At 41.4% G+C, this 121,896-nt stretch overlaps 2 protein-coding genes across 2 annotated transcripts; one reads left to right on the top strand and one right to left on the bottom strand.

The window, feature by feature from the left end:
- The first annotated feature begins 2,354 nt into the window (after positions 1-2,354).
- THEMIS (thymocyte selection associated) lies at positions 2,355-79,539 on the top strand. The gene is made up of 6 exons (XM_072855826.1): positions 2,355-2,445; positions 18,177-18,335; positions 26,335-26,793; positions 29,844-30,889; positions 69,511-69,664; positions 79,367-79,539. Exons 1-6 carry the CDS (start codon positions 2,355-2,357, stop codon positions 79,537-79,539), a joined length of 2,082 nt encoding a protein of 693 aa, XP_072711927.1.
- Positions 79,540-93,056: 13,517 nt separating this feature from the next.
- C3H6orf58 (chromosome 3 C6orf58 homolog) lies at positions 93,057-108,587 on the bottom strand. Its single transcript, XM_072857903.1, is given in 7 exon segments — positions 93,057-93,359; positions 93,362-93,483; positions 96,032-96,270; positions 96,715-96,848; positions 98,041-98,225; positions 103,100-103,186; positions 108,228-108,587. Coding segments are annotated over 7 exon segments (1,149 nt in total). The 5' UTR covers positions 108,550-108,587; the 3' UTR covers positions 93,057-93,299.
- Between the last annotated feature and the right edge of the window lie 13,309 nt (positions 108,588-121,896).

The raw sequence follows: 121,896 nt of genomic DNA, 5'->3' as shown, positions 1-121,896 counted from the left end.
GCCTGCACTAGCCACTGGCATGGGGCTCTGCACCTCGAGGGCTGCTCGCGTGCCCATATGCCAGCAGGATCAGAGGTCAGTTACTGGGTGGACTGTGCCTAAGCCCAGCTACCAGAGGGATCCACACTGCATATATATAGATTTTTTTTTTTTTTTTTTTCTCACTAACAGACCTTTATCTGGATCAGCCAGAGAGAGGAACAGGATGAGGCCATTGGTGCTTGTGTGAGTGCTGTGGTTTCTGTCTAGGTTGATCTGTGTGGCTGGCAGCGTATTTATGTGTATAGGGGCTGTACATGTGTGTGTGTGTGGGTGCCTGTTGGGAGCACATGCTGCTGGTCGGCCCTGGGAGCACAGAGCTGCAGCCTCCTCCTCCTCCATGCTGTTGGGCTGCTAGATTCAGCAACATAAAACAGGTTTTGTTCTGTTTTTTCCTGTATGAAATCTGTGCCTGTTTGTACATTTGCTTTGTTGGATTCAAGTGATTTTGAAACCCGTTACTAATTTTTATGTGCATTTGCAGTCCATGTTAAATGTTTTTTGTGGTGTTGTTCCTGGCAATCTTACCAAAGTGAAGAGCCAAATACAAGTGAATTGAGGAACAGTAGAAATGGCCTTAGGGGCTCTTTATCCATAGACCAAAAACAATGTGGACAGGTAAAGCCCAGCTGCCAGCACTGACACAATACCTGACAACCTTGGGAGCCGGTACATTGAGAAAATTGGCTTTGAGTTGCTAGAGTTGCACACATAATTTTTAAACATATAAAGATGTCCCACTGAAATAGCTGAAACCACTCACACATTTCAGTGCTCTGTACCCTGTAAGAACCAGCTTTTTACAGTATGGGTCTTTTGATTACCACCAAATGTGTGTGATTTCCCCATCTCTCTCCCAAATCAATTATATTTGCTTAATTTCAAGTGTGTGTTGTTGGGAGGGGAAAATGAGGGATCTTTTGTGTTAAAATAGTTGATGAGTGGTTGGCTGTGCATGTTCTCTAGTTTGGCTTTTACTAATACCTGTCACTTCTAGACCTAAAGTCCTGTTATTCGTCTTGCCCACAGCACCTGCAGCGTTAGCAACTGGCAATAGTGAGCTCTGCACCTGCAGGCTCCCTGCTTATAAAACCTATTTCACGCTCTCTGGAGCAATATTTCTTAAGATCAAGTTAACAAATTCTTCAAACCCCGTAGTTAGCCTGGCACCTCAAAGGCCTGAGCACCCACTATAAGCACTTTGGATTTTAATATGTGAGGTTTTTTAATATGTGAGTAATATTATCTCCTGTAAATTATTACATATAGATGAAATGCAGCTACCGAGCTTTTTTAAAAGAAAGATTTGGTTATCTCGCTCACCGTTTTGTCACAACGCCATGCTTCCTGCTTCCCCTGACACCTCAGGGAGACAGGAGAGTGGTGTAAGGGAACATGAAATCACAGTCACTTCAGTTTTCCTGGTGATCTGAGTCTACGTGGTCTCGCTCTTCAGAGGAGTGCTGCTGCAGTAACAATACTTGATCAGGCTCAAAACAGCAGAGTTGGGACTAATGTGGTGGGTTTGCCCTCAATGCAGTCTAATTTTCACATGGTACTGGGCAGTAGCCTCTTCAAATTCATTCCCAGTTGCAGCATCTCAAATTCAAAGCCCCACAAGTCACTGGTGACATTAAAAAATCTTGGCCATTTTGCATAACAACATTGTGTTTTAATGTCCATTTACATGACAAAGTCATTTGTATTCTATTTGTATGTCTCAAATCCAGATACAATATTTAAGGCAGCAAAATGCATCAGGACAAAATGGTTTCATTTCTTTTCCTCAAAGGCCATTTGTGGTTTCAAAGAGAACAAACACCAAACTATTTTGCCGTGCTCCAAGAAAAAAAAAACCAAAACCAAATCAAAACCAGAAACCACCCAGACATGATGTTTTTTTCCCCACTTTAGGCAGAGCGGATATTCAGTCTCTTCACAGGGTCAATAACCATCACCGACGAGATGGAGTTTTGTGGCAGATCCCCCTGCCCCCTCCGAAGCCCAGTACCCACAGCACCCCCTGCACCTCTCCCAGCCTGGCGCAGACCCTCGCCGGGCACGGGTTCTCCAGCCTGGTGGCAGGGCCACCGGCTCAGCATCCCCGCGCCTCACCCCACTCCAGCTGCAGCTGTGGGAGGAAGCGGCCACGGAGGGGAGGAAGCAGAAGTACCTCCCCGTGCCGCTCCTCCCCTCCACCGCAGAGCCCCACCGCTGTCCCGGGCGCAGCATGCACCAGGCTGCAAGCGTTGCTGCCTCGAAAGCTTTTCACTGGTCTTTACCTGCTAAACCCACATGCTGCCTTGCTGCGGACCATGGCATCTACCCTGGAGAAGTTCATTCATTCTCTGGATCCCAGAACCCTTCCCAGGGTCCTCCAAATCCAGTCAGGCATCTATTTCCAAGGTGAGCATAAAGTGCTTTCTGGCAGGGCTTTGCAAGTCTGTCTTTGACATTGGGTCCCCTTTGGGACCGGGATGTAGGGGAGGCAGAGGGAGGATGCTGACAGAGTTGTCTCCCAGCAGTTTCCCACCAGCTGCAATTTTCCCTTTGAAGAACCAGCATAATGATCAATGGCTTTGGAGATGTCTCTGGTATGGTGTGCATCTGGTCTTCTCACAGGCAGTGAGGAAGGAGCTGTAGTGTCTCCTCATCGTATCCTGGAAAGAGTACTGGAATGAGTCATGAACTTGCTTTGCACTCACACGGAGCCATCAGTCCAGCAATTGCAAATCACCTCACAGAGGTTAACTGATTAAACTTAGCTCTGCTCTTCTGGGGTTGGCACGGAGAGGTGCTCTCTGTCTCAGAAATAAAGAACCAGAGCATCTGGAAAGTGACCGTGAGGGACCATAAGGTTTTCCTGAAGTTCTGCTCTGCATTTGGGGGTAGTTCAGGTGTGCAACAATACGAAGGGATGGGTAGGAGCCAGACAGGAACATCATGGGCAATATTTTGCTGGGTTTTCCTGCAGCAGATCTTTTTATGGTGTTTTTATTGCTGGGCTCTTCTTGTGCACAAAACACATTGGAAGGATAGTAAAGACACTTGCACTGGAGGGAAAAGTTCTGCGCTTGATCAGGGCATGGACTTTAATGACAGTGAAAACACCATGCCAGGCCCATGTATTAGTCTAGGAAAAGAAAGTTACCTCCCTGCCAGCACAAGAGAAAACGGGGTCACACTAGATAAAGAGGGGGCTTTATGAAATGAGCTGAAGCCTGCTTCTGCTTCAGCTGAATATGTGCTTCAGGATCCACAATATCTATCTTTACATTAATCTAAAAATCCCCAAACTGCTCCATAGTAGGAGGAGAGAGGAGGTGGCTGCCATTAGCTGTGGCCACGGAAAGTTTGAGCTGCGATCTCAGCGCTGTGGCCAGAGTGGGTGATTCCTCCCTCCGCAAGAACAGCCTCTTGGGGTGGAAAGAAAATGGGAAAGGGCATACTTAAGCTGTGATGGTGGCGTACTGTCCACGTTCTCCTGATTGCCCATTCTAGCTGCTCGGGAAACTGCCTAGGACACATGAATAGTACTGATACACAAAAAGGCATTCTGGGAAACAAACTTGGCCAGAATTACCAGAAACTTTTGAAAATATGCTTTTTCTGACCTGTGACATGTGGCCTGTTCAAGTTTTACATTTTAAAATGGCCCAAGAACTTGAACTGATTTAAGTTCTTGATAAGGGGGCTACTATCTCAGTGATGAAGAGTGGAATTTAAACTAAAAATGGGAAGATCACCTCCTTAAGTTGGAGTAGCCACCATATTTGTCTCTTTCCACACACCTAGGAAGCAGAGGTAATAGAAATACAAGTTGTATGTATATTTACATTTATGTACATGTATATATATGTATGTATATGTGTACACAAAATACTGTGAGAGATATATGTATATACAAAATACTATGATAAAATTATGGTAGCCCAGCTGTCAGCAGGTTTCAGAGTTCCTACAGTCTGCATCCTGCTGCTAGTGGATGGTAAAACTCATACCAGTACCTCTTTGGAGCCAGGGTATTTCAGCTTGTGCTTCCATTTACTGTGTAAACCCTTCCACACAAGGAGAAAAAAAACAGTTGAGGCTTAACCCACAGACCATTCTGCAGCAATGTCCTCGCACATGAGAGGAAAAAGCTATTAGCTGATGCCTGTCTATAATAAAAGAGCCTGCACAGCCTTGGGAGGGGGTGGTATGTGCTGTAGAGACCCAGGAATGTTTGCACTAAAAGCGAGAGCCCTTGTGCTGCTCTGATGCTTCTTCAGTCTTCAGCAGCACCACCTCTTCCTGTCCTCTGCTCCCGGTGGCTTCCTCTCAACTGCACTCATACATGTTTCCACCAGCAGGCTAGATGCAGCACTAACATACGTGCAGGTGTTTCTTGCTTGTACAATGAGCAAGGCTGATACAGACGTACTACTTTGGCTCCTTCCCCTCACGGTCGGCTCACCCCCAGACTACTTGCAGGTACCTAGAAACACCGATGTCCACTCGCAGGCTTGTGTTGGTTCCTCTCGCTTCTTCTTCCTTGCTTCAGAGGAAGCTAGAGATGCTCAAGAGACTGTGCCTGAGAGGTTTGCAGGATCTAAGGCTACAAAAGATCTTCTTGGGCTAGACTCTCCCTTCCTCTCCCTCCCTCCCTCCCTGAGCTCTCTGGCTGTGTCAGGTCTGTCCTGAACATTTTGCTCCCCTCCGTACCTGGCAGCAGGGGTGAACACAGTGTTCTGTGATTGCATTATGATTTATGTTGCATTTTCTGAAGCGAGAGTAGTGCTTCAGAGAGAGTCTGAAGTAACTCCTGTTATATTGCTAAACAGGAAAGTGGACCATTTTGTGCACTTTGAATTTCCATTAGGACAGCCATTCTTTAGTCCTTCCTCAGACAGATCCCCCCGCCCCCCAACAACCCTTTTGATTTCTCTTACCACATGCAGTACACCAGCAATCACGTTGTGGATAATGGCAGGTCTATTGACAGGGAACATGCGTTTATTGCTATGGTTGCAGGGACCAAACCAGAGCATTCACGCACTGATTGTAGTAGCTCCCAACCAGCTACAAAGTCAGCCTGGTCAGCTGAGTCCTACTTGGATTAGCAGTTTTATGGAGTTGGGTTTCATAGGAATCTTTAACCATTCTCAGCACAACATGCAGATAGTAAGGGAGAAGATTTATTTTTGAAGCATTACGTGGAATTGTTTGAAACTGGTCAATCACAAGGGACAATTAGTTTTTTGGTGTAAGAATTTAAAATAGCGAGAGTTCGTACTTATGTACATTCTGTGTATATTCCCCTCTCCACAACCCCAGAAAAAAGTGCAAGGTTTCGTAATGTCAGCTTACCCAGGTACGTAGAATGGCTACTGGAGTAAATAACGATCTACTAAATCCATGAGAGCTGTCACATCAAAGCTGCAGCAGCCAACCGATGAAGGCTGTAGCTATCTAGGTGGTAAGGAGATGATGGAGCTTAATTCATTCACTGGTCTTCTGTGGTGCACTGTGTGCTGTTGGGATGAAACTCTTCGTTGAGTAAATCGGGAAGCGACATTTGGCACACACTGCACTTAGGTCTAGATGATTTTACAAGTAAATATGTGACTTGCAAATTAGCCTCACTGCTTTTGACAGAGTTTTGGTACCTCTGGAAGCATAAGGAAAGCATAATGCTGTAAGTCTTTGTAAAGATGGATGTATTTTTTTCCATGTGGTAAGGTATTTTTATTAGAAGCTGCAAAGTCAAGCTCCAGAGAAAGAGTGGGAATTTGCTTGCCCTTGGGCAAGGTAAAAGCTCTAACAGGTCCCATTCTTCCTTCATTCCCATGTAGCACCAAATGCAATGTAGGTCTCTGTTTTCAGACCCAAGCCTGCCTACTGCAGTTCCTGGTGGCGAGTAAGTTGGAAACATATGCTGTGTGCAGCATATATTCCACCATGAGTATCTCTACTGGCCTATAAAAAATTATGTTCCTGCTGCTATTAATGGAATTGTGATGTATTTAACTGTAGCTCCCCAAACTGCAAATGGACAGGGCTTTATAGACCCTGTTTCCATTCATAATGCTTTCAGCTAGAGAAGCTACGGGCAGTTGAACTTTTGCTGTTGGTAGTGAATGCTATAACCTAGACACCTTTCTGAGGAAGTTATGCTCCTGTTCACCTCTCTCTTCCTGGCTTGAAGCAGAGGGCAAGGTTTTCCTGGGATGATATCAGTGTTTTGCATGCTACACGTGGACTTTGGGGTTGGTTGAAGCCTTATGTGGTTTGCCTCAGGCAGGACAGCCAAGGTTTGAGGAGCTTGTTCATACTCCCGTGTTCCCAGTCCCCTTTCCCTCCAGCAGTGTGTGGCTGCACAGACAGAGCCCCAACCTGCAGTCACTGTCTATGACTGTCCGACACTATGCAGAGTCAGGAACAGGGGGTTTTATTAACAGCCCCGAGTTCTTCTAAAGTGCTTTTCACTCATCACACTCAAAGGACCATACAGAAGTAGAGAAATTATCGTTATCCCTGGTTTGAAAAGAGAAACACAAGTGAAAGGAGAGGGTGGTTCTGCAAACCCCAGGGATGCCTCTCAGGTCAGTTGTTTCGGACTCTGCAGCCATAATATCATTGCTACAGAAACTGGACTGTTGAATCTCTGAAGGGAATGGGAAGGCTGATTATAAAATGAGAGCAAGTTTGCGAGATACAAATATCTTGGTAATCAGCACTGATTAGAAAGGAACTACAGTGCAGACTGAAGTACATGACAATTTAATAGCTCATTAAAATATGTTATTAAAAAATTAAACTACTGAAACTCCATAGGAAACTGATTTGATTGATTAAATATTTTCCTTTGAACATTTTAGTAAATATTGATGCTTAGTGAGCTAAGTACTGTATGACTGCTGATTTTTACAGATAGCATGCAAGTACGGGCTTTCATCTTTATGTTGCAAAAATTATGTCTGTTTTAATACTGATATAATTATTTTATGCGTAATTGAATTTAATATTCTGCAGGCTTAATTTAACCAGTGGCAGGACAGTAAAAAGTGTCAAACTTTAATTGCGAAAAATGTAGAACTGCTCAAGGCACCTATTCTGTTGGTGTTTCTTGCCACTAGCCATGTTCCCTACCTGCAGCCTTCCCATTTTTGCTCTGCCTAAATAGAAATCCCACATTGCCTTTTTTTTATTCCCCTAAAGCTAAATGCACACATCAGCAGTGGGATTAGGACCCCAAGGATTGAGACTTGCCAGATTACAGGGAGAGCTGGTAGCTCCTCTCTGCAGTTCACTTGCTTGAAAGCAGCACGTGTGTTGTGTGAATAGCGCCAGGACATCTCCTCTTTATGATGGACCTGTGAAACTCATTGGGAAAGTTTATGCTGTGTGCTCGTTCTCTGGGGAGAAGGGATCTGTAAGCCAGCATCCTCCACCTCGGCAGGTTGGGAGTGCAGTGAAGCAGCATGCTGTCAGTGCGGTGCTCCACTCTCTGCTCCCGCTCCTGGGGCTCTGGAAAGTTCCAGGTCTGTCCACACAAGGAGAAAATGGTGGGAAGAGGCAACAGCGGCGTCACACATACGTCCCTGGTTAATGCCCTTCCAGACCTAAGGGAGTTAAAGATGCTCAGTATTGCCAAGTGGGGATGCCCTCTCGGGGTGGCTGTTTGGTGCTCTCTGACAGATGCCTGAGGAGCGATGCCAAAGCAAGCCCTTAGGGACTCGCTCCGTCTTTGGTGAATGTGTCCAGAGAAGGGCAACGGAGCTGGTGAAGGGTCTGGAGCACAAGTCTGATGAGGAGCGGCTGAGGGAACTGGGGTTGTTTAGCCTGGAGAAAAGGAGGCTGAGGGGAGACCTTATCGCTCTCTACAACTACCTGAAAGGAGGTTGTGGTGAGGTGGGGGTCGGTCTCTTCTCCCAGGTAATAAGCGATAGGACGAGAGGAAATGGCCTCAAGTTGCGCCAGGGGAGGTTTAGAGTGGATATTAGGAAATTTTACTTCACTGAAAGGGTTATCAAGCATTGGAACAGGCTGCCCAGGGAAGCGGTTGAGTCACCATCCCTGGAGGTATTTAAAAGACGTTTGGATGAGGTGCTTAGGGACATGGTGTAGTGGTGGTCTTGGTAGTGTTAGGTTTACGGTTGGACTCAATGATCTTAAAGGTCTTTCCCAACCTATATGATTCTGTGATTCTGTGATTCTGTGAACGTGCATAGCTCCATTGCAAAACTCTCTTTGGTGAACCATAAAGAACATGAACATGCTTAGGCTTACGGTTCCTTTTGGCTCTCCTGTGCTGGCTGCGTACCCACGCCTGCTCGCTGTCTCTGCAGTTTCAATTTCACCCTTTCTGATTCTGTTACTGGGAAACAGCATCTTTCCAGTGTGCGCTTCTGTGAGCCTTTCAAGGGAGCAATGGGTTCAGCAGGCCAGCAGCAGAGCCCTGGAACCACTTACGAAAAGTCCTGTTAACCCCGTACTGCAGCTAGGCAGCTAGGCAAACTGAATAGAAGAGGAATCCTTGTATATCAAGTCTCAGCTGCCCCAAGTCCTAATTTAGACAAGAAATCGCTCTCAACACTAATAGCCAGAAAACGATCATGTAGGGTGGAATGATTTTTTACTGTTTTTAAGCCAACCTAGAGGGAACAAATCCTGCTCCCTTATCAGTGTGAAAAGCCAATGAGTTGATGAAAGCTCGGATATGTGGTCTGTAATACGTATGAATAAAGCAAGCAATCTGCCTCTTCAGGATTAATAAAGGCACTTTTTCTTATAAAAAGCAACAAGGCAATTTAAACAGAGGCTAAAGCATGGACAGCTTTGAACAGCTTTGATGAAGACAATTAGGGTTGTATTTCTTAGAGGTGGAAGATCAATAAAAATGACCTGTGCATTTACTGGCTGGAGTCTCAGCTGAGTGCATGCCAAAGGGAGAATTGCACATGAAATTGGTGAAATTTGTAGTACAGTGTTTGCACTTGCTAATTTGTCTCATTTTTTACAGAGATAGAAGCCAAATCTGTCTGTAAAAATGGAAGAGTTTTTCCTCTTGAACATAGTTGTTTCCTTTCCTCTTGATCAAGCAGTTAGGAGCAAGAGCCCTAGGTACAGCAGGAGTAACGGATAGTCTGGATTCTCTTTTGTGGTCAGTAATCAGAGCATGTTAGTAAATTTTCTCTATTAATATGTACCACTGAAACTCTCTTGTACTTATTCAGGCTGCTTCAAAAACATGTTTTATTCTGAACAAGAAGGAAAGTGCCCTTCAGTGAATGCAATATGAGAACAAAACCTGACTTTTATGGGTCAAATATTGCTCATTTTATTCATGCCGCTGCCCTCAATGGGATGACTCATCCAGACACTGTGAGAAAAATCTGACCGTGGGTAGCTGGCACTGAGGGCGAAGCTGTTTTGAGGATCTCCTTGTGGGGATTTTCTTTCCATGACATTCAGCTCCAAGCCTCTGTGTGGATGGCACAGGAGGTGGGCAGAATACCCAAATTGCCTGGCTTGTCTTGACGCAGGGGTCAACCGCCTGCCTTGGCTTGCTGAAGCTGCCCTTGACGTGCCGGTTTCCTGCAGTGGAGAGGGCTCCCCGGCTGTTGTTGCACTTGGGCCTCTGAGGATGTGAGGAGGAGGTCTGCAGCAGGAGGAGCCCTATTTCCCTACACACGAACCTGCCATCCTATAAAAATACCAAGACAATTTTCACAAACTCAGGCTCCAGGGAGATAAGAGGGGAACTATAGCAAATGAGAGGGGAGGGAAGATCCTGGGATAAACTTCTCATGATACACAAGCCTATGACCATGCTCCGTTGCCGAGTTACAGGGCTTTTGTGGAGTTTTTTTTTCTTCCAGTAACTGGTGATCTATGCGTGAAGAAACATGGCATTTGTCCAAGGTCAGTTTCTGGTTAGCTCCATTGGACACACAGTAATGGCACAAAGGGCAGCGTGCTGTGATCTCAGCAGGGGAAGATGCTTAAACATGTTTCCAGTTCTGGGCTTTACCTGTGAAGTGCTCAACACTCTGACCTCATCCCGCAACTTAATTTAAGCAGCCTTCTTAAACCCAGGCCAACAAAGCACAGATTTACTGTTAAACATACACTTCAATAAACATACCTTAAGTCAAAGTAATTAACACTGCAAAGAAAATGAATAAAACTAAATAAATCATGAACAGCTAAACCAGTGACTAATGCTGTTCAAAAGCAGCTTTTGGCATTCTCTTCATTGCTCCAGTAATTCCGACTCGTGTGGGTAAGCCCAAACAAAAGGTCAAAGATGTTGCATTTGGAACTGTGGTTTCACTTGCTCTTTCCATTATAGTAGGTGCTGCACACACAAAACTCTGCTGGCACACGTGGAGCGTGAGCCCTCCGGATAGATGAGAATCAGAAGAAAGTGTAAAAAAAAAAAAAAAAGGCCATAAACCTATCAGGAAAGGAATAAATCAGAAACTGCAGAAGTAATTTTTTAAAAAATTCCATTATGATTGAAATGACTTAAAGCACTTGACATTTAAAGTTTGACTTTATATGGCAAAAGATAAATCTTACAGCTTTTGTTTTTTGATGGTTTTGTGCTGGCAAAAATCAGACCCTCTGCAGCCTAATCAGGTGTGATCAAGATAAGATGCCCTCTTTGCACAGGGCCTTTTGATGGGAGTTTACCTCCGCGGCAATTCAGCAGCTGAACTCCTTGGAGGATTTGTGTCCCAGACTGACCAAACCTGCAGATTTTTGTTGCTTAGGACATGTTAAAGAGAGAATAGCTGTTACAAAGCCCAGTAAGTCGCTCTGTCACTTGATAGAGGATCTTCTACACAAACTCACGTCGCCTTTGTGACCACTGCTACCCCTGGGCCTCTGGAGCGCCATGTGGGCGCTCTCGATGGGTGCACCTTCTAGGGGTAGGAAGGAAGGGGTGGAAAAAAGCCATACAGGTGCTTTATACTGTTTGCAGCCACTCTCACAGTCTGGGGTTGGATAGAGAAGCTGGGGCATGCTTCCTTCTTTGCCTGCCATTGTGCATATGGTTTTCAGCCTTTTTGTATCTTCCCCACAACATGTTAGTTTATTTGAGTTCAGTGGCGAAATCCAACATGCTGATTAGCGTCTTTGGTGCTCAGGAGGTATTTGACGGAAGAAAAAAAAAGACACCTAACTTCTGACCATAAGAAATTGGTTGCTTTTCCCTACTGCTTAATCAGAGTGTAATATGATTAAAGTTATTAAGCAAAATTCTCCTCCTCACAACTTTAAAATAGATCTCTCTTCTTGCCAAAAAGCATAAACTCTGAACAATTGGCTAACCCCCTAATAATGCCCATAAAGAATGATATCTTTTTTATTGACACTAATTATAGATACATTATGCCCTTCACATTACTTTGGGAGCCTGCAGCAGCCTTAATAAACCTGTGATTTCAGCTGAGCTATGTCGTAGGGCAAAGCAGGCTATTGTAATTCTGGCTGAATGGCTGCACCAGAGGGTTGTGCCTTTATGTGAAAGCAGAATCGTTTCACCAGCCCCTGAAACAGTCACCTCTGATCTGGGAAGACAGCACCCATATGGGCAACCGATGACAACAGAATAGTGGAGAAAGGAGCACTGGGAAAAGGACGCTGGGACAAAGTTCTTCTCTTTCAGGACATGTTGGGAGATCTTTCATCTCCCTGCAAGGCAGCCAGGTTCCCAGTTCTTTGGATCTTCTTTCAAAGACCGCTCAGCCTGCCAGCTGCAGTGAATTCAGCGGGTGCTACAGAGAGATGAAAGGGAGAATTTTTTCCTTCAAGGATTCAGACTCATGGGGCTAGGGACTCAATGCCTAGTGTTTGGCTTGCAAAGTCATTTGTTTTTGTTAGGAGAAAAGCTTGGTCTTTGTTAAAAAAAAAAAAAAGAATGGGGGATATTTGGAAGTGCTTAGCAGCACCCTGTAGCAGACAGATGGTTAGACTGGGAGTCAGCCAGCATGGGCTTGAGCTCCAGCCCTGCTGAATGGTCCTCTGTGCCACCTTAGTCAAGTCTTTTGTCTTGTTTGCATTGCTTTCCCTAGCCCTCCTTGCTGAACTGCCCAGAGGCGTGAGACAAAAGGGAGTTACATACGAGTGAGTCATGTATTATTGCTGTTTAGTCAAGGACCTGATTTTGAGCCGTACTTCCCATCAGTATCAGTGAAGCGTTCACTCCAAGAGCAGTCACCAAATGGGGCTCTAAGCTGTTGGGAATAAAAAGGGAAATATTACTGAGATATTTGCTGTTCTACCTTGTATTATAAAATATTTGTCTCAGTGGTACTGTCACATGGCCTGACATGAAGAATGACATTCTCCATCTCAGGCATTCACTTTATTTATATTTTATATTGTTGTTTTTAATACAAAAAGACTCTTCTGTAATGAGAAATAAATCAAATAAAGGGCTCATGCTCGGGAGGATGGTGGTGTGGCTGCTTAGCATTTTAGGAAAGATGGAGGAAAAAGATATTGAACCAATTGTTATGGTTGCTTTGATGTGATCACAGCAGTTGCTAATACGGATTGTCAAACTAGAGATGAGCTTATGAAAGGACATAAATGTGTTTTTTATTGAACAAAGTAACAATCCAGAAAAGGTGGATTCAAAGGCAGCAAGCTCTTTAATTACAGCCTTCAGGGGCATTGTTTGATCACTGTAAATAAGCTGCTTTATTCTGGGTTCTGCTAAAATGTTTTTTGCATTATATTGCATACATCTTTCTCAAATCAAAAAGATTCAGTCCTTAAGGTTACTTGATTTACATTTTCAACATCTTACACTTTCTTTGTGGCTTGAGTGGGAAAAACACAGTAACTATTGTGCAACAACAAATAACTGTACTAAAAGGTTGATTTTAGTTTTAATTTTATTTTTCAATATATTTTGTGTGTGGGTCCGCATCACACAGCTGAAGTAAATCTTTCAGGGTCACATTGTCACACAGCAGGTATTTTCACAATGTTTTAAGACTAATTATTGTGGCTTTTAAAGGAAAAAGAATTTTTATTGTCCCTTTTGAAAACCATGCAGTTTCCCTCCCTCCCTTTTATCAGCACAAATATTTGCTGCTAATGCCTAGATGACAAATCACACAGGTAACATTTTTCTTGTCTGAATGTAATCTTCATTGTACTATTCCAGGCAAACCGCCAAGCAAGGGCTAAAATCAGGGCTAAGGCAATCCAGTTACAGACAAATATGTAATTACAATCAGTACTATATGTGCAATTGCACCCCCAAAAATGAATCTGTTCTTGTATGGCTGGCAGAGTTTCATTTTCTAATGATTTTTTTATGCTGGTATCATTAGAAATGAGGCTTCTGCAATCATGGTCTTGGTCTAGCCAAGATGTTAGCCATTCTCCTCCCAGCCTCTCACTCTCATAGTCTTTCAACCTCTTGGTCTCTTTCAAATGAATCTGATAAAGGAGGAGGTAATTAAAGTCCTACAAGTTGCCCATGAAAATGGTCATTTAGGTAGATATCTATCTACATTCATATATATACACCTATCTATCTGTCTACCCACTCATATATATAGGTTTTACTACTGATCAGCTGTTGAAGGTTCATCTTTGACTTCCTTAATTGGATGGGAAAATGTGGTGGCATACCTCCGTTACTCAGTGGTTATACAAGCAATTTATCCAACTTCTCTTCTGGGATGAAAGGTATCGTCCTATGGCCACGAGTCCCGGCATACTTGGGCACTCTCCACTTCTATGCTGCTAAGAGCTTTCCTCTCTTCTAGAAGACTTAAAGCATCCTTCCTAGCTGCTTAATATCCTTTCCCTCCTTGATGATGCCAAAAAATACATCTTTTCTTTCTTCCTCTTCTTTTTAATTCAAGAAGGGGTTCACTTTCCTTGCTATTATTACAAAGCATTATCTTTGTGAGAGAATTATGTACCCATGTAATAGTTTGTTTCTTTGATGGTAGGACAGCCAGCTTCCCTGATTTTCTTTTTATTTTTTAAATTTAATTAAAACCATTACTTTTTTTTTTTTAAGTTTTAATTTTCATCTCACTTTTTGATAGAACTGATGCTTTTAGATGACTGATCCATTTGTTTTCCACAATAATGTTTTGCTCTTATGAGAGTTAAGGTGCTGTGACAGCCCTGTGTGTCTATTCTGTGCACACTCTTTTGTGGCTTGTAGTCTGGCATTTATAATCCATCTTTTTCCTGAATGCATTATCTTGGCCCTTGATGTTTCAAACAGAGCCTGCAGCTCCATGTAATGCTTTTTGTAGACTCCAGCTTGAACTCCATATGTTTGTCTGCCTCAGGTACTTTCTCTCTTTTATGAGTGTGGATTTTCTTTTCTTGCGTATTTTACCCTTTTCTTCTAGTGTTTTAGATTCTCTGCCATCTCTACAGTGCCAGGCCACTGTTTACCCTGTGTAGGTTGTTACTGGCATTTCTTGTGTTTTGCAAATTTTGATTGCTTTGTCAAAGGCTAATTTTTGTGTCATCCAATCATCTATTTTTGAGTGTTTGGCAGAGCTAGTCTCTTCTCATGGATATTGCCAGATTGGATCTTCAGCCTTGGACCCGTCACTAACTGATCAGTGTTTTCACTTTTTTGCAAGCTCTGTTTATACTTTTTATTTTGTGATGGAGGGCAGGACTTCTCAAAGTCTCTGCCGTACAATTTGTAGTTAAGCTATTGTGCCTGTGGGAAAGCAAACCTGATAAAACTAGTAAGTCAGTCCTTCAGAACCAGCCATGATCAGAAACAGGGCCCTCTTCTGACTCCCCTCTTTATTTCTTGGTGGCACCACTCTGCTGCGGATATAGACTGAAGTAGTGGTTAAATCTTCTTCAGTCACACCATTTTTTTCGAGAGGTTCAACCTCTTAACTGCTCCATTCTTCCCCTCAGGGCCGTTGCTTGGTTTGCTCTACTCCAACCACCATGTTATTTGGAAATTGGCCACAGCCAGCGAGGCCACCCAACTCGCATGGCTCAGTGCCTCTGCTCTAATGGGGCAGCACTGCCCGCATGTGGGTGCCCGGCGAGGCCCGGCTGCATCAAGGGGCACGCTTGCAAAGCTGTCTAGCAGAGAGGAAAGCAAATGTGCCCGAAGCCCATAATTAGTCAGTGTAGTTACTTTCATATGTTAAATGGTTTCTAGGGGTCTATTTTCAAGTGAGGTAATCTGGAGAAGCTGGATCTAAATCTGCACTGAAGAAAAAAAGCCTCTAGAAGCCATGAGCTCCCATTTTGAGTAGGTTTTCGCAAATATTTGTTCGAGGGTGAAAATATTGGAATTCTTTGCTCATCTTTCCATGTTTCTATAATGCAGAGCTCATCACGCTGGGTCCTCTGGGATTCCCTGTATCTAATAATATCATGGTTGCTTGTGATCTCTACAGTGTCTGATGTGAGGAGTGAGGTGGTTCAGCACAAAAGGAATATTACCCTCTTCACGGCTGCTCAATCTTTCTCTCCCTCTCACTCTAATATGAAATAAGTATTGCACATACACTTTTCTGACTGTCATAAAATATCCTATGGAGCTCAGCTAAAGCAATGAGAGCTATGATAATTCCTCACGTGTTTATTAGAGCAGCAGCCAGCCTACTGATGGGAGCTGTAGCAATATCCAGTGGAGACATCTGAGTTAGTCAATGTTGAATTGCTCAGGGACTAAAGGGAGGGCACAATAAGAAAACCAAACTGTTCTTTGTTAGTTAAAGGGCAGCAGCTCTCTTGGTCTTCTGCTTAGTACCAGATTGGTTGAAAGGATGCATAAACAGCATGTTCTTTCACCTGACTGTGGGTGATATTTATGTGGCACTATAATCCAGAATATCTCTGTGCTAATCATCATCCTGGTGTGCAACAGAAAGGCAGTAGCCTGCTGGAAGAGTTCAGAGCCTCAGTACAACAGTCCCCTTGATCCTATGTAGGATTCTCAGCAAGGGAAACCAGGCAATGTTCTGACATCCAGCCTACCGAGAGCATCTGCCACATGATTTTTCAATTATTTTTTTAACCTAGATTCTTCTATATGGGGTTAAAAATGTATATCAGTACCTGTCTTCTTCAGGGCAGCAGCTGGGGATTTCCTGGTGTCCCTCTCAATTGTGAGAGCATTGCACAAGCGACAGACAGGTTTGCCTGGACATGTCTTCACACCAGGGTAAACTTAACCGGTTGCTCAGTGTTACTCTCTTTCATTCTCCTGTCCTGACACAAGCCCGTTGTTCTGTGGCACTCTACTGAGGCTTTGGGTTTAAGCTAAAACCAGAGCAACTTTTGCTCAGGTTGGTCTCCCAGTGACTTCCAGTGAGGCCAAGGTGGTAACCAAATGCTTATCACCTGTAAGTGCTGCAGCAGAGTTGATAAATATGTCCCAGACTCAGTTAAGAGATGCTTATTAGCCCAGGCTATGGTCGTGACTGGAATTCATCTTGAGTGAGCATTAGGAAAATCACTCAGCTAACAGTTGCATTTCTGATATGACACCTGGCAAAAAAAAAAAAGCTTTTTTTTCTCCCCACCAGCTACAAGGAGAGCTGTGGAGTAAAGAATGTTACTTTCTGTGGGAAGTGAATTCTGCAGGCAATAGCAACATTTCGGTACAGGCCATCTCAATTATTGATTGCTACTATATAGCTAGAGGTCAGGTTTTAAATATCTCTCATTGCCTGACACCATTCTGGTTGCCTAGGTTAAAAAGGAAAAAAAAAGAAGACTTTAAACTGAACAAGATGCAAGAAAGGGCTATTAGAGGGATTGTGGGGAGGAAAATTCTCCTTCTCAGAGGAGAAAAAGAGAATTTGTTTCTTCTACATTTTTGTCAAAAATGTGACCAGAGAATGGCAACATTAACCTTGCAAACCCTTTGGGGAAGGGAGAAATGGAAATGAGAAAAAAAGTATTTTAAATAGCAGAGCAATGTTAGTAGCAGAGGAAATGAATACACTCACCAATGCATTGGGAGTGGAAATGAGAATAAGGTTTCTCACCACAAGGGAAATGAAATTCTGAGATGGGATTCCAGAAAGGGTACTTCCACATGACTTCAGGACAGAGATTGGTAAGTCCTTGGAAGGAACTGCACAGCATCAGAAGAATGGAAGCTAGCATTAAAGTCAACATTTCTGATGTTCTGTGCTCAAGGTAATTCTGTCTACAAATGGAACTGAAAGAAGACTTAATCAGCATGTGTTTGCTGCATTGCCTTTATATATAATTAATTAATGCCATGCCTCAAAGCTTCTACTAATCTCCTGCAGGGACCAGGAAGAATTTTCCTTCTTCTGCATAACTTGGCTTTTGTTTTGGCTTTGCTTTAATCTTCCCCACTGCCCCCACTTATGAAACAGCAGAGATTGACCACAGCAAGAATGGAGAAGGGAGGGTGTTTTTGGCAGGGCAAGCTGCAATTCCAGGTTTTGCTAAGGAAGCTCTGAAACACGTGGTTGGATTGCCTTGTTCCTGCATGCAAACGTCTGAACATCACAGAAAAAAAGGAATTTTTTCCTGCCAGGTCAGAATCAGTAGACTTGTTTCAGCATGGGGCAGGGATTACCACTGTTAATTTGCCAGTTTTCCAATTTCTTATACTTTCTTCAGGTTTTCTGTTACTACAGAAAGCTCAAATGCTGGTTGCACCTTGATGTCTCCTGGCCTCTCCCTGGGCACCTTCTAAGGTCTATAGTTTTTTGCCTTCTGCTGTAGTCTGTTGTTTCCTGTGGGATATGCTATGCCCTGTGCCGTGCAGAGGCAACTTCCCTGCCCAAGCTCCACTGCCTGCTGATTTCAGGAGGCAGCTCCTGGTGACCCAGGCGATCCTATGCTCTGCCTCGATCCGTTTTGGTCTCATAACTTAGAAATGCAGTTTCTTCAGACCTTGTTCTCCTTACACGTGTCTAAGAACAGTGTACACATAGAGCTGATCTAGAGATCACTGAAGTCACAAGACGGATTTTCTCGTGACACTAAGGAAGAAAATGAAAATTAGGTTAGTTATCGCAGGATAAGTATTATTTCATATAGCTTTAAGTATTTTTGCTTTCATTCAAAGAGGTAAAAACACTCAACAAAGTGAGAAAAAGCTGAATAATGCTTTTCTTTCCTTTTCTATTTCTTTTCAGGCTCCATCTATGAAATGTTTGGAAATGAATGCTGCCTGTCAACAGGAGAAGTCATTAAAATTATTGGCTTCAAGATTAATAAGCTCATAGCAAGTATCTGTGAGAATAATGAAGTCAGCCGGTTTTCACCCAAAGTGGAATTACCACTAAATTTTCCTGGTATAGTATTTAATGAATATGTTTTTGAGGAATTATAACCCTAAGTAATCACCTTTGTTAATTTTATTGATTTGCTGTCTTGATTGATATTTGTTTGAGGTTACAACTCAACTGTCAAGGATACAGTTTTATTAGATGGCACAAGACACAATCAAGTCGTTTTTAAATTTCAACTCCTACAGTTCTTTTTCAAGCTTGGATAGAAATTATTAATGTAATTGGTAGTAATGCTTTCTATACTTGAGGTCACTCAGTGTAAGAATTATTACCAAAAAATCTTCTTTTCAGTTACTTATGACTTTGCCAAACTTTCTCTGAGCTGAAATCTTCCTTGCTGTGTGCTCAGACTATAATTTATTTACTACTACTATATTTTTATTTTATTATTTTGGATATAAAATATTTTGAATACTTTGTTATGTTTTGTTTTTATTTTAATGATTTATTAATTATTCCAGTGGCCAAAGTGGCTGCTCCATGCCTGGAAACAGGATTAGAGGAAAATGGATGTGTTTTTCTGCTTAAAAAACACTTAAACTGTTCTATAGAGAAGTCCTAAAATATCCATATTTTGGAGGATGGACTTGAAATTTGGCATGTGGTACTGATTTGTTATTCGAAACATATCTTCCTCTGTTCATGTAACCTTATTAGGGAGAGCTGGCCAAGTACTGTACCCAGGGTACATAGTTCATCACGTCATATTTATTCATTTTTTAAATTCTGCTCTTGTCTCAATTCCTCTACTGTTAGGGCCCAGCTGTGTTAAATAGGGAAATGATATGGAGAGCAGAGGGAGAAGTGCTGGACTGTGAGTATTCATGTGTGGGAAGTGGAGGAGGCAAACTAGGTCAGGAAACTGATAGAAAAAGGTTGGACCTCAGAGCAGGGCAGAAGGATGAAGACTTGATATGCAAAGATCAGGGACTGGAGACAGCAGTGGTTACCAGCACCAGAGGAGGACTGCACCCACACAGAAATATATATGTGGGGCATTTCCCATGCTGGGAGTCTTGCAGGCAGCAGAGGTAATGGGAGCCCCTCGGGGCGAGGAGATGAGCGGGCTGGAAAACAGCACGAGGAGGCCAGTGGGATGTGGGAGGGAGCCTGTGTAGGTCTGGGAGAGAACTTACGGGACACCTGTAGGTAGGAAACACTGGGACAGAGCACACACAAGGACACAGCAGCCCTCGAGAGCCTGAGATCACGTCCAGGACTCACTTTGGCCAGCAGTCTAGTTAATGCACTGAATGAGGCCACAGTTTTGTAGAAAAAAATAGAATTTAAACATTTAATTAACACTGTGTTGTACTGCAAACACATGGGAGGTTAAATTGATGCTGCATGGGGAAACATAATATGGGTGTTTTCTAGTGTTTGAGTGCTTGACTTAGTAACCTCACTGATGTTCTTCTAATGTATTGCTGAGCATGTGAGAATGTGTGCACATGCATATATATGGTTTAGGTTATGCCAGTGCCCAAACTGGTATGTGCTTTTTCCGCAGAGGGAGACAAGACACACTTCTTGAAGCAAATAAAATGTAAAAGCACATGGGAATGCAATGTTTCATCTGAATTCCACAGGAAAAAATCTTCTGCCATGCCTTCATTTTCCAGCTCCAAAATACAGATTTCTGTCTGAAATAGTCCTATATATAACTTTCTTTTCCCCAGTAGAACATCAATTTACTTTCATGTTTTTCTTACTTGGTGAGTCAGAACCATTTGTATGACCACTTATTAAAATACTTTTTTGGAATGCCGTTTTCAAGCACTGGTAGGGCCCAAACGTAGTGATCAAAGACATTTTCATTATCTGTGGCTATCTAGAGATATTGAAGTACTGCTGTACTATGAACTCTCAAGATACTTGGTATTTTTCTTGAAATCCAAGCTTCTTTGCTATTATTAACATGTCTTCTATCTCTAAAATATATATACATATAGGAAGTCATATTCTAAGTCTTGATTGGCAGATGGATTTGAACATACGAATCCTAAAATATCCAACACAACTGAGTGATAAATGTAATCCTACATTGATTAATGTTGAATCTCCTGACTTTTTAGAACAGAATGACTTGTGATTTCAAATGCTTGAACCTGGTGAATCTGGATTTGTTTGCATTCAAGTGATCAATTTTATAACTTGGCATTTGAATGTTGTTGCCCTATCGAGCACAACAAATTTTCAAATTCGGTCTAATCACTACAACTTACATGCATACTTATGAATAAATTCAGAGTTCATTTTTCTGAAATTTATCATTATTATCCTCCACATGACAGGTATTACTGAACAGCAGCACTGAAGAGGGGCATAATGACACTTCTTATTAGCCCAACAGGGAGCACTGCTCTCTTGTTTCTCTCTGTATATGTACTCATGCATTCAAGAGCTTTTTGGTGAGATGTAAATTTGTCATTTGTCTAATTTAGTTCTTAGCTGAAGAATGATTCAGCTTTACAAAGTCAAGATGTCCCAGTCTCTGTTTTTTCTTGACCTTTTTCCTTTTCACTTTATTACATACACATGCTATGCTCCAAATAAAACATCGTATTAGAGTGTTGCTGGCTTTCCCTTGTCTCCAGAACAAAGCACAGAACCGATTTGCAGATGATCTTTTTCACACTGCCATTGACTTACTTCAGTAAAAATATCTGCAGGTCTCTAGGAGTCTGGCACTGTATTTACATTGTACATACAGTGCTCTTTTTCCAGGCTTGATGCAAAGAAATCTTTTGCTTTGATGTTATTTTCCATTTCCTCTGTCGTGAGTTATCATTTGCATGCGATGGGCTCATGTATCCTTTCACCGTGTGCATGCTGGCATAAATAAGCAACACTTCCATTTAGGTTACGCTGGGGATAGCGTCTCTGTAAGTGAAGAACTGGGCTCATTGGCTTTAAATGAGCCTTTCTCTTTGTCTTTCTGAACATATTTGCAGTCTACAGAATTCCTTTTTTCTGCTCTGGCAAATCAGATCCTTGATAAAGGCCTAATCTGCCCTTTTTATTAGAGAAACCGCTGCAACCGCAAGTTCACTATCTGTGTTATTTCGTTTTATCCTCATTCTAATTTGTTCTTTTTCATGCCTCAGAGGGCCAGGCTATTCTTTCTATGCTCATACACTGGGTAAAAAAAAAAAGTCTGCTGTTACTCTAGACACTTCAATGTCTACATCTAATAGCATTTTGAACTACAATTTTCCCTACTAACAAGTTAGCAGAGACAGGTAATTTGCCGGCACAAATTATTTCATTTTGTTCTGTTATATTCCTTCTTCTGCAAAAATATTGCTGGGCTGTCCCTGTTCTCAGGAGGTCCCTGAGAGCTGCTGCTGCTCATTCCTACGTGGTCTGACAGACACGTAGCTGAGCACAACTGTCCCTTTGAGCTCTCAGCCTCTGCAAGCCACAAGACAGGAGACTTGTCTGTGGCCACGCAGCACACGCATGGAAGAACAGGGGTTAGGCGCTAGAAAGTTCATCTCGATGGGAGATGATGGAGAGATAGGAGAGATGGCCTTTGGGACAGGATGGGGAGAGGAGGATGCTGGAGCAGACGGAGCAGAGGAGGTAGCAGAGTGGGTGGTGGAGATGAGGGAAAAGACGAACAGCAATCAAGTCAGTCAGCTCCAGAGAAGTTGGGAACTGAGCTCTTCCCAGTCTTCTGTGTTACCTTGGGGAACAGAAACTGCTAATCTGGGACAGAAGGTCTTTCTGCTATTTTTTTCCTTGAAGGCTACTTGCTGCTTTACTAAGTGATCATAACTACTGGTTTTCTCAGTTTTCTATGGGGAGAAGAAGAAAAAGAGAGAATAAAAAGGATAATCCTTTCCTTCAGGACTCTAATTAAGACTGAAAATGGGAAGTCTATAAAGCTACAGGGAGGTACACTTTATCACCCTATAACCAGTAAAAGAGAGCTGCATATACTGTTCTGTAAAAAGGTAGGAAAAACATCCTTCTATCAAAACATGCTTTCCACAGGACTAAATGGGTGATCCTTGGGCTATGTTTTCTCTCCCATACCAGCGAAAATAATTTTTTCAGATTCCCAAACCTTCTCTCTCTACCATTGTGTACATCAATGCCTAAAACTTCTCTTGAAAATGATGGGCTGATTAGGTTTGGGGCTTACTAATTATCATGTTATGGCTAGGCAGGCACTTCACTAGGTGCAGAGGATTCATGGAGTGTGGCAATGGTTATACATTCCCGTAGTTATTATGGATGCATAGTTATTCTTGTCTCTATCTGTAATTTTCCCCAAAATTATTGGGCATCAGTGCACTTTGGTTGTAGACCGGATTACATTTAGAAAGTAGATCTATAGGAGCAGTAATGCCAGCTCTCGATAAACCAGCTGGACTTTTTTCCAGGTTTGCTATTTCCATCTGTCTTTCCCCCCAGTAGTCCACCAAGCTCTCTTAGGAAAGTCTAAATGAATTTGATTCAGTCATTTTATGATTTATGAAAAAGTACAAAAATATTTATGTTTGACCTCAAAATGTCCAAACTTTAGCATCTCAAACTTACCATATGTCTCCTACTGGAGATTTCCTTGCTATCTTAGGTTTGGAAAACATTTGGTTTTGTAATTTGATTCATAATTATTTTAATAAGGTTCTAAATGGTTCCAGATAATGTTGTTTGTTTTTTCTGTAGGTTTTTTTTTGTTTTTTAAATATACATAGTAGCAAGGAGAGCATTTATGAGAAGATACCATAGCAGATTATGACAGTTAGATAGGAAGCACAGTGGCTTTCACTCATCATAACAAAATAACTTTTTACATATTCACCTCTTTTCTATAGAGAGAGAAACATATGGAACTTTACATACTCATAAGCATAAACAGGTGGCTATTAGGTGCCTCTAATTCATGGGTCTCATCAATACAGAAGCTAAGTGTGCAAGGCCACATGGCTCTTTAGTTGCCTATGCAAGCATTCTGTTACCTAAATTAAGAAAACCAGCAGAACGGAAGGTGGAGTTTTTTCTGCTCCTAACCCTGACAAAGTCAGTCTGCCTGGGCCCGAGGGGATAATCAGTTGTCTAGTTTTGTATGAGATCTGGTGATTATGCTTCCATATGAAACCTGCTTTCCAACTCAGGATGCTCATCAGTTTGTTGCTGAAATAGCTGGCTTCCAAATAGCTCTGTAGTCCCAGCAAAATTAGCATAGCCTGAGTCTACTATCAAACTCATAGAGGACAAGAATGTTTCTCATACCTGTACATTGCCAAATATTTTCAACTGGGAATGTTTTTTTAACATAGTTTATGGAGGCTTTTTAATGTAATTCTGGAGGTTTTCTAGGGGCAATGCACATGCTCCTGTATCACAGATGGGTAAACATAGTTATTGCCTTTGGGATACATCATATACACTTTGAATACATTTTTAAATGAAGAATATTCCTATTTGCTTTCTCCCAGCACTGCCAGGAGATGATGCCCATCTTGTGCTTGCAAAGCATGACACTGGAACACTGTTTGGGGGATGTTGTCTTTTCCACAATTTCAGTTTGTCATTGGGGCCTTGTCATGGCGATATTTTCTAAATGCTGCTGAACCAGTTTGTCTTGATCTGCACTGACAGCTCCAGTGGTGATTAGGGCTGGGGTAGCTAACTTGCTTGTTAATAATTGTGTTAAAAACAGCTGTGAGAAACATTAAAAATAGCAGTGAGAAAGAGAAGTGTGAGTGTGTTGAAGTTGTACTTCGTACTTGTGCAGCTACATTCATGGATGTGGCTTCCTTGCAGCCCGGAAAAAGGCCTGAAGGCTTTCCATAGAGCTGCAGTGAGAACACATATGTAGAGGATGTGTTTGCACAAGGGTACTAATTTCACACTGGAAAAGCTGACTGTCATACAGACAACTGTGAAGGCACAGAACTGCAGAAAGCAGTTACATAGGCACAACTAGCGACTATCTCTGCAGTACATCTAGGCTATTACTATAGCATCTTATAGCATATAATAGCATCTGCAATAGGCTATTACTGTTTAGGCTGCTGACAAGCCCTCAGAGCTGTTAGTTGCCACAGATCCTAGTGCTCTCATAGGATACCTAGAACCAAACATGCCCAATCTGGTGATAAATTCAGTTAGGTAATAAAGTTCAGGTAATAAAGTTAAAAGCTACTGAACAGACAGAATCTTAATGACATCTCCTTTAACAAGAAGGGTGCTAAAGCTATGAAGTGAAAGCAGCGGGTTTTGTTACAGTGAAACAAAAGTCACAGCAATTCTGTGGCAAAAAAACCCAGGCTGTTGTGGTGGAGGGAATGGTTTGATATATCCTTTTTAAAGAGTACAATCTTGAGCCCCTGCTTCCATGCAGGCCCCTCAGTTGTGTTGATTGTGGTCAGTGGGTGACACTTGGTGAGGGAAAAGGTGTGGGAGAAAATAAGCAATTTGGAGCTTATTTTTAACTGAAGCAATCCCCCAGTCTAATTTGTTAAACAATCCCACTATCAGAGGAAGTCTAGAGAAGGGAGTGAGTGTCTTCCCAACATCCAACAGGAACTGTGTTCTGGCAGCATCCCACGTTGCGGAGACCCAGGTATCTGCTGGGGCATCCTGCCCTTTTCTCACACTCTGGTTCCCACGAGAAGGGAGTCATAGCCAGTGTGGACCCTGTTCCCACACTAGACAACTGGGGGCAGGTGGATGGGACACTTAAACCTTTGTAGGCATGGCAGAAACCGCTCATGAGGTGTGGAGCTGCCATGAAAGAGTCTCTAGTGCTGCCAAGCAGCCTTGAGTCCCCATCCCATGCTTCATAACTGCCAAGGTGGGAGTATTCCTTTACCACAAAGATACGGTGCCCTTTGTGCAGTCCAGAGGAGGCAAAAGCGTGGAGCAGCGGGGGCCATAGGGTTTCTGCTAGTTGGCTTTGGGGGAAGGAAGGAGAAGAGGCACTGCATCTCCCAGGGAGCTTGGCTGCTTTGTCACTGTAGCTGTAGCTGCCAGTTAGTTTGTGTGGGTCCCCTGGCTTGCAAATTTGGCCTAGGAATAACCTCTACATTCACTTATATTCACTTGGAAGAGAGCCTCAGTCGATGCCTATCCCAGGAAGCTGCAATGTAATTCCATGAGGCAGCATTCACACTGCCATGCCTGGGGAGGAAGACAGCTGAATCACACAGTTCAGCTAAACCCTACTGTTTAGTCCTCTAAACCGTCCATTTCATCTTCCTCTAGAAAAACACTCACGCAAATATAGAAATGTACATATTTTTCTTGCAATGTGGACTCTTAATGAGACAGCTCCAAGGGGCATGATTAACATGAAATAATAATGTCCCTAGGGGATAGGGAAGCTCAGATAGAGCTTCCGTCTTGCAGTGCTTCAGCACTTTAATTGCCTGGTGATGGCCACAGTGCTACAACACCCAAACTTTGAATTACTCCATCTGGTGGTCTGGGCTATCATCAGATATGCTAAAATCAATCATCTCCTTTGCTCATTCTTATCTGTAGACACTACTTTTTCATTTGTGATGTGTCTTTAAACATACTTGGTCTAGGAATCTCCAGTCTGTGTGTGGAAGAATACATAATACAATGTTTAGCCAGAAACTTTATCCTGCATTTCACCGATCACATTAGTGTTGCTCTTCCTCATACCGTGTCTGCAATTTTTTTCTTAAAGGTTGGTTTCCTGAGAAGACAGATAAGAATTTAAGATAATTTTTCTGTTTTCTGTAGCAAAGAAAAGAACTTTTTTCTCTTCTTACCATGAATGTAAAAATGTTGGATGTCAGAAATTACTGCAGAATAGAAAGGGATAATTCCAGCCACCTATGATTTGTATCATGTAGTTGATATTAACTTTATAGAGTCACATTTCTAGCAACCAAACTATCAGCTATGAATTGTTTGATATGCTTTGCTCCCCATTTTTGTTACATTCACAGTCTAAAATTTGGCATGGCTTCCTTTACATATTTCCCTTTTTATAATGCAAGTTTTCTGTTCCTAGGTCTTTATAAGGTCGTGGCAGATAAAACTCCATATACCAGCATTGAAGAAATTACAAGAAAAGTCTCTATTGGGCCAACAAGATTTGGCCATCCGTGTTTCTACAGCCCTGAAGATATAAAATTGGCAAACCTCACCATCAAACATGGTGAGCAGATCACCTTCAGCTCAGTGGAAGAGGTCAATGGAACGATGGCTGTGAACTGTGGCGTGGTCAGAAATAACCAGTCTCATTCTTTTACTTTGCCCCTTTCACAAGAAGGAAAATTCTACGAGTGTGAAGATGACCAGATATACACCCTGAAAGAGATTGCAGAATGGAAAATCCCTAAGTGCAGAAACCGGATTGTCAAACTTTCCAATACTTTGCATATGTGGGACTCCTCTAATCCACTTCCTGAGAATTTTAATGGCTGCTTGATTCTCACACCTGTCTATGAAGTGCAGGCAGTAATGAAATGTAAGTAGGAATCAAAGTCAATGTTCTGTTTGCCTCAGTATAGCAAAGTACCCTTAAATATACAAAATTTGCTTAAAATAGGCAGGAAGGATTCAATTTGGTCAAGAATTCCTGACCCATATTTGCCACTGATGTTAGTTTCAAGATGAAGAAAGGTAAAAATAATATTGCCTTTTTTATTCCTTTATCAGCTGTTAATTCAGACAGTTACCTTGCATTTCTTTCTGTTGCCATTTTATTGATCAGTACAATTAAATCACCATTGCAAAGAAAATATATTGCATAGTGAAAAGTGGAGCTTAGGAATTTTGTTCAGTTCTCAGATTCTCTTCCTTTGTTCTCAGACTTTGGCCATGGAGAAGCCACTTGATCATTTACGGTTATGGCTAGGAGGTAGAAAAAGAATATAGACATACATGTTGTAACACACTCAGCTACCATTTATTTTTCAGAATGAGGATGCTGCAGAAAGCAAAACCATATTATTTTACTCTACTGCAGAAACAAATATCAATAGAATATAAACAGAAAAGACACATGGACAATTTCTGAAACCTCTAGGTTTGAGGAAACAGGAAGATATTAGAAAACCAATATCTTTAAAAGCTGTAATTTGTATTATGAGGTTTTATTTAAAAAAAAAAAAAGTTGTCCATGGCATATTATCGCTGTTCTAGTTTTTCCACCAAAACACTGAAACTGCTGGGTTCTGTTCTTACCAATGTCTATATCTATGCCTTACTTTAAACCTGTCAGTGAAGTTAGTCACGGGAATAAAATTAGAAGGTGTGCAAGGGTATAAACACACAGTGAAGTTCTCCTGAGTTATGGTGGCTTGAATAGCCGAGCTGCAGTAACGACCCATGTGTGCGTGCATAGCGTACCCTCTCTGAACTGAGATACCTACCTAAGAAAAAAACCAGCTTAAACTAAAATGTTTGACCTTGCTAGAGGACAGCCCAGGCAGTAGATGGAAACTCGCTGCAATTCTACTTGTTGATGCACCCATCCTGTTAAAGTTTGCAGGATAGGAGCTTAGCTTTTGGGAAAGTTTTGCTGCCTGTTGCCTTTACTAGAAGCAGACCAGTGAGCTCCATAGCAATGAAATCCTAACAGAAATATGTCATTCATGAGGATATTAAACAGGAAATCTTTTCACAATTGAGATTTCTCTGATCAATGGCGTAAGTAAATGGATAAAAGAGAAAGAAATAAAAGTGGGCAGAGGCTGTTAGCACAACATACTATAGTTGTTAAATGCTTATCATGAGATATTCAACTGTGCTTGCTATGTAATTTAATGTGTGAGTTTGGAAAGTATATCTTCATGACATAAAATACTTATTTTTCTACAATTCTAGCTAGATTCAGGAATCTAGCCCATCTCCTGAAGCTGGATTCACTTAGGTGTATTCCTATACCCACTTAGATATATGTGCAGAATCAATAAGAATTTAATGTTTCTAAAAATCTTTCAGAAGATTCAGAAATGTTTGGTATTCACTTGTCTTCCAGTCAGATATTCCAGTGAGAGTTGTATTTGTTGATTTCATTTAATTTCCATTTATGTTTCATAGTGTGCTCAACATTTAAGAAGCATTAAATATGGCCTAAATAACTATTTAATACAAACCTGAAAAGTAGGCTTCATGGTACATGATTAACTACTTTCTTGTGGACCATGCAAAATGGATTTTCACCATTTTTAGAAGAACTATAAATAGACACAAGATAAAGTATGATAAATACTATCCACAATTCAATAAAAAAGATTCCTGATAAGAGGGATAGCAGATTACATTTTCACAGGCTGTGGGCAGGAATCCTCTATACTTCTCATTCTTAATAATGAACAAATTATGTGTGTGGAACTCTTCCAAATGCTCACAGAAAACTTTCAGTTTCACTAGTCATTCCTCCTTCATTGACTTTCCCTTGTGGTGCTTAGGATGTTTGTCACCTGAAGCCATCAATGTGACAAAAGGAGAGTTGGAATAAACAGGTCCCGAATCACTGTCATAAAACTCTATCATATAAAATAACTCTGATACCGATTTTTAAGTATAAAATATTGGTATGCCCTGCTACAAGGAAGTGTGAATGCAGGATACACCATCCTTGTGTGCAGGTTTATGCAGAATAAGTCTTATTGAAGAGAGTCATTCAATATTAGTTGCTTGTTAAATTTTACTGCCCTGGTCAGTGATCTGTAGTGTCACTGATCTGGAGCCAAATTCTTAAACAAGCCTTAATTGCATAGTCAGCTTTGTGCTTGGAAGTTTTGCATCCAAAATTTTGCAAGTTCAGTTGTAATAAAGGAGTAGTTGTTCCCTGTCAGACTGTTAAACACAATGGCTCAGTTCTAACAGTGATTAAAACCAGATGCTGCAGAAAAAGATGCAAGAGTTCCACAGACGACCACTTTAGTAGATATTTCGTAATTCATTAACAATAAACTTAGACTTTGTTATACAAAAGTTTTGCCTTTTTAAAAAAGTTATATTATTTTCTAATAATTATAGATGCTTTCATTATTCTTATAAATATCAAAATATCTTATTTCTCCCAGACTGGTCACAGCAACAACATGTGTTAATGGGTTCACATGCTATTTATTCATTAAAAATGTTCCTCCACCCATTTCTTCAGAGAAACCATAAGTTTCTATGAAATAAAAGAACAGAAATACATCTTGTACTCAAGAAAAAGAGTTTGATAAGATAAATAGCTGATTAAACTTGGAGGTGCTGTGAGAAATATAGTGAACTCGATTTTTTTTCCCTTTCCTTTTTCTTAAACTTCTGTTTACTTGGACACCTTATTCTCATCTCTTCTTGTTTCTCTCTTCCTTTGTGAGGTCTCCTGCAAATCTGATAGCCACAGCTTAAATTAAAACAGTTAGACTTTGACTGGCCCTATTAATTGTGCATGTTAACATATGGAGATGCACACCTCAGGGAAGGTACTTTTAGTGTCTGGCCAACAGGACGTATATTTTATTCCAATGTCAGTTTGAAAACAAAAATTAATGTATTTCTTTTTCTTTTCAGTTCGAAAGGACATAGTTCATATCCTCTCAGATCTAGATGTCGAGGTCAAGGATATAACAGACTCTTATGATATTAGCTCTTTCCTTCAGCCACTGTCTTTGGAAGATGTATTTGAGAGAACAAGCAAGGAATTTCCTATGGTTGCTGAGATCATGGAAGGGCCTTCAGGAAGCCAAAAACCATATAACTTACTGCATACAGGGAAAGAGATCATCATCCACAAAAAGTACCAGGCAACAAGAGTCCTAGCCTCTGAGATCAGAAGTGATTCCCCCAAAAGACATTTTTTAATCCCTATGAGCTACAAGGGAAAGTTCAAGAGAAGACCTCGGGAGTTTCCAACTGCCTATGACTTAGAGATAGCAAGAAGTGAAAAGGAACAGCTTCACGTTGTAGCAACTAAAGCCTTTGATTCCCCTCATAAAGAGCTTTTTTCTGTTTCAGTTGGAGACCAGTTTCTAGTTCAGCAATGCCAGACTAGTGAAATTCTGTATGAGGGAAGAAAGAAAGTCATAGACGTTTTAGCTTGTGAACAAATACTAAGTGATACATATAAGAAAGTACTCCTCCCTATGTACATGGAAGGTGGTTTTGTGGAAGTGATTCATGACAAGAAACAATACCAGCTTTTTGAGATTTGCAAAGAATTTCGTTTGCCTTTTAATGTCAAAGTGTCCGTGAGGGACCTTTCCATTGAGGAAGATGTCTTGGCTGCCGTGCCTGGTCTGCAGTTTGAAGAAGAAATCACAGACTGTTATTTGATGATCAGTAGCACCAGCAGTCCAGTGGAGAGCTGGGAGATTCCTGTATATCGTGTAAACATGTCAGTCCATTTGCTCAGCAGAGATGTCCAGACAGTTGTACCACCTGTGACTAAGACAACAGTGGAAGAGATCAGCGAAGAGCAATACTATATGGTGCGAAGATATGAAAATCAAACCCTTCATCCACCACCCAGGCCTCCCAAAAAGCCAACAGCACTTGCACCAAAACCTGGTTTTGCAGTACTTAAGCAAGGTGTACCTGATGTACTACAGGCTCCAAAGGTAAGGTATCACACCTTGTGTTTGAATCTTTTACAATCATAGGTCATGTTCTGTCGGTTTACAGTCCCTATTTCACTGGTGTATCCTTATGGCATGTACACAGATGGCTCAGTTCCCTGTAATAGGCAAATTAGCCATTATAGACAACAATGGCTAAAATCTCCAGTGTGTGTTAATTGATCCATGAAAAACAACGGAACCATGCCGCCTCACAGCAGAAAGCTTGGCCGTATAATTTTGCATGGGTAATTCTTTACTGCGCCAATGTAAAGCTGAAGGGAGAGACTTGAAGTGGCTGTATTTAAATCTTTATTAAGGGGAAGCATATGTTTTCATGATGTAAAGATAATTTTGCTCAGCTGGAAACAGCAGAATTAAATTCACAGAAAGTCACGTTGTATAGATATTTTTGACTGCATGGTTTTGCACTTACCCAAGTGGCAAATAGATTTGGAATAAAAAGGGCAGCCGTTTTAGAATAGGTCTTGACGTTAAGAAAGAAGTGCCCCTTCTAGGACAATTTTCTTCATTGTTAACCTAAGGCAATGCATTTGTTCATTAATTTTTGTGTTGGGTCTGGCTGAGTTGGAGTTAATTTTCTTCACAGCAGTCTGTAAGATATTGCGTTTTGGATTTGTGACTAAAACAGTGTTGATAACACACCAGTGTTTTGGCTGCTGCAGAGCAGTGTACCCACAGTGTCAAAGCCTTCTCTTTTTCCCAGACTGACCCCCAGCGAGTAGGCTGGGGCTGGGCAAGAAGCTGGGAGGGGACACAGCCAGGAGAGCTGACCCCAACTGACCAAAGGGATATTCCATGACATATAATGCCATGCTCAGCAATAAAAACGGAGGGGGTGGTTGGTTTGGGAAGGTAGCCGTAGCTCAGAGACTGGCTGGACATCAGTCTGCTTGCGGGAGGTGGTGAGTGACTGCCTTTGCACCACTGGAGGTTTTTTTTCCTTTTTCCTTCACTTATTAAACTGTCTTTATCTCAACCCATGAATTTTCTTGCTTTTGCTCTTACTTTTCTCTCTCCTGATGAGATCATCATCCTGATGTCAGGGGGGAGTGAGCAAGCAGCTGGGTGGGTGCTTAGCTGCTGGCTGGGGTCAACCCACCACAATTTTCTTGCATATGTTGAAAGAATCAAAGAAAGACACCTTGATGGACTTTAACGAGACAGACTGTCCAGGAGGTATTTAACTTCGGTTGCAGTTGCTCTCATGTGCAAATACAAATTCCGCACAGGAGAAGAAGGAAAAAACATTGCAAATACCTTCAGGCACCTGCATTGTGATTGTGCTGCACTTTAAATGCAATGTAACTCATGGAATTATATTTGGGGGGGGTTCAGGGAAAGTTACTCTTTGTGTTGCTGTCAAATTAAGGTCCAGTTGTAGCCACCCTGGAAGGGGAGCCATTGTGAGTACCTCTCCTTGCCTGCTGGAGGTGTTCCTCCTCTCAGTGACAATTCCGAGACCACACGCAGGTCCACAGCTCCACATAGGCCCTGGGAGATGGTTACAAGAGACCATGGAAGTGAATGGGTAAGGTGGGTCCCTCAGATAAGGGTAACAGAGCAAAAAGCTGTGTCATTTTCTTCTGTCTTTACTTGCACTGTGGAAACTTTTCTGCTAGTTAGTACAGGACCCTTGCAGCAGCTTAAATAAGGCATCCTGTTAGGCTAGGGAGGATACATGAGAAACTGGTCCCCGGAGCTAACAGGCAAGCCATCAGCCTGGTACTGTCCTGGGGTACAGAACTGGGGAAGAATTCCCTGAAGTTGTGTTCCTGGTAGACCCTTACCCTTGTCAGGAGGACTCAGACCTCCTGCAGTTACTGATGGCTGTCTGTGGAGAGCAACAGGAAGGTGCTGACTCTAGACTAGACTCATGCAGAAGATACTATTTTCCTGCAGTGAGGAGAGAGCAATAACCACAGGACAGGGATGAGCTGAGGTTCCTTTGCACATTCATGAGTGAGAACAACCTTAGACTGCAGCTGTCCAGACAAAGAAATGCATTTAAGCAGACTGTTCCAGAGGACATTTTTCATCACATGCTTGTCATAAATAAATAATAAATGGCAGTCAGAATGCTTAGAGTTATGCAGGTTCGTAAATCTCCTTCCCTGGAAAGGTGAAACAAGCAGAGATCCCTTATTCATAAGATTAAACATCCTGAGCTGTAACATAATAGGTTTAAAGTCGCGCAGAATGCATTATCTCTTCTATCCTGAGCACTGCGAATCCTCTGAGAGGACACGTATTGTAGCGGATAGGCTCTGCCTCGGCCTCTCTGCCAGTGATGGCGATAGGGGAGACTGCATTTTCTTCTACATGTGTCAGGGATGTCTGAGGGTTCAGAAAGCTGGAGATTGTGCCAAACTGATAAATGGCCCTCTTTGCATATTTTGTGACTATGCATAGACTTATTTGCATAAGTAACAGACGAATGTCCTAATGAGCCGAACTTAAGCCTGACAAGGTGGCAGCCTGCAATAAGCTTTATTGCTGCATGAGTTGCCATGCTCCTCCTGAGGCAGCTGCCTGCCTGGTGCTTAGGGAGCCCTGGCTGCTTGCTGGAGGGTGGTGAATGGCTTCCTTGCCCACCAGCTGGGAAGCTCTGCTTGGCGTGGTGCTTCAGGATTAAATGCTGCTGCTGCTGCATGAGTCCACAGAGGACTAAGATCTGGCTGGTTTATGCCAGTACCTGAGGGTGCTCTGCAAGGGTGGGTCACCTCTAGCTACAGCTTGTGCTTTGATCACCTCTTAGCTCCCAGCAACGCTGTGAGGGCAGAGAGGCTCCAGCTGTCTGCCTGCTGTTCCCTGACCTTGGTACGGGAACACTAGGGCCAGGAGCAGGACTATACAGTGTATGTTTCACTGTACTTTTGGTCATGTTAGTCACTGAATTGTATGAGATTAGCAGTCAGTATGGACTGGAACCTCAGATGAGTGCAAGAACTGCATCTGCTTGTGTGCAAGGTGCAATGCTGCAGCGACATGGATGTTTGCACAGTTCAGCGAAGTCCAGAGACAACAGATGAATTCTCAAACATAATATAGCTGCATTAACCAAGCACTCTGCCCAGTCTCTTCACAGGGCTAATTAAGTTGGCTTGGCTCCTGCTGACACAGCTTTCACTTCCAGAGCCTGGGGATCTCTCCTCTCCCCTCCACAGTACAGTGCAGACTTTCCCTTTCCCTCTCATGTGATCATTTTGTTTGGGTAAGAAACATCCAGACCACATATGTTTGCAATTTTGTATTATTTGCTAATTGAATAAACAAAGACAAACCCCAAGAAAATACATGCAAACTAAACAAATGAAACAAAATTGCATGTATTGAATGATGAAATTGATATTTCAGATACCAGATATCTATCTAATATCAATATCAAATAGCAGATATCTATCTAATAACCACTATCACCTCTACCCACAAGCACCCCGAACTGAGGACAGTGATGACAAAACAATGATTGTACCCTTTGTCTAATGGTAAAATGTAGGACACAAGCAGTCATTCACATGAAATCCACATTTTTCCTCACTGGAATCATTGGAAGAAAGTTCTCAGGGGGCTCTAACTGCCATGTTGAATTAAATAGTTTAAACCATTCAGTTTCTGATTTGTGAGCTTAGCTAGAAAATGAGAATGACCTAATAAAACCCTAGAAGTTAATGCTACTGATTTGAGAATGGAGCACCTCACTCTCTTGCCAACTTGTTCCTGGAGAGAAGTTCCCATGGGACGAACTGGTCAGGACTTCACCTTCTTGAAATTAAAATTCATTTAAAAAGAACAAGCCAGATATGCCTGTTCTTTCCACAGTTAGAACCACCACGGTGAATATAACAAACCAAGTTTTCACTTAGTAACTCCAGAGTAAGGTTTCAGGTGGGACCTTGAACCCAGGGGTTGAGGCTTGAAAATTGTTTCCTAAAATTTCCTTAGGCTTTTTACCTACTACCTACTGTTTCCTCCCCTTCAAGGGGATTCAAGCAGCAAAAGTTTTCTAGCTTTCTTTTTGCCTATCAGTTCAAGCAGTAAATATCCTACAGATTTAAGAAGGTGTTAATATATGGCCCTCAATGGCTTTGTTTTAAATTCAAACAATCAAAGAAGAGCCCATGCCAAATAAATATTGCTAAGTGCATGTTAATACTGGGGGAACTGTAATCAAGGCATGGGAGGACACAGTTTAGTCCCAATACTCCTAATACCCCAAGGGCGCTAAGTGCACTGCTCAAGGAATTAAAAAAGGCAGTATTTGGCTCCTGATAAACAGTAAGAGAGGTTAGCTCCATCCAATGCTATTTTCAGTGGTCTGCTCAGGCATGTATCTAGCCTGAGCAACAGTAGAATCAGTAAAATACTCACCGGCTTCAAGTTAGGATTGCTGCTAAATACCTCTATGAATGTGGAACTGGAAAAGTCAGTCACAGGCAGTAATCTGCTCACCTCTGGCAAGAAAGCTGAGAGAATTCCAGCTGGGGAAACTGGAATTTAATAAAATACTAAGTATCAGGGCATGATAGTTAACCGCCATTCCGTGCTAAGGTCCATTATCCTTCAAAAAGTCATTACAGTGTTATGATATCAGGAACTTTCTTGCTTTCTTGCTTTTTATTTCAAAATTAAAATGAAAGAAAAATTATCACTTCCATCTGGCTTTGCAGTTCTACAAACTGAACTATCGAAATCTGCCATTAACATATTTATCGCATCTGTCTTCACAGCAAAATGAAGACTTATCTGGAATTAAATTGATAAGACATAAGCTGCATTTTTCAGCAAATTAGTTTTCCTGCAGCGCCTCCTTTCCTTCCTCCTAACTATTTCTTTTCTGCTTCTAGAGCATTTTTCATGTTTTTAGGGCCTTTATAGTGTAGATTTAACACAAATATTTCTGCTGTGTAGCAAGAAACTAACCTTCCTAAATAAATACGTATTAGAAACTGCATGCAGGACAGCCAGCAAGCAATAGGTAAGAACAGACTTCAGGAATTAATAATCTTTTGGCACTGGAAATGAGAGAGGAAAGTGTGGTTCAGTAGCAGACACAAAATTGTGCATATGCAAATGTAAGAAAGAGGGTTTCTCTCCGACAGATGCAGCATTGTGGCTGCTGAGGCTGCAACCGTGCTTCCTCGTCTTCTCTTTTTCTCTGTCCCCACTGAAGAGGAGGTTTCTCTCTCCCTGGAATCTCAGCTTCCACCCTCTCTCTCCCCCTTCTTCTCCACATCCCACGTACTGTTTCTCCCTGTCACTTTCCAATAGCTTTGTAAGTCCCCAGTAAATAGCATGGGAAGGCTGGAAGCACAGCCCTTACAGATTAATGACCACCCCACATCATCATTGTGGCCAAGTTCTTGAAGTCTCTCAAAATCCCACCCCCACCACAGATTCGCCCAGTGACTCAGGCCCCAAATCCCTCCAACTTCTTGCGCTGCAGCTTCTCGCTTCTCCAAGCACCATGTCCACACTGTGCCACAGGGTGCGTTTCCTCCTAACACCCATCCTGTGCCGCATGTGCCTCGTTTCGCCCAGACCCATGGGCCTCAGGTCCCCCAGCACCGCACTTGTTATGTGCCCTTCAGCCCCTTGCAACTTACATGACCTTGGTTCCCCAGTCCTCTCTATTGCTTTCAGCCAGGCTTGTCTCTTCCTCTTGCTTGTTTCTTCCCAACACATCTCCCCCGCTTGCTCTTCTCTCATGCAGTGAGCTGAAACCAAGGCCACAGGCATTATCGGGTAGGAGCTGCAGGGACACCCCAAGTTACACATGGGTTTTTGTCTCCTTCCCTAGCAGCACCTGTTCCATACCTCAGCAGAACATCAGTCTTCAGCTGGGTTTTTAGGAGCAAAAGGGCAGCAGGCTGTAGGTGCTGAGAAGTGTCAAGCCATTTCATTCTGTTGTACGTTGGACAGTCCGAGCTGAAGGACTTTGTATAGGTGCTCTGTTGCAGAGATCCTTATAGCTATATCTGTACCTGGGGGCCTGTGACCATTTTCTGGGAACCCTATATGCATCCTGATACCATGCTGGGCTGAAGCCTGCATGTGTGACATCCCACCTCGTGTCCTGGGTTTTTCTTCAAAAGAAACCAAGCAATGCTGGCTGGAGAAGCAGTCTAATCTGGATGACGGGGAACCAGGACTGCCAGGTACCCTATGGACTCTGTATGAACCAACAGGAAGGAGTTAGAGGAGCAGGAAACCCTAAAGCCCCAACTAATAAATGACTGGAGTTTTCTCGGTATTCTCAGTATGGAGAGCTGGCATTAAGGCCTCTTTATCTTTTAAACAATGCTAAAAGCTTAAAATTTCCACAGAGAAGCATCAAGTCTGTAGTAGGCCCTTACTCTGGATTGATGTTACGCTCAAAACAAAAATACAATGTGGAAGATAGCAATGTGCCTGCCAGAAGGACAGGCAGTAGATAATTGCCTGAAAAACTAGCAGGGCAATCTGAGGTGTAAGTCTCATTGCAGAAAGCCATTGCTGCTACAGGAAATGCTGATGTAGTACATGAAATTAAGGAAGGTACAGATGAACATTTGGATATGCTGACTGATGAAAATGCCAACTGGTTAAAAGCAAATTGCTTAATTTAGAGTTAAAAATTAATTACTTGGAGAACAAAGAGAAAAGAAATATCAAAATAAAAAGGATGCCCAGAAGAAATAAAAAATTGGACCACATGAAAATATGGAACCCTTGATAAGAAGAAGAAAAATCCTGCACAGAGTGTTTGAGCCAACAGCCATTGATGTCAGTAAGGGGAGAATTGGCTGGCACATTTTTTTCTCTCTTGCAGAAAGTACATAACATAACAAAACACATGACATCATAACAAAATCACATAATTATGTATAATTATGAAGCAGGGCAAAAAAGTTTTAAAAAAATTCCAAAATCCTAGGAAGTACTGCAGCAGAATAACTCTCAAAAAATATAATTTGAGGGGGTATCGGAAATGTTTTTTTTTCAGCTGGGGTTCCAAGCAGCCTGACTTCCACAGTGCTCTTCTCCAGGCTGCACTCTATCGTTTGCCCTTCGCCTCATGGCAAGAAGGTTGGAAAATTAAGTTAGTGGATAGCTGGTTATTGAAGTGTTACCTATTATGGCCTGTATTTTGGTCTGTTTGGAAGTCACCAAAGAGTTTTCCAGTTTCAACTGGCCAGAGATAATCTACACCAGAATGAATTTCCACAGTTCCTGTACTCCTGCGATGCCCTCCTGCAGGACCAGCAGCGACCTTCCCGGAGCTCCTGAGGCTCCCGCAGAGCCAGCTGCAGGAACTCCAGGCAGCTGCCAGGCTCTCTACTCCATCCCTGCTTAAACACCTTCAGGGACTTTTCTGGTCTCTGAAGGCCAACTGGCATGAGATGGCTGATGTCTCTGCTAGTAACTCTTTCAGTCTTCAAATTTGCGGGGCTGCTTGCAAACTGTGTACTGGGAGTGGGCCTTGGGGGGCTCTGACCCCCAGATCACACCCAGGAACTGTTTGGGAAAGTGCTGGTTGGCACAGGTTGAAACTGAGCCAGGGGTGTTTACAGGCACTGTTTAATCAACTAGTGTTGATGTAGCCTCTGCTAAAAAAAAAAAAAAAGAAAAGAAGGATGCTCATCAGAGTCACTAAAGTGTTGTATGTGGTCAATGTAAAAGAAAGCACTGACATTTCCCATCTATATTATGCCTTCCTTCATGAAATTCAAGCTTTTGCAGTACTGTCAGAGCTGGGCATCCCAGAACTGAAAGCATCCCAGAAGGTTGGGATTATGCTTTGAAATATATTGCCCCATGAAATGAAATGAGAAAGTTGCTGTCAGTGTGACAGCAGGGTCAAATCCCAAAGGATCTGTAGGCACAACTCACATTTTCCAGAGGGTCTTTGCAGTGAGGAATTGAGTGATTATCAGGAAACAGAGAGTGCTGTGGAGAGACTCATCAAATCCATTAAAATTCGTAAAGACAGTCCGAGTCCTGGGCTTTCCCTCTCTGCTTTTTGAATGTATTAGTCCATAGACATGACATTAAAAGCATGGTGATAATAAAATGAATAGTGAGGTTTATCAATTATTATATGAGGGAGCTTTTAAAGGCTGAAAAACAATGTATTTAATGTCTGTACTGAGAAAATTAATTTCCCTTCTTTATGGATAGAGGTGTGTAATTTACACTGAACTTTGTCAAGGTATTTAACAGCATTATGTTGTCGTTCTATCTCAGGACATGAAATAATTTTCCTGGTAAATATTTTAAATGGCAATATGTTGTGATGCTGTGGTTCAGATTTTCCTCCCATGGGTTTCTTTTTCTGTTTTCTTTTTTAAATAGAAAGTAACAAGGGGTTTGAGGAGGCACAGGGTATTCTATTCTGTTGTGATTTCCGTGGTGCCACTGAATAATCAGAGCAAGCACCTCAGCTTGCAATGACTGTAGGCATTGGCTTGTATCAAAGGTCCACCAGAACGAGTGTGATGGAGTCTTAGTAGAGTATCACTTGATAGAAGTCACTGGAGGAAAAAAGGAAAAGAAAGAAGCCTCTTTGCTAGTTTGTGGCATGTCAGGCACCACCCTGATGGACAACATCGTGGCTAAAGACTGCTTAGACTCTGCAGTAAACTGGACTCTAGGTTAGCTAGAGTTGAAATCTGATTAATAAAACAGGATAAATCTATTCCCAATGCATCACTTTTTTTTAAACTTTAAATTTAGGAGTCTTTGAAAAAGTAAATAATATTTTATGTGTGAAATGAAGAAACTGTATCTGGAAACTACTTTTATCAATCCATCTGTTTTACATAAGTGGAATATGCATGTTCTGCAGTACTAATGAGGAAAAGAGTGGCTGATTTTGCTTGTGAATTGCTCTCATTTGAAGGGAGATGTGCCAAGCAATTGAACAACAGCTCTACAAGAAAATTCTGGCCATGCGAGGAGTGGGGCTTGCAGGAGCTCAGTAGGTCTGGTTTACGTTCCCACTTCTGTCACATGCTGCTTCAGTGACACCAGACAAATCACGTAAATATCATTGCCTCAAGATACATGAAGCAACTGCCGTGTGTGACGAGAGACTGTGGATTTACAGCTCATTAGTTACTTTATATGGAGGCTTAAATCTCAGGTAAATGCAAGATACATTGCCTTGCTTTCAGTAAGGGTCAGAGCTACCTCACATTTACTCTGGAGCAATAACCACACAGACAGTTGCCATGGAGTAGTTAATGAGCTGTAAATCCACGCTCATTTACTTGGTGGCAACTTGTTCGTGTAGCTGTCTCTTCTGTCTATGAAATGGGACACAATGCTTCCTTTTCCCATCTTGGGTATTTATAGAGACAAGCATCATTTTTGCACGTATGCAGCATTTGGTGCATTGGCTACCACAATAGGAACAACAGTAACAACATAAAAATAATAACAATGAAATTCCTGGGCACTACTACATTTTAACCTTGCTTATAAATTTTCAACTGAATGTTAATTTACAGAAGAGGTGCAAAAAGCAGGTGACTCTTGTCTATGACAGCTGGTTTCTGAAGTGTGGATATTTGAAAGAGGAAGAAACAAGACAGAAGAGAGGTGTGAACTTGTCCCATTTAACATTGCAAGGTGTTAACCTTGAGGCTCAGTAACACCTTTGTAAGCTTGGTCTTTTGTTAACCACTTAGTTTATTCTTATAGCAGACGTCAGCCTTTGTGCTTGCCTTCTGCATCTGCTGTGGTATATCCAGTGTCTTAAGCCTTGTCTTCACCTGGCTACCAGAAGGTAGCAGTTAGTTTCAAGACATGAAGGGCTATGGATGGAAACTCAGACGCTTTGCAGAATGCCTTCATAAATTTCCCCAGTTTGTGGGATTTTGACAGATGATAACATTAAACTAAAAGTTGCATGTTGAAGGTTAGTTTGTGCAAGCATGCAAAGTGTCGGCAAAGGGAAAAAATGAGAAAAGAAACCGCTACAGTATGGGTTATGTATATTTTTTTATTGAGAGCTCATATTTGGATAAAAAGTAGTGGGATGTAACTGATGATGTATAAATGAATGCTGGACTGAAAGGCCATTTTTCGAAGTCAACCCTAGCACACAGCTTTTACAGCCAAATCATTTATACTACTTGCAGTGATGGAGCAGCACCACCATTTGGATGGAAGAGCGGATTAAGGAGGTAGGCTGGGAAAGTGAAATTGAGAACTAGTGAAACAGAAAAATGGGATATCCAGTTATCTTCTATCAAACTGTGAAATGGGATGGGAAAGCAGAATTTATATAGGATGGAGGGAATTGCATTTTTGTTATAAAAAGGCTTTTTTGACGGGAGGATTTTTCTTTCTAAGTATGTTCCTTTCCTCTTGTGAATATCCTAATTCATAACTATCCTGCTCTCATTGTCTCTCACATAAAAATGAATAGTAGTGTACTGTAAAAAAAATCTGCTCTGCTTGAACCACATACAATGATTTTAAAATGCGTACAGACGCTATGGTTAACATAAATGTATGCTGTTTATATGCTGCTTTGCACCTCGCTGAACAGAGATGAACCGTATAGGTCTTAGTTTGCCTCCTACTTACACTCCATACCGTCAACATCTGACACTGTGGACACCCAGGCTACAAACCTTCTACACTACTGATATTCCCTCTCTGTTCTCATGGTTCAAGCAATAAGAAAATGGATGCAAAAATATGGAAGCTAGGAGGAAAACAGAAGCTAAGTACTTAAACAGCAGGCTTAGATTTTGCATAAGGCTTTTTGTTAGTTTGCATCTTCAGAAAACACAGAGATAAAATCCTCTCATGAAATATTGAAACCACTTCTGCCCCATATGAACATCTGAATGCGAGAGACCTCCCTCCACCCTCCAAAACGGAAAGTAAACCTTCTTATGAATGTTATGAGTTATTGAATAATAATATGCCAGTGGTCTGATGCTGCTATTGTTGAACCTAAATGAAAAACCTTATTAATCATGGATTTGACAGCTCATTCAGTTATAATAATGTTTCCTGTCAATCCAAGCTCTCATTATAATTGGATCTTACTTAGAAAGGAAGATGCTCCATTGACTGCTCAGATGGAGGAAAATACAGGTTTGAAAATGAAAATATCAGTCTGAATTCTGTTTCCAGGGAGCCTGCTTATGCATGTACAAGTTGGATAACACTTTAATCCTTGCTGTGTGTCACATTTGGACGTTGCTATAATAAGATTCTCTCACTGAGTAGACCCTGGCTCTAGAGTCATGACAGTGAAAGTGAAAGCAAAAGAGTAAATGAAACTTCTTCTTGGGGATGCTGGTATATCATCACTACGACCTAGTTGCAAAGAATTAACTGAAATAGATGGCTTGTCTACACAAAGAAGTGTGCTAGGCTGTGAATTTACAGTTAATTTGGTTTTCTGCATGGCCTCTTTTGTGGTCACTCAGCATTTAGAAAGTATTAGATATTTCACGTGGCATTGAGAGAGGATTAAGTTGATTCAAACCAAGGCAATTTAGTGTGCTGTAGGAGTGTTTACAAAGAGAGTTAGTGGCAAGGAACTGTAAATTCATACCCTAACTTACTGCACACTATCTTTATAAACAAGGCCAGAGACAGGACAAGCAGCTGAGAAGGTTATAAAGGCAGATGAATATTCAGGCTGAGACTGAAAGCACTTGGAAAAACATCTCAAATAAATGTAATTTAGAAGAGACTGTGTGGGAAAAATCTATAAATTGCATATTGGAGGCCCCGATTCCAAGGGTGTAACAGAGGGAGGTGGTGCATTTCCATGCAGGCCACAGTTCATTAAGGACACAGAAGCCACAGGGTAAGTGTAACTTAGACTCAACTTCAAAAATAAAGGTTGTACAGATAGCACTTTTCTAGGGCAGCTGAAATGATAATTCCCAGAAAGCATTCTTGTTCACTGACAAACCAATGTGGTTACAATAAATGGGAACTTGAAGTAGCTTTCTAATGCGTAGTATAATGCCAGCAAACATAGAGACACCGAATTGTTTTCACTGCCTTGCAGGACAAGTAGTAAATAATCTGGTAACATCAGGCCTATGTACAGATCAGAAAATGGTTATGAACTAGGAAAGAAACTTGTTGTTTATAGATATGAATAGTAAGCACTCCCTACAAGAAATCATAGGGGGACCTGAAGAGGTAATTTTTGATGCAACTTGTTTTGAGGAAAACAGAAGTTGGAAAAAACCACCAATCTGCTCTGGCAGAAAATAAAGAGAGGCAATGTAGCCGATGGGAAGGTGTTGCAGATGGTGTAAAGAGTATGGCAAGTCCTTCTGCAGCTCACATTTTGGGCATGCATGTGCCTGATGATTGATTAACTGATGGGCAAGCAAATTTATGTCAGCTTCAAACAGTCCCCAGCCCTCCTTCAAAACACACAGTTTAGGGTCACCAGCATGCTGGGATATCAGAGCCATTTGAGTATTTGTAGTAATGGCAGTGAACGCTTTCTTATTATGTCCCAAGAGCTTTTTATTCATGACACGACCTACAAGTGTACTGGGGGTAGAAGGCAAGTAGTCCTAACTGCAACAAAGACAGTCTTCCTCAATATATTTGTTGAGAAAAGTCTTCCTAAGAAACCAAATGATAAGAAGAAGTAGTATTCTGATGAAAAATTAGAATGATTTTGTGATAAACTAAACATTCAATAATGCTGTTAACATCTAGTAGGCTTTGCGTGTGAAAAAGAAATCATAAAATTAATTATTTAATTCTCACTTTTCACCCAAAACCTATCCAAAATTTAGGAATATCTAGTATTTTGTGAATTAATATGCCATTCTTGGAGCTTCATGTGCAGCAATAGAGGAGATACCCATTTTTCAGAGTACACATGAACTGTACCTTGTAAGGCTTGTGTAAGTTTAATTTAATGGAATTCTTTGCATGAGTGTAAGGGCTTACTGTTTGTGTGCTTGATCCTACAGCAGATATACACACTGGGAAGAAGAGAGTAAGCAATCTTTTCTCCCTCAGTGGCTCAACCAGATGAGGCACAGAAGGGAGAACAGGCTGCAACCCATACCAGAATTTAGTAGCCGTACTGAGACAATATGCTTTCTTCTATTATTTGTCTTCAATCATTGCAGCTCAGCACTACCTTTTACTTTGGCTTTCTGCCAAACAGAGACAACTTAGTCTTCACTGAGATTGCAGTGCCTGAGAGATATAAGGACAAGGCTAAGACTGAAAGTGCTGCAAACGTGAACAGGAATAAAATTCCAAGAGAAAGTGGAAAGTGCTTGTTTTGTTTTTGTTGTTGTGCATTAATTTTTAAAGTTTTATGCATGAGTAGCTGCCTGATTTCTCATCTCTGAATGAATAAATAAAAGTCAAGATTTGTTTCAGGTGAAGAGTTGATATCAAAGGGGATTTCTTGAGTTGTTGAAGTGCAAAGGTCATCCAGTCATAGGCCAGAAGTCATCATATGCCTCTACAACCACTCACGTAGTGTAAATTTGTGAGGTTATGCAATGGTTTGTAAAGTGCCTATTAGCATAAAAACCCCATAAAATTTGCCATGGAACGATGTCATTCGTATGGTGGTATCATATTTCAAACAATACTTTTCACAATATAGAACCTGATCAGCAGCTGCTGAATGCATAGAATTAATATTTATATTCATGGGATATCTGTGAAAGGTCAAGTAGGAGACATTTTAATCCATATTTTCAATTTGTGGCTATATGTTTCCAGTAATAAATCATAGCAGCTTTCAAAAATAACAACAGCAACAATAATATACGACTCTAAAATTTCTGTGGAGTGTAGATTAAACTAATTTGTTTTTCCTGAGCACCTAAATACATTTTCTTTATTTGTTGGTTGTGATCTCTTATGTAATTACAAAAAGAGATTTGATACCTAATGGCATAAAACATTATGCTAACAATTTCAAATTGATGGGAACTTCCAGGTTATTTCAAAAGACATATTGCCAAGCACTGCTATTGTATTTTTCATAACTTTTTCAAATGTAAATACATTTTCAAATGTACAAATGTAATTTGTATTTACAATTTTCAAAGGTAAATGCAACTTTTCACCCTGATTGCAGGTACAGCACAGTTGTAATAACACGGCAGTTTGCAACACTAATTTGTTGATTTAAAAAAACCTTTACAAATGTTTTACATGCTTATACATTGTATACACCCCTAACCAAAATGTCATGCTTGGGTTTCTCTCAACATGTAGTGTCGTTCAGCTGTAACCAGAAAGAAACCTCTGCTCCGATATGAAAGTGCCTGTCAAAGCATTTGGTTTTTCTACCTAAAGCCATTCATTACGCAGTGCCAAATGGTTTCCTTTCCGAAACCCGTACTACGAGTGCTCTTTTGACTGCTCTACTGTTTGTCTAGCTGCTCAGCTGTGACGACATTTTGATGCCTGTGTTCTGTCTTAGGCTGTCTGTGCTCGGACAGATGGACCTCACGAGACACGTGCAGACTTGGTTTAAGGAAATACAGCTCCATTCGCTTTAATGGAATTGAAACTTCTTCCAAGAAGTGTGAATTTGGAAGATTTGTTTTGGGAGAGGAAGATGGCACACGTGTTTCTTCAGAGCTGGGCCAGCATGCTGAAGTGACTGATGGGCTGGGACAACCCAGCTCCAGAGAAAGGCACCTTTGCTTAGGTGGCCACGTGCGTGCTACGTCTCTAAGCTCCCATGAGGGCCTGTACTGTCAGCAGCGCCTAGAGACCCAAGTAGACACTTTGCGGTTAGCTGACCCACTTTTTAACTGTATTGATGAGGTTTCCTGACTGTAGTCAGAGCAAGGATATGCGGAGCATGTAGATACATACATGTAGTTATGTAGATTTTTGTGCCTTGATCTGAACTCCACCCGTGGCGTAGTAATTAACCCAAACTGAATGATAGGCCTCTCTTTTTCACGATAGAGCTGTGATTAGTGCATTTGCATAGGGAAAGAGTCACCACATTATGGCTGCTGGTACGCACAAGGCCTGTCAGCAGCTCAAGCAAAGCCCTGATGCCATGGCTGTGTTGACTTGGACACTGCAGGGTCGTGCGGGTACAAGGTCTGAGGGAGGAGGTGCAACCCTGGTTCAGAAGGAAATGCTTTGACAGGGAAGGATGAGGCTTAGGTGTCCCTGTGTCATCCAGGAACCTACAACACACCCATCTGTAGAGGAAAAATCACATTCTCAGAGGACTGTTTTCATCCCCAGCCTAAGAGCTGCTCTAGTATCTTGCCTTTTTGGCTCTCCCAGGTATGTGGCATGTGTCTTAGTCTCTCAGCCTTGTTCAGGAGTCTCATGGGGTCTGGAAGTTTGGCTATATGCATATTGAGGATGAAGTTCATTCCTGCACAGAAAGAGGCATAAATATAATTTAGTTTACAAGTAGATCCTCAAAATAAAGGTTTGAGGATCCATGCTTTCCTGCTGTGCACACTTCATTCCTACTGAAGTGAGAAGGTGTTCAGAGAAAATGTGTAAGTAAGCATTTAACGGAATTACTTAGTAGGGCTGCAAAAATTTTGTGTTGCTCAGATTTGCTTTCCTTAAATAAAACTAAATATTGTCATGCCAATCCTCTCCGGACAAAGAGATAAAGTAAGAATTCAAATGTAAGCTAGTCCTCTTGTTTCCACAGCTCTTGCAATGCCAGTAATTGAAGGACACACGGGACTGTAGGATGTCTAACAGATCCTTGTTTTCATCCACCACTTTGCTTTTGTAGCATCTTTTATAACAGGAACTAGGGGCATAGATAAGAAGATCCATGCATGTTTCAAAGGCATAAGAAACACTGACCAATCAGAAGTGACAGCTGGAGCTTTTTTCTTCAAACTCTTATTTAAAACAGGTTGTGTTTGCTTACTGGTGGAATCTTTCTTTGAAGTCGAAATTCTTGAAGTGTCCTTTGCCCTCTGCAAACATGTGCACACACACTAAGTCAGAAAGGATGAAAAGTGCTTATTTTGACAGTCTGAGCCTATAGCATGCCCCATGCTTTTCTTACAACAAGATGAATAATGGGGATTTCTGAAGACTTCGTCTTCACTGCTGGTGAACATGTAAAGTACCAACTTGAACTAAAAAAAACAATTCCAGTAAGTATCTAATACCTTTGTTGTGACAAAGAAAACTTTAATTACATTAATTTCATCCATGAATGGATGAAAAATCCATTTACATTGGAAGAAATGTGTATGGTTGGTACTCCTGCCATAAATATATTGAAACATTGCACATGTCAATGTGTCTGTTCAGCTTCCATTTCAGGTATAAGAGAGTATCCATGTGTCGTGGTTTTCCATTCCTCATTGGTACATAAACTGTAACAATTTGCTAAAATTCTGCCCCATGCATATAGGGTTGTATAATTGAATAGGTCCTCTCCCTCTCCCTCTCCCTCTCCCTCTCCCTCTCCCTCTCCCTCTCCCTCTCCCTCTCCCTCTCCCTCTCCCTCTCCCTCTCCTTCTCCCTCTCCCTCACCCTCACCCTCTCCCTCTCCCTCTCTCTTTCCCTCTCCTTCTCTTTCCTCACTGGATGTTGCCAAATGTAGCATGACAGAAGTACAAAAATTTTGAGCTTTCCTTTTCTTTTTGAATATTATCAATCCATTTCTTTCATGCTTATTACACAAGCATCTCACTGTATTGAACTTCTGTGCTAGAAAATTTTCAATGGCAGATAAAAGAAATCATCCACAGAATAATTTTGTACTGAAATTCTTTTTTTCTTCAGTATTTAATAAATGTGTCCCCAGCTACTAATTGCACAGGGTCCATATTTTCATTAATAGGTGCAATAAAGTAAATTTATTTCTCTTTCATGTTACTTTCTGATCTTTATTTCACTAACATTTATTTTTCATCTGGAAGATGTATGTGAATAGATCTAATTAATACAGAATTATGATTTACAAAACACACACACATTGGGAACCCTCACCTAAAGTCTAGTAATTTAGGTTTTTCTATTAATTTACCTGACATGGTCATAGCTTACAGACTGAGATAACCTTGGACAAGACTTTTTTTCAAATCTGAGAGGATTATCTACGGATATACAACCACTAAGAGCATTTTGTGCACCTACCATTGCATTACATTTAAAAGCTTTTTCAGTTAAGGAAAGATGCCATCTCTACTGTTTCAAACAACACTTTTGTGGAGAAAGAAATCAAACCCAGAAAAAGCACACTTTTTCACGTTAGAATTTGATTCACTTCTGCCTAGTCTAATAATAAATGCAATATTCATCTGTAAAAGTTTTTAGCCACTTAGCCTGTGTTCGACACTTTACGATAAATGGGGTGATATAAAATCCCCATTTAATAAATTGATCAGTCTGGGAAAACATCACTGTCATTCAACTTGCAGAACATGACTGATGAGTAAAATGTTCCTAGTAAAGTGTATTCGGGAGAAGGTCAGAGGACGAAGCACTTGCTAATGCCTCTGTTCAGAGCACTACCTAGTCTCCTACTGCAAATCTTTTTCTCTTTAAATAATTAAATGTATATTTTTAACATCACATACTTCTTGCTTTTTTGATTTGCTTTTTGTGGGCTCATTTGGATATATTCTTTGAGAAGGGAGAATGCCTCAGCAGTATTTTGAAATATATGGAATTAGCGGTGAGAAAATAGGAGCATAGTTGTTGGCTTCCCAACATTCCCAAGGAACATTTCACAAGTGAACTCTCTTGATGCATGTCAGCAGGTAAAAGTACCATTACCTAATGTCTCCTGAGGGGAAAAAAAAAAAAAAGCAATATTGTATCACCTTTGAAGCACCATCAATGTACCACTGAAATATGAATAGCCTAGTTGTAGTCCCTCTGTTTGAAGGGATCATAACTGGTTGCAATAAAGTACAAATGCTTTGGTTCCAAGGCAATGCTGAATGCAGCCATGTCATTGAGTCCAGTGATCTTGATGGATAGCGTCTCGGATTCTCTTCTCTAGGAGTTCAGAGGCACGATTCCTTCTGGCTGCAATTTGTACCACTTTAATTTTTTTTTGGACAAGGCTTTAAATTCCATTACAGCAAAAATTAATTTTTTACCACTCTTTTGTGACTGATACACATTCAGGCAGATTATATCCCATGTGTGGATACTAACAGCACATACCTGTGCATGAGGAGCGTGCTCATGCCTACTCTACTGAATGCTACTTCTCTTTGGAAAGATTTAAGTTCTCCACCAAGGGACCTGAAAGCTCAGAGAATACACTGGCTCTGACAATAATTAATAGTCAAGGAATTTTTTTGCTTTAAATGTGAGCATATCTAATTTTTATGACCATCTTCCCTGCTGGTGTTTGTGGCCTTTAAAGCCAAAATTGCAGGAGTTTTAAGTAAGCAGCCTAGAAGCCTTGGTTATAGAATTCCCTTGTTCTACATGGCTCATCCCTGTGTTTCCTCTTCTTGAGAGCTAAAAGGTCTGTTCCTATTGTGTTATGAATCTATATATGGATTCTCCAGATCTACAAATGTTGTAAAATCATTGAGTCACTGGAGATGCCCAGAGGATTAATAATTTAAATAAAAACAATCAATCAGGACTGAGTTGCTGTTTTACAATCAAAAAATGTATTTTCATCATCCTATTTCCCCTTCTGGTGCATAAATAATTCCTCTAGCATTAGTGGAGCTATGCTAATTTATACCCACAGAGGACTTGGTCTCAAAAGTCTAATTTAGATGACAACACTGAAGTGCAAGGACTTGCCATTTTTATTTGTATGTAAAGTACCAGGCACTCAAGTAGTGGTGTGTCATTAAATTATTTCTAGAAAATAAATTTCCATTTGGAAGGCTTGCTCTTGGGTGAAATTATATCTTTTTGTATGACTTAAGACAGATGCAATGAGTTAATTTGAACAGCTCCTCTTAACTTCCCTCATTTTGTTCTCTCTCCTATCTCCCGTCTCTCCTCTGCTGAGCATGCCTTCTTCACTACATCTGACTGAAACAAAACCATCCTTGGATGGTAGCTCATGTACTTCACTGCAATGTTGCCTCTATCCTGAAAGGGCTTGGTAAAAAATGAGGTAGTAGGGCATAAAAGTGGTCGATGTCAGCTATAGCTACTGGGGCAGCAAAAAGTTCGATGATAAGAAGACCGTTTTAAGCCATCAAACTTCCCTCTTTCTCAGCTGCAAGTTTTTTGTTGCACAGCACAGAATTTCACCCTAGGGTTTTTGACTGAATAGTGATGGATTTGACAACAGTCTCACCTGCACACTGGACATGTAACCATTAATGGGGCACTTCATTTCAGAGGAACCATGCAATTAAGACAGCTGATGTGCTTCTACTTTGCAAGTCTCATATTAGTAATTTCATAAAGACTGTGTTCTGTTTTCGACAGTCAGTTTTCTCCTCAGCATTAATTGCTGGAGTATTTGCCTTAGTGGTTCCTGAGGCATGCTTTTGTGTAGCCCTGGTCCAACTCTGATGCTGCTATTATTGCACATTAGCCTTTCCTTCTGCCAAAATTCATTTGGAGTCAGCAGGACAGCCATGTACATATGTAAATGCTGCTAAACATGAGAGAGGGCTGTCTTGTTTGCAAACAATGAAGAAGAGATGATCCTTGCTGAAAGAGCTTGCCATCTGAAAAAAAAAATCTGCAGAAAAAAACTGTATCAAGGTTAAGGCTGGTGTTATAGTTGATGTAACTGAAATGGAAAGCTTATATGGCCTGTAAAGACATTATGGGCAGTGGGGGAAGCTATGAACTGATCCTACTGCTTACTAGTATTTGATTCTGTGCCTGTCATTTAATCTCAATATTCATCAATGCTTACCTGCCTTACAGCCCAGTGGAATACCGTGTACTGCATTCTGCTTTCTATTTCATGTAAGTCAGGTCCCTGCGGTGTCTCAGATAACACTGTGAGCTGGCTGGTAATTATTGTCATGGTGACCAGAATATACAGTGAACCCTCACAAAAGGCAACTCTTTGTCTTGAGGAATCAGTTTTACGTTTTCTCAGAGGTTTTAATATATTAGGGTTCAGATAAACACAATTCTGCAAGGACACCGTTTTTTGATGATAGACAAGCTGGTTGCTGGAGACAGGATTCTTTCAATAGTATGTACAGAGATGAAAACAGTTTTCTTTATTGGCAGACTACATTTAAATCAACTCATCTTTGCACCCTTAACCATAACTTAGTGGAAGTTTTCTGACCTCAGACCTCTGCTTCATTTAGAAGGTTTCCAGCACTCCATATTCAAAATATGTATATTTTTTAAATATATACATATTTGTGTGTCCGTTTTGTCAAGACAAATGAACTAGGGCAAGCCTGATTTTTTTTTTCACATTTTTCATGTTAGTATTGGCTATACAAGAGGCCTGTATAAGGGTAATATGAAAAGAGACGAGAACAAAAAGCTACTGCTAGCTATAAGGATCCTGAGGAGGTATTTGATACTATTGCAGCTTCAGTTCCTAGGAAGCTGGAGGGCTTCTCACACCTGGGGACTTACCTTAGCCAATCACTGGAAAATAAGAGTGGGATATTTGGATGAAATTAAAGTCCACTAGGAAATGGTGTGATGGTAAAGATCCCTTGCACGGATATTTACAGTCATTGTATCACCTACAGGCCCATGTGGAGGGAGGGTCTTGGCGTCTCTGAGCCCTGCAGAAACACGCAGTGAGTGGCAATCCCAGCAGACATCCTTATGCTCTAAATAGATGGAGAATGCATGGCAGAGGGAACAGACAGCAGATGACTTGCCTGCAGTCACTCAGCAGGTTAGTGGCTAGGTTTCTTGGCTAGCAGACCTGTTTTGTCCTGAACTAAATCTCTGGACGGGAATTTTTCTCTGCAGTTTTTGGGGAGAAAAATAGACTGAGATCCCAGATACAAAGTTTGTCAAACCATCGGCCTACAAACTGCATTCACAACAACCACGGTATTTTTTAAGTCAACAGTTTGTTGTTCAGGTTGAATTAATGCTGTCCTTGGAAGGATGCACTTGTCACGAGGGTGTAATGTGCCCTATACATCTACATTAAAGCCTAGAGAGAAGTTGTGTGTTAGAACAGCCTTGTGAAATACTATTAGGTATTATTTTTGCAAAATAATTCTGAAGTAGTCGGTGATCATCACCAGACAGCTCTTTCTTGAATGACGCCCACTTTTGTACTCATAGCAGGAATAGATTTGCCACCTTACTCTCCTGGAAGCCCCTTCTCTTCCTCTCTTTATGGTGGAAAGATGAAATATAGGCAGGTAAGAAGAAATCCTGGAGGAAGTGACTACTGTACTCAGTTCTCCTCTGGAGTAAAGTCCTCGAGAGACCCTTTGGTGACAATGTGTGTTACAACTGTTTCCTTGTCCCAGAACATTAAATTCCACCAGGGCTGTGAGAGAGCTGAAGTCAGAGAACTACCTGAAATGAAGGATTTTGGTCAGGAATGAAATAAATGTTTTTAAAAGGGTAATTTTAAAAGGAAATACTTGAGATGGGCAAAAAAGGTTATTTTAACAAAGGGTAAAGTCTACTGTCCTGTACTACTGCTTTAAATCTTTAAATGACTTTGCAGCCATTGAGAATGAGCAGCAGTGACAAAGCGTGTGGCTCCACTCCTGCCTCTGTGCGTTATCTGTTAAAATCTGATCAGTTGTTGAGGAACAGTATTGGGGCTTGACCAGCCTCTTGATTTTATGCCTCTGTAACGCTACTATGTTCAGTAAAGTAACACCTGCCTACACTGGAAATCCACCACAGACCTTTGATTTTGCTTTGTCTTCCACTTAAGGCTGTGACCTAATAATTACCAAGTGAAAGCAGAAAGATACTGGTTGATTTTATTAAATGCTCATGTGATACATTTCTAACAAATAATAAATAACTAAATAAACCTTTTCATCTATAAGAAGAAATAGATCTATAAGATCTATAAGATCCTGATGTATTTACTTGAACCTGGGTTGATTTCCCTACTTTTATCGCTAGCAAGACAAAAGTAGCCATCAGGAGCAAGAGATGTGCAAGACTCTGGAAGAAAACAGAGTATATTAATGAAATATGCTCAGCAGAGAGCCTATTACGGTATCTGTACTCTCTCCTGTGCCACTGCAGAGCTAAAAGTGATTGATAATAACCTTGTAGTTACTGTACAATTTGCCTACAATTTTATAGTTGCAGTCATGGCATTGATCTACAGTTAAATGAGATAATTCCTGTGTGCTATCTTGCCAGTCTGCCAGGAGCAATGTACCAATTGTACCTGTAAAGTCACAAAAAATGAATACCTGCTTGAATCCAGGGCTTAATATAGAAGTTTTAGATAGCTACATTATGAACTTGCTATAAAGAATATTCCTAAGTTTGTAAAAGAAATGTGATGAGGACTATTTAAACCTAGAAATTTCTATCAGTAATACAGCTTTTATCAGCAGAGTATTTTATAGCCTCTGCTTTCTTCCTCTCACTATATGAATGTTGCAAACCATTTTTTCAGAAAAAAAAAAGAAAAAAAAAGGAACCTTTGTAACTGCAGTCTTACTAATATTAAGTTCTAGGACATTAGAAAACGTTTATGCAACATTTATTAAATTAATCTGCAAATCTGGTAGACTGCTAAAAGTATTGAAATAACTGGTTTAAAATACAAGATCTTTTATTTCTGCTTTTTTTAAAATCTCAAACATATGTACAATGGATCAAAATCCAAGCTCTTAGAAATTTTACTAGAAAATACCAGTGAAATCCTACTTTGGACTAGAAACCAGGCAGTTCAGTGAAGACTTCCTGAAGCTTTCAAAGATATGTATAAATCTTTCACCCAATTTCTTCTCAAATGTCTTCTTTCACCCAACCCCCCAGACTTAAAATGAAACTTTTGGGTCACAAAACCACATAGACCACCTCCTGCAAAAGTCTGCTAAAACCAGAGCATGGTGAAAACTCACTGGCTTCAAAGAACTCCACACTGTGAGTGTGGCTTCTTACTCCTCCCTGGGTCTAGCTCTCATTTGCATTGCAGGCTCTTTTAGCTATGCCAATGCAAAATGGGGCCAAAAAAGGAAGCCAGTTACTGTCACAGAGGGGTATGTTTCCCTGTTGCTAACGTGCTGGTTATAGAGGTGGCCAAATGGGCTAGGAGGAGTCAGAAGTTGCTGACCCAATAAATTCTGGCTCGGGAGGAGGCATCAGTGGTATCCTCAGGTTGCCTATGGCACAGCTTTTTAATTCACAGCATTTTATTTCCATTATTTCAGTCAAAAATGCAGAATTTGGGACTGTATGTCTTAAGAAATGAGTAGTGCTGAAGGGAAGGCTTCTGCTGGCAAGCAGGGTTGTGTCATCCACAAACTGTTGCTACCTCACAGATGCTCTCTAATGATCCATATGAAATTAATGAGAGATTTTAGTCCAACTCCAGGTAGATTAGAGACTTTTCTCCCAAGAGCCATTGTCACATGCAGTGTCGCCTGCTGTTGATCTTATTTGTTATCCAAGAAGCTGAAATAAGTGTTGGAGGGTTAGGCTAACCTGAGATCCGCATTATTTATATAAGCTTTCAAATGTCACCAGACACCCAGAAAACATAGATGGATTTGTTAGTTTTGAAGTTTTCTACACCTAAGTAAATAAAATACTATTAAACCACAAAATTAATGATAATGAGCTGTACCTTCTTCTTTTATTCTTGTTAACCTTCTCATAAATCCACAAAGAAGCAAATGATGCCAAGTTATTTTCCCTATTTATTATTTGAATTTTGGTAGCACCCACAATATGTTAAACCCTGACCTCATCTGTGGAAAAATACAGTTCCTTCCCTGAATACTTTTTGGTTTAAGATATACAGGGTTTGTGTATCTGATAGATTATTTGGCTACATTCTACCATTTCCTTAGTGCCAAAAATATGCTTTGCTGTAGAAAACATCGAGTCCAAGGTCCTGATCTTGCCAACTGTTAGGCTTATGCAATACCATGGTGAGATTTACCATTTGCCAAATGGGATTGCTCACCGTAGTAAACTCAAGTATGTATGAACATGTTGGCAGGGTCAAAGCCTCTAAGGCTCTGCTCCTGTAAACACTTACGCATGTGCAGAGCTGTACTCGCATGAGGATGCACACTGATTTTAATAGACTAATTTACTCCAGCTGATTAGATTTTTTTTTGCATTAATCTGTTTCTCACTGGGTCAAGAAGACAACAATAGCCAAAACCAGCCAAATGCTTTTGAGAATTTGTGTTACTTTCATTAAACTCTCAGCAAGCCATTTTTCAACCAGCTTGAAACAAGCACCAGCCACCTCATCTTTCTGCGACACGGCCGGGGTCATTTCAGGTTTGCCATTTTGTTTCAGCTCAGACAACTTCACTTCTGCCACATGCCTCTTTGTTTGCATGATCTACAGCAGTCCTGATCTGCTCATGGTAGCTGGCCAAAGGCACGACTGGGAGACAGCCCAGTCTCTCCGGCACTGGAACATTTTTGCATCTGCTCAATGCCGTGCCCCTCTTCAGCACCGTACTTCCACAATCTGTGTTTTTGGTGAAAGACACAGAAGAGAACAGCTCTGGAGAAAGAAATGTCTTCTCACAGCTGGCTGTGGTGAGTCTTTCTTCCCAAGCCACGTGTTTCTGGCTGGCTGTGCCGGGCAGTTTCCTGAGGCAGCAACGACTAACTCCTGCCATGTCAGCCAAGAGCCCAGCGTCCTCCTCTCCTGCCTCCCACCATTTTCCAAACCAGATGAAGGAAATGAGGGGAGGTTGGAGATCAGCAGTCATTTCAGCTGAGAAAAAAAGTCCTGCTGCTGCCAAAGCTGCCAGTTTGATCAGACACGCTCTCCTTTTTCCTCCTGGAGCCTAAGCATGAGAGCTGCGTTGGTAGATCTGGGAGACCAGCCTGCGACGCTGCTTACAAGCTCCTCTGCGATGTGGGGCATGAAAGCTCTACTAATAAGCTGACGTGTGACACATACCATTGAGGGGAGGTCTAGTCTGCATGTTTAAACTACTTGCTGTTGGTAAGAGTGAGAAAGTTGTCTTTCTTGTGCAGGTAATAGGACTACAAATATTGCCTCTCAAGACTGGCACAAGATTGATGTCATAATAATATCTTTTAAAACCTTCTGTGAGTTTGGTTGGGGTCATCTCAATTTCCATCTCCTGAGAAGAAAGCATTCACACCAGAAAAAAAGACCTGGCTGACCATCTGCATGTTGAGCACAAAGCCTCAGGAGAAGACAGCATTATATTTTTAAAGGTTGGCTGCTGAACTGAAAAGCAAATGAAGCTTGGCTCAAAGACTGAATGAGATCAAATTTTAGGCTGTAGAAATAAAACCTTTTCTAAATTCCCAAGGTAATTCAGTGGACTGACGAAACCAAAGCAGTCCTATGTGATCAAGCTCATGAGAGTTACACAGCTCTTTGTCCTCAGAGCAAACTGAAAAGTGCTTTCTTGTCAATAGTTTGAAGCATTGTCCACTAAGCAATTATTTATTTGCCCAAAGAATCTTCTATCTGGTGTATATCTGTGGCCATTGTGGCAAAGCCCTCTAAAGACGTATGTGGTTGCCCTGACATCTCAGAATTTAACAGCTGTGTCGGTGCCTTGACACGGAACACAACAGGACTATCCATGCCAACAGCTGTTTAATGCATTGGTCAGCTGCAACGGTGCTTAAAAACCCACCAATGTGGATGTATTCTGGGGCTTTGTAAATGTAGTATGGGAATTATTTACTTCATTATTTTGGTTAGAAAATGCAGATACTTATCATTTAGAATATCATCTGCACATAGGGTCTTCCAGAAAAATATTAAACAAGTGGTTTAAAAGGCCTGGTTTAGTACATTGAAACTATATGCAAAGTTCAGACAATATTTCATGAAGCTGGACATATTATGAACACAAATGAATGTGAACTGGGGAGAAGGAACATCCACTTTCAGGGCTGCGTAATCATTAGTGTCATCTGCAGAATGGCGGAACTAACAACCGAGGTTTTATCGGGGTATCATTAGTTTTTAAGACATATGCATACTTAACATGGCTGAAATGTCATGCTCTCCTTTTGAGCTACTACACTCAATGAACAGATGTGAGAAAAAACCTTCAGTGAGATTAATGAAATTCCAATTCTCCTATTTTTAACCCAAGCATGCCAACCATTATTATAGCTGAAGTGTCATTCTGTAATGAAGAAATTGTCCCATACCAGAAAGAGACAAGCAGTGAAAGGAGACCTATTTGTCAAGCATGCTGTCTGACTGAGAATAAAATCTGCCTTAAAGGTCTAAAAATTACCAAAATATTTAAATACCTTAAAAGATTTTATCACAGACATTTCTGTGTCCAACAAAAATAAACCACCGGTGTTGGCTCCTGTAAAAGCATGATTCTGTTAATTATACTTGCAAAGCATCAATATTTACGTAATGGACTGTTAACATCCAATCTACCATAGCTGTGGTAAGAACGTTGTCACTGGTAGGTGGACTACAAAGAAACTGTCTGCTCAAGACAGGTGACTGGGAACATGACTGCGCATGTAAAACAGGCAGTGGCAACCAGTTTGCTGAAATCTGTTTGATTTGAACACAGTTTTGTCAGCTTCATCATCAGTGCCAGGGGAGCTCACCAGGAGACAAGGTGGGTCCTGATAATGCAATGCACTGAGAACATAAGCAAGAGATTGCCCCAGGGACTGAGAAAGAAAGAGATCTTTCGGTCCTTCCTGTAAGCTTGAAGACTGATATTCCCCAAAGACTGTGTGAGAACATTAATAAGATCATCAAATACAGACCTTATATTCACCATGTGATTCACCCAGGCCTTTTGTCTCAACTGGAAGTACTTGCCTGCCCTGTATGATACATCCAAAAGATCAGAGCAATAAAGACAAATTGCTTATACCTTCAGGTTTGTCTTAACTTCCTTGGTGGTCTGTAGGAGCTGACCTGTTTCAACTGACCAGTCAGGGGTACCCTCTCATGTCTCACCACTGGGCATGCTATCCTGAGCCAGGCCGTCTTGAAAAATCAAGTGATCCAGGCTGAAGACTGGCTACAGCTCAAAACTGCTCAGAGGATTTGTTACCTGCTTGCAACGGATTGTGCTGTTACTGATCCCCTCCAAACTCCTGCAGAGGGAGTTTGAACTGAGGTTTAGCAGTAGCCATGAAGGCCCAAGGAGGCATTACCCAACATTCATGATGGGATGCTTCCATACCACGGTTCTGATAGCTTCCCTAAGAGCTTAAACCATAGGTCCCTGATCCTCTTCCAGAACAATAATGCAATGGCTTGGAGTAACAGGCTAAAAAGTGACAACACACCAGCGACTGGCTTTAGCCAGTCCACCTAAGTTGCTGGCGTGTGTCCTCACAGACCTGCTGAAGAGACCTTGTTGGCTCTGAAAACCCGTGTTGGCAGTCCCTCACAGCGAACACAGCCTTCACTTTTCACCACAAGCTGGAGGAGGGAGTGTGGCATATCTGACAAGACTCCATGTTGTTTCCTTGTTAGGCGTGCTGTTTACTGATCATACGATACAAATATGTAGCATTTGCAAGGGATGGAGGGAGGAGGAGGTGGTGAACAGTCTAGAGGTCCATTTTCCACTCCCTTTCTGAACTGCTCAATTCCAAACATGGAATAGTATGTGTGTTTGGTTTACACAAGAGCATTCACGTTCACAAAAATAATATGTGATTTATTTCCCAGTTGAAATAACTTTGAGGAATTGTGTAAAAGAAAAAACTTCTCTTTCCTAACTGACTTCCTCTTTCTTCTCTCCCATATACAGTTTTTCCATTGTTTTATGTGTTTTGTAGTTGTGAAATAATTTTAGATTTAGATTGTGCTTAATCCTTTCTCATCTGATTTAGCTCCAGTTTCAGTGTGAAAGCCAGTATAATTTTAAGATGCAATACTGGGAGAATTTACCTGTATTTTACTTTAGCTATAACTTAAGCTATAGTTCTGCAGTATAGATGGTGGGTACGTTTTTATGCTCATCTTTTTAACAGTATCCTAAATAAACAGAATACATTGAAAATTAGTAACTACCGTCTCCAGAATAGTTACTTTAGGAGCAACAGAAATGACTGTAAGGATACCATCACAGTCACCGCAAGGGAAGAAAACACATAATTGCCACGTAACTACCGGGAAGAAGATATTAGGAGGCAAAGCACAGTGGTGCTGTGTTGGAAGAAGCCTGTGGTATGGCACATCCATCTGTGTCCTATGAACTAACCCATTATGCATTAATATGAACATGTGCGTTACAGGCCTTGACTTCCACAATACAATGTAAAATGACCTTCTTCTGCTATTCAACATTTCTTAGTGTACCAGCGAAGTACCACCATCACTGTTTTCCACGCTGCTTACTAGGATGACTTTCCAGTTGTTTGTCTGCAAGCCAATTTTTAACACTAATCCAAGAAACAACAGGTTGGGATTTGTGCAGATCCTCTCTTCTCACCTGTCTCTTTTTGAATGGGCTTAAAAGGCCTTATAAATGCCACAGAGGCATAGCTCCGAAGACCACTGGAGTGCCAAGTCTGTCCTACAAACCCAGCTCTCTGGAGATAACCTAGAAATGGAGTGGATATAACAAAAGCACTGGAAAACAGTTATGAGCAGAAGAGGACATTTAATTCTCATCCTCACACCTTGGTATTGAAGCAGCTCAGGATCTGAATCTACAGCCTGGCTCTGAAGTGGGCTGGTGACCAGAACCTGCCATTTGCCATGGAGATAACCTGGGGAGAGCTCTCAGACCTCCCGTAGCTCCAGCCAGCTCCAGTGCCCAGGAGGGAAGGTGGTTCAGGGAGGGGGGCGGGAGGCAAAAGTGGGCACATTTATTACACAGTTTCATTTTGATACCGGGGAGCAAATGCTCTTGCAAGCCTTCCCTCCCCTTACTTTTTGTTCCCCGCACTGAATTGAGGAAATTCAAAATCTAAAATGCCAACAGACAGAAACAGACCAAAAAGTTCCCTTTTAATAGTTTTTATAAGTACTTGTAATTAGAAGTGAATCTTTTCTGGGGGGTAGGCACTTCACAATTTGCCAGAAGTTCCAGGATGTGAATGTCCTTTCTGATGGGGAAGAATCCAGCTCCTCCCCAGGACATTTTTCAGTATTGACAACAAACCAAAACTCCCTGTGACTTGGCCAGGTTTGCTAACCACCGGTGTGCAGTTTAACACAGCTGCGAGTTAATTCAGTGTCAGAGCTTTGAAATTATGTGAGAGAATAAAGACCAAAGAGGGAAGTGAAAAATGGGGCAGAACAGTTTATTTCTGCCAAAACAGACTAGCTTCTAGTGGGCAAGCTGAAATATTTATATATTCATACCTCTGTGAACATTTATATGTGTATACGTGTGTAAGAAGGCAAAATTCTTGAAGGGATTCAAATGTTGCAGAAATACCTGTTAGAACAGGAATGTATTTTACTAATAAAATAACCCATTTTTCCTTTCACTCCTGCTGTTACACTCCCCACTGCGGCCTGCAAACCAGATGATTTTGAAAAACCAGAAGCCTGATGCTGAATTCAGCCATGACTGAGTAAATCCCAAATAATGCTTCTGAACTGCAGGGAGTGACTCCAGATTTACACCCAGTTTCTGAGATCTGAATCCGGTCCGGAAGTATTTAATTCCTACCAACGCGGTGTCCTGCTGCTTTCCTGAGGCTGCTGTCTGCCACGCACAGCCTTTTCTGTCATGCAGTAAGAGGAAGCACAGTGTGAGCTCTGCAGCTGGACTTGCAGACTCATGCTAGGAAGGGCAGCACAGCAGTAAGAACTTGAAAACAATTTATTTTAAAAATCTTGCCCCCCCCACCCCTCCCCACTCTCTGCAGGGCCACAATTAGAGGAAATGAGGCAGGATACATTCAGACCAAGGGGAGCCAGAACAAGGCTGGAAGTGGATCAGGAGTTCAAGGAGGGACTGGACAAATATTTGGAAGAGACACCCTTTGAGAGTTACTGATAGACAAACCACGTCAAACTCAGGAAATTCCCTGAGCTGAAAATAGTAAGAGGCTGAGAGCATATCTGAAGGTAGCAGATCACCGTGCTCTGTCCTTACTCTTCCTTGGTGTCTGCTTAGGGCAACAGCAAAGAAACTCAGTGAGACGTATTTTGCCCTGAACCAGTGTGGCTGTTATTTCATTTTTTAGCAGCAGAGAAGATCTGAGGACAGAGGGAGAGACAGCTGGGGGAACGGTGCAGCAAGGGGTGCCTCATTTGAGATTCTGTGTCAGGAGTTACAGGAAATTTCGTTCTTCTTTTCATTTGGTTTCAGTTCAAATTTTCCCCACACTAAACTGCACTTATGTTCGCTTCAGCTTCAGCATTCAGATTTCATTCTGCTGAGTAGATTCCATCTGCAGTTTGGCAAACCTGCAGATAATTAGCTCTCCCTTGTAATTAAATTTCCAGTTAATGTCCCATTAAGATAAATGAGAAGAATTCACATCTTCTGCTTAAGTGGTAATTTCACAAAATACAACATTTCATAGTCTTTGAACAAACAAGCACTTCCATTTGCCGAGGTGAGATGTATTTGTAATACAGAAGCAGACCTTAATAATTTACATCTTTAGAACACTTTTTTTTCTCCCAAGAACTTCAGTGCTTAGTAGGGGAGTAGCCCAGGAGAAGAGCAAAGCCTGCCTTGGGGTTAAGGCATCGAACAATGGGGTCCTCTTGTCGGTTCAGTTCACGGTTGCCTTATCATGCCATGAGTGCCATGGAAACCAGGATTTTCACAGGTGGCTACTAACTGCGTTTCATTGCCCAACCTGAGACAGCCCAGGCCTAATTTCTGTAGCTGAGCGCTCACAAGCGTGGCTGCAATCGCTGGGCAGGGTGGGCAGGCAGTGCCGCGGGCAGCGAAGGCAGGGTGAAGAGTCAGGGTGTATGGAAAGGTGACAGCTGAGGGGACCTCACCGGTTCCTACCCACTTTTTGAAGCTATGTGGCACATAGCTTCACAGCACATTTCAATTTGCCAGCATGTAAAATGCAGAAAACAATAATTACCTTTCACTGCCCAGTGTGCTGAATAAAGAAAGTGCTATTTAAGACTAAGTACTCAGAAAAAAAACCAGCCTTAAGATAAAGACATATCTGCAAAAATAAATGGAATGCTAACATCATATACATTACCGTAAAGATGAAAAAACTGTTCTCTGCTCTGAGGCTCTGGGGAACAAGCATTCCCCCCTTTTTGTATTTAGCAGGGAGAGGAGAGGGAGGAGATGGAGCCGTGAGGGCATTATGCACTTCTGTATTTTGCATTTGAACTATTGCTAAAAAAGATTTTAAAATACCCTTTTTGATTTGTAACACTAATAGCTGAAGGTGTCAGCCTGGTGATTTTGTGCTGGCTAATACAGCATTGTTTTGTCCCAGACCACTCAAGGGTGCCCAACATCATTTTCTGTTCTCTTTTGCTTGTGTACAGACAGAGCAGGAGAAAAATGTCTGGGAAAAGAGGCTGACAGCTCTAGTTACACATTGACATAAAAGACCCTTTGGTAGCAAAGCTTCATTTTAAGTCTCTTGAGACGTACTCTGTACTATTCTGGGACACATTTTGGAAAATAAAAAGATCTCATTCAACAATAAATGATTAAATGAGTACTGTGAGCAGTGAATGAGTACATGAAAGTCATTGGATGAGAAACAAAAAGCTTGGGGGTCTGAATTTCTGGAGCAAGCAAAGACTTTTAGCAGAATGTAACAGCAGTACACTCTTGCATGGTTTTTCTTGATAACATAATGCAACTTGTTTTGTCTCAATCAGCTGTAGAATATTTACCTGAACTGTGGGAACTGTCAGTGAAGAGTGGCAGTATTTAATTACCTCCTCAAAGCCCTCATGAAATTTCCTTGCAAAGCGTGTGCCGTGCACATACAACAGCCCTTCTTTAAAGGTCATCCTGTTGGCAGGATCCCTCCCCCCCCCCCCCGCTTGCTACTCCCCCCAAATTATTAAACCTCAGCCTGGTTAATTATCAGATTTTAACATTTCACCGCATACCGTTGCCCCAAGAAATCACCAAACCTGATCAAGAATATTTGCCCTCTGCCTAGTCCCAGACGCAACTGCGAAATTCGCTGTGCTCGTGGTTTCACACGGGGTGAAGGGGGTGGACGAGAAGGAGAAACCCGTGTCCGCGGAGGGCCGGCAGGCCGCTCCGCCCTGCCGCGCTGCCCCTGCAGCCCGAGCCCCCACACCCGCCTTTCCCGCGGGAAGGCTCGGCGGAGCGGCGGGATACGGCGGGAAATAGCGCCACCTAGCGGTGCCCGGCGCCCCGCCCGCCGCCGGCGCCCGCCCCGCCGGGCGCAACCCGCCCACCCCGCAGCCCCCGGAAGAGAACGGCCTGCGCTGCGCCGGCGGAGCTGTCCCTCCCTGCGCCGTCGGTTCTTTTTCGGGCAGTACGTCGTCGGAATAGACAGGTGGCTTTCCGGTCAGTCGGTCGTCGAGCCCACAGATAAACTGCCTGCCGGGCGAAGCTCCGAATGGTGCACGTGCCGTTGATTTCTCCAAGACCACTCGGTTTGAGAGGTTACTTGCTTTTGTCTTTGTAGGAAGGGATGTAGCTAGAGCTCGACTTTCTGCTCCATTTTGGTTTTTAAATCCAGATGTTCTTATTCAAGCTCTGAGCAAGGATTAACTAATTCTGACCCTGCTGTTAGGCAAATACCGCTTTTTAAATACCTTGTTTGAACCTTAAGAATGAGCCGACAGTGGCGTCTGCCTGCAGTCGGTCATGACTTTATGACGTAGCCTCCCCCTTTTTAATCCTTGGGAAAACCCAGGCTACTGACAGTGAAGGTCAAATTAATTGTGATACTGTAGGCATGTACAGAAAGTACGTTGTGAGGGAGAAACCTGTTAAGAGCTTGAACCCTGATCAAAAAAAGTTAATTTGATCAGATGTTTCATGTCCCTTTTAGGCAGAGAAGAACTCACAAACTAATGTAATTTTGTTCCTGTCTTTGAAATGATATAACCTTGACCCCTTCTTTGGCAAAAATAGTTCATCTGTAGTTTATAGTACCTTATGAGTTCTGCAGGCAAATAATAATTCTCCAAAGTGCTCCCATCCTGTATGTTAATGAGGCTAAATGAGGAGCCTCTTTATTGCCCATGGCCTTTCTGAAGCATCTTCTAACTAGCTCTTCTCCTTTTCCACACTCCAATGGACTGTGGAAAATGAAGGCTTGATATCATGTACTGGAATCAGTGCAATGGGGAAGACTGTTAAAATTCTTCACTACAAAATCATAGACCCTTGTCAGTACCCTTAGCTGTGGGTACACTGTGCCCTTGCAAAAATTACCTTGATGCGCAAGATAAGTGGGCTTGCCAGTAGATCATGCAAGAAGGCTACCTTGGGATACAAATGAGTAATAATCTAAAGGTAATTATTTCCTTTCAAGTGGAATAAATCAGTCCTAACTGTCTGCCATAATAATGCAAATTTCCTGAGAGGTGTCAGCAGTTTCCATGTGTGTACTCCCATTATTTGAATTTGTGTTTCCCATCCATTAGGTGGAAGTACCCATTCCTACTTCTAGTCATACAGTGGGTGAAATTTTATTTTGACTAACATTGGTGTAAATCTGACTGATGTGGTTACTCCAGAATGTAGTTACTCCAGCTTACACTCTTGCAAACCAGAAAATAATTCAGATCTGCGTTTCAAGATGGTCTAAGGCTCTGGTTGTGATAGCACTTACCCTGGTTCTGTATTGATACAATATGGTAGTCAAAGCCTGTGATTCTTCTCTGATTCACTGCAGTTCCAAACTGTCCTTGCAGAAAGTCATGCAGATATAATGAAGGTTGGAGCAAAATGATATAGGTGTTGTCATTCTGTAGGTTGCTCTGAAACTCATGAAGTCTTCTCTATAAATCAGCAACTATGAATACCCCGGCTCACTTAGACTGATAGGTCTCTCTCTACCACCCTCCCATAATTTCCTGAAAATATTATCCAAAATACTAAAAGCTAAAGCTTCGTTCAGCCTGGTTTGGCCTTCCCCATGAATACAGTGCTGTGTGACTCTCTTACAGAATCTTCATTTGTAGGTTGTGGGGATAAATTGTCTTTTTTGTCTGGAAACAGTGAAATGTGTGTCAACTGCAAAATCATTCATCACACTTTCATTCTACATATACAACTTTTTTTCTGGTGGAAAGGTGCATGCAGCAGTTAAGCATTTTACAGATAAATATACCCATGCAGTATATGCCAAAGCACAGATATATATCTAGAGCTTTGGCTTGAGTTTCTGAAGGCAGCAGAGAGTGCCACTCCAAGCTGTCTTTAAAGACTGCAGTAAAAGGTTTATGATCTGTATCTACTAGCATGGGTGACTCATAATAAATGTACTCCAAAGGTCCAGCACTGATTGCTCCAACAAATGAGTACTCCTCTTCACTGGAGTAATTTGTAATCATATAACAGCTTGACTTTCTGTCTGGAAAAGCATAGTTTTGTCAGATTGCTTTATGCCACTACATCTCTCACAGCGTTTTCAGAGACTATGACAGCTGTTGGTTTCATATTTACTCCCACATTTTTCTGTACTTTAAACAAATGTTGTTTCTCCTTCTTTACTCTGAATGTTCTAGATGCTGTTGAGGCTTTCTTTCCTTCAAAAAAAAAAAAAAGAAGAAAAGCAATCAAAACAGTAATGTGTATTATGAACACATGTATTATTTTCTTTTTTTGTAAACAGATTTAACAGCCTTTTTTTTTTTCTTACTTGCTTTAAGCACTTCTCTTTCTGCTATTCTATCTCAAAGGTTACACTAGTTTTGCTGGGCCCCTCCAAAGTTGTAGTTTTTTTTTTTTAAATTGTAAGAACTCCTGTGCTATTTTCTTGGCTTACTGAGTAGTTGTGACCAAATACTGCTGTCTGAAGTATGTGTGGTATATGGACTGCCTTTAGTAGTTTTGGATTGTATCTTGCAAAGAAGCAGGAATTTCAGGAGCTGGTGCATCATGGATTACAATTTGGCTCCTGTAAAAGGAAAGATTAAATAGACTAGAAACTCTTCAGCCTGAAGAAGAGGTGACTCAGGAAAAAGAGTAAAAACCTGAATGCAGGGAGAAAATAAATAGAGAGGGATTACAGCAGCAGCATGAAATTATGAGACAGGACAGTAAAAAAAAAACAACCCAAAGGAAATTTTACACAGTGCAGAAGTAAACCCTGGAACTCATTGCCACGTGGTGTTGATATCAGCAATGTAAATGAGTTCAAAAAGCAATGAAAGAAATATTCACAGGGAGACAACTGTTAATAGCCCAAATTTTTTAAGTCAGAGGAGAATGCACCTTGGGGCTGTGAGAAGGGAATGCTAGCATATGCTTAAATTGCAGGGAAAATTGGCATTTCTGGAACAGGTTTTGTGTGACTGGGGCTGTAGATAGGCAAAAGTGTTACTATTTGTGGAGTGCCGTTTGTAAGAATAAGAACTGCTGTCAGTTTTCACTGCTTCTGGCACAGGCAAGCAGAGGGAAGCCTTGCTTGTCGAAGTGAGCTCATGCACAGGTGCACACCAATGCAGTGCTTTAAGCCCTTCAGGTAATCAAGGGAAATTAATTCAAACCGTTCGCTCTGAAACTCAGTTTGGTGCTGCAGTGTTTTCAGTTCATGCATCTTAGATAAACTCTGCACTCACAACTTCTGCAGGATGCTGAAACTTCTGTTCTTACTAAAGTCATGTGTCTCCAGCCCTTTAGTTCTCACCTTAGCTCTCACCCTTGTTTGTATCCTATTTGATATAACACCTCCTATTTCCTGAGAGGGGCTGCACAGTCTTACGCTACCTTACCTTTATGGCTTTGTGCTTTGTCTTCCGAGTTATTTCTGGACAATGAGCAAACCTAGAGATGTAATGGGCAATGCTTAGCCATTAGGGTAAAATTTTTAGTTCACACACCTGTAGCTGTTGGTTGGATTTTTCCAAATGCTGAGATTCGGGATTTCCTCACGAGTAGGCTGTTATAACAAATGACTGTGATTCAGATCATGAGTTTTTAACTGAATTATGTTTCTTCTGGCAGTAACAGTACGGAAAACCATGGCTGACTTCTTTAAATTAGTGGAACAACGACTCCACATAGATGGAAACTCTGTGCTGTTAAGCCTGCCTAGTATTTGAAAGACAACTGTAAGACTTCACTCTTGTATAGTTTAAAAAAGCATCTTATCTCTGTTGGTCTCTAGTATAATTGTTATCTATAGTGCTAGGAAGAATGTTAAAGTGATATCAGATTTCAGCATATAGTGAAGTGACAATCCAGTTTGTGTAATCCTGTTTGCTTTTAAATGTTTGAGCTCTGCATATTTTAATTTGTTTGCAGGGTGCCCTGGGTAACCATTGTATCACAGTATGTGGTTTTGCTGGTGACTGATAAGATTAGCACAGACTTCAGTTACATTCTTCTTAATGAGGGGATCTTTCTGTTTTGATACCAAGGCTCATTTTTAGTTAGTTAAGTCAATGCAAAATAAATAATCTGAACATACTCATTCATGATATTGATTGCTAGGATTAACATGTTAAATAAGGAGCTGACTAGAAAATAAGAGAATTCATTATTTAAAAAAAATTTTTTTTTAATGTCTACTATTTAAATTAAGATTCCCTAGTTACCTGAAAGCTGATTTTTAAGTGATAGCTTTCTGTGTGCTAAGTATGCCAAATAACTTGAACACAGGAAGAATTTGCCTATGAATGGTAATGTTTCCCTGCCCTTCTCAAGACCTTTCATTTGTAATAAACAGATATGACTGATACTGAGGATAGGACAAGTTTAGTGACAGCTTTGAAAAATCGTTATTTAAGCGAGCAGAAGATGGACATTTCTCAATAACTACCTGCAAAGTGTGTGTTCATATTGCCGGGCCACACTGGCAACAAACAGGCGGTGCATATAGGCATGTTTAGGTGCAGATGATCAGAAAAGAACTGGAGATCAAAGAAAGGCCACGCTCTGTTGGTGAAAGAAAGACAAAGGTCCTGTAACCTCAGTGAAGCTATTCCACAGTACACCAGCCAAGCATCGTCCTAGTTTGAACGGTGTCTTTTCCATTGGGTTATTTTAATTCTCTGCTGTGAAGAACTTCTTCTGACATTTCTGTCCTCTTTGCAAAATATTTCTCAGCTGTATTTTTTTTGTACAAATCCCTGAGGTTTTTGTGAACTACTTCGCTGCTTAAAGCTTTGCTTGACCTCAGAAGCTCTTTTGCAATCAAGGAGAGCACTAGCCAGCATTGTACAGACTGTACTGCACAAACTTGCATTGAATACTGCAACTCAGTCAACCCCTGCAGATCGAGCTTGCAGTGTTATTTTAGAAAATGGAGAAAACTACCGTAGATTCCTCTAACTGAAAAATGAGGGTCTTCCACTTCTGTCTCATCGTGGCCCACCCACTGAGGAAAATTGTCCATATGTTTTACAGATTTCATCCTCATCTGTTCTTCTTAATATACTCTCTCAAATTTTCTATTTCAGTTACCAGTGACTTTCTCGTCAGTAGCTGATGTCTTTTTTCAAAAGGGGCAGATTGTCATAAAATGTAGGCTTGTGTTGTGCTTTCGCAAATTGTGGGTTGATTCTGAAAAGATCAGACACTATTACTGTGTACCTACTGTCAGTTTTACCAACATGACCTCTCTCTGAATAGGATGGGCTTTTTCATTGCTGAGGAAAATCTACATTTGATTTTGAATGGAAAATCCATACTGATTATTTTTTAAAATATATACTCTCTGGTACAATGATTGCAATTGGACTGTACCTACACTGCAGCTACTGTATAGCTTCACTGAAGATATACTTTTTGACGCTTTTAATTGACTCTTATTTACACAGATGAAAAATATGTATTTGACTGAAAGTATTTATGACATAAATACCTCAGAATTAAAAAAAAACAAAACAGAATTATGAAAATGTATGTATCAAGCCTGAACTTCAAGGGGTGCAAGTACTGCAGCCATATAACTTACTTTCTGCAATGTAATAACACTATAATTAATTACTCCATAATTGCCTGTTCCTATCTTCTAACTATACCCACTATGCTATGAATGCTACTGGATAAATGTAATTGAAATGTCAGACTTTATATGAATTTGTGATGTAATATGTAACAGAACTCATTAAATGAACGATCGATACAATAAAAGTAGTTAATCAGAAAGAAATCTGTATCAACCAAAAGGGATACATAAATCTCCCTCCCTGTGTTTGCATGACTCCATACACCCAAAAAAGAACAGAAAGACTGGAGATATGTTTTAAAGGTAATTTCTTCACCTAGAGTGCTTTCTGGTCATGTTATTTTGTGATGTACGTGCCTCAAAGACCAGCATTATGGTAAATGTGATTGATGATTTACTTTGACAAACAGGAGATTTGTGGTTAAAATTCACAGAAGTAACCCAAAGAATGTTACTCTTACGTGTCACATCTCTGCAAGCATCCAGTTTGGAGTAACAATTTACATGTAAAGTCAATGTGCTCTTCTATGTAATTTCAGAACTTCTGTGTAGACACCACCAAGAAATTGTGCTCAAAACAAGCTGCCGATGTTTCGGAATTACCAGTTAGTTGCCAAAATGATTTGGTGCATCGTGAAAATGAGAAGGACATGACTGGGAAAGCTACATTAGTGGAAACCAGTGTCATTAAAGGTCAGTTAAGCTTTATGATTTGCATTATTAATATAACAAAGCTTAACCCCTGCCCTGATAAATAATTTACATACAGGATTATCTTGCGTGATTTCACTTGGAATCTGTGGCTTAGTCAAAAGAGATGAAAAGTGAACATTTCTGTTCTTCCTCCATAAATGCCATAAGGCAAATTCATCTGAGCTCTCAACAGCAGCATGGTATTAAACTCTGTTTGACATTGCAGCATGAATATTCAGTAGCTTTTAGGAACAGACACATGGAAAAGTTTCACTTTCCTTTTGCTTTAGGATGGTGCTTACACATCATCTGTTATAAAAAACGCTGATTCCAACAGGTATTAAAGACAAGCAAGCAATTTGCATTAAAGATATGAAGATGTCTTCAACTCACATTTTTGTATTTAGAAGAAAAAAATAATATTGAGCAAATTACTTGACTGATAATTGTTTTTAAAGTTACCATTTCCTTGGATTTCCCAAGCATTTTTGGTAGCTGGTTAGTTTTTCTACTTATCTTTCAAGTTTTTTCCTTTTTCAGAAAGGAAACATATTGAAGTTGAGAAGCTAGATGATAAGAGGACAAATCCAAAAGACTTTGCAGTGAATATAAAAAATTCAATTGATTTCATTAATCTGTCAGTCACAGGTTATATCTGAAATATTAACACATCACATTAATTACAACACTGGAACATTTGGAAGACTAAAGCACAAATACTCGTTCTCACAGCATTTGTTAACTGATAATTGATATCAATATAAGAACTTCCCATTAAGTTTCTCTTTATTGTCTTGTCATTCAGTATGTGAGACTCCTAAAAAGGACTACCTATTTGAAACTACGCATATTGAAACTTCCAAATGCAACATAAACAACTTTTATAGTGAAGAATTACTGTGGTGTGTTGAATATTCACTAATCCTTATTGCTGTGGAAGTTGATTATTTGGGGATTGGTTTTTGAAAGGCATTTTGGTATCTGGCTGCTTTGAAGGATAATCCCAAATTTGTTATTTTGTGGCTTTGAAAAATCTCCCTGCAGGCTCCATTTTGTCACTGCTTAATGATTTGATTAGATTTTATAGGGGTAAATGGTGAAGCTTCCATATTGGCAGCTACAAAGGACGGTATCCTCTGTTTAAACCCCAGAAAAAAATGAATACCAAGATGGGTTAATGTTGTACTCCTTTGTGCCAAGGGAACTACCTGCAAATCACTGGTGCTTGACTTTGAAAACCACTGTCCGTGCTACAGGGATCAGTTGGATCACTTGCATGGGTTAGTCCCTGTGGGGTGAGGCAGGCGTGGGAAGCAGGGGGGATGCACCTGAAGAAAACATGACCAAAGCATCTTTACTGAAGTAAGCCAGGCTTAAAGTTTATGCTGAGGACTGGCTTATTCACAAGCACGGGAGTCAATGCTCATGTGGGTGCTTTACTTGATGGGTTTAGACTCCTCACAGACAGGCAAAGCCACACAGGCTGAAGTCACATAATGGCTTTACAGTCAAGATTTTTCAAAGATTTTTCTCAATGCAGCCACTCAGTTTGTGCAGTGAGAAGCAGTGTTGTATAGTCACTTCCTGTGCCTCTTACAGGAACTCTGCAGTAGTTTCTAAACTGAGATCCCTTGGCTGAGAAAAGAAGTTTGGAGCTACCGTCACTAAGGCTTAGGCTGAATAACAGGATTGGGAGGTGGCCAGGTCTTTCCATTTTTATATTGGAACCATCTTCCTACTGTGACAGTATTTGTTACCGCTTGTGTTTCTTTTGTCACTGGGCACCACTGAGAAGAGTCTGGGTCCATCTTCTTCACATCTTCCCATCAGACGTTTGTACCCAGTGATAAGATCCTCTCTGAGCCTTCTCTTTACCAGGCTGAACAGTCCCAGCCCTCTCAGCCTCCCCTTCTATTTCAGATGCTTTAGTCCCTTAATCATCTTCATGGCCCTTTGCTGGACTCATCCCGAATGTCCATGTCCCATGTCCCTCTTGTACTGGGGAGCCCAGACCTGGACACAGAACTCCAGGTGTGCTCTCACCAGTGCTGAGCAGAGGGGTAAGGATCTCTGCTGGCACCACCTTGCCTAATGTAGCCCAGGAGGTTGTTGGACTGCTTTGCCACAAGGACACATTGCTGGCTCATGGTCAGCTTGTCTACCAGGACCCCCATGTTTTTCTCTGCAAACCTGCTTTCCATCCAGTCAGCCCCAGCCTGTACTGGCGCATGGGGTTATTCTTCCCCAGGTGCAGGACCTTGCATTTTCCTTCACTGAACTTCATGAGATTCCTCTCTGTCCAGTTTTCCATCCTGACCAGGTCCCTCTGAATAGCAGCACAACCATCTCAGCCACTCCTCCCAGTTTTGTACCATCTGCAGACTTACTGAGGGTACACTCTGTCCCATCATCCATGTCATTAATGAATCACAGTGTCTGTAGCAGACACCCACAACAACATTGCCCATGTTGGTTTTGTCTGCTAATCCTGACCCAGAAGCTCTCAGCAGGCTCTTCACCTGTCCCTAGGCAGAGGGCTGCCTCTGTTAGCCATGCTACCAGCAAAGTTTCTGCCTTCTCCTTCATGCTGCTCACTCTTCTTGTTAGCTCATGCAGTTTGCAGTTTTGGACACTAGAAAACAGACTTGGGCTTTTTGCAAATGTTCTTGATTTGGACCTTCTACTGAACAAGTTTTAGCACCGTAGTGAAACAAGGCAGTGTTGCTGACTGTCTCATCTGCCCCAGTTGGAGTCTGCCTGCCTTCTCTCTATTCATTCTGGGCCAGTAGCATTAGTCTTTTGTCCATCCCATTGACCTTTATTTATATATCCTTGATAAACCTTTTTCAGAATCTCCAAGAGCACTTGATTTTTTATTTACTGTTTTTCACATTGTAGCACAAGTCTATTTTTCTTAGCCAATTCTTCATTTGTTTTTAATTCTGAAACACTCAAATTGAGAAGAAGGCTTTTCCTAGGGACTTTTTCAAGTTTTAAATTATCTTCTCTTAGTTGTTCTTGCTCTATTTCCTTTGGCCTTCATTCCATTAAAATCCCAACCTTTGTTGTGGTATCCCTTCTGTGAAAGCAGAGTTTTCTTATCTGCTGGCTGTGACCCACGCATCGATCATAACGGTAGATTACTGACTTATTTCTTCCTGCTTCCAGTACATGCATTTCTTTTAAACTTTAGGTATCAGTCAGGTTCATTTTTTTCCTACCTATTTCCCTGAGTTTATGGCTGGAGACCTGTGCTTTACAAGTAACCCTAGGTGCATGGCCAAGGGTATTAGATAAAAAATGGTGTTAGGGCTGCTGAAGGCTTGCTTGCCTCTGGTCCTGCAAAGATTCACAGCACTAACTCTGCCCAGCTGGCCCAGTTCTTAGCAGTGTTTCTGATTTCAAAGCTCATCGATCGTATGTCTCCTGCCTCATTCTTCATGAAGGCTGCAGTTAGTTAATTTTAAGTTCATCCTATATACTGTATTAGCTTAGACTACTCTCAGAAGATCAGATAAAGAATAGCCTTTGTTACTGAGGGTTTGCAAACAAACTCTTAGTATCTCTGTTTAGTACACACATAGAAAATCGAGTGGTAGTATCATAATGTTTCTTCTTTTGCAAGGCTAGGAAATTGTTTCTTGTTTAATTGCCTTGGAGTATATCCCTGTACAAACTTTGTCTAAATTTGAGTATAGTGTGAGTTTGAGCTAGGCAGATTTAACCTAGACCAAAGAGCAGTGATGGATTGTATGCCGACATACCCAAATCAAAGCTGAAGATTTTTCTGAAAGATGTGTGTTAGTATAGCCCAAAATTATTTGGCTTAATTCAAAGATAACTGCAGAATTATACAGGAGATTGGATTAGATGATACAGCAGTTCTTCCTGGCCAGCCAGAGGATCCCCATGAGTCCACTGTTGCATGCAGCAAGCTTGCCTGTTGCAGAGAGTATACTCTGCTCTGCTAATTCACAAGATAATGGATTAGAAAATATGTCAAGACTAATAACACAGACGCACTCCTGTGGGTTTTGAGTGGGAGGAAATGCACCATTCACTGACTAATCTTTAAACTTCCACTGGTGAATGTTAAGCCACCCTCCAAAGCACCCACTTGTTTCAAATTCCTAATAAGGATGTTGAATCTGTGCTCTCAAAAAACCCAGTTAGAGACAATTACTATTTCTTACCAAAGGCCAGATAGTTCCAAAAAGAAAAGCAATGTTTTTCTTTCAGTTTTAAGGCCTCTATTGTCTTTCCTTGCAGAGTTCATGTTAATAAAGATAGGATTTATTGTCTTTGTTTCTAAGAAATTGAACTTTTTTTCTCTGTTGCAATTAAACCTGAATTGGCCACTAAAGATATTATCTTATTTTCTTATATTTGACTGAGTTTGAATTCATTAGAAATAGTAGCAATATCTGCAGGATAATAACTCTCATCAGAAATCTGCTGTATCAGTTTTTTGTTAACCTTGAAATTTATTCTAAGTGAAGTTTCTAAAACATTGCCTAATCTTCTTGCTCATGGCTTAGGTTTCTGGAATTGTTACAGTCTGCAATAAAAAAGTGTTTATGTTGATTTTGTTTATTGATGTCAGGACATTTTAGGGAATATATTTATATATTCTGACTTCAGGCACTTTTTTTAGGAGACCAGTAGGCTGGAGAATGAAAAAAAGGAAGGGGCCTTCTGATAGTAGTTTAGGATGCACATGTAACATCTACTAAATTTGGCAATGAAAATGGTTTAAGAAATTTCTGCCCCTGTGCTGTAGCTTGCTGTCCCATCAGTTAGGACAATACATTTGGTTATGGGACTGTGCTCTAAACCAATATTAAAATGAATTAAACATCCTCAAAAACTTAAAGCAAAACATAGAATTCTGAATTGTTTTGAAAAAAGCTCTTCTTTCTTCAGTGACATCACAGGGCTTTCGTACTAGCGTTCTGAATTAGGTGCATAGGGATAAGCAATATGAATTAGGAATCCTTTACTGTATGCATGTATGACAACTCTTTCCAGTTTCCACACTTTAGCTCAGTCTTTGATTAGGGCAAAACTGTTATTAGATCCTTTGGCTCCTATGGTCCTGTAACTATCTTTAAAAAAATAATTGGACTCTTTTTCCTTGTTTTTGGGCTGTGAACACAAAACTTATTCTTGGCTGACACATCTTCTGAGATAAGTTTAAAAAAAGGTAAGAAAATGACAAAATAAGGAGATCACATCATTTGATAGGATGGCAAGTACACTTTAGTAAATTATATTTAAATGTTTTCAATCAGCTTTCTTCTTAACTAAACTCTAACTTGTGGTACAGCAAGGGAAAGAAAGCATGGGCTCTGAATCCTTACCTATTTCTCTCGTTTATTGGATGTGACTGCAGTAATTGGATGTGACTGCAAAAAATTGGATGTTACTTGCAGTAATACGCAGAGGTTCCAGGCAGGAGCTTGTAGAAGTGGTGGCAAGGAGGAGGTATCACAGTGTCATGTGTAGCGTAACTGAAGGGGACTTCACATGCGTCACCCCTCCTGCTCTCTGGCAGTGCTGTCTGGCTCTGCTCCACCAGCCCCGTGCAGAGCAGCACCGGGGAGCTGCGGGGGGTGCGTGACGGTGCCCTGAGCCCTTCTCCTTACCCTCTTGCAGGAAGGTATGTTTGGGCCTGAAATATGCAATTGTTTAAAACTTGTGGAAACCGTTTCTCATCTGCAAGAGCTGTTGATACACTGAGGATTTGTTTTACAAAAAGAGGCAGTAGTGCAAGAGTAGAAATTAGTGTCTCTAAGAATTCAGTAAAACCAGCAAGATAGACTAGAAAAGAAGTGCCAAAGAAGAAAATGAAAAAATTCATTCCGGAAAAATTTTTCCAGAAAAAATTCATTCAGGAAATTTAAGATTTTTTAAGAAATTAAATTTAAGATTTAACGTTTCCAAACAACGAGTTAGTAGATTCCAGAGGGAGATAAACGTTACCCATACACGAATTGCAACCCTACAGCACGTATGAAATATTTTGATTGTGGCACTTAACAGTTTTTAAAGATATCTACATCATCACGTGAAGGAATGGTTGATGGATACTGGCTCAAGGAACAGTGCATTAGTTTTATGGGCTCTGATTCTGCTATCACTCAATAGCTTTCAGTAGCACTCCCTAAGGAATTAGTTCTCATTAGCACTGAAGAGCATCAGAACCAGACCCACAGCAAATAAAATGCTAATGTTCACGGATCTGGCTTATGCAAATGCCTTCAGTTCTGTGTATTTTCACTTAAGTGATATGCAGAAATAAGGATGTGGTTCTACTGTGTTTAGTTCACAATATTATTGCATATAATAATTCACAACTATTGTTTTTAAGTTAGGCATAAGTAAACACTCAATGTTATTATGTGGTTGAATTTTAATTTATGCAGCATAAATCCTAAACTGAGATATTTACCACAGCTATAAAACTGTGTTATGGTCACGGGCAGAGGTGTTTAGGTGTGCAGCCTTGTGTGTACATGAGTTGGGCTTTCTAGCACTGGTTGCATTCAAGCCAGGGTCTTGATGGACTGGGTTACTTCTGTTCCCTACATTTTGAAGGACAGCAGAATGGAGAGTTACGACAACTGTTTGTGACCTTGAAATTTGTGGAAAAAACAGCAAGTATATTCCGAGGAAAAAAAACCCAAATCCTGCCTACTCGAGGACACAAGTGAGATCAATGGAAATTTTTAGTGTGCAGAGCACTACCCTTCCACTATAAAGGCAAACATAATTATACAAATTGTTCCAGGAAGAGCAGAATTAATGAAATTTGGTTTAGTAAGTATTCAGGTCTGCAGTCGCCTACTGCTCCTCTCCCCCTTCCCTGATAATAACCAAAACTCTCCTTATGGCACTCCTATCAAATGAAAAAGAGCTGGTCTGGAGCTATGTGTGTGTTGAGTGGCCAGCCAATATGCACATGCTGATTTATCCTGCTGTCTGCTGCCAAATGGAGTGTATAACAGCTGTGTTCTGCGTGTTTTTCTTTCAACAGAGGAACTAATTCAACTCTTGCTTTTGTAACCACATTGAGACTTCTGCCCCCTTTTCAAATCTGACTGAAATTGGCAAAAAAACTTTTAAAGGTACTGAAGAGATTGACAGATGAATGGGTAGACAGCACGATGACATAAGCCTTGTTTTCTTAGCAGGCTGAGATGGCATATCTGATTCAGTAATTCTAGAGGCTAATAGATTTTTTTCAAACAGGGAAGCAAATTGCATTGATTTCACTGTTCAGAATTCCCTTGGGATTGTTCAGCTCGTCCCATCCATTGCTTAATGCTTTATTGAAGTGTAAATATATGCATTTCAGAAGGCATCCTACACACGTTTGGGACTGGGGACAGCTGTGATTTAGTCTGGCCTGATGACATTAATTTCCTTTCTCCTTGAGCTGTCTTGCTTAGCAGCGTGTCATTTTGTTTGCGTGTGTTTGGGAAAGAAGAAAGTCTAGCTATGCCATCCATGAGCAATCTGTACTTTATATCTGTATTAGCAAGCCTAAGCGCACAAACAATATTTCCCTTGCTGAATCACAGGGATTAGCTTATTCTTTCAGTGCCTGTTTTATTCATCAGTTTACTTTTACTAATATCAAACACAGCCAACTTGCAAATGAACTACAAACCTGGAAATGCTTATTAACAAGATAATGGCCACATGTGTGAGTGAGATCTTAATTAAATTTCTCATCATAGGTTTGGGTTTTGGTTTTTTTTTTCTTTTGATGCCTAGATCTGGAAATACTTTGCTAATTTACTCGTTCCTAAAAAGCAGCAGGGGGACTCGTGAGTAAATTGGTCTATGATAAACTCTGTGCTGGTGTGGCCAGACGGCTGCTCGATTAACTTAATGGTTATTTCTGGCCTTAAAAAATCTATGAAGGAGAGGACCACAACTTCAGAAAGAAATGAGTCCTGCCCAAGTTTTTCAGGGAGAGACACCTCAGCTGTGGAGAGTCTCAGGAGGAACACAAGTGGGGTTTGGAGACCTCTGAGAGAACATACAGCTGTTTTCTTGGTGAAGGGGAGGGAACACAGTGGTCACAAGGCTAAGCTTGGGAGGATTCTTGTTTGAGAAGCTCAGTCCCACAAAGAAGGACCTGTTTGACAAGCGTGGCCTTGCTGGGAGGTCTGATAGGCTGTGAGGCCTTGTGCACATTTGCAGGTTGTTTCAGGTTATGTCATAGCAAATTAACCAAACAGGAACAGCTGTACCAAAAGCAGTGTTTCACACTGTGTTGCCATTTCAGGTGAAACTTTTTGCTTTAGAAACACAGGATCCTCTTAGCTCCATTAAATGTGAGCCTTCCTGACAAACCCCAAGGGTGAGCTGCTCCTGGTAGGGGAACTCCTGTGCTGCTCCCCTGGCTGGTCTCTCCCTCTCCTTCCCTCTCCTTCCCTCTCCTTCCCTCTCCTTCCCTCTCCTTCCCTCTCCTTCCCTCTCCTTCCCTCTCCTTCCCTCTCCTTCCCTCTCCTTCCCTCTCCTTCCCTCTCCTTCCCTCTCCTTCCCTCTCCTTCCCTCTCCTTCCCTCTCCTTCCCTCTCCTTCCCTCTCCTTCCCTCTCCTTCCCTCTCCTTCCCTCTCCTTCCCTCTCCTTCCCTCTCCTTCCCTCCCCGCCACCTGACTCTTCCCCACCACAGCCTGGGCCAGGGGATGTGGTGGCTCTAGAGGGGGGCACTCAGTGACTGATCCTTCTGGGGTCCTGCTCCATGTGACCAGTGGGCCCATGCGTCTTGCAGAGCTACCTCTAGCCCCAGGGAAGCAGTAGGACCACCTGGGCAGGGGAGGAGACCCTGGGGCCTTCTGGCAGTGGCCTGTAGCTCACTGGTGTGAGCTGTAATGTGAAGCTGTTGCTGTGCCAAGATTCAGAGCAGAGCCCACCCTGGTGCTGGAGCTGCAAAGAGGCCTCCCGTGAGGGTCTCTGCCCTTGTGGGAAAAGGCCACTGTATTTTGGAAGGTTTGTCCTCAGTATTGCCCCAGGCTGGTCTAAGTGGACGAAAGAAATGTACTTCAAAACTTCATTTTAACCTCAAGCCACTTTCAAGCTTGCAGCTTTCTTTGTTATATCGCCGTCTGAATAAGAAAAAAGTGGGGGGTTTGGCTCTAGGAAATCCCAAAGTAACACCACAGTTTCCCAGCTGCAGAGCCCCATCTCTTCAGGCAATGAAACACAAGAGCATGGGAGCGCATCTGCAATAGGGATGGTACGTGCTGCACTTGGCAAGTGGACCGCTCTTCTCTTGATATGGTCAGACAGTTTTATCTGCCTGCTTTTATGCTGTCAGTGATCACACTTTTCAACCATTTTAATAAACCTTAGAGTTATCTGTAGACAGCTAGCAGGGAGCGGACAACAGATTATCCTGTTTGCCCACAGACTTTGAGGTACAAGTATTGTGCAAAAACTGAAATAGGAATTCTTAAGAGCGAAGACTCTCTTATAAAATGCTCAGCTGGGTTTCATTCTTGATCTGCCACAGATACTGCTCAGGAGCTTGAGCAAGTCATTTAAGATCTCTGTGAAAATGAGAGAAGTGAGGAGAACATTGCTTGCTTTGCTTTTTGCTTTTGTGGTTGTCTGTATGAATTGTATGTTTTTTCAGGGCAAGGGCAGAGTCTTCCATTTCCTTACAGTTGTTTTTTGCAAATTGCTCAGGTCTAACAAATAAAGCACTTGGAAAGTGTGAAGCAGAAAAAGAAGAGGAAGAAGAGTACAACTATGACTATGTGGATGAAAACATAATTGAAAACATAAGAAAAGTATTTCAAGACACCACCATTTCTAGCACCATTAGAAATAAGCATGCGCTCTCTGAAGGAAGAAGGTGAGTGTGACCTATGATCACTTACGGATGCAAACAAATGCGGGCAGAGTGATTTTTCAGACTGGCTGGTAACCTTCACTCCCCAAAATGAGGGAGGGTTTCCGCTGGGAGCTGCCGCTGTTGCCCCCGGTGTCCTGTGAATAACGCAAGAAGGGCAACTCTGAGCTGCCGCCTGTGCCACCCTGTCACTCTTAGCGATGTCACCTTTGTCAAAGCGGTACCTGTTGTTGTTCTGGTGATGGAAGTGCACGGGCAAGACCAGGTTTACAGGTAGAGACAGAACCTTAATTAGACCAACAGTTATCCTTACAAAAACACACAGAAACCCAGAGAAAGGCTTTGTATCTGAAAGCCTGTCTAATTTTTTCTGATTTGTGCCAGTTTGTCATAACACATTATAGTATTCTAAATGCAATCCTTTTCCTCTTTTTAGAAGTGGATGCCTTGTTGTGCATAACTAAGGTTTGTCTCTTAAAAAGCTTTCAGGAATTATCTGTGTTTTCGCTAAATCCTTGAGGTTCTGCCCTGGCAGTCTGCAGAGACTTAAAGTTCTAGTGAAGAGGGCCTTTGTTTCTGAAAAGCTCCAAGTATCATTTCCAGCTAAACACAGATTAGACTTTTTTTTCTAGTTCTGAGTGAAACTGTGTAGTCCCAGCTCTCTTCACTCGCAGCTGAAACTTCTATGAACTTCATTTGACTTGGCTGAATTGTTTCTCTTGTCAAGAGAAACCCCTGAAAACCCAGCAAAACTTGAAATTTTGTGTTTCAGAGATTTAAAAAATTATTTTATTATGAAGTGATATTTTATTTCAAAAAGTATTTTGTATTTATTTTAAAATGGCATGCAACATTTCTATTCTATTTGAGTTACGCAGTGTACTGAATCTGAAATAAGCTCTTATTTTTTTCTGAAATGCTCAAACCCCTCAGAAACATGACAGCCAGGGCAGCGCGTCGTATCCGTGCAGCCATCTCTTCCCCTACTCATAGCTATGGAAACTCCAAAGTTACAGGGAAGGCTGAAAAATGAAACAAAGTAGGGTGTTTCACATAACGCATTCCTTCCTCAGTCCCCATGCGGCTGAGGATGGGGACTTGCTCTATCACATAAAGCAGCTGACTGAGAAAGAGAATGAAACTCTCTTTAGACTAAAATAGTCCTTTTGACTATAGGCATTAAGGGAAAAGCACCGTTTCAAGAAGCAATGCCAGCCTAGAGGATCAGCCTCTAATTATACTACTTACTGTTGTGGCATCAGCTCCTTTAAGTCTATCCACGTGCCCTTTAAACTCCCTATAAATAGAGGCAAGGTTTCACTTTATTAGTTGTCTTCTTTGAGGGCTCTAGCAAAACATGAAAGAAAGGACCTTTGCTGCCTTAAGGGAGATCACTGTCTGTCTTGGATTATGAAGCAATCCCATAAATTATCATCCTCGGTGGATCACAGAATTATCCACCCTCTGAAATCATTAGCTAGCCAAGAAGAAGGTGGCTCCTCCAGCCTGCTGGTCTCCCCCCAACCATCCAAAATCCTCCATTATGGCTTTTATCTAGCACTTAAAATTTCTATCAAGCTTCCGCACTTGCACTTGTGAGCATTTTGAGAAATATGGATTTTATGTGGGCATATGAAATTAACCTTTAATGTGGGCAAAGTCCTATAAAATATCTAGCCAGGTAAAATGATTGATAGAGCTTAAAAAATCAGCTTTTGAGCACGTAGGTTACACAGCTATTAAAGGGGCTATTAAAAACAACCAAATTAGCTGGTTTAGGCTTACTTACAGGCAAATAATGCACAAAAATTAGTCGTCTCTTGCATCTATGCCAAATGCCTAACATCTAACCATGTTAGTTCTACTTCAAGAATTCATCAGTCAACCATTTCCCACCCATGGTCCTTCCCTTCCTCAGGACTTTTATGCTATTTATGAATATCCACTTTTAATTATTTGGTATATATGATCTATCAATTAAATCTATTGATCCAAATTACTTTTAAATAGAGCCATTGAGGGGCAGGGGGGGAATTGTTTTAATGAAATACAGAAGTAAACCTCAACAGTCAGGTCTTCTTTGAGAAAAATCAGTATTTATTATTTGCAGTGTTTCGTCAGTGCCCCCCCCCCCCCCCCCCCCCCGCAAAATCTTTCCACAATCAGGGCCAAAGCACGCCAGGATGATACTATTAGGAACTAGTCCTCACCCTAACTAGGAGGGAGAAGGAAAGAACAGAGATTTGCCTCGGGTTATTGCTATGTTAATTTTGATAGAATAAATGTGCCCAGAGGGTCAATGATGTTAACATGACCTCATCACTCCAGAACAATAAGCAATTAAACAAAGGACTTGACTACAGATGCCTGAGCTTGCTATAGCAACAACCACCATTAACATATTTTAACCTTTCAGTAAAGATTCAAGAGAAAGTAGGAAAAAATCCTGAAGGCATTTAAAACGTGTGGCTGGCTTCTTAACAACCCAAGTTTCTTTCCTTTTACTGCCGTGAGTTGTTTTTTGGGGGATTTTTTTTTTTATAGGATCATAGAATCATTTAGGTTGGAAAAGACCTTTAAGATCACCAAGTCCAACTGTAAACCTAGCACTGCCAAGTCCACCACTACACCACGTCCCTAAGCACCACACCTACACGTCTTTTAAATACCTCCAGGGATGGTGACTCCACCACTTCCCTGGGCAGCCTGTTCCAATACTTGACAACCCTTTTGGCCAAGAAATTTTTCCTAATATCCAGTCTAAACCTCCCCTGGTGCAACTTGAGGCCATTTCCTCTTGTCCTGTGGGGAAAGCCCTCAGTTTGACAGTCTTTTAGAAGGCATTAAAGGTGTCAATAGTGTTTTTTCTTGGGTGTGAGAAAAACGGGGAGAGAGAAGCTTCATTGCAATGAACTGGTATAGCTCTGGTGCTGCTATAATGTCTCATCCCATGTCCCCGCAAACAAAAATGAGATGGAGCCACGGAGGAGCAGCAGCAACAACGACAAAAAAACAACAGCAAAACCAGAGAAGGCAGCTTCTGCCTCCAGTGCTGATAGCTGCTTGTAACCTCATGGCTGGAAAAGGACAGAAACAACATGGTCCAGCCACCTGGAGAGCTGAAAATGAGTACTGGTGTCAGGCTGTTTCAGGACATTGCTTTCTGGACTTGAACTTCACACAAGTGCTGGAAAAGGAATGGCCTCAGCTGACTAAGCCTGGGTGTTTATTAAATAGGAGCCAAAAAAAGAAAAGTAGAAAAGAGAGAGAAATGCAATAGGGAATGAAAAATCTACACAGCTGTGTTTTCCTCTTGTAATGAACTCAACAGTTGAGGCGGTTTTGTTTGAACAAAGTACTTTTCTCTATTTTCAATTTGTACTTTTTTTTTTTTAAGTTATTGTATGAAACAGACTGAGGTGGAACTTTTTTTTTACCTTGGTTGTGCTGAGATGTAGGTTCCTGCATAACAGAAGGCTACAGACAGTGCTATAAATGAAAACCAACCCTTCTGACCCCACCGTATCTTCATTAATCGTTTTGTTTTTCTACGACATTTCTCCGGAGCTTTCATACCACTAACCCTCTAAGCTAGCTGTTTCTTTCATAGCTCCCCTTGCCTTTGGCTGAAAGGTGGTGGCAAACTTTGCAGCCTCGGGGATATTGAAGTGAGGAACCCAAATCCGTGACTGGAGTTGTATGTTCTCATCAGTTTTGAAAGTCCTTCTCCCCTTAAGTAGTTTTCAATGCAGATTTGGGGGCATCATCTACTTTGCTATTTTTCATTGTTAGGTAATTTTTCTACTGCCTGATGTTTTCACTTTTCCCTAATGTGCAAACTGAAGCTTTTTTCCCAGGGTGCAATCAATGGTGATTACAGAAGGAAGGAAGAGTCAAGAGGGATCAAATAAATAGTGTGCTGCTCCGAGAGATGAAATTCAGTTCTTAGCTTTGACACAGGCAGGACTTCAAGCAGCCTGTCTCAAAGCAGTTGTAGGTTCAGAGACCTGAAGCGCAGGGAAGACTACCAGACTACCATGATTATCTGGATGTTCTTCCTACATGCACAGGTCTTGCCATTCCCCTAGAGGGCAGATTAAAACATGCTTTTTTGTAGTGTGGCAGAGCTGGGAACAGAGCCCACTGGTGAAGTCTTAGCACACTGGCATATTGCCATTAATTAAGTTATTGATTAAGTTATTCATTAACTTCCTTCCAGGCTTGCATCTCTGTTACCCCAGAGCACACCTGTTGGAAGCCTCTCTCCAAGAAGAGGGTATCTCTTCTCCCATGCCTGCCAGACCGGCAACATGACACAGGCGTTATGGGCACAGTCACACTGGAGAAACACCGGGAAAACTTTTTGCTGGAGTCACAGCTTACACTGACTAAATGAGATCTTTCGCCCCATATAGGTCAAACATTTCCCTAAGCTGCATAAGCTATACTAGTAAAAGAAAAATTTACTGGTATGAGTTTCACACACTTAGGCAAAGTTGCTGGCATAGCTGTGTCAGAGTCATATATTAGCTTTATCTCTGCTGTAGTCTTGGGATTGCTGGTGTAATTATACTGACAAACCATTTTATGGCACAGACAAGCCCTAACTTGCAGCCATTAATTTGCCTCAAGACCTCATTCACCTGCACTCTCTGTGTAATTTTTAAATCCAAATGTAAAGGTTTCCCATTTCACCCTGTCGTTTTGTTTTTTTTGTTTTCAGAGACATCTGAAGCAAAATAATTCTGAAGTTAACTGGAAACAAATAGGAAGCTATGTCCTTCACACATTAAGATCAACTGCAACTGTAAGAAAAAGCTGCTCATGAAAGTGTCCTTCTTGTCTCATGAAGAGCATATGAGGCTGTAATTTAACTATAATAATCCCCTGAGAAACTAAACTGCTTACTTGTCCTAAATAAGAAGTCAAACCAGCTAATGTCTCATGACCCTTTGAAGGGACAAAGTTCTTCTGTACATATTTATTCATGAATTCAGATAATGATGCCAAGTCCAATCCTTCATTCTTATTGCACCTGAAATACCATTTGATTTTCTGAACCACTGTAGGGCATGTGCAAAAGGAACATCCCTTACTGAAACATCTGCATGGTTGTTTCCTCTGGGTTTTGGAGGAGGGAAGGGTAGAGAGGGGAATGAAGGGTTGTCTAAGGTGAACATCCATTTCTTTAGCCAGTCACGTATGCTTCAGGTTAAATCTCAAAAGTGCAAATGGCCAGATTCTCCCACTCTTTCGACAATGAGCAACGCTTTGTTGCACAAGTGGTACTGTTGCACCACAAGTAATTCACCCTGGAAAGCAATGCTACTCCTCGTAAAGGGAAGTGCTACTCAGAAGGACTGGGGGTCCAGCCATCTCCATAACCTGCCTTGCACAGCTTAAGTTATCTAGAATCACACTAGAGCTGTAGATTTCGCTATTTCATTCATCAATTTGCTGAAAACACAGTCAGGAAGGAAGGACAGAAGCTAGAGCTGAAAGCATAGTGTTTGTGCCAGCCCTCCCAACTGAGAAAAAAGCACATGCTGCCCTTTTTAAGAGGTCTGGGAAAAGCAGTGCTGAAGAGCTTGTCCTGCACCTTGGGGTACCTTGTATTCCCACACAAGTGTCTGGGGGAAGAGGCAGCCCCAGGTGCCTCTCTGCTTCATGTGTGAATGGCCAACACTGCCACACTGGAGAGGGGGCACTGGCAGAGCAGCAAAATCTCTTCTCCTTTTTAAAACAAAACAAGTGTTTGCTTTGAAGCATTTCCTTTTACTTTATACTTCTGAAAATGAAAAATAAGAGCCAAATGGTTACATGGTATCTGAAAGGATACCAGACGTCCTTGCCTAGAAGTAGGGACCTCCCTTTGTGCCCTGCCCCGAGCAGCGGCAGGCAGAGCCTCTGCTTACAGGGATGAGCATCTCAGTGGGCTTGGCAGTGAGCACGTAATCGGTGCTGATATTAGAGCTGCCATATTCCTGCTGGAATTGCTGTGTGCAATCACACGAGCTGCACAGGTAGAGTGTGCTTAATGTCTTTGGGTGGCACTGGACCTAGTCCTTGTGTTCTGGCAGAGCGAGTCTGATACCCATCATTTATGGCATATAAGAATAAGAACTGGGTAGTGCATGCATAGCGAGTGCTGTGTATCTAGACGTGTTAGATCTAGGGCAAGTGCATATCCCTCTGGCAGTGCTTTGACTCTCAGGGAAATTTTTGAGAACTGATGTGTAAATACACAGTTGACGTGCCAAGAGTTTCCAGACTCAACAGCAGCTTGATCGGAGTGGCATATCCAGAAATCCCAGACAGCAGGATGGAGAATGGGAACATGTTTAGAAAGCCTAGACATACCATATTTTTAGTCAATGCAAATGCTCACAAAAACGCCTTAATATACTTTAAAGAAAAAGTCTTTTCAAGCAGACAGTATAGTATCTTCAGACTTGCTTATTAAAATTCTACTGAATGATTAATTTTCAGTAATGCAAATTAATTTAGAATTTCTCAATATTGTCTCACATTAATTTATTCAAGATAAATGTTCATCCTCATTAAAATCAGTTACAATTTAAGTATTAAGAATATCGCTCAGAGTGCTTTGATTCCATGCATATGTAGCGTACAGCTTTTTGCATATCACTAGTTAATACGGAGGCTTGCAGGTGTGTACAAAACTTGTAACTGGCTGACACGTCGCTTGTGGGTATTTGAAATACATTTTAAGCATTTTTCACAAAAATCTGTATTTCTCTTTGTAGCAGCTCAAAACAGCCTGGTGTGTTATGCCAGCAAATGCAGTCTGGTATTTGAATAAAGGAATTTGTTGTGTATTTTACTGACTTTTTTTCTTTTTCTACTGAATGTCCTCTGCTGGATGTGTGAAAGATATGATATATTGCTACCACAGTTTTCCTTCACTGAAGTACCAGAAGCCTGACTTCTGCAGCTAGAAAGGGGGAAAGGAAAGCCAACAGCCTCCTGGGCTGCCTTAAAGCAGTGCCAGCAGGTCGAAGAAGGTGACCCTTCCCATCTGCTCAGCACTGGCGAGGCCACATCCGAACTACTGCGTCCAGTTCTGGGCTCCCCAGTACAAGAAGGACGTGGACATACTGGAGTGAGTCCAACAAAGGGCCATGAAGATGACTGAGGACTTGGAGCATCTGACATGCAAGGGAAGGCTGAGAGCGCCTAGAAAAAATAAGGCTGCTGTTAGTTGCCCTAGGTGTTAGGATGGGTGTGAACGAGGTGGGATGCAGTAACTTTCCCAACAAACCTAAGCTTCTTTCAGACATTCTGTAAGAGCATTTGTGAACAAAACCAAGCCTTATCAGCCCTTTTTGCAACTTCTTCCCTTTAAAATGCTTCCAAAGAAGCAATTTCTCTTCTTTGCATAGATCCTGTCACATAAGGAGTCTGGTTCTGCCACCCTTGTCATGTGCAACAATCCTGTCTTGTATATTCAACCTCGTTGAGTTCAATGAGTTTTATTCATCTGAGTAAAGATGGCAGATTTTATGAACCTTGTAAATATATTAGTAGCAGAGATGTCTCCGGTATCTTCTCCTCAGGCACATGAGCCAACATCATATCCTATCACAGAAATGAGAACTAGCCTGGCTGTTGAGTTTACATGACGCAGAGGCACAGTGGCATTTGCATTCAGTTCTTGGCATGGAAAAGAGGCCATGGTGCTGTGCTGCAAGGAAAGGACATCCAGTCTTGCTGGGGAAAGCAGAGGGGAGGGAGGAGGCACGAAGTAAGATCCTAGTAAAAGGCTTGTGTTTGAATTTTAAGACTTAAGTATTGTGATTTCCGTATGCTGTACAGATGACCACAGTGATTCCGTACTGTTTGCTAATACATGTTTGACAAAGCTATAATGTCACCACAGTTCCTTGAGGGACCTGGTTATCATTCCCAGACGTTACTGCTCAAGAAGACTGCATTCAAGAGGGGAAAGCCATTTTCAGCTGAACACAGACCACGATCGCTATGCCAGAAGAGAATACAAGTGTACTTAAATAATAAGATATTTGCTTTGCAAAAGACTGGCATAAGCTTTTGCACAGACCTGTTAGCTTAAAGGCTTATCTCTTTTAATGCTAAGAAGTATTTCCAGTGTGTTCTCACTGAAGGTCTGCTCAGGAGCAGCTGCTTCTGCAGCACTCCATGTGTGCATAAGCCCTTAGTGAGATGGCATTTTCTGTTTGGATGATCAACATGCACATTTTTTATATATCCAGCCTTTGTGCCTGGGAAGATAAGAAGAATCTTCTCCTTGCATTCTTCTTTAAATGCCAAAAGCTCTTTTGTTTAAATACAACATGTCAAACAAATGCTTATCTAGCATGCTCTTCCCAATAAGAAGCCTCTGTTTATTCTTGCTATCTCTTCACTTAACGCGTTTGATACTCTTCCTACCTCTCTTAAGACTGCCCAAGTGTTTTGCTAACATTTTTTCACTTTGATGCGCCTGTACCATGTTAACTTTCAACTGCTTGACACCATATTAAAACCGATAGTCTCTAAAGAGAAAGAGTTTTCTTGCTTATACTTCATGTATTAATGACAGGTTGTTGCTGGTTTTTTAATTTTTTTATTTTCTCCCCTCCTTTTTTTAATGCGCCTGTGTGCTGGGAGTGTTCTTGTGCTTTGCAATAATGCATCTCTTTGACGAGCTTCCTGTCTCTTCTCTTGGGTTTTTGTAGTTTCTAGGATAGCCTTTTATGACTCTTTCTCTGGGACTGATAAACCTTACGGGTCTGATCTAAGTGTCAGCCGCTGGCAGGCTGAGCAGGAGGAGGGATTACCCTGCCCTTGCCTTGCTGCTGCTGCTCTTGCCCCAGTTCACTGCTGCTGGCCACTGCCACCGGGATGGATAGCTCAGTCCTGCCATTTTTATGTTCTCTTGTAACTTTAAATTCCTCATGTGTGTTAAGATTTGGGAGTATGTGGAAACGGCTACATGGTGTCTCAAGGGTCTGATCCTGCCAGGACTTAAGAAATGCCTGTGCGTACAAGTGCCTTATCCCCATCCTCTCTGTGACGTTGTCCCTGAGGCTCTGGGCACGGCAGTGCCGGCAGCTGGCGGCTCGGGCTAGCCTTGGAAAGCAGCAGGGCTTGCTTAGCTCTTCCTAGGGTGGCCTCAGAAGTTACGATCTTTCTTTCTTCAAATACACTGGCTCCTTCGTAATGCCCCCGGTCCTCATGGTGCAGAGGAAGGGTCTGAGGGGGGCTCAGGGGGTTGCCCCACGGGGTACTGCAGCTATGTTGTCAGCAAAAAGACTCTTCTCCCTTTTCCACATTATACACATTACTCCACATTATTCCACATTATACAGCTGCCTGCTCTCCTTAGGTTCTGTGATCACATCTGTTAGTATTTTGGGGCCTAACATTGCATGAAAGGAGAGGTAGAAACAGTCTGTCTTTCTAAAATGATGCTTTTCTCCAGTCCACAAGGCTGGTTTATACTGCCGCTATCTGTCCCACCATACCTGCCGCACTCCTTTCCTGCAAATGTACGCACAAACAGTTCATGCAGCTCTTTCCCACAGCTCCAAATGGTTTGCAGAAGGAAGTGAGAGACTAAGGATTTTATTTCACTGCATTTTCTGTCCTGGAGAGTTTGGTTAGGCATGAATCAGTTAAAAAACATTAAAAAATTATCATGTTTTTTCTAGATAAACATGTTACATAAATATAGTCATTTTTAAAGTAGGTATAAATGCCTTGTAACAAATCTTTATGTGATTCTGCCTCCATTTCTCATCCTCTGAACCCCATTTTGGGTGACTGTGCTTCCCAGCCGGAGCAGCCCTTGCCAGCTGGTGCAGCCTGGCAGGTCTGCAGCCCCAGGCTCCCCTGAGCTCTCCTAGAGATCCTTACCAGCCCCTGTCTGGGGCAGCACTGCACTTCATGCCATGCAAGTTGTTCTTAAGACACCTCATGGGCCATTTTGTCTCATCTGTAGTACAGAAGATCAGATTCAAAATGAGTTTAGGTTCAGATCTACAAGCGTATTCAAATTCTTGAATTGTATGGAAAACATCCTATTGGGTGTTAGGAGCCCAAATGCCTCTGCGGATATGGGCTGTAAGCACTTCAAACTTAAATAGAACAGAGCCCAGCAAGTGCTCTGATGTCCAGCATCACTGCAAAAATGAAATGGCAGTGGGAGAGGTGGTATCAAGCCGGGATTTTTCTTCAACAATTAAACTGAAGGAAATACCAGACTTTTTTCAGGTGCGAGCTCTTTGCACTCTGTATATGAAGGCTCAACATGAGGTCTGAAAAAGGCAACGTGTTCCTCCTGGAGCCACCAAGGTTAGAGTGAGGGAAATGTTGTAAAAAGAGTGTATCATCTTAAATCTCACCGCCTTTGGTAGTGGGAACTGGAGGTCCACAGCTCACAACCCTGCCGAGGGGGGCAGGCAACATGCCCTGGTCTGCAAAAGTAACCAAGCAGTTTGGTTTTGGGAAATGCGGGGGTTTTTTTAATGTTGTGCACCAACAGTTAAAGTACTTATACTAGGTTCAGTTTTGTTTTCTATCTGGGAGGGTCCAAATGGACATCTTCTGCTTCTCTGCAAAACCTCCTAGCTGCCAGTTTAAAGGCTGCCCTGGGCAAGAATGTCTTTGCTCTCCCTCCATACCTGGCAGGTGTAGAGGAGAGTGCTTTTTCCAACCAGCAAAAGGCACTTAATTATGCATTAGAGAGCACAGGCTGGAAAGGAAGAGAGTCCAAATAATTCTGCGCAGATTAGGGATCATAAAGCGTAAAGTAGACTCAGGAGAGGAAGGCAGTGGTTCCCCATCAGCCCCGCTGAGCTGTGGGAGGGCTGCGGGGTTCAGCACTATTGCTCAAGCGTTGAAGATGGTCAGGCTCTTCCCTGGTGGATTTTTATTCTCCTAAATTCTTTCTTTATCATGTATCCATTTCTAACCTTCCCTCCTGAGCGTTGTTTGTTTCAATCCCCTTCAGCTCATTATTTGCAAGTGTGTACAGAAGTTTAACTTCCTGGCTTTCTGGAGCTGCAGCCAGTTGTGTTTATGCTTTCTTCTAACAGCACCTCTGTGAAACAGAAACTGGCCCTGCTTAACGCCAAGCAGTCCTCAGCAAAGAGATTATACATGTAAAAGGCACGAAAACAGGGCTGCAAACCCCAGACTAATCCTGAGTAAGAAAACCCCCTCTGCTTTGCAAGTCCTCCTTGCTGGGCAAACCCCTGCTTTGGTAGTTGTCAGCTTTTGCTAGCATTAACTAGCAGTCAGACTCCTCCAGTGCTCTCCCATCCTTCTCCAGAGACATCCAACCATACCTATACTGCCTTCTCTTGATACTTTCCCCTCTGCTTATTTTCTGACACCTGTATGTTTTCTTACTAGGATGCACCTATGCTGTTTCAAGATACCTGGCTCTGCTCTACTTGTAAGAATCCACCATTCCGTGTTTTGTCTAAACTCTTACATGTGCTTCAACCTCCAAAGTGCAATTGCTGGCCAATTTCTAGTCTTTACCTGACTGGTTGGCATGCTGGACTAGGAAAAAGTGTCTGAAATACATAAATGCCCAAGGCTGTATTAAGATGGCTCTTTTTCAAAATACCAAAGTATTTCCTAATGTTGTCATAAATTCAGGTAAGGAGATATTTGCTTTTTAAAAATGTGTTTTATAAATATCTCCTCAAGTGCAGCAGTTTGCAATTTGTAAGGTTGTTTTCCCTATTTGTATTAATGGCTCTTTTTGTTTCCTCAAAGCGCACCTTAGGTCAAATCTACGTTAACCACAGAAAAGGGCAAGTTTTTTTTCCAAACTTTTTTGGAGCACAATTAACTTAATATTTTAACAGCTGGCAGCTGTGGTAATTACTTTTAGATTATACCTATAGTCTGTTGGAATCTAATTACTCCGATCTATGAACCAGGTAATTAAGGTAAAAACTCCCACATTTTCTTAGACCTCATTAATGTATTTCCTTTGAAAATTGTTAGCTAATGATGGTACATTAAGAGTTTATCCATAAAATTACAATGAATATTTAAAACCTTTGTCCCGGGACATTAAAGGACAGAAGAGTGTTTAACTGCTCAATGTCTTGATAATTAGTTCTTAATTCGCAGTGCAAGTATCGTGCAAGTCTGGGGAGAAAGGACCGATCAAACTGGGAAAGTGGCATGGAAAGACACAAATAGGTTTATTTTCCTTCGTTTCCTTGGCATCCGGCTAATAATTCAGGAGGTGTGGAGACTCCCGAGGACCTGATGTTTCTCCCACTGCCTGCAGCTGGACTGGCAGCGCCAAGAGTCACCGAGCTTCTTTCAGCCACTCTGGTGCGGGGGGAAAAGCTGGGAGTCCAAATCTCACCCCGAACGTCCGTGGAAAAGCTTTTGACTGGGATACGTGTGTCAGGAAGACTATCGCTACGGTGGCTACAAATGAAATGTAGTATGTGAGTAGTATGCATCAGAGTGAAACCGTGTGCTCCAGCAGAAGAGCAAGTGGCGCACGCATCTCTCCTTCCGAGTGAGGGGTATGGGACAGAGTTACCAACTGAGATGCTAGGTACAACCAAAACTGTGCGGTAGACCTCAAATGGTGGCAAAGCAAAGCTGCTTTCCCTTATTTTGACTTACGAGTCTAAGGCTTGTGTTATTCTTAACTACACCGTAGTGCAAGCTATAATCTGAGAGGATGCAGCAGGCACGGGCTGTATTGCCATCCTCTGCTCTCCACCACGGAAAGGGAGCTCCAGCCATGCCTGCTCTCTGGGGGAAGTTTTCATAAGGATGGAGGATCCAAGTCAGCAGATCTCCTAAGAAACGTCAACCCCTGGCTGCCTGCGAGCGCCTTGTCCCACTTCCCCACAACCTCTGATGCCAAGTTGTTATAGTTAATTCCCAATATGTGTTACCACCCAGAAGACCGGGATCAGCACTTGGGTCTGAGTGTGCCAGGCGCTGGGAGGCCACACAGTGTGAACACATCTCTTCCTCAGTAACCAAATCTAACGCATGACACTGCAACAAGAAGGGTTAGACATGGGGGACTGGAAAAACAACCTGTGGCTATACAGACTATGTCATTGTATAAATCGATAGATAGATCAATGTTTTCTTGAGGTAAGTGAAATGAATCAAATACCAGAAATCTCTGTTGTTCATGTAAGAGCTGCTACAGAATAAGCGCATTTGCTTCGGGACTTCTCAGAACTGGCTCCACAGTACCACATGAGGCACGCACTTGTTGCAGAGCAGCATACCAAGGGGATCCATCTGTACTCAAGTATTTAATCTGATAAGCCTGAAAGCTTCAAATTTAGTTGCAGCTGGTCTGCAAAATAACAACTTTGGTGGGAAACAGTCGCGGCATTGGTTTTGGATCAGAACCTCAAAGAAAAGTTTCGGATGATCATCTGTTAGACCATCAAGGACCTGAGTAATTACGTATCTGGTGGGATCCCTGTATACAGGAAAAAAAAAGAAGTCTGAAACAGAATATAATTTGCCTTTATTTAATTTAGTCTCCAATAATGATGCATTATTTATAAAGTCCAAAAAAGTAGTAAAGCAAGATTTTCTGTGAGGCATTTTATTTGTTAGGAAATGAGTTAAACAAATGAGGTAATTAGAAAAATTAAAGATAAAAATGATGATTCAATATGAGAGAGATGCACACATGGCTACTCAGGAAATTCTGCTGTAAGAAATTACCAAGGCCAGATTACCAGACACCTATCTGCTAAAAGATTAAATCAATCAATGTTGGAACTGCTTTTTCTCAAGAAACTGGCCGCTGTCAAATCCGCTTCTTTCAAATCATTATATATTCCCACGGGGTCAAAATTCTGGCTTGAAGCCAAGTCTTCAATCAGTTTTCGGCCCATTTTTCTTCCTGCTTCAGTAGACATAGCCTTTTGCCAGAGCTTCAGCAGCAATCCGCCTTGGAAAGAAACAGAATGTGACATTGTCAAATTAACATGGAGCACACGCAGCTCACAGCACACAAGGGATGAAGTGCACGTCTGGCAACAAACACCCACCACTCTCCTATGGACAGTGAAATGTAGACAAAGCTGGAGCGTGCCGATGGGTTAATAATTGCCTACAACTCTGTAGGGAAACATGGGCCATTCATTCAGCTCAGGTTCCTTTGTACTGATAGACAACTGGGCTTGTTCCCTTGTCACAAGTGTTGCAAGTCAAAATGATTGAAGATGCATGTTAAGGTCTTGTTCTGCAATTGCACATAGCTTCATGGCTTATGAAGCAGTGGCCTGGTAGTTATAATTATGCACATCTTTGTTTTTCCTCTAAATCAACCAAGAATTTGCACTTCTGCCAGCTAAGGCCTCAAGTTAAAGAAGCAAATGATCCTAATACTTTTATCCAGGCAATGAGCAGTGGCCCTCTGGGAAACGTGCCTGACCAGTCCAGCATTAGCACCAGTTTGCAGGACAGTCATTGCCTGCTCCCCACTCCTCTCAGTGCTGATCTTCATGGTGGATAAAGGGTCCACAGAGGAAAATCTGAGGGTAAAAAAAAAAGTCCACTAGAAAACCAAGAGGAGTTTATTCTCCTGCAAAACATGCTTTTGTATAAAACTGGAAACAGTGAAGAATTGAATCTGCATGGTACTGTACAAGGGAGATGAGGAGTTAAGAGGTGAAGGCAGCAAATGGTCCTCTTGTCTAGGAGGACTGCAGAAGGACCACAGGAAAGGTGAGGACAGCAGGAAAGGTCTTGAATAACAAGACATCTGCTGTTCTGCCTTCGGATATTGGTGACGGACAGAGCATAAAAAGTAAAGCTTCTGACTGTCCGTGAGTCAAGAAGCTTTAGAGGTAGCACGGCACTCTCTCAGTACAGGTCCCTGCTGGACTGGCAGAGGCAGCTAGAGGAAAATAAAGAAAAATCAAACTCTGAATCAAGACATCAAATCTCACTCTGAGTTGGACAGGGTCCCGTCCTAAGAGGTACGGAGACCTTCTATCTGCAGCTGAAGTTTGCAGCACCAAAAGAGGACTTCACAACTCACAGGATGTATTTAAAAGTTTGAGGAATCCGACTGTACAAAACCAGTACGTCACACTTTGTCATCTGAGTTTTGTAGCAATAAGATCTAGTGTTTCAGGTCCCTGCTGAGGCTGCGGATCCAGACCCAAGTCAAATTTGGTTTAAAGCTCCTTTTCTGATCTGCAAAGCAGTCACCAGGCTGAGTTAGCTGGCAGTTAACTCTCAGCTGAATGCAAAGCCTGCTCCTTCAAAGCAGAGTCAGGGAAACCTCCCGCCTGCAAAGCAAGGGATTTCAGCTACTGACTTCATTATGGCTGCACCTGCATCAAACTTCTTCATCCCTCTCTTTCCTTCCCTCTACCATGGTGGGCATCCACGCCTCTTCTCCTCTCTCCCTCCAGTGCTGCCCTCGCCTGCTCTGCTGCCCTGGTGCTCTGCTCCCTCCTTGCTGCCCTGCTGCTGGTCGTGCTTTTCCTTGCTGTGCCCCCTTCCCCCCTGGAGGTAGGTGAAGAAACCCCGAACTGTGCCACCGACTACCGGGCATGGGATAGGGCTGTTAAGGTCCTTATTCAGACTATGAGGCACCCCTCGTGCTGTGTGGATGGTGTGAAGGAAGCACTCTTTGGAGTGAGGAGGCTCTTTTGTAACACCGAATAGCTTCATTAAACTGCCTTTTTCAGCTATAAATACAGCCAGTGAGAGAATTTTCACTGAAATGAATAGACGGAAGAAGAAGATCACAAAACAAATGCCGTAGCTCTGGATATTAGTTTTTCAGTGTATTTTTATATTGTATTTTCATTTAAAGATTCAAAATAATTTTCCTTCACAAAGGGCAAACAAAAACATCCAACCCAGCAATACCTAGGAGTGAACTGAAACCTCAGAAGAGTGTAATTCTGTGTCTCACCGCTGGATGGTGATGCACGACTTACTTTAGTGAACGTGATGAAGCCTGCATTGTCTAAGGACGGAGTTTTACAGGGACAGATGAGATTCTCTATTAAACCAAAGATTGAGACAAAACCAAAAAAACCAAAACCGGAACACTTGTGGGCACACAAACTATTGTTCATGATCATTTGCCCATTTTTTTGTAATGGCCTCAATCGATCTAATAACATAATTTACAGCTTTAATGGGTTCAGATTTAACTGGTGAAGGACAAAGTAGTGTCTGTGTTTTTAAAGTTCCTGTGAAAACTGGAGGCAAAAAAGTAAGATCATCTGCTCCAACAAATGATGCATTTGTCCCACGTGAAATCCTCACCGCGTATTGTCAGTATCCCATTGCTGCGTTTGTGTTGTTTACTTATGGTTGTATTTTTAGCTGTGCTGTTTCAGTGTTAGTCTCTAGGAAGTGTTTATACTATTGTATATCAAAAATCAGTGTGTTCATGTGGAGAAATGTGTAGAAACAGAGAACAAGATATTAAATATGTATGGATTACAGACGTTTGTAGGTCGGGCTCGTACCTGTCAATTGATTTGTTTTGTGAAGAGCTCTCAGTGAAAGCAGGACTCTATTTTGCTGCGGACTGAAGTCACTAATCAACGGGAGGACATCCCCCTCAACGAGCATCCTCTGGGGCAGGAAAGCCTGGAAGTTGTTTGTGGTCTGTAAATCTGTAGAGAAGTGTGTGGCTGCAATGAAATCTACAGCATTAGCCCAGTCTTCACCGAAATTTGCTTCTGGATCTGAGAGATATTTTAAGCTGAAAGAGATTAAAATAAAAATGTAACAGATAATTGAAATCCACTGTAGAATACATTAGTCTATAATTTATCCCAAAGATGTTTTGTTCAGTATAAAATCCTGAGCGCCACAGTGACTTAAAGCCACCTTCAGCACTTTACATGTAATTTGTCCTGGCATGACTGCCTCTGGCCGGACAGCACAGATCCTGACTCGGGCCCTGGCTCCCAGAGAGGAATCAGCATCTCACGTTAAGCCCACAGCCTGCGCACCCACTGCAACCTGGGCAGCCATCTCTCGCTCATGGGTCATCCCATGCTCGGAGAGAGCGGAAGTAGGAGCAGAGCCTAAAGAGCAGAGGGCTAAAGTAGGAAAGCTCACGTGGGCTTTGTTGAGATACTGTGCTTCCAAAGAGGCATGCAGGTAGGAAGATCCCCCTTGGCCACCTCTCTCGTCCCCATACCTGTCCTGGAACTTGGGCAGCGCGTAGGCAATGGAGGTGACGTGCGCCCTCCACATGAGACTGAGGGCATCATCCAGTTTGAAGGAGGAGAAGGTTGCCGGGCTCGTGGCTTTGTGTTCTGTAGACAACAGATACTGCAGCAATAGGGAGGAAAAAAGGCAGAGAAACGGGGTGGTGGTTTAAACCCGATGAATTTTTCAGACTTACGCACATACCTCACAAAATAGTAAGTTTGCAAGCTAAGGGAAATTGCTTTTGAGTAGTTAGAATGTGCTGCTCTGTAAGTAACTGTAATGTCTGACATAGGGAGAAAAAGATGATTACTATAGCCCTATAAAGTGAATAGGTATCCCCACTGAGGTTAACTGGAGTTGCCGTTCTTTCACTTCAACAGAGTGAGGGTTTTACCCACATAATCTAGGTATTCTGTCACAATAGTTCTGTGGATTTTTGTATCTGAGTGCCATGGAAGCTTCCGTACTGAAATATTGGATTCCTTGCAAACCTGTTTATACTCTTTCGGCCACAACTTTCTGGAGGCTTTCAGAAAATAAGAAAATGATTTTTAATGGTTATCATTATGGCTATTTGAGGAGTAGATCTTTTATAATAACTTCTGAAACATACTGCTTAGGAAAAATAATCTTAAGAAAACAAATCCAGTTTTGCTCCTAAAACCTCTACCTTCACTCACAGTTGCCAAGAGGGACTTATGGTTTAAATTTTCTGATTATTATCAATTATTTGACTACCAACAAAAATGTTGAATATAGAAGTCTATCTATAAAAATAGTTATTGAATCTATGAAGTAAGAAATATTGTCATCTTTGGGATTAGGGAACAGCTGAATGAGGAGGAAAGAGAATATCTGTTTGCACAAATAAGCGTCCTTCTGAATGAAGTTTCAGCATTTTCAGTTTTTTAGATGTTCAAAGGAATAAATGAACCAACACAAGGCCATTTCTCAAGGGTAACGTTCTATCTTGCATGCTTGTTTTGCATTGCTAACAAAAGCAGTATAGCAAGAATACAAATATAACTGTTTGTTAACAAAACAGTCTCTTGGGACAGACTCCAAAATACAGAATTATCTTAAAGGAAGGAAAAAAATCCATAACCTGTAAAAATCCTGTCCTTCTTATCTCTGACTCACTTTATGTCACGCATTCCATTTTTTCTGCTTGTTACTTTTATATTAAGCTGTTACTGAAAGCAAACCACGCTCTCTGAATCTTACAAATAACAGTAATAATAGTTTTTTTAAGTAATATTCTGGTATAATTTCCTACAAAATGTGAAAAAAAAAAAAAAGTAAAATTATTTACTTCAAAATAGGCCTTCCACTCATCCATGAGCTTGGGAAAGCGAGACCGGCAGTCGGCAACACTATAACAGAAATCAGCTCTTCGCTCCTCTGGTGGCAATATTTCTATCTCGTGCTGCAGCTGCCCAAAGAGGCCAGCCTCCACTGCCCCCAGAAAGGGTATGACAGCCAGGTAGTAGTTCATACCTGTAACAATAATTAAAAAGGTGGAGGTGTTAACCACAAGCAAATGAAAAATTCCTGCCTAGAAAAATGAAAACTCTCCCATACCAAATGCAACCGTTTCAAACGGCCACTGATGCAACTGTGTTCAGCAGTGGGACATATGTACTGAAATGCACTAATGATGATATCTGTATTGATTTAGATATGATTTGTAATATTCATTTATATATTGTCCTTTAATAGCCTTGCATGAGCTGACAGTATGCTATACTTTGCAGGAAAGGACAAACACCTGAAAAAAGTTAGATCTTTATAGGTTGTCATGTACAGGACATCAAAAGTCTCTCAAATATTAGTTGCAACTAAGTACAGAAAGACTAAGGGGTACTCCATGAATATTGTTTTCATTTTAAAAAACCCTCTTCTATGCATCCTAGGCATATAAGAAAGGAAAAGGGAAATACTAGTGATATTTTACTGGAAAATACTAATTTTCCTTTTAAAAAAGATTTCTCTCACTGAAAACTTCTTGGAAATGACCTCAGTTTGTTTGTTTAGATTTATTTTAGGATGATGGCTTCCTTTGGTCTGATCCATAAGTTGGAGCAGTCAGACCCAGCACGTAGGAAACCCAGGTTCAGTTCTCACCTGTGCCGGACCACTTCTCCAGTGAGAGTGCCCATAGGGCTGTTTGATATTCCTCATTTGAAAGGAGGATTTTAAATTCTCCTCTTAATTGTGTCCTCTTCGTAGAAATAAAGTTTAATAACTTCCAGTGAAGAAGAGCCTGGAGACCAGCTGTTCTCCCTCTTGGGTGGGTACTCCTGAGCCACTGTGCTGAGAAGTCATTAGCTCGTGCATGGTCTCAGGGCCATGGACTGCCTAGGTATTTTGTTACACAGTCCCGACAGTGAGGACCAAAATCATCAAAACCTGACCACCTACCATGTGTCCCTGTCCTGCTCGTGGGAAACCATTGTTCCACCTCCTGTATGTGGGCCTGGCTGAGAATTCAGGAGGAAATGTATGGCCAGTCAGAAGAGCAAAGGAAAAGTCCCAAGTGACAAGAAGACAGTGTCGCACTGGGAGTCATTGCTAAGCTGGGTCTTGCTTCTTCTTCACAATTTGCATGAGAAGTGTTGAAACCTGGATTTAACATCAGAAAGTACTTACATTCTTTTAAATGGGCTTTCATATATTACATATTTATACCTGCTTGGGGGACTCAGAGGGCAGAAAACAATGCAGGAAAGGACTATACTGAATATTATTCCAGGCAAAAAGAACTGAACTGTTTAAGCAGGGAGTGTCTTATACATCTTGGGGCGTATTAAATGTCAGTTGCTGGTTTAAGCTCATTCCTGGCTTTGTACGACTACTCATGCCAGAGATGGCTGCCCTGAAGGCCAGCCAAAATCACTTACATCCTCAGTTGTAAGATGTAAGAGACATTCCTGTGCAGTCTGAAGGACTTTTTGCATGTTCCTGCTGCAATAGGGTAAATCAAGGCTGAGTATACTTTTTCTGGAGGCAACAAAATTGGTATCATGCAAACGTGCATTGTTTAGAAGCGAAGAGCAGGAATGCAAACACTGAGAAAGTAAAGGTGGTGGTTTCTGTTCCAGGAAGGTCCCCTGCTTGCACAGGGCTATGCAATGACCCTTCTTACTTGTCACTGCATGGGACACCTTCCCACGGAGCAGCTAGTGCTAGTTACCCACAGAAACGGGAAAGTGAACTTAGTAGTTGGAGTGAGTATCATAGTGAGCTTTGGTTTTACTCTAAATTTACATTTTAAATTCACTCTATGCTTACGTCTTTGATCACTTGAAGATATACACATTTAATTGCTGGCTTACAGCCAGAAGCTTCATTCCAAGGGTGTCTACAAGAAAGCACTCATGTGGCAGGGAAGAGACAGAGCTGCTCGCTGCAGCCTGCCAGCAGGTCTGGTGGAAAGGGGTCTTGTGACAGGACAGCAGGGAAGCTGAGGGAGTGAGGGACAGAAGTGATAGAGGGAAAATGTGCGAGAGGAAAAAGAATTGATTTAACAAGGCCAAGTGCCGGGTCCTGCACTTGGGTCACAACAACCCCATGCAATACTACAGGCTTGGGGAAAAGTGGCTGGAAAGCTGCCTGGCAGAAAAGGACCTGGGGGTGTTGGTCGACAGCCGCCTGAATATGAGCCAGCAGTGTGCCCAGGTGGCCAAGCAGGCCAATAGCATCCTGGCTTGTATCAGAAATAGTGTGGCCAGGAGCACTAGGGAAGAGGCTGTCCCCCTGTACTTGGGACTGGTGAGGCCGCACCTCGAATACTGTGTTCAGTTTTGGGCCCCTCACTACAAGAGAGACATTGAGGTGCTGGAGCGTGTCCAGAGAAGGACAACGAAGCTGGTGAAGGGTCTGGAGCAGAAGTCTTCTGAGGAGCGGCTGAGGGAACTGGGGTTGTTTAGCCTGGAGAAAAGGAGGCTGAGGGGAGACCTTATCGCTCTCTACAACTACCTGAAAGGAGGTTGTAGAGAGGTGGGGGTCGGTCTCTTCTCCCAAGTAACAAGCAATAGGACAAGAGGAAATGGCCTCAAGTTGCGCCAGGGGAGGTTTAGATTGGATATTAGGAAGAATTTCTTCACCAAAAGGGTTGTCAAGCATTGGAACAGGCTGCCCAGGGAAGTGGTGGAGTCACCATCCCTGGAGGTATTTAAAAGACGTGTAGGTGTGGTGCTTAGGGACATGGTGTAGTGGTGGACTTGGCAGTGCTAGGTTAATGGTTGGACTTGGTGATCTTAAAGGTCTTTTCCAACCTAAACGATTCTATGATTCTATGATTCTAGGAAGAGAAAGAATATTTAAACTGGAGGACTTACAAGGCCTTTTACCTCCTTAAAAAAAAATATTTCCATCATTTTATTGCCTTTAGATACAAGTAGTGATTGTAATCTATAGGTCAGGCTTGTCTTCCCCACCCCCATCCTATCTGTCAGTTCTGTTTCTGAAAAAAATAGAAGAGCAACTTTCCAAAACAGTCAGAGTTCCAGTTTCAGAAAAAAAATGGGAGTCTAAAAATACTGACTTTGACCCAGATCAGATAAAAAGTAAATTTTAGGTTTTTTAAAACAATGTGTTCATCCAGCTTTCGAATAATGGAAACAAAAACATCCTTTGGGGGATTCTATTGGACTGGTTGGAATATGTTACTCAGTTTGGGTGTAGGCAAATTAATTAAATGTTTTTGATTTATCAAATGAGAAAATTTAACTGTTGTTTATGTTTTTTCATGGGCTCAGAAAAAAATTGCCTTGTAAGATGAACTGTGGAAATCTAGGTATGCATTGTTGTTTGAGGAGTCTATTTCCATATAGACACTGACTGTAAAAGTACCAGAGGGAAACAGGCTACACATGTTCTTGCACTTGAGACAGCGAGCACTGTAGTATCGGTGCTTTTTCTATTGATGCTACAAGTGTTATTCATTGGGCTGCCCTGTGCAACAATAAATGGGTACCCTTGAGTTGCATGTGGCATTCCCGATCACTTCCTTTCCTCTTCTGCAAAGCTCTTAGCTAGAAGTGGATACAACTGGTTTTTCCTTTCTATGTAAAAACCTGGTTATAGTAACCTCTCTCACACACTATTTTTTCTCCCATGATCCCAGCAGTGGACCTACCCTTATGTCCCACCGGAGGATAAGGTACTCTGCCACATCTACCAGGAGTGATGCCAGCAGCACAGATGGCTGAGTTAGCTCAGAGCTAGTCCTTCAGTAGACTTTGTCACTTTGCCTTTTCTCTGCACTGCCTAGTGCAAAGGTGGTTCCAAATTTGATACTACCATCATTGAGATGACACTGCTTCCTGCACTGCATATTTGCTTCAGTGTAATGGATAGACCCATTCTCCTCTTACACTTATGGTACACATTTTTACAAATTAAATTCTTGTGTCTCTCAGGCGAAGAGAAACTATGTATTAACTTGATCCCTCCAGTTCAACAGAGCAACGTATGAATGGGCTGAATTATAAAAAGTGTCCAGGAATTTTGGATGTTTCCATTTTTGGGAAGACTGAATTATCTGGATGTGTATTTTTAGAGATATTGGGGAAGACACTGAAAATGTCAGTGGCATTGACATTGGAAATTCAGATCTTCAGATCTTCACTTCTCTCTTTCTTCAGTTTGTTGCTACTTATTGGAATAATGAAAAAAAAAAACCAGAATTTCAGTCTGCTAGAACTCTAAAGCCAATATTAAGGAGAACAGAAATTGTCTGATAGCTCACATATGCCAGGTCAAAGTATTAACTGAGTTTCAGCTAGGTACTTAAAAGCCTGCTGGATAAAGTCAGTGCAGTGAAGGTAATGAAGTGATTTGGATGTTGTGGGCACAAAGTCTCCCTTTATTTCATTCTACTGACGACAGTGAAGTTGTGGAGATGCAATTGAAGGCATATATGTCCTGTCAGATTTGTATTACTGAGAGTGATGCAAGAACCACAAAAATTGCTGCTTGACATTCTCACACTGTTTTAGTTTGAAGTACCAGCATCTAAACTGAACAAATATGCTCTGGAGTAATTAAAACTGTAATTCTACAAATGTCTACCAATATAGATATCCATCATGGTGTTTCCCATATGTTTGTACATGCATTTTTGCAGTGTAAATGTTTTTAAGGCTGCAAATTTGCATTTTTTTCCTTCCTCAAATAAGTTGTCAAAGTCAATTAACTTTCATTTACTCACTCACACTTAGGTGTCTTGCTGCAAATTTTTGATGGAGAATTATGTAGCACTGGAATTACTTTGTAATACAGAAGTCTAAGGGGAAGAAAGTTTCTAAATTGCCTTCTAGGATACTAATCATATTTCAGAGAAGAACAGTGTAATAGTGTATACTTACAGGACCACCAGCTTCTTACAGATATGCACAGAAGGTCTCCATCTTCATAGCCACAGGAAGTCACATTGGAAGGATCTGCTAATCTGCCTGAATCAAATGAAATAATACACCAAATACTTCTTAATCTTTTTCACACAAGAAATCCCACTGAGATGAAAAAAAATATATAGGAGTAAAGCATGCAGAATTTTGCTCAGAGAAGCAGAACAATTACTGTTGTTTTGCTTCATCAACTACTGTTCCTAGAGTAGTTGAATTTCTCAGTCAATACTTCATGTGGTGCATGGTAATTTGATTGTGTTTTACAGTTCAGTTTATTCCTCACTGTAAATGCATTCTGAGAATTTGTGAAACTGTCTGAAAGTAGGACATCGCAGTGATATTTTTATGGAGATATAAATATACATGCACATACAGGCATAAACACATGCATAGCGGATGCATCATTTTCAATAGGTGCAGGGCTGCTAGTGTAGGAGAGCTGCTTAACGAGCAGAATAGCACAAATTACATGTGTTAGTAATTGTTTCACCTAATTGGGTTGTGTGATACTGAATCCCTTCCAGTTTAATGATGCCTACAAACACGGCCTTACTGTGAAGCTAAGCATGCAAATGTTGTTGTATCTGATTAGCAGGTTTTTCAAGCATCTGTGCTGTAGCAAACATGCAAGACGTTTCAAATTTATTAGTGACAGCATGTAAGGCATATTTTACTTTAAGCACGCGAGGTGGAGAAATAGCCTAATTCCTGAAAGCATAATGTAGGTGTACATTATGTGCTAATTAGTCATGTGGTGAGTCAGGGAGTCTGCTTTAAGTGTATAATGTGAAATTACCATGGTCAGGTCCAATGACTTGAGCTATTCCAGAAGCTCCCAAACTCTGCTCTGCAGAGCACTTACTCTCTGACGAGTCAACTGAATGCTAACACTGTCATTTCTGTCAGATTAGAACTAACCCTCATTACATTCTTTAAAATCCAAATCAAATTTCCTGATACTTTTTACTTGAGAAGAAGAGATGATCGTGAACCATGTGCATGCAGATTACCCTAATTGTCCTCTCTAGCTGACAGGACAGAGCTTGTGCTTTGGGCCATGCTGGCTGCTCGAGCCTGTACCTTTCTGTAGCAGAGTGCTGAGGGCACGAACTTGCAGTGGTGAGGAATGCAGTTCAACGGGGTATTTTTTTAAATGAAAAATGATATTTTTTAATATTTACAGAAAGTTTTTTTTTTTCAAGATTGTACTTTGACACAGGGCATCAGAAATAGGCAGCAGTAGTTCACTGGTGTGCAAAGGGGATGAATGGGAAGGATAAAGGAAAAGAAGAAAAAGAAGACAAAATGTTGCAGAAGAATTGCACAGGTGATTTATCAAAGATTGTTAGACTAAGTGTTTTGGAAAATGAAGAGTGCCGGGCAGTATCAGTGATAATTATAAGATATGTATGAATTACTTGGAGCTGGAAGCACTAACCCTACTTCCAGGTCTACACTCCAGGTTTGTCCTCTCTGCTCCCTCCTATTCCCTGTTCTTAACATGATTGTTATTTCAGTCTTCAGGTCTACCCAAGCTATCTGTATTGACAATGCCTCCCAGCTGTATGTCATTAGCAACTATGTGCAACCTCATCAGCAAGATTTCTCTGCTATTTTTTGTGGCAAGGTTGTTAATGAAAAAGCTAAATGCAGTTGTTCTCAAGAATGATAATTGAAGAACTCTGAACATATCCTCCATTTAGCTGTAAACTTCCCTTAGCAACAGTCATCACTAAACTCTCCTTTAGGTGTTCCCTTACCAGATTTGAAATTCCCCTTTTCATTCTTGTTTTGTAAAGTGTCATTAAAAACTTTCATTCTATGCTTTGATTATACAAAGGGAGGAAATGTATTTCTGGACTTCAGTAAAACATCAATTAACCATAAAAGAAAATATCCAGTTAGTTTGACACAATCTACCTTTGATTCACATAAGCTGCGCTCTATCCCTTTTTCTATTTAGCTCCATGTCTTTAAATATTCTTTCCTCTATACTTATTCTAATGTCTTATGATGTAGGAGATCTACTGCTGATGTAGGAGAAATAGGTATTTTTGTGTCCTTATCCCATTTTGCTTTCTTCTTAAATATAGGTACAACCTTTCCTACTCTTCGGACATACAATACCACCTGAATCTTTCTTGCTCCTGGATTTGTACTTCTATATGTCAGTTCTTCCAATTGGGGCTAGAGACTATCCAGTTTCCTCTGTCCGTGTAGGTAGGACTCTCACTTTAGCTCCGTCTCCCAAGTGACAATTTTTATTTCCACAATCTCATTCCTATCAGCCATGCTGTCTCAACATCATTGTCTCTACTGTAAATTTAGGCAAATTACTGATTTCCTTTTATGTCCATGAGTAGATTATTGCAAATCTTTGTACCACTCATTAAATAGTAGCTTCACTTGCTCTTTATGGTTTATGTAGGACCATATGCATAAAAATATTTTTCAAGTAACATAACTTTCATGACCAGACAGGATTGTTCATGCAAAAATTTTTGTAGCGTTTTCAAGGATCTGCTGTCCTGCACCATGAATCCAAGTCCTGCTTTTGCTTGCCCAAGTTTATTATGTTGATACACAAATGCTTCAGTCATTCCTCATTAATCTAGCCAAGCTGCCTATCTGCATTAGGTTTAGCCAGTTGCTAACCTCACTACTGTAGACACCAAAATGATGTCTGTCTTTCCCCCTTATCCACTTATCCTTCAACTTCTCACATTTTTTACTGTTAAAGTCTTTCCAGCCATGTGATATTTCTCCTTCTACTATTTTTTCAACCTTCTGATCATGTAATTTCAAAAACATATCTCCTTGCCTAAGGACCAGTCCTATGACTCTTTGGCAGGTGACAGTAGAATCATAGAATAGTTTGGGTTGGAAAGGACCTTTAAAGGTCATCTAGTCCAATCCCCCTGCAATGAGCAGGGACATCTGCAACTAGATCAGGTTGCTCAGAGTCCCCTCCAACCTGACCTTGAATGTTTCCAGGGATGGGACATCTACCACCTCTCTGGGCACCCTGTTCCAGTGTTTCACCACCCTCACTGTAAAAAATTTCTTCCTTATATCCAGTCTAAATCTGCCCTTCCTTAGTTTAAAACCATTACCCCTTGTCCTGTTGCAACAGGCCCTGCTAAAAAGTTTGTCCCCATCTTTCTTACAAGCCCCTTTTGAGTACTGAAAGGCTGCTATAAGGTGTCCCTGGAGCCTTCTCTTCTCCAGGCTGAACAACCCCAACTCTCTCAGCCTTTCCTCATAGGAGAGGTGCTCCAGCCCTGGGATCATTTTCATGGCCCTCCTCTGGACCCACTCCAACAGCTCCATGTCCTTCTTGTGCTGAGGGCTCCAGAGCTGGACGCAGTACTCCAGGTGAGGTCTCACCAGAGCAGAGTGGAGGTGCAGAATCACCTCCCTCGACCTGCTGGCCATGCTTCTTTTGATGCAGCCCAGGATATGGTTGGCATTCTGGGCTGTGAGTGGCACATTGTCGGTTCATGTCCAGCTTTTCATCCACCAGTACCCCCAAGTCCCTCTCCACAGGGTTGCTCTCAATCCCTTCATCCCTCAGTCCGTATTGACACTGGGGGTGACACAGTAGGTCTTTACCCATCTGTGCAACCGGGTGTAAATCTTCCTCTCACACACCGTGTCCCTCATCTCTATTTGAGAACTGTCCCTGCAACTAGGCACATCTTCACTTTGTGGATGACGCCACCCTACACAACTAGATCATTTCCAGCAGGTCACCACCCAAGCGTAGCTTCTGCATCCAGTCATCTTTGCCTCTGACATGCATTGGGTCAACTCTCCTGCTGCACCAGCCATTCCCTTCATCTTCTGTTTCTTTTCCTATACATAAAGAAGGGAAAGAGGAAAAAGCTTGCCTAAACTCCAGCCAAATTCTTCTTACTGCTGTCTGTTTGCCAGCTAGTTGCCTGCTTGGATTTTGCTTACTCTACCCCCTTTTCCTCCTTTTCCTTATTTTGACTTAGCAGTTATTTTTCCATTAGGTGTGACTAAATGCTGGCAGCCTTCCTTCACCACCAGCTGCAGCACCTCTGCTTCTTCCAAACGTACAGCTTCAGCCAAACCACCACCTCACGAAACTACAGATTGCAACCAATAAAGAAAACAACAGGCAGACAGATGCATTTGCTTACGCCTGGTTACCACCAGGCACAAGTTCCTGAAAACATCATTGACTATTATTCCTTTCTTCCCACCTCTCCAGATTGGTAGAACAAGGCAAATCAACTCCAGCTTTGAACGGAAAGCACTGCAAGCTGCGTGTGAAGCAGCATGTGGGAGAACACGTTCTCTGATAAAGCCCTCGATAGGATACTGCAGCCTTAGCCTCAAAGGACCTTTCACATATGTGTTTCTGTGTCTGCTTCCCTGGCATGACCAACAAGCAAACAAGAATGACCACCCCAGATAACAACTAGCTTTTGGGGGATGAGCCATTAGAATTTGGACATAATCTTAAAAATTAAACCAAAAACCCCCCAACAAACAGAAACTTTGATTTTTGTGAAAAACATATTCAGAAAATAATGAAGCTACTCCTAAACTGATCAAAAATGGCAAACGGAAACAAATTCTCAGAGGGAGAGATGGACTTTCAACTATCTGTATTAGAAATGAAACTCAAACCACTGATGAAAGATCATAACATTAAAACCAAAAAAAGCCTATCAGTTAACAATTTGAGAACAGCACTGCCAAGTGCAGTACCTAAAATCTACCTACCCTAAATTGGAGCAACTGGGAATATCTTTTCAAAGATTTTCAGCTAACTGAAATATTGCCATTTAAACCACAGATCTTCTGGATTCTGACCAGTCCTGTGTTTAGCAATACCTTTTCCTGTAAGGAACTTTAACAGCTATTGCACAACAAGGCAAGGGTGTTCTCTTAATTCAGGATTTCTCTTTCAAATCAGCAGCTTAGCTCAGTATGTCAAAATTTACACTGTCTGAGGCTATACTGGGCTTGTGAGGCAGAAACCTTGGAAAGGGTGACCCAAAGTGGGTCTCATAAATACTTAGCTGTTCCAACAGCTCAAGGACATAACTCATACCTGTACGAAATTGCCACCCATGCTGCAACGGTAATCCCCAGAGAATATTGCCAAAATTTTGGGATCCAAAGGCAGTAAAATATTTGGCTGAAGAGTTTAGCAAGTTCTTATACAGTCCCAGTCGTTCTTGATAGTTCCAAGCATTGATGACAATTTTGTTGTCCTTTACTAGGAAATCCAGCAGATTTTCAGGGGCAAGATCCCACAGAGGGGGATAGGCATCTTCTCCGGTGGCATCTTTTTCACTCAGTGCTGCGGCAGTTGCTGGACTCAGGGTTACAGTCACTATGAGAAGAGCATATATACCAAAGTAGGGCCGCATTGTGAAGGTTTGTGACTCGGGTGTTTGCGGCTGCAGGGCTTTTATCATGAAAGGTGAGGGCTGGGCAAAAAAGGGTGACTCAGAAGCAGAGGTGTCTGTCTCCCTTCCCTCTTTCCAGTGACCCTGACGTGGAGTTGCCAGATTAGCAAGCTGTGAGTAATGCTCTGTCCTCCCCGTGGGATGTGGGGAGCAGCAGCAGATGTTTAAGAGGGATCAGTCTGACCAGAAAATGCCCAAATCTGTGCTGCCTATGACATATACCCATCCTCCCAAAAAGCTGAGGGGCTACAGTACTGATATTGTACAGTTGCATTATCAACCTTTTTGTCCCTGTGTTTCTTACTAGCTGTCACCTTCCCTTTCCCTGCCTAATTCCTTCAGGTAAAGAAGGGACAGCAATGCCGCAGAGCTCACCCCAAAACAAGCGCAGGCAGGGTTAGGTTAGGGCTGAAGTGCTCTGAGGGGGGCTCCAGGCACCGACCAAGGAGCAGCAGTAACATACGGCAGGCGCTGCCATTGGCACCTTTGTCTTTTGGCCTTGGGGCAACTGCCTGCAGCCTTCAGATCCTAAAAGCGTTGGAAGTAGCCAAATCAGCCTGGCTGCAGGCCGTGCAGCACCTGGCGAGCTGTATTTTTAGTGTTTGTTTGTCTTGTGTGGAAATGGTCATTATAAAGACCTAAAGTCTCCTATTAAACCTCCATGATCTTGTAGACTCCAAAGGGAATACAAAGGCCACCACTCCACTGATAAAATCAGTGTCTAAGTTACACTCCAACAAAAATGAAACTGTCCAGCTACCTTCACCTCACCTACTTCCAGGACTTTATAATCTTCAGCTGCTTTTTCTCAGATAAGCAATGGTTACAAAAGAGGACTCAGCAAACACACACATAATTTCTTATCTCTGTAGTCTTTCTTTCGCATGAGAAAAATTGCAAATGCCCATTTTCTTTGAAGTAATTCTGTGACTGTTGGTTGGGCTTTGTGTGCTTAAAGTACCTTAAACCCTGGATGAGAGCAAGTCAAAATTGGCTGCAAACTTTTGACAGTAAATTTAAAAGAAATCTATCAGTGCAATTCAAATTTTTTCCATCTTCTCTATTTATTAAGGAGACTTTCTAGTAAATAGCATAATTTTTCAATGGTCACTTTTTATTTTTGGCTCCACTAATGAGAAAGAAACCCAAAGGCTTTTGAAAAAACAATCAGTGTTCAACAGAGATTAGCACAGATCTGAGAACGCTTTTCCTAATCATGCTGCCTCACTAAGGTTTCAGATAATCAAGTTGTTCTTTCATTAAGTTTCTATGGATGGGATTTATCTAACCTAACTGTGGGTATTTAAACATTAACCTAGCTATGTAGATTTCCTCGACAGCCAAAGCAGAGAATCAGGCATGTCCAGAATGTAACTTGCTTAAAATACACCGCTGAGAGATGTATTGCTCTCGACTGACTGCAGAGGGAGTTGAAATTACAAGTTTAGCTTTAGACATAGAAAAATACTTCTAGATTAAATAAAATCAATATTAAATAAAATCTTATCTACTTTTATATAACAATTTCAGAAATGTTTTAAAAGTTACTTGTTTTTTTATTGAAAGAAGACATTCTATAAAATAATCCTGAGGATAAATGCCAAGAACTGTATTGTTTTTATATACATATATGTTAGGTTCTAATTGAGGTAATGAGCAGTGAGGCTCACCTGAAGAGCAAGGATGCTGAAAGGCATTAGCTAGGGCACATGATATATGGAGGAAACCTGTGGTTCTATGAAATAAAGGGTACAAAGGGCATAATTGCACTAGGGCAGAAATTTTAGTTGGAACATGAAGGATTGAGTAACGGTGGGGGTTATTTTTACCATCACCGTAAGAAGCGCCTGATTTGGGAGTCTGAACTCTCTCTGCCTTTCTATAGTCAAGGAGGAGAGTTTGAATTCTCCTGGTGAGAGATACCAGTCATTCGTATTACATGAGTGATTTAACTTTAGGTGCCTAAGGTAAAGAGATGTGAATAAACACTTTCATTTTTCACAGAGATACCATATAGTTACATCCTCATGGCAGATGACATGTAGCAAATGGACTGGTTCCACATTTGTGTGGAACTTTATTGTGCATAAAAAATTGCACTCCTGCTCTGTCATCTAGAAAGGCAGACCCTATTAACACCAGTCTGGGCAGGCATACAAATATGAATTACTAGTCCGGATGCAAAAACATACTTTGTCAAAAGACTTATAAGACAGAATTAAGATAAAGTAATGATGTAATGCCTGCCTTATATCAATTTTTGAGCTATTTGATTAAAAAAAAAGGTTTGTGCTATACACTAAATGGTAGATAATGTAAAACAAGAATACGCCTACTAGACAGACTCTGCTGATTTCTTTCACCTTTTAAGTTTGAGCCTTTTGCCTTATTATGATAACAAAAAGTCTTCAACAACCCACTTAATCTTTAAAGTATCAAAAATATTTTTAAATTAATATAATAAAAATATTCTTCCTGCAAAATATTATAATTAATTTTATAAGTCTTACACCATTTTTCTGCTTATCTGTGGGGCAAATGAGTTGCTGAAGTTTTTCTAAGACCTTAAGGACAACAGCTTTCTTTTGAGAAATCTCTGCGCTGGCATTTCCAGCTTGGAATCCAGTCCTGCTGGTTTGCTCTCCTGAGCAGAGGGGAGGATTCACCTGATGTCAACTGGACTTGAGTGGTGGTGTTGTCAGGTCTTGAGTCATAATGTCCCTTTGGGGATGTCATCATTTTACATAAGTGGAAGATTAAGGAATACTGTTAGTAACATCACCATCACTATTTTACGCACCACTCTTTTAGTAAGTACTCTACTAGTTACCCCGTATGGCTGTGCTTTTACAGACATTGTAACAGAAGCAAGTCCTGGAAAATCTTGTAGAAGATAGATGGTAACTTCAGGTCTGATATGTAATTGTTATCAAGTTTCAAGAGAAAATGCTGTAGTTTTCATCCGGGCAGCAGAGTTTGCTTCAAGATAACTGCAAAAATGCTGATAAGCATCAATACTAAATTAGGTTAGTTGAGGTGACTATAAGAAGAAATGGTGACCCACGTTTGGTCCCAAAGCTATCAAAACATAAAGTTCCTTAGTCCTGATGGGACACACTGAGGAAGAAACTGGCAAGCTGGTGAAGAAGAGGCATCAGTACCCTCACTGGAATGAACTCAGAAGTGATGCAGAGCTTTCCAGGTGAGAAAACCTTCAGGTAACCTGGGGATGTCACTATCCTTCAGTCACGTAAAACAGCACTGAAAGGAAGGGTTCACCCACTTTCATTTAGGGCAAATGTCCTAAGAGGAAGAAGAATAAGTTTTCATTTAGATGGGATATTGGTCTAGATGAGCCTCCCTGTCACCTGGCACCCTTTTTTCACGCCCCGACACTTCCACCAGTGATTGTGGGTGCTGCTCGACTGCAAGCCATTCCAGGGAGAAAAAGACCACGGTGTAGCTAAAGGTATTCTTTATACATTTCACTGGATAAACTTGTAGCAGTGAAAATATTTAGGTTGCTTACCAGTCCCTGTTGCTATTGTCTGCAGCTATTGCTTTGAACAGACTTTCTATTTCTTTTTGTCACAGGCCTTTGATATTTGGCAGGGAGGATCTCTCTGGCTCCAGTATCCTCCAACAAAACCCCATGACAGGGCTATAGAAGGGATTTTAAATTGCTACTTCACTTCTCTTAGGTGTGGTTGTGAGTAAAGGTCATCAGCCAAAGCCTATGGTCACATGAGTGGACTCTACCACTAGTGCAGCAACACACGTGGCAAGAGCAGCAGGCACCTGAGGGAAGTTACACTGTGTGTGGGGTGGAGCTAGCAGGAGGTGTTGCGTCCTCATATCCTGGCTCCTCCACATATCCCTGGACCTAAAATTTCTCCTTCTTTGGAAAACATCATTCTTGTGTTATCTATTAATCCTGTTCTCCCTTCTGCAAAAGCCTTCCCATATTATCTGCTGATCTTGCCTCACCAGAAAGTGTAACCTGTGCTGTGGAGCCTGATAATCCAGGCTTTAAATTGTGCTGATAAATCCTGATGATGAAGGATGGTAATAAAATATTCACTTTGTCTTTTTTTTTTTTTAACAGAAGCAATCTACTGAATTGGACGTACACAGTAGAAAATTTACATTTTTTTAAAATTATTAAATTAAATTTAAATAAACTGATAATGAATAATGTTCCAAATCAAATCAAATTGCTCCTATTTTAGAAAATACCAGATTCATACCTGTGGTGCAATATTTACCATATGCAGTTTTTCTTCCCCAGATGAAGCAGTCCTTTTTCCATGAGGCTGGCTGGGTGAACGACTGGTTGGATTAATGGCTACAAAGACAAGTGTAAATCCAACGTTTCCAGCGTTCCAATTCCTAATATTAAAAGAAGATGAACTACCTACCAGCAAGGTAAAAATATTGATTTAGGAGCAGGCCTACACACAAAATATGTAATGGATACCTGATGCTGTCCCAGATGTACTCTTTCAGATCAGAGTGCCCCAGAGGAGGAGTACAAGCAATACTCAAATTTCCTGAGCAGGCTTGCTTGCAGGACCAACATTAAGGTATATAGATAAAAACTCAACCAAACAAAACCCCCTCCATCAGAGCTGAAACAGGAAAATTTGAATTAACCTGTATTTTGCATTTTCATAATGATATTATGGAGGTGTATTTACCTTGTAGGTTAGTTCAGATGATACCATAACCTTCATGTCTCTTTGTTATCTTCAGCTCAGAAGGTGAAGGTCAAACTGATCATGGAGTTAGATATCTGTAGTACTTAGCACCTACAGATATATGGTCTTCATCATCACCTCTTCGACAACACTTATCAAAAAAGACATCAGCCTTATTTTCATAACGTGATGGAATTCATCTTTGAGGCAGACCACAAAAAACCCCCGCTCACTGAAACACATTTAAAATTTGGTGAAACCAAAACAGATAGATGTATTCCTGAGAGCATCAGGGTTGTAAACAATTGTCTAATGTAGGAAGGTAATAGTACATTTTTAATATAATATGTCTATTTTTTCTCAGAGATAGTTAGTCAAATACAGCCTTAAGTCTGCTTATAAAGTCAAGGAAATCTTTTGGCTGTTTGTTTGTATATCACTAGGGAAAAACTAAACTGCAGAAAAAAGTACCAGAATCACATTGTGAGTTGGCTTTTTAAAAATCTTTCATTAATTATGCATCCATTTATAAGACAAATTAACTGAATCTTCACTTATATTTTTAGCATGGCATTTTAATTAGATGAAAATGAGAATAAGTGGGAATAACTAATTAGAAAAAATCAGCATAATGGCAAAGATTCATTAAAAGAAAGGCACAAACATCCAAAGCAGTAAATCTGTAGCTAGATGCTAGCACTCAGATTAACTGATGTGAAGTATGCAAAATGACAGCATCAATTAGAAACCTGGACCAAAACAGCTTTTTTGCGGTTTGGAAGGAGTAAACAATTAATTCAGAAATTTAAATCAGGAGATATTTTCACCTCTTGAAACTCAGAGACTGCAGAGAAAATTTTCAGAGGACTGTGATCCATCTTCTTCCAGCTGCAGCCATTTTCCTTAGACTGAAAAAATAAAAGGAAGGGGGAGGGGAGAAGCTTCCTTGCAAGAAAAGAAAGGAGAGCTGGCAAAAATGTTTCTCAAAGAAATAAATTAGTCTTTATTGTGTAAGCAGGAAAAATAAATTTTGGTACAAGACAACTTGAAAGAAATGTAGTAAAATAAAAGACAGGAGGTATAAATCATCCTTACATTTATTGCCTAATTTTGCTTCTATCATGGGAAAGAATAACACTCTTGTTGTTACTAATTGATATTCTGTGTTGGTATACAACACAGTAATTTGGTTCTGCTGTTTCATTCGCAATGACAGAGGAAATAAGGGTGATTTTCAAGAAAAACAGATATCAGTCTTGTTCAGAGAGGTGTGAATAACTCACTAGAAACAAATTCCAAACCTATTTGATTAAATTAAGATGTATATTTAACATACACTTCCTACACCAAATCAGTAATTTCTGAAACATAATCATGGTACTATAGACCTAGGCACAACAACTCATTTCTCATTATTTTGAAATGGGACCTAATGATAGTATATGGAGAGAGGTCACATCACCAAGTTGAGAGATGACAGAAAACACAATTTTTAAAGCAGAATAATTTTCTGGAAAGCATGATAAACATTTCCATTGTCCATTTTTTCATGCTTTTGTTTCACTTCACATTTATTTCTTTTTAGATTGCACCCCAAACTCCAATACTTGGATGCTCCCAAGGACTCTGCTTCTGAGATTTCTCACATGACATGATTTCATACACACCAATATCAATTCCATAATATGTGTCCAATGCAGAAAGATTCATGTGAAACCTATTTCCTGTAGCTGACAGCTATCTGCTGATACTACACAGCAAACATAAACATGACTAAGTGCCACAAAGGCCCCCAAGCTTGGGACCATAATGAAAACCCTGCGGCGCACAACCAGGCAACTGTTGTGGAACAGGGCTTTCTAGTCCATTGCCCCATGTCATCAAAAAATTAGGCGTTGGATTGTCAAAAGGATGCAAGAGAAACAGATGTTTTGTTTTAAATGGGTTTGAAAGGCATTCATTTTAGTCCCCAGGAATTCCTATCAAATGAGAACCTCTGAGGACTCACTGATTTCACTGGAAAAAATGTCCAGCTTCCCAAATATTCCTGGCCTCTTCCAGAGAGCCATTTCCTCAAATGAATGTGGCACATGACCTTACTCAGCTCAAGTCATATTTAATTGTCATATTTTACTCTCATCAGGAAGGTGAGAATAGTCTTTGTAAAAAAAAAAAGTATGTCTTCTTCAGCCTCCCATCCAGCTCTCTGTCCTGTTGCCACCTTGATTTCCAATATAACCTGAGTTCATCCTCTCCCTGCCTGCACCATCGCTTGGGTCATACCCTGTGGTCTTTGCGGGGAGCCACAACATGGTGCTTACTCACGGTGGATGGCAGACCATGGGAAAACATCCAGCAGAAGAGACTGGGGGGCAATGATCTGAATTTTTTCTGCCATTTGGGTGGTGAAGGGAGCTGCTGTTCTCCCTAGGAATAAAGGTTGCCTTTCCCGGAGAGTGATGAGACCTGTTAGAGATGACTAGGACTGTCATTGACACAGGTATAAGAAAGCCTTACACTATGGCCTAGATATAAAGGAAAGACCAGGGGTAATTTTTTTGCCTTAGCATAGACCTCACTACAGGCTAATTTACACATACTAATGTGGTACACAGTTAAGCAAAATCAATCTTAAAATCTTGAAATCTTGAAATCTTAAGCTTCCAAGAAGGAAGCAGAAGACTAAACCCCTCCAGAACAGGGAATATAAACAGCCAAGCTTTACAGAAGGCAGGTTTCTGAAGTCTGTGACTTCCTCCTGGGTTTCTGTTGCCTTTTCTTCTGATTAATCTAATTTTAAAAGCTCAGCCTTGGAGCCAGAAGATTTGGATTCCTGTTCTGATTCTCTGCCTTTGAACAAGTAATTAAAAAGTAAAGTATTATAGTTTATAGTATTACAATAGTTATTATAATATAATAAACTATAAGATATATAAATATATAAAACCTATAACATTATTATAGTTTATAGTATAGTATTATAGTATTATAGTATAGTATCATCATTATAAGATGAGTGAGTACATCAGAATGAAAGACAGGCTCTGATCCTGGGCTTTTACCTTATACTAAAATCCCACATCAAAATTCTTTGGCTGCAAAAAAACCTTGCAATAAGATATTTTATGTTCTTGTTCCACAACTGTGAATGCTAACGCAACTTCTAACCCAAGGATCTTTTTGTGTGTGTGTGTGTCTTAGAGTCCACAGGCTGGCAGCTGGAAATAAGGAATTTACCTCACATTTTCCTTTGGAGTCAGCACTGCTGCCAGGTAACGTGAGTGAATAAGGACGGTGAAACCGCAGGCTGCTGTAAATTTGTATACGACCACTAGATGATGCTATATAACTTTTCAATCGCTCTATTACTTCCACATGTAACAAAAAAAAAAAAAAAAGACTGGAACTTGGTTTTAATACACTGGCAAATATGCAGATAAGCTGAATCTTAGCCCTTAGAGTGAAAAATCCACATCCCTCTCCCAGTCAGCAATTGTTGACAGATGGGTGTAATGAGAAGGTACATCTCATTTTAGGGGTCCTTGTGCTAGATCAAAAATATTGTGGCAATGTGCTACGGAATGGTTTTAAATAAACCTTTGACAGCAAAGGTGCTTTCAAAAACTGGTAAAAAAGTAACTTTGCCCAGCAGTTTTTGCGCTGGATCAGGTATTAGCTCTTTTCCTGCAGCCAGCATAACGCCTCAAGCTGGCAGAAACATCACACCCCATGCTTGAACTAAGTCAGCTTGGTTTTGGTCCAGATGAAACCTGTGCTGCCAGGTAATGTGGTAGAGCACAGAAAAAGGCTGTGGCTCAGAAAAAGGCTTTGGAGTCATTCTGACTTCTCCTATTTTTCCTACAAGAAATAGCTCCTCTGATCTCTGTGTGATGTCTTTTATATATTTCACATCTTTGTGTCACTGTTCAACCACTAACCAACCAGTGAATCTGAGTCTCAGGATGGATATAGTAGATGGATACAGACAAGTCCCTGTCCACATATTCATGAGTTTTTCATCATTTTCAGAAACACTGAAGGGGAGAATCCCAAATTTTGCTGTCTGGGAAGCAGACTAGCAGTTGCTCTTGCCTCAGGGAGGTATCGATCTATGCAGTTTCCAGAACTCCCTGGTCAGGGGACACTGCCTACGCACTAATGTGCTCACCAGGCAGTCATGGAAATAACTCTGCCATCACAGATGTGCTCATTTCACATGACTGGTGCAGGTCACTGTTATCTGAATGGCTTGAATCAGACTAATTACAAGGGTAACTGATGAGGGCACATGGGCTTGAGTTATGCTTTAAACTTGCTTGAAGAATTAGTTTGATCCTTTGCCAAAGCTTTGGTAGTGATTACAAGATGTAGCTTTAAAAGGTTCTTCACCAAGAGCTGCAAAACACTTCCAAAAGGTGAGTTGTCTGGCTAAATCTAATTGCTTTTCTTCTTTTTGGTCATTTTGGGGGGTGTTGCAGTGGTGAAAAGCAGTCTCATACTTTTGTAAAGTCTTCTGGACTTTACAAGCCACTACTCAGAGACAAACTCTATCCACTAGATGTATGCACAATAAATTCCTAATTTTCAGGAATGTGACTGAGCCAAGTTGTATAAACCAGTCATTAAGTATTAGAGGTCTTAGTAGATAAAACTACCTGTTCCTTCATACATAAATATATTTAGTCAATCTGCTCATTTGCTTAAGGTTGAAATGTACTAATGCCCTTGGATTATGTTTATTTTGCTTGGCACAATTTACCCATTGCACACTCTCAAGTGACACCAGATAACACGTCAAGGTTAGCAGCATCCCTACACCCTGCTTGTCACACACCATTGCTAGAACGGCCTACTCTGTCCCCCTGCTCCTGCTCCCCTTCCTCTAAGGAGAGCCAGGTGGGAGTCTGCTTCTGACAGCCCCTGCTGCTCCTGTTCAGTGTTGCCCCTATGTGACAGAGGCAAGAGACAACATCTCTTTAGTATCTCCTGCTTCACATACTGTTTCTACCCCACCCTGGAACAGAGGGAGGTTCAGGAAGAATTCACATCCTAAATTCCCCCAAGAACTGAGGGGGACACGCACGGAGCAGTGAAGATCTGTGCTGGGCTTTGCCTCGTCCCTGCAAGGCTTGCATTTCATCCCCTGGCTCTGCAGGCTCTGGCTCACCATCACTGCTCTGGTCTTGCTTTGTAAGGTTTTCCCCCTAAGATACATGAGGGAATTGGGTGACTATGCTTAGCTCTTGACTTGGCAAAGAAGAGAGGGATGGTGCTAAATAACAGCCATGTGTCCTCCGTTCCTAGATAATTATGTCATCTGACAGATGTCTTGAATCTTCTGTTGCTGTATCAAAAAAAACCCCCTACCCAATGTATTAATACTATTAATTACAGCATAATGTTAATAAAAACATTCATTAACACCACTGAAATTTTACACTGAAATGACAGAAGGTGTTTCCACTGCCTAGTCGTTAAGTCATCGAAATATCTATCTGCATTTTTCTGTTGCTTTACATGTGGGAAAACAGTTGTGCCTGTCCTTTGCAAATGACAAAAGTCTTATGGCATTTCACTAATTTGAGACCTAGTAATCATAGTGTTCTCTTAATTCTGTTCTAAAATCAAGAAAGAGACAAAATGCAGCAAGTATTTGTAGTGTCTGAGAAAATTTATGTTACTGAGCACACCCTGAAATGAATACAGGGGAGAAAAAGGTACAGCGATTCCATCTGTATGCAACTTACCCATCTCTTCTAAGATGTAATTTCTGACCATATTTACACCCTGTTCTTCTTGCAGCTCCTTTTCATTTACTGTCTATGTTGAAGAAGAAAAGACATGAAAATGCATATGAAAAACAAGACACAGGGTTGGGTTTAGTAATCCTCCACTGTTGGACTCTCAGCAGAATCCGATTCTGATTCCTGTTGTGGGATGAGTTGCCTGGCCCTTGCCTGCAGGGCCTCAGAAGTGTCGTGCTCCCGCTTGCGTGGCTCCTCAGTGTCCCAAGAGGCCTGGATCAGACTGTGGCAAGATGAGTCAGTAGAGCCCTGAAAAAAGGAGCATACCTGGTTAAAATTACCCAGCAGGCTTCTGCAAAAATGAGTGGGTTTCAGGGAAATCATTGAGTAGATCCAGCAAAGCATCATTGAGAAATCCTGTTCAAGGCAGCCACCACTGTCACAAAGGTGTACGTTGTTGGATAAGACACAGCAGAGCAGCTGTGAAGGCTCTTGTTGTTGCTGTAGGAGAGAAGAAGGAGAGAACTGTAGTGGTAAGAGTTTAGCATACTTGAATTTTAGCATTATCAGAACTAGAGCACAGGGGTTTATAATGCTCTGTGAGAGCCTGAGAGCAACTCTGGTCCCTGCCAAGTGAGTATGACTACAGGTATGATGGTAAGAGTGTAACTGAGGAAGAGAAGCTGCTACCTCTTCCATACAAACTAGAGAAGTTCTGACTTAATGACACTTTCGTTCTCAGCAAGACTTTTCTATCTGTTGTATATTAAGCTCATGCCCTCATCAAGAATATTTTACTATACAACTGAACTTTTGTACTTACTCCCCGTACGCGCCTTCAGCTTCCTGTGATAGGGAAGAAGGCTTCCCTGCACTCGGGCCCATCGTTTTCCATTTCACCAGTATTACTGCAACAGCAGTATACATCAAACACCTATCTTAAAGTTTCCTCTATATGTCTCCAAGTGCTTTATGGAGAGATCAACATCCTCCTTTGTGTATATGAGGAAACTATTCGATTTTTCCAGTATGCCAAGAAGGATGCTAACAGGAACATGCCTTACTCTGGGAAGTCATAAAATGATACTGCTTCACAGCTCTTCAATTTCTCATCTTTGCAGGAGCACATTTTTTTTTTGGTACAAGTCTCTGTTGCATTATACAGACAGTACCCAATGTGCAATCCAATCTACTGCTTTATTATAGCTATGAAATTCTCACACACGGCCTAGAAAATGGGGCTGAAAGTCTATAAAAATAAACATAATCAAATCAGATTCATACTTCAGCGCTCAAACTCCCAGTGGCTCACAAAACATCTTGCAACGAGAGGGATCATCACCACAGCAGTTGCTGAAGAAGCCACTTACTCTTGCTGAAGGAGGGAGATTCTGGGCTCAAAAACTTTTCACATGTGTCTTTTTGTGGGCTTTAATGGTAGTGAAGCTTTCAGCACTGGAGTCTTCAGTATTTCAAGCTATTAAAAGTACAGTAAATGAAAAGAAACCCAGAATTCTGCTTTGACACAGTTAAGCTTTTTTTAAATTATGCATTAATGGAAAGTATATACAACTGAAAGGCTGGTAAAAATGCTTCTTTTTTTTCCTTTCTTTTCCCCTTTTTTCCCAAAAAAGAGAATTCAGTCCTCTCTGAGAGAAGGGACTTAACTTCCCTGAGTCAATCTGTTTTTCATAGCTCGTTCCAGGATTAGATCTGAAGGGTAGGAGGGGAAGAGGTGGCAGCGAATATTGTCATGACTTTAGGAGACTGTGGCACTGAAAGCCATGTGGTACATGGCCAGCATCAAACAGGAGATTGGAGTGCACTGCTCTGCTCTGCACATGAGCCTCGGCAGCCCCAACTGAGCACAGAGACCCTTTGTTTCTAGTAACTACAGTAGTTTCAAAAGAAAAACTTTATTATAAAATTGGGAGCATCTGCTTTACTGCATTAAGTGAGTTTTATTTTGCTTATATTTTTTTCTGTAACAGAAAAATTTGTTACATGCTAAGACAGCAAAGAGAACTGCTGTTTTAATGAAGTCCATTCCTAAAATCTCTTTGTAGTACAATTCATTATTACGAGTCACAGAATTTCTTAGGTTATATGAAGCATTTCAAGTGAACAAAACATTGGGCTTTTCTAATCATGGCAGAAATAATCAATGATTTGAAAAGATGTATTAGCTTTATAGCAGTTTATTTAGTAAAGCTTCTGAATTAAATCTGTCGGTACTCAAATCACTGTGAACAATCCTGTGCCAGCTTAGAGGAGACATTGAGTAAAATGGCCAAGGAATCCTACCGTTTGGGGCTGGCCATTTTAATAACAATCTGAGATTTGGTGTTGACCTCAGTGGAGCCAAAATTTAGTCCCAGAAGATTTTAAGGGATATCCCTGTAACATGAGGTTTTGTTGCTTCCTACACATGCCTCTTCCACAATTACAAGACAACCTGGAGCATGGGAAAACAGGGTGTGTTTGGAAAGAGGGGATCACAGCTCTTTTGAGCAAGTATGGATTTACAGCAGGGTAAGTTTATGTGCCTGCCTTGGACTTTCTCTCTCAGTAATAATGAAACCTGTGGGGCATCCTCTCGTGTATATATTTCATTAATAACTGATTAGTCAGACTGAACAGAAGGACTTGGATTTATTTGCTGACTTTGCTGGAACAGATACCAAGTTAACCCCACACTCAGACCCAGAGGAGAGGGAGAGAGAAAGGTTGTCTCAGCAGCACCCGTTCCAAGCTTAAGGGTACCCTTTAATCATGATCTCTACCACCTCAGATCAATAAAGGATTATCTCAGATCTGTCCTGCAACATTCTGATTCTCCATGGGCAACAGCATCAGCTGTCCAGGGC

The sequence above is a fragment of the Ciconia boyciana genome, chromosome 3 (genome assembly GCF_034638445.1).
Source record: "Ciconia boyciana chromosome 3, ASM3463844v1, whole genome shotgun sequence".
Taxonomy (NCBI): domain Eukaryota; kingdom Metazoa; phylum Chordata; class Aves; order Ciconiiformes; family Ciconiidae; genus Ciconia; species Ciconia boyciana.
Note: the sequence above shows the minus strand (reverse complement) of the source record. Positions and strands in the feature narration are given on the sequence as shown.

Bases quoted from the DNA above. Each gene is read 5' to 3' on its own strand.
- THEMIS (XM_072855826.1), top strand. From the start codon at position 2,355: ATGGCATCTACCCTGGAGAAGTTCATTCATTCTCTGGATCCCAGAACC. The intron at 18,336-26,334 runs GTATAGTATTTA...TTCTGTTCCTAG, and splicing joins ATTACCACTAAATTTTCCTG to GTCTTTATAAGGTCGTGGCA. The intron at 69,665-79,366 runs GTCAGTTAAGCT...CAAATTGCTCAG, and splicing joins GGAAACCAGTGTCATTAAAG to GTCTAACAAATAAAGCACTT.